General features: G+C 36.8%; 1 protein-coding gene and 1 long non-coding RNA gene across 2 annotated transcripts in view; both read left to right on the forward strand.

Moving 5' to 3' along the window:
* The window catches only part of LOC131921168 (uncharacterized), a 16,339-nt gene extending 16,124 nt beyond the window's left edge, over nucleotides 1-215 (forward strand). The window contains exon 3 of the long non-coding RNA XR_009381875.1: nucleotides 144-215. This is a non-coding gene — a long non-coding RNA (uncharacterized LOC131921168). The remainder of the gene's footprint in view (nucleotides 1-143) is intronic.
* A 2,259-nt stretch (nucleotides 216-2,474) lies between these two features.
* Slit2 (slit guidance ligand 2) lies at nucleotides 2,475-120,323 on the forward strand. Its single transcript, XM_059274739.1, has 31 exons — nucleotides 2,475-2,482; nucleotides 2,924-3,087; nucleotides 5,556-5,694; nucleotides 22,734-22,805; nucleotides 23,236-23,307; nucleotides 31,096-31,167; nucleotides 34,758-34,901; nucleotides 35,013-35,176; nucleotides 36,064-36,087; nucleotides 39,423-39,573; nucleotides 44,651-44,725; nucleotides 46,102-46,245; nucleotides 49,854-49,997; nucleotides 51,934-52,100; nucleotides 53,069-53,201; nucleotides 57,229-57,297; nucleotides 59,334-59,405; nucleotides 60,271-60,342; nucleotides 61,848-61,919; nucleotides 64,534-64,697; nucleotides 73,710-73,834; nucleotides 73,965-74,062; nucleotides 75,159-75,298; nucleotides 92,393-92,486; nucleotides 97,860-97,997; nucleotides 98,094-98,334; nucleotides 99,538-99,668; nucleotides 111,292-111,446; nucleotides 118,111-118,399; nucleotides 118,619-118,830; nucleotides 119,914-120,323. The coding sequence occupies exons 1-31, from the start codon at nucleotides 2,475-2,477 to the stop codon at nucleotides 120,153-120,155; spliced, it is 3,987 nt and encodes a 1,328-aa protein (XP_059130722.1). The 3' UTR covers nucleotides 120,156-120,323.
* Nucleotides 120,324-144,179: the final 23,856 nt, after the last annotated feature.

Genomic DNA, 144,179 nt, shown 5'->3' on the forward strand with positions numbered 1-144,179 from the left:
TTTTCTCTAAAATAGTGAATTCTCTGTCTTCTCTATGAGGATGTTGGTTAATTACATAGTCATGAGAAATATTTGATGTTAATATAAAATGATCAATGGTTTTCCATATCTAACTAAAATTTTTAACTTTTTTTATTCTACAGCACACTCAACAATAACAATATTACTAGACTTTCAGTGGCAAGTTTCAACCATATGCCTAAACTTAGGACATTGTAAGTAGCTGAAATCTAAAGAAAGATGGATTTAATTAATTAAGGCTGTTTCTTCACTGCAAGTTTTAATAAGCAGGGTATAGGACCATCAGTTCATTATAGCACAGGCAAACAAAGTGCAACTTGGGAAGAATTCTAGAAATATTATTTTAGAAAATGAAGTATTACTCTGAAAATGTGAAGGTTCCTTAAAATGATATGCATTGCAGAAAATTTGAAGTAAAATAAAACATTTACTTTGAGCTATTGTAGAGGTCACATTTCATTAAGAAGTGGAAGACTCCTTGATTGGCTGTCAGAAATGATAAATGGGAAATCTTTATGATTTTATTACTCTATTAGAAGCAGACCTAATACAGATAAACTGTGCTCCTGCGTTCTCTGTAATGTAAAGTCAGGGCATCACCCACTGGTCCTTGCATAATTAAAGCTGTGTCAGCACTCATATTTAAAAATATCTTTCCAGGGTTACACACAGTCATTAAGGTATTTTTTTTTTTGTGAAGTAAAGTATGAGCAACAGCTTATTTTTCTCTCTCCAAGAAAAAATTAATCATTAAACCCCAATGTGTAGATACTTAGTTTCGGTATTTTAAGACATGAATCTCTTGTGAACTGGCTTTCAAAATCACCTAGACCTAAAAAGTGAATTACTGGAAAAATGGAAACAAAATGTGTTTTTTAATCAGTTAAGTCTATTTTGATTAAGTTTTCAAAAATATTTCTCATTTTAAAATAGCATATAACTAAGCCAGGCATGGGAATGCACAGTTGGCATCCAATCATTTGAGAGAAAACAGGAAGTTCAAGCAGTCCAGACTGGCCTTTGCTACATGGGTAGGTCAAAGCAGGGTGGGCTACATGAAAATCTTCCTCAAAAAAATAAATAAAATAAATGAATAAATAAGAAATCAAATATCTGGTTCTTTAAAGCATTCATTTTATTTCTTAAATAAATACACATTGAGTTGTGTGTGGTAACAGGGCCTTTAACCCAATATTCAGGCAGCAGAGGCAGGTGGAGGTAATGTGTACAAGGCCAGTCTTATCTACATAGAAAGTTCCATCCTAGCTAGGGATGTATGCTGAGACCTTATCTAAAAAAATAAAATAAAAAAGTACATTAAATCATAAGTCTTTTGATACCTTGACAATACAAATTTAATAACTAAAATTTACTTATGATAATTAGATTAATTAATAGTCTCACTTACTCAAACTATATTTGATAAAACCAGTTTAATGTTAACTTTATGTAATGTATGTGAAAAGAAAGGACCATGATTTTCATCCCTGTAAAGGGAAATCTACAGAAACTGTAAAACAATATACCATTACATTTTAGTGCCTTTACTAGCTTGTCTTCCAAAGAAGCTTTAACATTTTTTGTATCTGTTGCCCATTCCTTATTTAATGTGGACATGGTTGCAGGCTGTGTTTAAATGGACATATTTGGTACAGAGTGATGGAAAAGGCACCAGTGGCTACCAAAGGCAGTGTTTCAAATTCTCAGCAAACTAAAGAACTGGTCACTCACCTTCCCCAGAATCTAATATTTGACCTCTGGATATGCCTTCTGGTTTTGATGTATAAGAACCCTAGTTCTTATAAACACACTCAAGGAGAATAAAGCCATCATTTAACTTTAAATTCCCTCCCTTTTGGTTGGCTCATTTTTCTATAGCATCACTGGTACTTAAAAATTCCATTTTTATATTCTGATTATCTTCCTGGGCTGAGTTCTATCTTTTACTATCCATTATCATTATTGAGTTAGAATTGAACACATCAGCTAAAAGGGGCTAAAATTGTTTCACTGTGTCATAGACAATTCTAGGAATGATATTTTGATTTATAGCATTATGTGCCCCTTTCTTTAGCTTGAGCAAACATAAAAGCCAGTTTGAAGTCATTTACCTAATTTAGTGGATACATTTGCCTGATATTTTATTAATGGAGAAGTACTATTTGCAATTTGGAACGAATCCATGATCTTGTGCACATCCTGGCAACATAAAGGGGTCTTATTTAATTTCTTCTCTTCCAGCCACTTTTGCCTTTTAATTTTACTATTTGCTCTTTGAAGCTAGATCCTGAGAGCCAAATTCAGCTAATCCCTTTTCTGAGAGACTGGATGGGGTGGAGTGCAGGGAAGAAGGGAGGGAAGGAGGGAGGGGAGAAATTAGAAGAGGTATGTTAAAAACAGAAGGTCTTATTTTGAATTGTTAATCTTACTCAGCAAAATACAGCTATCCTACAATGCGTTTGTAAACCATTGCTATAGAAACTAGTAACAGTAGGACCTTACTGATACTTGGTCTGTAAGCCACACCTTTAGTTCTAAACACTCGCCCTCCATCCCTCTTCATGCCCATAGCCTTGGACCACCTCCATTGGCTTTTGTTATGTTGGGGATGCAGAATAATTTGCCCTGAGCTGATACTTTTTTTCTCATTACTCTTTTGAATGAATATAGTCAAAATAATTTCATGGTCCTACTTCTGTCTTTTTGCCTAGCTCAGTAAAGCAAGAGAATTGACTCATTTTTGTCAACTGGCTTAATTATCTGAGAAATAATTGTATAGTAACTCACTAAGACGTGTCTGCTTGTGTTGATTGTTTTTAAAAAAAAGTATGTATTTTTTACTAACAATATTTGAATTAACTGTGTCCTATTTTCTTGCTTTGAACTTCTCCCTCTTGTTTAGTCGACTCCATTCAAACAACTTGTACTGCGACTGCCACCTGGCCTGGCTTTCGGACTGGCTTCGCCAAAGGCCTCGGGTGGGCTTGTACACTCAGTGTATGGGCCCATCCCACCTGAGGGGACATAATGTGGCAGAGGTTCAAAAACGAGAGTTTGTCTGCAGTGGTAAGATCAGTGAGGTTACAGTATTTATATTTGTTTTTACTTTTCTGCTATAGGTTAACAGGTGTGAGGAACTCAAATTTCAAAGTTTCAGATTTGCTTTCCAGGGGGCCATCATGCACTCATCACCATGGAGACTCTATTTTGCCATGAGAAGAATTATAAATTCTAGGATATTTGTATCTAGGGCAATTATTGATAAAATCTTTCCATTTGCGTCCCACGGGAATATAGGAAATTCCTAGACTGTAACAATACTTGCAAGATGGTATTTTCTCTTTTAGTAATGATTATTATCTACTTTTATATTAAGTAGTGAAAAATGACCAGAAATCCTGAATACTTACTCCAAAATTCAGTATTACTAAAATGTAATTATAAAATGATGGGGTATCTCTTTATAAATATATACATCTAATGATTCACTTTTACTTAAAATAAATATGTAACTGCCTTAAGTCTCGAAACATCTGCAAAACAAATTTATCAGCAGCTACAATTTGCTGTGTTCTGTATGTCTAAATAGTAATATAAATATTTCACACATAGCTGCCTCATTTTACCCCTCTTGACAATTATATGAACAATATAAATTAATCTCAATAATAGAGACTAAAATATAGTGTAAAATAATAAGCTTTTCCAATTTTATCTGTTCAAATTCAAAGATCTCAACATATATAGTCTGTATGTACATGCATATATGTGTATGTGTATATATATATATTATATACATGTATATGACTAATATTTTATAAGTATATGGCTAGGTGTGCTTCAGGACAATTTATTAAAAAATAATGAAACACATAAATTTTTGATTGTCCTGGTTATTGGAACCCAGGCCCTCATATGTCTCAGCAAGAACTCTTCCACTGTGCTATATCTCCAGGCATAACAAAGTTTGAAATCACTATCTAATTGACTTTTCATATTTATGAATTACACAGATATGGATTCAATGAGCCAAGGATCAAACCGTTTCTAAAACAAATGAAACTTTACCATCATTGTCTTGTCTTTAGTCTGTAAGCAATGCAATATTATAACAAATATTGGCATATCATTTGTATTCTGTTCATTGTTGTAAGTCATCCAAAAACGATCAATATTTTAGGGTTGATTTGCCTAGGCTATATTAAAATACAATCCCATTTTATATAACAGATTTGTAAAGCCACTTGTTCTGGTTTCTGTGGAAGTCCTAGTCTCTTCACCCATGCTTACCAAGAGAGGACAACCATGCATTGAAAACAGTTCACATTTTTAAATGATTGGATGGAAATTACTAGCTCCTCCATGGACATTTAAAGATGTCTTTCGGGCATTTAAATGTTTTTTTTTTCCACACTTTGTGATCTAACCCCAGTTCTCCTATAATGCCATGGAATAGTCTCAGTATATTTGATTGCTTTTTAAAAAATCCAAGCAAATGACTAACCATTCTCTACTAACCATCGTTTTTCTCTTTTTTGCTTTTTCCTTGCTGCCTCCTAGATGAGGAAGAAGGCAAGTTTACAATTTTGTGTGTTTGTTTTCTCCCTCCCCGCACTTTTTAGACTTAGAACATGGTTGTAGTTTGAGAGCTTGTGTGAAGGGATGGGTTTAGCAGCTAGCCAGCAGTCTCTTCCCTGGCACTTCTCCCCCAGTGGGAGGATCCCTTTCCAGAAGATCCCAGAGGGTTGTCCTGATTTTCGCCGGAACCCTTGGCTAGGCAGGTGCCTGTTTGATGCAGCCTGGCTGATGATGTTCTGGTTTTCATTATCCAGACTGGGAAATCTGATTTCAGAGTACATTTGTTTTCAAACACTGAGTATCGAAATTACGCATCTGCAGGTGACTGCTCATAGCAACAATTTCTATCAGATGAAGCCCTGAAAAGAATCATTTGGATGAACAATTACAGAATGATCTCCCACAAATTACTCTAATATCTTCAAAGAAAGCAGCAATTTTTATTCTACCCAGACATCAAACTGCTATTATCCAGTTTTCTTCTCCATTTGTTGGCTCAGGATAACTTAATTTGACCAACAGTTATGTCAAACAAGATGGAAGTCCTCTGTTATTTTTTTCTTTTTTTCCTCCAGAAACAAAATAAATTATACTACATCAGTTTGATTAAAGCCAAGCTCCTCTTAAGCTTATTAGAAATGGTATAGATCATTCTGAAATATCTGAAATATGCTATTACTTTTGTAAAGAATTCTGGTCTTGAATCTGAATTTAGTTTTACTAATCTTTTCCAAATTTTAAAAACATTACTTTTATGACTTCCTATTTTAATCTCAACATATAACTGCATGCTTTCCAAAATATATTCTAGAAATATTGAGGATGCTTATTAATGAATGAGTGTGAGAGGATTTGATCTTTGTCTCCTACTTACTTAGATGAGCACAGTCTACAAGTCTCTCCATTGTGAGATTCAAGAGAAAAATCTAACTGCTGTTGATTTGTTTTTCTTTTAGGTCACCAGTCATTCATGGCTCCCTCTTGCAGTGTTCTGCACTGCCCTGCTGCCTGTACCTGTAGCAACAATATTGTAGACTGCCGAGGGAAAGGTCTCACCGAGATCCCCACAAATCTTCCTGAGACCATCACGGAAATGTATGTGTGCTGAGTTTTCTCATTCTCCTTCTACCTCCCTATTAATCCAACCCATGATTTGCTTTCATGAAATTTGGGTTTATCCGGCACCTCTGATTAGTCACCTTAGGCAAATTACCTTTTTAGAAGTGTATTGACCCTTCCTCTCTTCAATTAAGTACGTTGTTGAAATGGTTATGATTTTGATTTTATTACAAGTACAAATAAAAGGAATACGTTACGGGAAAATTGTCTTCAAATAAGCATTTGGGCTCTTTTAGAGAGAATGCGTGCATCTCTTCCTAACTTTAGGGTCTGGGGGTTTTGTGATGTTCGATGCTGGTTAAATCAATGGAAAACAAAGGGGTAGCCAACAGTAGTAAATAAACCAGAGCTAGAAGGTTGCTAGCTTTTCAAAAACTCAGGTTTAGATTGAAGTCTCACGATCCTGTTTAAATGAGTAGAGCATATAAAGTATAGAATGTGCTAGAATGCAGCCAGTGTCGAGTCCGTTATTTAGCTAGAAGGCATTTTAAGCTATGTGGTATACTCACTACCTCCATCAAAATCTCAATTCTCTCAACTGTTATAGACCTTCTTTTCATGGCACTGAGGATTGAGTGTCCTTTTGAAATCTAAGCCATGGGTATAAAGGAAATTCATATAAGATGCAATTCAGAATGTCAGCATCATAGGAAGTATCGAGGAAAATCCTTGCCCCAGTTTCCATTAATGAGGAAGGTATTTCTAATTGCCTACATCATCCAGCATGTTACTGTTTTAAAAGGCTAACTCTAAACTGTAACACCATAATCATCTTTTGATTGTTTGTTTAAATTAATAGAAGAGGAACAATTTCTCATAAAAATAACAAAAAAACTGTTATGTTTAAAAACTGTCTTTTTTTCAACCTATTTGTTTAATTTCTGCTATGTTAACTACTTCAATTTCCTATATATGAGAATAATCTTAGTTCCAAAAGTCTGTCTTCATTATTTTCAGGTATAATATGTACTTAATAATGTGTTTAGATGATTAGAGTAAGAGACATGATCTTCTACAGAGCCCTCCCCCCAAATCCATTGAGATTTTATACAGCACCAAAACAATGCATGCACATAATAGTATCTTCATCCAAGGTTTAGTTGCTGGAATAATATCTTACCATTTCCATGTTTTCGTTTTTTAGCTGGGTATTGCAAGAAGAATAAGCTATGGTTTGGAAAGTACCAGGTCAGAGTCTGTGAGAAAGACACACTAGGATCAAATGACAGAGGTGGAAGTGATGGTAGGCTACAGAGATTTTAGAGTTGGACGTGAAGATAACATTTCATTTTGAGGCATTATAAAAAAAAAAAAAAAAAAAAAAAAAAAAAAAAAAAAAAAAAAAAAAAAAAAAAAAACAAGTGTTCTAATGAAACTATCTATCATTGGAGCCATGTATTATTGAAGTTCTTTGAGCTTAGTTAGAACATAGAAGACAGTCTGAAGTAGATTAGAAAAAGAAAACCACAGTAATCATTTAATCTCCACTGGATTTGTTATTACTGAAACATGAAGAATATACGATAGACATAATGCAGAGGAAGTAGCATGCAGTCAATAATCCTTATTCTTTAAAAGATTGCATCAGTGTACTATAATTTTATTGATAATATACTCATATATAGCCCTGGATTTCATAAAAGCAATACCTTTCAAATATATAAAGTACTACAGTCATATTCACCTCAGTTCAGTTTCTTCCTCTCCCCAACTTGTATTTCCCCTATGCTAGCATCTCCTTCCTTACCCAAGTCTGTCATTTGATTTCATGCTTCATATGTAGACACAGACACACAGACAGACAGACACAGACACAGACACACACACACACACACACACACACACACACACAACACACACACACACGTGTGTGTATGGGTGTATATATACATATATGGTTTTGTGTTTCTATAAGGAATTTTTAGGACCCAAAAATGGGAGAAAACATAAAATTGGCAATATTTTTTTTCTTTTTCTATTTCTGCCTTATTGATTCGATATGTTGATTTCCAGTGGCATTCACTTTCCAGAAAACTACATACGTCTTTCTCCTTTACAGACAAATAAAATTAGATTGTGTTTACATGCAGGCCACATTTTCCTTATCCATTTATCTACTGAGAGTTACCTAGGCTGATTCCATAACTTAGCTATTGAAAATTGTGTTGCCATAATAGATCTGCATGTACAAGTATCTCAGTGATGTATTTACTTCAGTTCATGGTATTTTTTAAACAGGAAAACAGCATAGTGAACTATCCAGATACAGATATATATTAAGTATACAATGACATCATCAATTTTCCCAGAGATTTTTCTTTTAATTAATGACTAATGATTTAGTAATAGTGCTTAATATCTATGGAATGAGGAATCAAGTATCCATTGTAATAAAGTTGAACACATACAGAGGCTGAAGGCTGGAGGAATTACAGAGGGTAGAAAGGGAGGCCAAGATATAGTGGGTAAGAAGAGCTGGTATATTTTTTTAGAGTCTCAAGTTTATCTGTCATTTACTGACTTTGAGTTCTTTATCAAGTTACTTCTTTTCTATGGTTTCATCATTTTTAGAAACTGAGAAGTGTTAACGGTGGGAAATAAATATGTGTAGAACTGTGTATACTTAGCATAATCTAATCATTCCATAAATGATACCTCAAACATGAAACCAAAAGTACAAAAGTAGCATCTGCACTGGACCCCATAGGGAGGTGGTAAATGTATAGGAACATTAATAAAAAGCATTATGAGTCTTCACAACAAAGATGGACAGATCATATAGGAATGCTGCTTGGATGACATGTCATAACGTAGAGAACAAAGGAAAAGAACATTGAAAAAATGAGTCAGTGCAACTACATAGAGGGTCTCAATACTATAAAAATGTTGGACTTTATTTGGAGTGCATCTGGAAACAGGTTTTTTTAATTGAATATTCCAAAAGAATTAGTCTTAGGGCTGCTTCTCAATGGGGTTACAAAGCAGAAGATACCTAGGAATCTATTACATTGGCCTTTGGGGATGTTTGAAGAGGAGGAAATTCTTGGGCAATAATGAGAAGGGAACATGGAAATAGATGACAGTTAATACAGAGGCTTGGTTAGTAGGGATTAATACTGGTGAGGATTTATAGGAAAATGCAGCAAAAATGATGCCAACTTCAAGCATAAGCAGTGGAGAAACTGATTCTATCATTGCAAATAAGAAGTAACAATAGCAAAACAAGGCAGGCAATAACATAATGCAGGTTATAATAACTAATAATTTTGAGCAAGGAAATAACTTACCTGAGTCAAAGATTTTGAAGTAACTGACCCGACAAAATCTACTTTGAAAGGTAAATTCATCAAGCAACAAAGGGAAGGAGAGGAGAGGAAAGAAAGCCCGAAGCAGAAGGCTAGGATAGTGAAAGAAGGACCCTCTAGGAAAAGAGGTCTGCTCAGGCAAATGATGCTGCCTGTAAGCCAGCTGCAGTCCAAAAGCAGTTCAGACTTTTAACCATTCATATGAAAGGATCCAATTTTGTCCATGTTGATTACAAAAGCCACTTTTCAGTGTTAAGAGTGAGAACACTGAGGACTAAAAAGGAGCAGTTCAAAGGGTTTGTCGGAGTGTTTGTGTATATATGATCTGTTATTCAAAAACAATTGATTTTAAAATCCAGAAACCTGCAATCATTAATAAATTAGAATGAAAGAATATCTTTGAGAAAAAAAAGCTACAGTTAAGTAAAACGTGTGTGGAAAACCAAGAGTTAAAGAAGGTATATGTGCACACAGGAAGAAAGCCGTCAGATCTGTTCAGAGCATAGAGAGACTAACAGATGTTCTAGAAGAGGAAGCGAGAGGCAAAATATATCAAAACAATACAGTGATGTGGGATATTTTAAATGGCTTGTTCTACTAATCATTGTTATTTCCCATTTTAGCACTTTGCTTCTACCTTGAATGTGCTATAGTGTTCACATAATGCTGGAGTTTAGTAGCATGGAAGTTATACATCCCGTAATAATGCATCCCATTGGTTTACCTATATTAAAGAGGTGATATGTCATATTGTGGTACAATAACTGAAATTTATAAGTAGATATAAAAACATATGTCAGGCCATAAGTGAATTTTATTTCTGTGATTATTGCATTATTATTTAGTGGGAATAAAACAACTGCAGAAGTGTAACATACTAGCTTAGTGATTCACATTTTTATCTACTGAAAATAAAGAATATTAGTAGTATTGATAAAATGTGGATATAGCACTCAATAAAACATTGTTTTTAATTTTTAGAGATAACTTTTTCAAATATTGTTATTCAAAATATTATCATTTTATTATTCAAATACTCATTCATATTGTTCAAATATTTCAAAACTTAGATTTGTTATGAGTTATCTGTGCAATATCTTTATTTCAGATGGAGATATTTTAATAATATTGACATGTTTTCTTGGCTGTGGTACGTCTTTACTGTGACAGATTCATAATTGTAATAGAGAGAAAGCCTGTAATCTAGGTTACTAAAGAATATGCAAATATTCTCTTTGTTTTGCTTTGTTTATTGCAAAAACAAAGTCATACGTTGGTGTTGTATAAAACATTTATTTGTGAGGATATAAGAAAGATAATCTTTTAAAATCTAAGTAACAAATCACTTAAGGAAGTAAAAAGTAGAAATAGGTTAGCATCTATTTAAACTCTTCAGTACTGAATGCTTGTACACACGACATATAATTTGAATTTTCATTGACTCCTGTGATTAATTTCATTTAAAAAAAAAAGTAAAAAATATTTCAGAGGCATGTTCAAAAAATCCTGGGGAAGCTCTCCTAAGGAAGCCTGACTACACAATTTTATCATAGCCAATGGTTTGCATTTTCATTTGTGGGCTGGGAATAAGTTGTGAGTATATCTACTGATCATATTTTAATTTATACGTTTATTTTATTTTATTTTTATTAATTCTTTGGGAGTTTGGAATTTCCTATAACGTGTTTTGATCATACCCACCCTCCTCCTCCAACTCTTCCCAGATCTGCTCCCCATTTTTCACACAGCCAACTTTGTGACTTTTATTTTTAAACCCTTCAAGACCCAATACATAGTAGACAAATATTCTTGGATATACAATCTTTTCCTGAACCATGGTCAACTTCTCAGGAGCTGCACTCTTAGAGAAAACACTTTCCTTCTTTCAGCAGCTAACTGTTTCCATCCATTCTGGTGTTATAACTAACGCTTATCTATTGGGACTGCACTAAAATGGTACACCATCCCTTGAGTAAAGAGAAGACAGGATGGGAAAATTCTTTAGGTGATATGTGTATTTGTGTTTTTAAACATCTTTCTCTACTAAAGTTTGAGTTCTAAGAAGGCAGGAACAAGTCCTGTTCAAACCATCCAAGAGTAGCCTGTAACAAATCTAATACGATGGCACACTAAAGCACTTGATAAGCAGTTAATAGTTACAGGAAGTGAGTGTATACACAATTCAGAATCAGTCAAGTAGCTCGTGCTGACTTATCTATGAGAGAGCTATTTTACCAAGATTAATAAATATAACTACAAGGTAAAGTCAGCCTTTCCTTATTGACATAATGATTGCTTATAACCATGAAATCCAAAATAGTTGAATAAATTTAACTTAGCAAAATGGTTAGTAACATAGGCTAAAGTGGACTAGACAGCTCAAAGAATTCATGTGAAATTTTCTTTTTCCGTATACTGCATTGAATTCCACTGTGTTACATCGTTTGATGACCATCCCAACATGTTGTAATTACTCTCCTTCTTTAGAGATGGATGAATACATCACCTTAAAGTAATGCATGGACACCTTTCTTTGAAGTCATATTTCTCTTCTAATGCCAGGGCATAGATATTTAATCCTTCAAAGACTGACAATTTCATTTTGTGCCATAAGACAGGAAAGAAAAAACTGAGAAATGTTAAAGAACCTTACTAGAAAAATTCAACCATGAAACAGCTCACATAGCTTTAATTTTATTCTTACTTAAATGTAAACCTCACTGTTACACTTTATAAAGCTCTGAGAGAGAGGTAGACAGAGATACAGCTTATGAGGATATTGTAGAAAAGAAAACTGGACACTTGGAAAGAGAACCTGACAGATGTTGAGAAAGAGGAACAGCAGAGTTGCTAGATACTTCCTTATGAAGAGGTTAAAGAGAGCAGAGTGGAGAGGGGTTCTTACACGTGGGAATGCATAGAAATGAGTCCTCTTTCATGTTAACTTGTATCCGTAACCTCTGCTAATGTCATCTATTCTGTTCAATTTGGTTTTATACTATATTTTATTTTAGACACAGCTCACTCTCTTGTTCAAGATGCCCTCAAACTTTTAATCTGCTTGCATCAGCATTCTGAGTAGCTAGGATTATAGTCATACACCATTGTCTCCCTCCCAAACTTCATGCGGACTAGCACTAAACAGTTTAGTTTATATTGACTGATATCATACTGTCTTGTTAGACTGAAAACCTGATGATGGCCAAACCATGTCTCTTTTGTCCTACTATTTCTGTCTCAATATTTAGCCAGTGAGGGTAAGAACAGGGACTGTGTTGGAGAAGGTGTGGAGCCCATAATGTGGAAAGTATTCTAGACATCATTTTTTATAGCAAAAGTAATGATAGTATATATCAGTGAAGAGAGGCTGATAGTGGGGAAAAAAACTGAATATGAGAAGTGAGAAGGAATCTGAAGTAGAAGAAAGCCTGTTGCCAGTGTGTAGTCTTCCCAGCACTTGACTGTTTTGAATTGGGCTGTTACAGACCTTGTTTGCAAAGAATGTCACTGTGTCCAGCAAGTTGCTACAGGATCCTGTCCCTGGGAAAAGAATCATTAATACCAAATTGATACTTTGTGTATCACATCTTAAGTAATTTCTTAGACAACATATTGAAGTATTATACTTTTCAATGCGTTATGAAATGTTACTGTAGAATAAAAGTTCATTCTTCTCTGTTCTTTTACAAATTCTGGTATCACATCTAGTGTTTCCAAGCCATGATACAGATACTCCATCCATTTTAGAAGATATATAGTGAGAAGGTATGCTGTAATGAATTAGAATTTTCAGGCTGGGGCAGGGCTTCAGAATATGGCTTCAAGGTTTCTGGTGATGGACTGCACTTCTCTAAGATTAAAATACTTTTTTCACACATGCTCATGAGACAGGTGAAATATACCAGAATTGCACTTTGTAGTAAGTATGCTGCTTTTCCTGGTCCAGCAAAACATAAGGCTCTCGGGAATAGATGTATAAGTAATGGAGAGGGACACACTAACTTGAGCACTACTTCAATTTCTTTCCCTTCTTCTGGGTCATTTGTCATGAAGGTAAATAAATTACATATAATTCCACTTTTTATTAATTTTAAAAAGATATACTTTTGATTATGTATGTGCATGTGTGTGTGTGTGTGTGTGTGTGTGTGTGTATGTCAGTGTGATTGTATACCACATGTGCATAGACAACCATGGAAACCAAAAGATGTCATATGGAGATATACATGGTTGTGAACTGCTTGAAGTGGTTGTCAGAAACCAAATTCTTGTCCTCAGCAAGATCATCAGCTGCACTTAACTGCCAAGCCATCTCTCCAGATACACTTTCCCTTAATTTTAAGTAAGTTAAAAATTTCACAGAGAAATTATTTTTACTATGGAAAGCTAGTTTCTTGTGCTTGAAGAAAATATTATGGAATTGAAGACTGAGGTAATTTTACTTTAGTTCACAATGTTAAGAAACTATTTCTTAGTAACTAACAACTAGGTAGGATTTTAAAGATGTTTTATTATTTTATATCTATACACAAGATCAAATAACCTATAGCATAAGTTGATTCTGCATTCTATATTACTATAATTTTGTATTCATTGAGCAAGCTAATATAAAGGCAGTATTTATACCTATTACATGTATATATAACATAACACTCTTAAAAATCATCTTGTAAAAATAGTTAAACCAAGGATAAAGATAATTACAAAAGATTCTGGGTCATGACACTTTAAACATAAAGGGTTTTGGTCACATTTCTTTATGAATGAAAGATGATATACTAAAATCATAAGAAAAACAGAGGAAACATTAGAGAAATGAGAACAGAGATGGATGTAATAACAAAAACAAACAAACAAAAAACAGGAACTCCAGGAGATTCCCTTAAAAATACCCAAAAGTCTGTGAGTAGACCTATAAAAAAGATGTGTATGAACAAGTGTTTTTTCTTATACTTGGTCAGTATGAATGCTCACCACTCTGCGTCAGATGTTAAGTCTGAAAGAACACACTGACTGCCTTCAGGCAGCTTACCAGGCAGAACGTTGAACCTTTATGCAGAGTCATTGAAAGCCTCATGAGAATCCTAAATTCCCTTCTCTGAACAAGGGGAGCAGAGCACCTGATCTGCCTGGGAGAATCACGTCCTTTTCAGGTACACAGATGTGCTTTTCTGTAGAGAAACGTAAGTTTTCTCTACAGAATGGTTTAGGCAAGGGAGTGGCAGGAATAGAGTGGCTTGTTGTAAAAATCACCCTAATGTTCGGGAAGAAAGAAAGGAGCTAAAACATGTCTTTGCAACAGACCCTACAAAAGAGGATAAAGACGAGCCTGGAAGTAGGTACTGATGAGAAGTTATTCCAATGTGTCACTCTAGCACTAATATGATTGATTCCCTTAACCAGTTATCATCGTAAAAACAAAATACAGGACTCATAATTGTAAAATCTGACATAAAAATGAGAATACATGGGGCCCAAAGTATTTATTCATTCTCAGAAGGATCAAAGCTGCTACGTTAAAAATCAATTACCTCATGGATTTGTGGTTAATCCATTTCAGAGATGCATGTTAAGAAGTTAGATAGTTATTTACAAATGAAAATTAGCCAATTTGAGACAAAACACAAGGCTTTATTCAGGTTAAGTATCCAAATGGCTTGTTATTATTTTAAAATAAAACAACAGACTCTTTCTTTATTTCCTTTTATTGATAAAGATATAGATGATAGATAGATGATCCATAGGTAGACAGATAGATATGTAGATAGATGGATGGATAGATAGATAGATAGATAGATAGATAGATGATAGATACAGACAGACAAACAGATGATAGATAGAGATATACATATAGATGAAACTGAATTTTATTGACTTTTTGAATCTCACTCTTTCTCCATAAATACATAAATACATTATTTTGCTAAGTGTGACTGAGTCTATTTTCCTCTTAATTCATTTGACTATACACTAAGTGAATTTTTGCATTTGAATGTAGTCAGAAGATTTCCTGTGTCCCACATGGTTCACAGCTGCTCAGATCCAAGGAAACAAACAGAGGCTTATATTAATTAAAACTGCTTAGCTTTTAGCTCAGGCTTTCACTGACTAACTCTTACATTTAATTTAACCCATAATTTTTATCTATATTTATCCTTTGGCTTGGTACCTTTTCTCAGTTCTGCCTTTACATCTTGCTTCCTTTGTGTCTGGCTGGAAACTCCTGACTCTGTTCTTCCTCTTCCCAGCATTCCTTTAGTCTGCTTATCCCACCTATACTTCCTCCCTGGCTACTGGCCAACCTGTGTTTTATTAAACCAATGTACAAAAGTATCCCACAGCATTTCCCCTTTTCTGTCTAATCAAAAAGGAAGGTTTTAACTTTGACATAGGAAAATTACATGTAATAGTACAGTTATCAAGCAATAGTTGCAGTTACAATATCTAGTCTATTTGTATTTGGCAAAATTAAAGAAAATATTCTATCTATCCTATATTTGTGAGTCTAAGGTTTCATATCTAACTTGTCTTTTATCATAGCCAAGAAAATTATAACTATCTAGTCTTCAACTACATCAAAGACCCCAGAAGGATATAATATTACCTAAGGAAACAGGAAGTTCATTGTAAGCAACTTCAAAAAATCTAGAATGACAGAGACAGCTGGCTACCTGAACAGTCATCCAAAGTTCCTCTGCAACATTGGGGCATCCTTCTTCAGCCTATAGGCCTAGAGTCTCTCAGTTGCTTCTCTCTGTGTCCTTTAGAATGTCTGACAGTTTCTTCTGTGAAGCAGGAACCTGAAGGACCATCTCGCCTTGTTTTGTCAAATTCAGTGATCATTTTTCTATGGTCCCGTATGTCCAGTTTATACAACACATTATCAGCAGTCCAGGCAAGAGCAGTTTCTTGCCCAAATGGCTGTTTTAGTCAAAAAGAAGATAAACTCCATAAAGAGTGTCTTTGATGCCCATCTTTCTCTTTGAAGCAAATCAGTGCTGCCAGGAACAGACATGTCTCACTGTCCAGAAAAGTCTAAGTTTTTAAAACATTTTAAGTGCCATATTCTGTAGGTCTTTGAGGTGTTTTAAGACTACCTACCTAACTGAATTATATCTATGTATTCCTAGAAAACTTAACTAACATAACTATAAGTTTGACTATCATAGAAGACTAATTATTAATCTGTATTTCTTAATTATCCATTACAATTTCAAATGAGTTATACAAACAAAATACTTTAAACAAGAGTAGAAATATACATACCGTATAACAAAATTAACTTTAAATTTGTATCAATAAACTAAAATCCATAGCAATGTAAAACATTTTGAACAAGTTGTTACTCTTTATCTTATCATATCTATGTCCTATATATCTATATCATATCCTTATTTCTTCTTAAATGCAAACAGTTCAACATTCATTCAGGAGATGTGTCCATATAGACACATATACACATGTTCATGTTCACACATATTTTTGTATTACTTTAGAGTAAGAAACCAAATGGAGAGCTTGTTTCCCTAATATGGAAACAGGAGTTGAGTGTGTGTCTTGGGGACGTTTACTAAAATGACATCAAATGAGGTTAAAGAAATGGATAATTCTCAAGAACAACTCATCTCAAGACAGAAATGGCTGATAATGAAAGAGTATGGATGCAGCACTAAGACAAATGTGTTAGCTATTTGCAAAATTCAAGCATCTAGAGGCCAATATTAACTCAGCTACGGAGACATTTATTAAACAGAGGAAGTTCCAATGACAGTGCTTATGAGAAAGAAATAATATTTTAGTTTAAAGCATGCTTCATTGATTTTAGTAGGTACATATGAAGGAAACCAATAGCATGAACCCATTGTTAAAAGTTGAAAGTTACTTTCTGTAAGTATAAAGTACTGAATTTAAAATTACCATGTAATGGGTGACAGACTCCCCAGTCTAAAGAAACCTTGTTTCTGCCCTCAGATACTTGTGTTTACTGTGCCCACACTACCTTGGCTGCACTACTTGATTTAACTTTCCAAAGATAGAGTCATTGTGCATTCCCTCCCCTCGCCCATTAAACCCATGTTCCATTCTCTGGCAGCTGTTTTTGTCATTTATGTTAAAAGCAGATGGAGAAAATGCAAAACCATGTCAGTTTTATGGCCATGTATAATCAGCATCTGGGCTATATGTTACAGGCACTGTCAATTGAAATAAATATCTTACTTAGTATCATAAAAATCTTTTGTAGTTTCTAAGAGAGTAAAGAAAAAGCTAAACATTACGAAATCTGATTATGGATCTTATCACCAGCTTTTTTTGGTTTTGATGTGAATTGTATACATGTGTTCATTATAGTTATGAAATTATCAGAAAAAACACTGTATTACTAATTGATTTTTAAACATTATTTACTGCTATATATTAATTTCACACTAGAGATCCTATCAGGTGACAGATTTATTGTTTTAAATAATGTGTGTTGATGACCAGGATTTGTAGACATTTTATTGTATCATATATATGTATATATATCATATCTTTATTCATTTACCTTTGTAAAAGGAAATACTATATATTTTATTTATACTGCACTTCTTACCAAGTAACTGTTTTTCATCAATTTGCAAAACTGAGGCTAAATCACACAGAACAATGATGGCTTCTGTAAAGCTCATAAAGCTAATGATGGTAGATTCAGATATAATCCAACTCTGTGTCAGTGCAAAGTTCATGCTTTTGTCAACAAAGGATGCATATTTTAAAAGTCTTGAATCTATGCATATCAAACCATATAAGGGCCAATTATAAAGGCCTTTTTAATATTAAGCCTGTGGATGACATTTGCATTGTTTTAAAGAATAATTCGACTTGGATAAGAATTGAGAGAGATGGATAAGAAGTGAATGTTAGACTAATTTGTCTAATATCTCATGAATAGTTTGGCAGTTTCTTAAACCTTCTATCATGGTGGTTTTTTGTTTTTTGTTTTTTGTTTTTTGTAAAATGTATGTATCTAACATTCATCCCATCATAATCACCACAGAGTATTTAATGTCACAGAGCAGCAACTCAGCAAGTGACACAGTGGTACTTCTCTGTATTCACAGCTAAACCTGTACACAGTTCCCATGCTCTATGCTCTCCAGTTTCCCGGTCTTCCTGGTTTTTAATCGTTGAAATAAAGCCTGAAGTTCCTGTGATCAGTTCCTGTTAGGAATCATGAAAGTGCTGAGATTCATGGCGTAAATAGAAACAAAAACACAGGGCTAGGTCAGATGAGGGAAGAAAAGTTGTTATTGGTTAAATCTCCTTGTGAGGATTTGGGACTAGTCTCCACGAAATACAATTAAATATTTCATCTCACTGATCAGATAACTAAAATATCCCTTTAATTTTAAGGAAATGATAATAGCCATCTCTTTCATTACACATATTATGTAGAATGATGCAGTGTAGTGTCTAAATATATAAAATAAAAAGTTACACGTGGCTATAAGTCTATCTGTATATAATATAATTATAAAATGGTGTGGATTCAGTCACATAGACCCTGGGGGTTAAATTGGTTCTGGCAAGTTTACATGAAATGAATTGTCCTTGCAGTATGCAGTGTGTAGAATTTCTACCTGATTCACTTTGTTAAATCTGTTTTCTAAAAATGACATAGCATATTCTCTGAAGGATTGACATTTGGAAAGCTCTTAATTATGGTATGTTTTAACCTAATCTTGCAACTATGTCTTTACACTATCTGTTTCCATAATCTTGAAATGTTTTTAATTAGATTCTTCATGGACCAATGGACTCAAATGTGCACTCTTTGAAATTCAGCAGATTCTATGCTAATAAGCAGAGATCAGAAACCAACAGAGTTAAGAAATGTAAATATAGTCTGCCTTTTTCTTAACCTGAAAATGCTGACATTTTTCTTTGTCATTTATATCATCTGGTCAAAGGCTTTTTTCTCTTTCTTCTTATGGGGACACCATTGGAGGTGAATGTTGTTTAGTTTATCAAATTTATTCTAAAGTTCTTATAAAGTAAAAAGGAGCCTTTTGTTCAACAAAGCTAATAGTTTAAGGGAAGTACATTGTTTGTCCATTAAGTATGACTGAAATGAAAATGAAGTGTTTTGAAGTTTACCTTGTGTCTGTCACTGGTAGCATGTCTTCTCATGTGAGATTCATTCTTTTAGATGGAGGAATGAAATCATGTTGATCCTTAATGGACTTTTGAGACAGTGTGATAAAAAGCAACAACAACAACAACAAATCAAATAGATGCTAAGTGTAAACAGTAGTACAAGCTTTTTAAAATACCCCTTTTAGCTAGCTATGTTGAAAGTAAGCAAATATGAAAAGCCATCAGGTCCCTCGAGCATGCCATTGTTCAGTGTTCTGTGATGTAAGTTTGAAGTGAATCAGTTTTCAATGTGGAATTTGCATCGTGGTACATCACAATAACAAACAACACAGATAATATCACTATTTACATTTGAGGCATTGTATTTCCATGTAAAACCTAATATAGTTTTGTCCTGTATTCACTTTGTTTTATAACTTTCATAACATTGAATAATCCATTTATAAAAAAATTATATTATCATTTGTAATTGTGTTGTGATTGATTTAAACAGGAGTATTTTCAGTGAAATGAGATATAGATAATATATAACTTACCTTAACAACAGGTATTTCTGGGCAAGAGCGATGACCCAGCAGTTAAGAGTACTTGCTGGGCCGGGCGGTGGTGGCGCACGCCTTTAATCCCAGCACTCGGGAGGCAGAGCCAGGCGGATCTCTGTGAGTTCGAGGCCGGCCTGGGCTACCAAGGCGCAAAGCTACACAGAGAAACCCTGTCTCGAAAAACCAAAAAAAAAAAAAAAAAAAAAAAAAAAAAGAGTACTTGCTGGACAATCACGAATACCTGAGATCAAATCGGAGAACACATGTAGCAAGCGAGGTGTCCTGCAAATGCCCATAACTCCATCTCCGAGGGATCCAGCACTCTCTTATGGCCCCATGTGCACAAGCATGAACATCTACATAGACCCATGTGCATATATTTGTGCAGACTTTTAAGGGAAATAATAACTTTGAAAACAAGTGTTAAAACACACTTAATTGTCACTGAAATAATTAGCAATTGTTTAGGTATTATAGGTACTAAAACTTTAAAGCCACAGATGAATATTAAGCTTTCCATGACATACCTTAAGTTCTATTAAAAAATAGAATTAGTTTGGATAAATTTATTGGTTCAGAATACTTTTCATCACTATACAACCCCAAACAGCACAATTTGTATATAAAGAATGAGTCACTGAATGATGTTTATTGATTCCTTTATATTACTTTATATTATTTTCAATAGTCTCACGTGGTATTATGAGAAGTTACATGAACAAATTTTTCATTCTAAAAACTCAAAAACATTCTTACTTTTCATCATTATATTATTATGATCCAGTGATTAACTGATATGTAAAGTTTCCTTGGCATAGACTGATAATTTGAAATTTCTTATAATTTAACTGTAAGAATGGATCAAAGTTGAAATGAATGCGATCTTTAAAGCATCATTGCCAAAGGCACTGAACACTACTGCAGTAAAAATAACTTAGTTTTGGCTGTATTTAGAGCCGGTGAAAAAATACGTTTTCTTAAGACCCAGACAAATAATTCAAATGCTAAACAGTGTGTGTGTGTGTGTGTGTGTGTGTGTGTGTGTGTGTGTGTGTGTGTGTTTGTGTGTGTGTGTGTGTGTGTGTGTGTGTGTGTGTGTGTGTGTGTGTGTGTAAGCTGTAAGCTAGCAGGCACTTCACATCATATGCCATTGTCAGTCACTCACCACTTATTTAATATTTACTCTATTTTTATTTATGTGTATACGTAGCAGGTATGTGCAGGTGTTAATGCATGTGCCCACAGAATCCACAAGGAGGCATCAGACCCCTGGAAATTGAGTGATAAACATTTGTGAGCCCTCCGACATGGGTACTGGGAAGCCAACACAGGTCCTCTTCAAAAGCAGTATACAAACTGTATCACTGAGGAATCTTCCCAGCCCCTGACCCACTCCTTATTTTTTGAGACATAATTAATGAATCTGGAATTCAAGGTTCAACTAAAATACCTGGTCAATAAGAACTTGGGGTGTCCCAGCTATCTCTCCTGCTCCAGCCTTGGGGTGGAATACATATGCCACCACTCTTTACATAGCTGTTAAGAGATAAAACTCAGGTTCTCATGTTTGCATAGTGGAGAACTTTCTCCCCTGCTCTCACATTCATATTTATTAATATAGATGGTTTCCTGTCTTCTGAGATAAATCTGCCATGAAGCCAACAGCCTAATAAAGAGAAAATATGCAAGCATAAAAATGTATATGCATTTATATGTATTGTCCATATATATACCTATATACATATGTGTATATATGAAAACATGCATGCACATGTATATATGCATATGAATATGTGTACAAATATATGTTTTATGAGTACACATGTGTATATATTTTTAAATATAGACAACAAAATATTATTTGTTCCAAGTAGTTTAATATAAGAATTTAATATAGAAGAATTTCCTGAGACTTGTAGGCAGGTAATACAGAGAGGAAATTTTCTACTTATCTCCAAGTCTATAAAAGCCAAAGAAGTTAAAATGATAAAAAGGCGGTACATTTAGAAGTTGAAATTATGATGTCAGTGGGTGGCTTCTAGGGCTATTCCCCAAATAGAGGACAACTACACTCTGGATTTTCCCTTCTGGAAGCCTCAATCTTTCACCAGCAACTCTCAATATCTAAACTCTACCCTAGTGGTTCACGGAAGTGAGATCTCAAGGATTCAGAGCAGAACTGAAAATAAAGGCTGTGAAATGACTCCTGGGTCCTGAGATGGGAAAGAACAAGGTTGAGAGAATGTTATTGTGGTGAACAAAAATATTTACTAAGTGACTTGTTGAAACCTCCCTCTGTGTGTTTAGTGGCTGGCTGTATATTTCTTAGTTTTCTCCAATAGCAGCATCTTAGAGTAGATCGTGTCTGAGAGTTGACTTTACCCTGATTTTTATTATATCATAAAAATATTCCTGTGGTTGACTGCACTTTTCTGATATGATTTTTACTATAGTAGTCACATATCAAGTTAGCAGATAGACACTGTTTACTGAAGATTTCTCCATAACTTATAGATTTAGAATTTAAGACTATGCCTCATAAATGGCTTCAAAATTTTGTGAATGTACCAGTTTCTTCAACTGATAGTGTGTTTCTTTAGAAGTTAAAGGATCTATAAAATTCAATATAGAATGATAATTTCATTTTTGAACCTACAATTATCATTAAAATATATTGTACATCTAAATCCAGGTCTTCTGTATATTTAATTTGCTTATAGTTTATTAAAATATACACCGAATTTGTTTCTGCAAATGCTTCCTACTCTGTGTATGGTTCCAGCAGAATCCATGGCCATGCAGTGACGGGTTAGTACTTTTGTTTCATAACTGTGCTACTTTATTCCAATCTTGCTTCACATTTAAAGGGCAGCACATTTAATTTTAGTACTGATTTTTAGAGGAAAAGAAGAAAAGATCCCTCATGAAAAAAACTAACTTCCCTACTTGATGTGAAACTTATGTCTGAATTAAATGTGTCTAGATTTTTACTTTTCCTTCTAAACATTAATTTTTATTATTTTCATTGCAGACGATTGGAACAGAACTCCATCAGGGTCATCCCTCCTGGAGCTTTCTCACCATATAAAAAGCTCAGAAGAATGTGAGTTAATAGTATTGTGCAAGATATGTCATTTTTTAAATTATGTAGGTCAAGACTATGCAGGAAAAACCGAGCATGAATATTGAAGAGATTGACAGTTTAATGACAGTCTGATTGCCCGTTGTATAATAGCACTTTAATCTGAGTTAGTGAAACCTTATCATTTTTCATGCTCTCTGTAATTCAGTGTATTGATTCCCACAAAAATGGTCATGACATCTTTGGTATGCTATTGTCTAGTTAAGACATGCTGTCCTTACTAATAAGTTAAGCAAATGGATGGTAGTTGTTTTTACAGGGTGTGATTCATCCTTAAATATTAGGATTATCTGATGTTTTGTGTTGAAAGTTGTACATGTCTTCCTTGTCTCCTGTACCCAACATCCCTGGCATCCTATTTTGTTTAACCTAACCTTGTTTCTGATTGTAGTGACCTAAGCAATAATCAGATCTCTGAGCTTGCCCCAGATGCCTTTCAAGGACTGCGCTCTCTGAATTCACTGTGAGTAGACACATTTTTTTTCTTTCTTAGGGAAACCAACATTTTCTCCACAAACAAGAGTTTTTAAATTTTCAGATTAAGGGGGAAAAAACCTCCTGTCTTTCTATGATGGGGTATGAATCATTAACTACAGTTGTTATTAGTAAATCTCATCATATTCCAGAGGCCTGATGTCTATCACTAGCACCAGCCAGTTTTTAGGGTAGATTTTGTGTGTGTGTGTGTGTGTGTGTGTGTGTGTGTGTGTGTGTGTTTTAATTTTGTTATCAAAAGAAAGAGAGCTGCCCCATGGGAGATTGTTTTTTTTTTTTGTTTTTTGTTTTTTTTTTTTTTTCCAGATGTAATAAGGGGACAAGTTATTTTGAAGTGCTCTGACAACTCTAGATTTGTGGTCCCTTAGTCTATAGTATCATGTGTCTGAGCGCAGTGTTGATCCTTTTAGGATGATGAAAGTCAAGTGTAGAGAATAAGTGAGCATAGTCATGGAGCCATCATTTCATCCTTCCTTCATCACAGGAGAATTTTCCCCAGGAATAGCCACATACTAAGCATTAGTTATGAAGGTCAAGGGGACTTTTGAGAAGATAGCTATGCAAGTTTGAGTCAGTCTAAAATAAGTTACTAAAGGATACCATTCTTTTTACTTATGAAAACATTTCAAATTATATCAAGTAAAATCACCTTTAATTATTTTATAATTTGAGTGTAGAGTCTGGCTAACTTATTTATTAATGGTTTCCATGGGTATAAATTATGGCCAGCTTCTTGAGTTTCTGGAGTCAACCCCTCCCTCCTCCTATGCTACAGTATCTTTCAATAAGTTGAACAAAATCTGTTTACACAAGTTTCTTTTATATAACTCACCTTTTAAGATCTTTCTGGAAACATCAAGTATATGTTTTTATTAATTTGATTAATACATCTACTGAAGGTGTGAAAATATTTTAAACAATAGGATGTCAAATACCTCTACAGAATTTGCATTAAAGAACTAAAACATAAACAATTCAAAATTGGTATTTAATTACCAAAATATTATCATGTCTTTGAGAAGACTGGGCATGATTTGTATAAAAATTTGAGGGCCATTCTTAGTATTTACAGAATCTTTAAATATTATTAACATTAACACTTATTGTGTATTAGTATAACATTGTGTATTGTACTCTTGCATATTAATACAATATAAAATGTATTGTTAGAACTATAGCTTTTAAAAATCGTACACTAATTGAATGATATTTTATCCTTGGGGAAAAATACTAAAATTTTATAGTTATGTTTATATATATATATACATATACATATTTTAATGTGTGTATGTGTGTTTATGTGCTTGTGTGCATGAGTGGGGAACAGAGTTCATTCTTTTCTTTTATGGGGGCTCCAGGGATTGAACTCATGTCCACAGTTTGGGCAGGCGCCTTTCCTTGCTGAGTCATTTCACTGCCTACTTCATGGTGTTTCCTTTTTCTCACTGTGACAACAACAAAATTTCCACAAAGTGTAAAAGTTACATTGGGAGTTAGCATACTAGAACACTACTGTCCTCTGCACTTGGTTTCTTCTTTTAATCTTGCAGGAGTAAGTACACATACATTCCTGTTTGAGTGCTTGTGGGTGAAGAAGAGAAACAGCTTTAGGTGTATTTCCACTTCTACTTTGTTTAGGACAAGATCTCCTTTTCTTTGCCAGTGGACACTTCAGGCTAGCTGGCCTGTGAGCTTCTGCACGTTCCCGTCTCCTGGCTCTCATGTCATAGAAGCACTGGGTTATGCATAGAGCATGGCAGGGGCTTTTACCCATAGTTATCTTTCCGCCTATCAGCAATTTCATTGCTTTCTTTTATTTTTTTTTTATCACTTTATTGTTTTGTTCTGACTCAGAAACATCCCTTCATATTTATAAAGTAAGTGCTAAGCAGAGAAACATAGGACCAAGCTTTAATATTAGTTATTAAATCTTTAATTATGTGATGTTTTGTGTTCAGTCTTAGCTCCACTCCTTCCTAGCAAATGGCTGAGCAAGTTACTGATTTACATGTGCCTCAGTTATCCTGTCTCTGAAACAGGGAGCAGAGTCTCCCCTTGCTGGCTTTACAGAAGCCGAGAGCAAAGTGCCATGGCAGATTCTTCACCTATCGAACATCAGTTTGGATGTTTCTGGATTTTAAGTATTCCAGAGAATGTCCATGCCCTAAATCCTTAGCATATGAGCACCTTAATTTCATCATTTAAATTCATACATTGAAAGCTATCAAAATTCACTGACAGGGCTGGAGGATGGCTAGGTGTTCAACAGCTTGTACTGTTCTTGTAGAAGACCCAAGTTTTATCTCCCAGTACACATGCCAAGTGTAGACACCAGCACTCACATGCACATACTCCTATACTTTCATGTATATAATAAAATAAAATATATTTTTTTTATTTCACTAACTGTAGTTTTGTGTCTTGATCACCTCGTTCCCAAGTTCTTTAGAGGCTACAGTACAATGCTCAATTACTGATTTTGAGTTTCCTGTAGTCTTTTCTCAGACTACAGTTAACTCTACTGCCTGGTATTAGATATTTCACTACCAGGCTTTCCATGCAATGAAAACCTATCGTCTCCATTTATCCCTTGTTTTCTCATTACTCTGATTTCTTAAATTTGTCCACTATTATATTTCTTAAAGTGTACATCATTGCTTTTAATTTGTAGGATTAGCTCTTTGAGCATGTCCTTTAATGATGAAGTTGGTCCATAGTAAATCTTTCGCAATAGACTGTATATTTTCCTGCATTCTACATGTTTTGCTACTGTAGGAACTTTATTTTTTGCCAGCTTTCAGCAAGGCAGAATTCACACTGACCAACAGCTGTTGCTGTTGTTCATTGTCCCTCAGTTCAAACCCATAGGTTTAAAGTAGATTTGCATTCTTAGCTTTGCTGGTAGTGGTACAAACAGGAACCTCCTTATGGTGCCTGTATTGTTACAAAGGACCAAAAAAAGTCCCCCATTTAAATAATTGTGCCTCTGTGGAGCACACTGTATATAAGAAGAAGAAAACTAGAGACACTACTCATAGTATTACTAGTCATATTTGGATTTGATCCAATTTCCTTTTCAGAGGAGACATTTATGTCTTCCAGTTTTTTATTTTAATTATTTTTAATTACTTCACTTAATTATTTAAAAAGTATAGCTTCTAGGAGGACAAGAGTCCATTTGCTTTTAGTTTGCAGCCCCTGGTGGTTTTACCTGGCTCCAGTGGAGGTCACGTACCCAAAACTACAGAGACAACATCAATTGAACTTGATGAGTTTAAAGTTTTTAAAACAAAAAAGAGGATACACGGGAGAAAAGGGAGAGTGGGTCTGGGAAGAGTTGTCAGGGTGGGGGGTGTTAGTTTTTCGGCTGCGTTGTGTTCTTATCCTGCAAGGAAATGCCACGAAACACGACAGAATCCGCTAACAAGGAGTTTTATTAAAGGTAAAGGGACAGAGAGTGAACAGGCCTGCGGGAAGCATGTGTGTGGAGAGGAGGGAACCGGGAACATGGCGCCTGATTTTAAAGGCTGGGCGTGGACAGATCAGCGTCACTACTACACGCAAACGCGTAGATTACATGGCCACGTTGCGAGCTTACGTGGCTAGTGAAACATCACGCATCTCGGTCACGCGAGATGCCCTGACCCGGAAATGGCTATCCTGACCTGGGCCTGGCTAGGCAGAAGTGTCTGCCAGGCATATGCGAACACGCCTGACCGTGGGGGCGTGTTGTAAATCTTTCAGGGGGTGTGGCAGCAAATTTGACCAAACTGCACTGCACAAAATTTTCAAGTAACTAATGAAACATTGAAAAAAAAAGCTCAAATTGACCTCCTCACACTTTATATTCTTTATGACTTGTCTTTCCTCATTTTTATATATTTTATCTTATTTTCTTGACACTGATTTGGCTTTGGATAAGGTTGACTCATTTCTCTGCCCCTATCATTTCCATACCATTGTCATGTGAGAAAGGTCATTTTCTCTGTAATTCAAGCTCTGTATAGGTAGACACAGCAGGATCCCTGGTGCTGACCTAACAGCCCTTCTACTCTATGGGTGAGGGTATGGTTCTACTCTAGTGAGCCACTAGGACTCAAAATCTAAGGGGTGGAAATGATTGAGGACACTTGATCTTGGGCTCTGGGCCAAAACTCACATACCCACATGTGTACACACACACACACACACACACACACACACACACACACACACACCACACTCCACCCTGCCCTCACATGGCTGCACATTGGTAAAGAGATCTCATTCATAGGGTATTTAGTATTTGTTGATTGGTATTGTTTGCAGTTGATAGACCACATACAAAGAACATCTCTCCAGTGTATTTCCTGTGTCCCTGCATGATTTCTTCCTTGCACTGCTATTTTCCCATTCTGTCTGATATTAACAATATTGATTTAGTAATTTTGTAACATGATCCTTTGACAACCCAAATGATATTTTGAAAAGAAAATGGTTCCATGGTAAATTTATGACATTTCTCCTACTTAAACCACTGTAGACGCTTCTCCCAAGTGAGCAGCTTGTTCAATGGTTCACCCTTTGATTTTTTTTAAAGTGGAACTCTCATGATTTATGAATGTCTTTGTTGATGTTTAAATATCAGTGGATTAAAAGGTATGAAATTTTGCTTTCAAAATGATACTTTGGAATGTTCCTTGGACATAAGAGCCATCCGTCTAGGCCACATCCGTTGTATGTTGGCAAGTGACGGACATTTACAACTTACTAGTTGAATTTAGTTGAAGTGGGTACCATGCTTACAGCCTAAAAACTTGCTGACACATGCAAGGGTACAGTGGCTATTGTTTGATGATCCAATTTAGTTAAATGTTGTGAGCTGATGTCATAGTAATCTGCCCAGTTGTATCTCCTCCTGCTTTCTTTTATTCTTGACCTCAAAGCATACATGTGCCTTTCATCATTCCTTGATCCTCACTTTGCCCTCTCTCTCTGACAACACAGCATTTTTCCTTCTGTTCTTTGCTTTTTTAAAAAATTAAATCACTTCTTCTCTAATTGATTGGTTTGATTCTCTAAAGAAAAGCTGTATCTGTTTTCTATAGAAGTGATTTTTGTGTGCGCTTTAAAGCTGTAACACTGGCATCTGAACAAATGGACTGTCTCCCTATACTATGTAGTACCCTGTTTTATTTTTTCCTTGGAGTGTTTTCTTCCTACTTTGTGATACATTCCCAACTCTCTCTGACATCTTAAAAGGTAAACAGTATTTCCCTCACTCTAGTAATTTCTTTCCCACTGTATGATCATCCTTCATATACCAGAATCATTCACTCGTGTGAAGCAAATTGCTTCTTACAAATCATTTTTCAGTTTTTCCTTTGTATGCCATGATACTCATCTATCATTTTCCCAACAAATATATTTCCAAACTTAAAGTTATGTTTATTGTAGGCAATGCGCAAATATGACAAAAGTACCTGGATTCAAAAAACCTCTGGGAGACAAAGCACTCTCTACTGCCAGGCATTGTGGTGCACGCCTTTAATCCCAGCACTCCGGAGGCAGAGGCAGGCAGATCTCTGTGAGTTTGAGGCCAACCTGGGCTACAGAGTGAGTTCCAGGAAAGACGCAAAGCTACACAGAGAAACCTTGTCTCAAAAAACAAATAAACAAAAAAACAAACAAAAAAACCACTCTCTACTTTGATTGTGAATTTGTATGCCTATATTTCTAAAGAAAATTTATATGATATTATTAATAAAATATCCTGCATTTAAAATATCTAACATTGTATTATAAATACTTCCATGTTACTAAATATCTTTTAAACTTTAACTTTTAGTCATATAAAGCATATATTCACAAATTATTATTATTATGATATTTCGGGCAGTTATTTGAGTTTAATTTTCATTTTTTAAAATTTTTTTATTATTTTATAATTTAATTTAATTTTATGTATCATCTACGGATTCCCTTGTCCTCCCCCCTGCCCCCCCAGCTTCCCCCTAACAAATCCCCCATTCCCATCTCTTCTAGGGCAGGCCTGATCCAGGGGGCCTGATCCAGTTAGGGGCTCCTCAGCTATTGGTTCATAGATCATGTGTTTCCATTAATTTGGCTATTTGTCCCTGTGCTTTTTCCAATCTTGGTCTCAACAATTCTCGCTCATACAATCCCTCCTCTTTCTTGCCAATTGGACTCCTGGAGCTCTGCTTGGGGCCTGGCCGTAGATCTTTGCATCCGCTTCCCTCAGTCATTGGATGAGATTTCTAGCACGACAGTTAGGGTGTTTGGCCATCCTATCACCAGAGTAGGTCAGTTCGGGCTCTCTCTCAGTCATTGCCAATAGTCTATTGTGGAGATATCTTTGTGGATTTCTGGGGACCTCTCTAGCACTTTGCTTCTTCCTATTCCCATGTGGTCTTCATTTAACATGGTCTCTTATTCCTTGTTCTCCCTCTTTGTTCTTGATCCAGCTGGGATCTCCCACTCCCCTAAGCTCTCTTTCCCTCGAACCTTGCCCTTCATTACCCCCACTCATGTCCAGGTTGTTCATGTAGATCTCATCAATTTCTCTGTCATTGGGCGATCCCTGTGTCTTTCTTAGGGTCCTGTTTTCTAGGTAGCCTCCCTAGAGTTGTGATAGCTCAGCCATTAAAGGCTAGGCTCACAACCAAAAATATAAGAGTTTAATTTTCTTGTGCTTTCAAATTATGCATGGTTAAAGTTTTATATATAAATATGTTATCTGGGCTTATTTTCTTAACTAGACATCCTAAGATTGTCTTATGCAATTTCTTTAAAACTTTCATAAATATGTCTATGATTTTTGTATATGCAGTCAAATGCCTCCTAAGAATATAATTTTTAACTTCTACACATTTTTCTTTCACTCTAGTTGCTATAATAGAAATTATTGGGAACTCGTTTTTAATACTTACATGATCTTTCAATCATTTCCATTCAACTCATTTGCTTTTTACACTGCTGTTTGACCCTGCTTGGAAATATATTCCTTCATTATTCTCAGCTAATTTATCATCATTTCACTTGTCAATCCAGTACCAGAACCCCACTCTGTACTAACACCTCTGATAGGTGGCAGATACTGATTTGATTAAGTCAAAGCCCTTTCCTTTAATACCTACACTTGATGTGCAGTCTGAAGTCAGTATCCTGATGGTTCATTCATCTTCACACTTGATGGATGGGAAATACACACTTGAAATGCTTTTAATTCATATTCATAATCATTTTCTCAGATGTTATGTTCCTCAACATACAAATTATACCTTTTATATTTTAAGCTCCTGCCCTTATATGGGTTGCTGCTTATATACCAGTACTTTAAGCATGAAATCACTCTTAATGGGCAGTAGATTCTATACTGATATTATTTTCTACATATACTGTGCTTTGATTGCCTACAAAGTATGTGCATGCACATGTGTGAGGATGTTCTACGCAGAAAACACTACAGTTTGACCAGGACTGTTTTCACAAAAGATCAAATAAACTGTGAATTGTTTTGTTTTTGATGCAGTCCAAATTATGTACTGTAAGCTTGTATATTATCCATAATCAGACAATTTTTATTTCACTCAATTTTCACTCGGATGCTATATTAAATGCCTACTAATCTCCCTAAGTGCATGCTTGTGTTTGTGTTTGTGTGTATGTGTGTGTGTTTGTGTGTGTGTGTGTGTGTGTGTGTGTGTGTAAACTAGATAGACTTGTTTGGTTCTAATTTTTTCTATAATTTTTTCAGTGTCTTGTATGGAAACAAAATCACAGAACTCCCAAAAAGTTTATTTGAAGGACTATTTTCCTTACAACTACTGTAAGTATTCCATGGCTATGGATCTGTGGGACTTAATATAAATGTTTTTTAATACATCATCTCTTTATTATCTGGAGGCTTCAACCCAAAATGGCCCAACTTAATGAGATAAATATGATTAATGAAGCAGTGATAAAATTGATAATAGCTATTTATGTGAACACAAAACTCTTTAGAACTGTCCAAGAATGTTCCTTTCCACAATAAAATGAATGGTTGTGTTCTGGCTGCCCACAATAGAATGAATGATTGTGTTCTGGCTGCCCCTTTGTGGAGAGGTGTGCATCCCATAAAACCTCCCATTTCTGATGTTACCAGCAGCTAGGATGGAACCATAAAGATGGGATGTAGTTACAATCCACTCAGCACAGAAGATCTGACAGTAAAATCCAGACTAACTTCTGCCACCACAGGCATAAGTACAGTGAGACACATGGCCAAGGTGACAGTCTCCAATTGTTCTTTACTGAGGTGACTCTGCCTCCCTCCATTGCATTGAAGACTACATACACTGCATAGACTAGAGCTGCCCCTCGTTTACATTTAAAGAAAAATTCACTCTTTGTATAGGTACCAGATTTTGGTGCCATGTGTCTTAGTGCCTGATCATTTGTAAAGTAAGTTTGTTAAAAACCTTGGTGCCTGATCATTTATAAATTAAGTTTGTTAAAAAACAGAAAGCGTAGGAAGGCAGTGTAAGGGTTAAATCTAGTCTGTGACATCCACTACTTAGCAACCTCATTAATGGCAGACCCTACTCTGGCATCTTTCAATATGAAGATAATCATGATTTGATGCTTTTCCTCACCTTGCTCACAACCAGTCTCTCTCTTAGAATTCTTAATTTTGGAATACTGTTCTCTCTTTCAATAGTATTCATTCATTGGCACCTGGGTTATTGATTCAAAACTTACTAGTAACCCCAGAACCTTCCTTAATGCAGCTGTTATTCCTTACTTGAGAAACTTATTGTCACTATTATACACAAGTATACTTGTGTTAAACTCTTTTCACCATTCTTTATGACTGTAGTTTGAATCACATCTAAATACAAATATGCAAAAAGCAAAATGTTAAAAGAAAAATTACTGTGTGTATCATTCACTTCTTCTTGGCACTATATAATCTGCTCAATTTATGATACATACATTAGTAAGTAATGGTACATACTGCTCCTGTGAGCTAAATGATCATTTAAATTTCTAACTCTTTGAAATTAATTTTTTAATATTTTATTTAATAAAATGATTATACATATTACATACATGCAAATGTTTTTTGCATATTATAGATATAATATAATACTATAGCCAAATATTGCTACCACATTGATAACGTCCTCATTTTCCAAGAACACACTCCATACCTCATTTGTTTTTATCCTCATTGCACTATTTACCATTAACCCTCAAAACTCAGGTATTTATGGTTGCTGTAACACGTGTGTGAGTAAGGCACAGAAAGCATGTAAGAAAACCTTATTTATAAAGTGACTGTTTTTAATATCCCATCTCCCAGCTCCCAAGGATGGCCCATTCTTCAGCCTTCCAGGATTTAAAAAATAAGTTATCCCACTCCTTTTGCAAATAGCCAAGAGGATTATGAAGTGGAAGGTTCTTATCTTTGCTTCCTACCAACAGGTGGGTGGTAGGAAGAAGAAGCAAGTTAAGGAAATAACAGCTGGTTTGTCTTTAGTCTTCACACTGGGCTGTTTTAGAATGAGCACCGACCTCTCACAGAAACAACTGCTTTCAACATCCTCATCTTTAAATATTTATTCTCCAACTCCTTTATTCAGTCAGCATATAATTAAGTAACATTACCAGCATTGCTTGTATTGCTGTCAAGATTGAGACAGTATGTATTTCTTGAACCCATCAACCCCGAATTAAAAAAAAAAAAAAGTCCAGGGCTTTCAGGAAAATTTTAGATGCACCATAAAGAAACCTAAAACTTCAGCTCCTGATGGGTGAACCCAAAGTACAGAAAACAGGAATATCAGGAGAAGAGCACAGTCTCACATATTTATAAAGAATGTAAAAAAGTGAAAGCCAAACATTCATTAGTTGTAAACATTCACTGTCAATAAGAAAACATATTCATTATGTTACATAATGAGAATTACTCAGACCACATAGCAGGTAATTTTGAGCTATGATAATGGTTTAAGTCTCAAAATAAAATAAAAAAGGTAGAGACAGAGAACATTAAACAAGTACCGCAAAGATTGCTAAGCTGTATTTAGAGGAATGTGCCACTCAGCTCAAACCAGGTAATGAGACCATGTAGCATAACCTACTGTGCTTAGGAAGTCATAGAGAGGGCAGCCTATGCCAAAGTAGAAATTATATTCCTGAAAAAAAATTTATAGCAAAAATGGTAAGACACAGTCGCATATAACCATTGTATTTAACCTACATGAATGATGCCCACCAGTGGATGATCTCTAAAGCACACTTTCACAGTATGTTAATGTAACCTAGGGAAGAGTAAGAATGTAGTATATTGTGTTAGAGCCTTGAATGTAATAGTGTGACTTTCCTATCCAGGAGAGTTATCAAGTAGTAATGTGACAGCAGATATATTTGAGCATGTAGTATGTGCTAGAGGTGTGAAAAACATGAGGGAACAAACTAAAAAATACCCACAACATTCTGGGTACAAATGACAGTCATTGGTAACATCATTAACAACAAAAAGACATTACTTTATAATATATATATATCATAAATGTAAATGTGTGATATATATGACACATATGGTACAAAGATACATATATATGTATATGTACATATATATAAGATATATATATAAGTTAGAAAAATAGAAAAAAATAGACTGAATATAATGAATGGAAAGAATTAGGGGTTGGAAAGGGGCAGAAACCCAGAAAATATGTGGGGCAGTGTAGGGTTGAAGAGGATCATGTTGGTGTTTAGCAGAATCCAGAAAAGCAATGTGACCAGCAAGCCACACATCTGGGAGACATTTCTGAATAGAGGACAACGAATCTGATCTTAATGGAAAAGAGCAAAGTGTCAACTCGAGTAGCCACAGGGGGGCAGGGGGTACTGAGTGAGGCCGTGACATCCCAAGAGTGAGCTAAAGACCCTTTAGGACATTAATTCTGAAGGATGTTCTCTGTCTAGACTTTTACTCAGACCAGAGCTATTGCATGGTCCTGGGGGTATGTTGTGAAGGACCACTCTGGTTTCTGCTTTAGAAGGAGACTGACCTTCTAAAGTGACTGGAGACACTAATAATTATTTAAATTATTTTTAGTTTGCTCTTGACAACAGCAGCTGGGCCTCACCTACCTTTGTCTATGGTCTTACCTCTAAGTTATCCTTTACAGTCTTTTGATCATTTTTATTGAACCACTCGATTTCAGTTCATTTCACCATTTGACTCTTGTTTTTTAATGTAATCTTCCAATCTCCCGTTCATAGTTCCTACATTATTATTAAATTTACAACATTAGTTTTAAAATTAAATGCATTTCTCTTGATTGGGTTTCCTACAGAAGGGCTATATTACAGGTGAGTTACTGATATGCTACACTTTAATTTTATGACTGTTTGATCAAACAGATTATTGAATGCCAACAAGATAAATTGCCTTCGGGTAGATGCTTTTCAGGACCTGCACAACTTGAACCTACTCTCCTTATATGACAACAAGCTTCAGACTGTTGCCAAGGGCACCTTCTCAGCTCTCAGAGCCATCCAAACTATGTATGTATGCACAACTTTTACCAAGTATAATGATGATTACTTTCAATGTGAGTGTGAGAGGCAAGTCATAAGCAAATCATGTATAAAACTCCTCTGCTGTGTTTCTGAAAGGCATTTGGCCCAGAACCCTTTCATTTGTGACTGCCATCTCAAGTGGCTAGCGGATTATCTCCACACCAACCCAATTGAGACCAGCGGTGCCCGTTGCACCAGCCCCCGCCGCCTGGCTAACAAAAGAATTGGACAGATCAAAAGCAAGAAATTCCGTTGTTCAGGTAATTTCTCAGTTCATGAGACATTTCCCTTAGGACCAAAAGCTATGGCTACTTGAGAATTAGCGACAACAACTGCCTTCAGCTTATTACCAAGCATTGTACAATCTCATTTTTTTCCCCTTCTGTCTGGGGAGGAGGAAACTGGGAGAAATATAGACACAGCTCAAATAATATAACCAGAAAAATGAATACCAATCAATGAAATGATGCCTGCATCCCTCATAGTGTGTATGCCCTTAGGGTTCAGATGTAAACAGGACCTTTCAGATAACTGGAAATGCTGTTTAAAAGTGGTGTTACTCCTCCTGGTTGTTGTACCAGTCTCTAGTGACCAGCATCAAATGTCAGACATGCTTTCATTTATTCAGAATCCAAAATAAGACTTGATTACGTGTTTTGTTTTGTTTTGTTTCATAAGTAGAGGGTAGGAGTTTCCTGATGCCTCCTTTCTTTCTGGGATACACTGGGAAGCCACATTTTATTTTTTGAGACTATCTTTTCACAGTTGGGAAATACTGCATTTACCCAACACAAATCATTGAATAACTGTTAAGTGGGAATCATTGTTCACGTTGGTCTACTGTTATATGTGTTCTGATGGTAGGAAACATTCATTATCATTTGGGGAGTGTGCTACCTAACTCTTCTGGGCACATTAACCATTGTGTAGTTAATTCATGCTAAACATCTAATGTAAAAACTAGATTTGTTACTGTCCATCTTTATAAGTTTATCACTCACTGTGTATTATTTTAGTTCTGTGAATATGCTTTGTCACTTAGTTATCTGTAGTAACTTTAGCCCATTCTTAATCTAATATAACTCATATCTCTGCTTGCTGACATTCAGGTACATCTTCTATTTTTTTCTCTTTTTTTTTTATTTAGCTAAAGAACAGTATTTCATTCCAGGTAGGTTTTGCTCGGTGGTAGGACTAACTGCAGACACCCTTTCCTTGACTTATATAGCTTCTAAACATTGATGTGCATGCTTTGGGAAGTACAGTGAACACTCCATAGATAGAGGGACTTATGCATAGATCACTTGTAGCTTTACCCTGAAAGCCCCACCTCTGCATGCAGCTTCTGATTTTGAACTCTTATTTAAAAAAAACAACCCACCTTCTTCCTTTTCTCCTTTGCACATTATCTGCAGTTTTTCACAGTAGCCAAAATGTTTGAACCTATGGCTTACTACTTAAATCATGTTTTTTTTTCTCTCTCTCTAATCTTTCAGCCTGTTTTTAAAATGTAGCTTACTAGGCTAGTTTTAAAGACAGCAGCCTCTCTATTGTCAAAGAGCTAGTTCTATATAAAATCAGGTATAAATATGCAGAACTGCATTTTTGGAAAAAAAAACTTACTTTTTAAAAGCTTCTGTGTTTGAAAAGACTATTTCTGCTTACGTTTGTTCTTTTTAAATATAAAACAGCTGTTTTATGCTGACTTAGCTGCACTTGTTTTTTTAATTATTAATTTATTTGTAATTGTAAGTTCTTGCCTGTCTGGAGTCGGATTATTTCCCTACCAAAGGGATATTCACATCCATCTTGAAGTCATGAACAGCTAATGGGCACTAAATGCCTCAAATAATCTAAGCAGAAGGAGACCGTGTTTTTAAAGATGCAGTTGTAATGTTTCATCCCTTTGCTTCCAGGGAACCCCTCACACTGATGAGTGTAGAGCTAGCTCTTTAAAGGGTGCCCTTTACTTACTTTGGTCTTGCCTGCCAACTATGCAAATGCCTCTTGATTGTTTGCTTCAAAACACTATATATTAAAATATAGATAAAGTACTGATTGGTCTTGATTTTAAGGATGCATTTATTACTGATTCCTATCATTTAATCAATTGTATATATTTAATAGGTTTAATTATATTGATTAATTTGAATTTCAATGCTCAATAGTCTACATATTGTGTCTTCATGTATAACCAGTAATGTGCTGAAAAGATCAATTGATTAGTCTTCATCATCAATGTATGAATTTTGTTATTTTTAGCCAACTAAGTGCAAAGTTACCTAACAATTGAGACTTAACTGGAAAGAAAAAAGGAATACTCTGAAAACCAAACTGTGCATAGCATACCAGTATGATTTGAATCCCAATACTGTGGCAATTCACCTAGTAATTACCAAATTATTCTGTTCAGCTTCTTAATAATTTAGATACAAAAATACCAGTATAACTCAATGCAATACAAAAAAATCATGTTGCTGTGATAGTTACGTTTTCTGCTTTTGCTAGAAGATAAGGAGCCCAGATCTGTTTTAGAATATAACTTCTATATGAAAGATTATGTCTTAATCCTCAAGGTTTGATAATTCAGTTTATATTTTAAAATAACTTATAGAAGCTGTGGCACATAGATTACTTGTTTCTCATTATGCTCTTTTTCCATCTCAAATACTATTTAAGATTTGTGTCTACCTAATAAATGGTTTTAAAAAACGAATTGTTGATTACCATGGTATTGACTCTAAATTTTAGAAATGCATTCAGTGAACCTATTATCGATACTGTTATCAGAATACTGTTAGCTTTCATGTGGAGTAATCTCTGAAGACAGGAAAAAAACAGATTCTTCAATAAATAGAATGGCACTTATTTCTATAATGGAATGGGACACATACATTGTTATATTTGGCATTTCAAATTTTTTGTTGGGATTCTGATTATGTTCCCACCAAGTAATAAGCCTTAAAAACTTGGAGGTCATTCAGAAGCATGTGACCTACCCCTTAACTATTAATGCATAGATTCTATCTATAGTCCTTGTAACTTTCCATCATTGGCTTTTCATTCATTTTATATGTGCATTCCTCGATTGCTCTTCGGTATGTCATTCTAGACATTCTGGTAATAATACAATAGAAAATCAGTCTTGCAGACAATTCAGCTGTTAAAGGAACCCACAAGCATTTAATTTTTACTGCACATCTTTTAAGCCATTGCATTTTCTGTAAACCGTGATACTTCAAAGGTGCTATGAATTTTGCAAAGCATGGCAAACACATGACACAGTGCCATCCCATGACTGTCATAGTAAAGAAACAAGGAAGAGAACATAGATTGATATACATGTGTCTATAACCTTAACTAGGATGATTCTGTCTTTCTTTCCTTGTTGGTGATCTTTTCTTTTGCAGGAATTCACCATTTGGCCTGTAAGTAAAAGTGTCTCATCTGAAATGTAACATACCCTCTTTTCAGTCCCTGATGTACCTTCTTCTAGTCTTGATGTTTTGCGCCTGTTTTCCATGAAGAAACCACAGATCTCTTGAGCATCTCTGTTGTCCTTGTAGCTTACCTTCAACTTCTTCCTGGATGTCCTTCCCGAAAGCTGTGGTTTCTGCTCTGCAGTTCTGAGGAACTCGGGAGACACCTTTCCATATAGCCCCTTCTTTGTGTTTCCAGGCACCCTTCGGTAGTTATGTGCTCACAATGATCATATACATTCTACGGGAAGAATGCATGTCATGTGAACAGTATGATGCTTCCAGACCGTCTGTAGCTTTTCTCCTCCCTTCGTCTTTCCTCTCGGTCTTCCCTCTGGCCTAGTGGTTGGTGTAGTGATAATGTAGCGAGATTTTCTGTTGTGCTTGATCTAACCATGTGGTTGCGAGGTATGAGTAAAACATGGTTCCGTCAAGCACCATGGAACGTCACGCAGCTTTCTACAGCATGGCAAGCTGCTGAGGCTCAAGGCAGTTCTTACTTGTCTTTTTTATAGAGTCAAAATGAAAAAAAAGAGGGCTTTTGGGGGTGTTTCTGAAGATTATGTGAGAGGGAGAGAATAATAAAGTCCATAGAAAAATTTAAAACCTAAGTATATGATTTTCCTTAAAAGCCCTACTTTACAATAATATACAGGAGTATGTTTATTACAGGAGATGTTTTCAATTTTTGACTCAGAAAAAAATAAATAAAAATTTAACAATTCATAGACATTGTGTGATTAGCTGTGAAATAGACTAGCATGGCTCAGAACCGGATCAGCAGAAAGTACAGCTGTGAAAAGCTCAACTTTATTAATGTTTTCCTGTCGTGTGAATCTGGTCACTCTTTTTTCCAGAAAATTCCAAGCCTTTCTTTTAATCCTCTCCTGACACCCGTTGACCAAAATGCCCTCAGTTATCTCCCTGCTGCATAATCTATAGTTATCCTACTATTTTCTTCCTATATATTGATGGCTATTCTAGCATTCAGACTCAGAATCTTATTTTTGGCTTGAATCCTCAATAGGCACAGAAGATTATCGATCAAAATTAAGTGGAGACTGCTTTGCAGACTTGGCTTGTCCTGAAAAGTGTCGCTGTGAAGGGACCACTGTAGATTGCTCCAATCAAAAACTCAACAAAATCCCAGACCATATTCCCCAGTACACAGCAGAGCTGTAAGTTCATCTGACTACAAAATCCTGGCTGGGAGGGAGCAAGGGACAAAATGAGACTGTATGAAAACATTGGGATTTTTGTCATGACATTTTAATTCTGAATAATTGAATTCACTTAATTAATACATGCTGAATTGAGAGGCCCTCTGTTCAAGAATGTGTTTAAAACTATCTTAGTTCAATTGTCAGGCAGAGCTATAACTGAACAATCAAATTATCACTCAAAATTCAGTCATCATTTACTAATGTTTACAATAACAGGAATATCTGGTTATTATTAGATATTCACTATGGCAAAACATTTATAAGCACTTCATAAATTTGCAAGGCATTTAATTCTTAAAACAGCCAAACAAAATAATTTAATACTTACTCACAAAAATCTATTGTGGGATTCATTGACTACTTCTCTGTTATAAGTGAAAGGACTCAGTGATTGCCAGTTGAAGGGTACATAATAGTTGTTTGCTGTTTATTTGTTTATAAACAGTGAATAGCAGATTAGGGAAAGCTGAAAACTAAAACATGATCAAATTTATATTTACTAATTTACCATAGGATCCAGAGTATGAAAAAATGTAATTTCAGAACTATTGGCAGATACTACGCTCATGTGTAGTTCACCTTTCCTGGTTATAAAAGGAAAGTGTACAGTGTTAGTTTTCCAAGACCCATGAAGACACTAGTGAAATCTAATCATTTTCTGAACATCTTAGCTGTGTTTATTTATTGCACCATCTGGTATTTGTCATTTATTGCTTTCCAAAGTTGGTTGTCTCTGTGTGTATGCATAATCCTTCTGTCTTCAACTAGATTGCAGTCTCTTGACTTCAGGGATTGTACGTTAACATTTCTGTCCCACTGTATCTATACCCATGCCTGTTATGTAATGAATTCAAAGCAGTTTGGATAATTAGAAATACTGTCTTTCACAGGGTTGATAGAAACTAGTTTCTTTGTGGTGCTGGTGATTTCTTTTATACACCCACTGTTTCATGGTATATTCACTAACTCAATTTTCAGAAATTCAGAGAACATGTAGCAAGATCCCTGAATTCCACTCTGTGTGGCTATGTGTGGACTTTAGTTTGTTTCTGATAATGCTGCATACACGTGATATTATATTGAGCATGATAATTAGTTAAGTGAGTTTATTCTCCAATCAATAATTCTACTACAACCTAGTTTCTAATGTAAGATTCTGAAAAAAATTCTATATGTTTTAAAAGTCTGATATTTTTAAAATAATGCATATAAAATGAATACTTAAGAAAAAAGTGTTTGCAAAGTATGCTCTCAGTAAAGGATTTAGATTCAGAATTTTTACTAGTCATATACTGACAGTGAATTTATATCCAGAATATATTAAAATCTCTTAAAGTTCAACAATATAAAGGTTATGTTGCCTAAGGAGATGGTCAAGTTATCCATGATAACATTTTTCCAATGAAGATATATGACTGACCATTAACCATATGCAAAAGTTGGTCCTTAGAAAATGCAAAACTATTATTTTTCTGCTGCTGTGATAACATAGCAAGAACAAAAGCAACGTTTAGTGTAAAAAGTTATTTGTGTGGATACAGGAGAGTCCACAGAGCAAGAAAGGAGTGGAACTGTCTGAGCATTTTTCATAAGCACCCAGGAAGCAGAGACTGAGGACACAGCGAAAAGCTTTAAACTCTCAAAACTCATGACATACTTCCTCTAGCCACGACTCCTAAAAAATCTATAACCTTCCCAAGCAGTGCCATCAACTGAGGACCAAGTGTTCTAATGCATGAATGAACCTATAGAGAATATTTTCATTCAAACTGCCAAATTACTCACTCTGGTCCCCATAGCCTCATTGCTATCTCATAAGTCAAACTCATTGCCATCTCGTGATTCAAAATACATTCAATCCAACTTCAAAAATACCCCTGGTCTTTAACAGTCTCAACACTGTTCAAGAGTATTAAGTCTCTTTGGAGACTTAAAGTAATTGTAGTCTCCATTAAATCTTTTAAAAAAAATGCATTCTACATACAATGGCACATATTATATACATTACCATTCAAAAAGGAGGAATCAGGGTGTACTGGAGAAAGATTGGGCCAAAGCAAAACTAAAACCCAACAAGGCAAACATCCAAGGCTGAAGTTCCATGTCTAGTATCTGGGGGCTTCAGTTTCAAAGGATTTAGATGGCACCTCTCCTTGCAGCTTTGCTGCCTATGTCATACACTACTCTCTTGGGCTGGATCCACTTCCTGTGTGCAGCTCTTCTTGGCAAATGTGTTATTGGAAAACTTAAGTGCAGCATCGGCTTTCTTCAGTGTCTACTTGAGGCCTCCTTACAGGGTCTCGGACTCTGTCATGAGTGCCAGACCTCGTCACCTGTTTGACACCCCAGACCTAATCACTTCTTTGATTATACACAGGAAGAGCTCACAATTTCCTCAGTCTTACTTCTTTGATTCTACACAGGAAGAGCTCACAATTTCCTCAGTCTTATATCATTTGTGTCTTCCAAATTGCTACCAGGTTGATGATAATGCCAAATTCAGTTGACAGTTTGGCATAGATGTCCACGCCCTTGGTATTAGCTGCTTTTATATGTTGTTGCTTTCTAGGAGCAAGGAATTCCTTAAGCTCTTTCATTTCACAAAATGAAGCTTTAGCTGAGTGTGGTCTTTCCCTGAGAACAACTCTCCTACTCCAGTGGAGAGGAAGGGGTTTTTCTTTTATGCCATTAAGCTCCTTAACAATTACAGATTTCTTTGCAGCCCATGGTTTGGGGACAACCTTAAAACTTCTGGTGTTGTTTTTCTCTCCACGCTGCACATTTTATATTCCTTTGTGCACCCTTTGTTCTTTGTGATGGTAGATATGCATAAAAGTAATCAGTAATAGCCATTCCAGAGACTCAATGTTAGTTTGCCTTGAAATCATGCTATCAAAGAACTTAATCCATCGCTTTTTAATGTACCTAAGTTCTTAGGAGATGTACAGAATGAAGCCACAGGCTTTGCCAAAATATCATACAAATGAATGTTCTCTAGCCCAGTTACTGATAGACTTTTTGTTTCCATCTTAACTAATGATCTGGACCTACAATATCTGCATTACTCTCCAGGATTATACTCTTCCAGATTCTTCCTAAAGTGGTTAATAAAGTTCTGCCTATAACAATTAACAACTTTTCTAGTTCAGACTTCTCCAAATTCATCCAAATCTCTCCAAAACATCAACACTACCATGTTCTTCATAGCAACAATCTAACGTCTCAGAACAAACTTCTGTATTAGTTACTTTTCTGTAGCTGTGATGTTTTCATCTCCATGCTTCACATTGTGTATTTCTTTGTGCAGTACTTGCACAATGTGTAAAAACCATGATCAAAAGCAACTTATAAAAGAGTTTATTTTGACTAAGGGCTCCTGAATGAAATTTCATCATGAAATGGAAATCATGGCACCAGGTAACAGAAACAGGAAAGTGGTTGATGGGTCACATATCATAGACACTCAGAAAATAAGGTGAGGCTATAAACATTTAAAACCTGTCCCTAGCAATACATACACTTCCTCCAGCATGACTGGGCCTACTCAAACAGCACTTGAGACAAGTGTTTGAGTACATAATCTATGGGAGAAATTTCTCATTACCACCACTTAGAAAATCGAGGATAGGTGGAGACGATGAAATGTGGAAGAAAAATATACATAGGTAATTTAAGTGTAAAATAGTAAAAGTATATCCTTGGGAATATGGTTCGTTCTTCAATGTAGTATGCATAGGTCTATCATGTGGTCCAACAAAATCTACTTCTTTGTATATATTCAAAAAAATTAAAAGGTACATTCACACAAAAACCTGCATACCATGGTCAGCATAGCATTTTAATAGCAGACAAAATAGAGAGCAGAACAGTTGCCACTAACTGATAAATGGCCAGATAAGTGTGGGATGCCCATCCTATTGTTCAGTTATCAAAAACAATGAAATACTGATAACATAATAAAATGAATCCCAATTAAAGATCTTAAAGAGGTTGGAGAGGTGGCTCAGCTTTTAAGAGCACATATTATATGGCTTCTACAAGAGTACCCAATTTTAATTTAAAGCACCTGTGCAAGCTGGCTCATAATCTGTCACTCAACTTCAGAGGATCCAGTGCCCTGTGCCGGCCTCTGTGGGTACCTAGACTTCTGTATCTACCCGTAAGTAGATACACATGCCTACACATAATTACATAATTAAAAATAAAATAAATCTTCAGAACGTCCTATGAGATGAAGCAAAATTCATATTCTGTAGGATTCCAATTAAATGAAATGTCTGGAATAAGAGAATAAGTGTAGTGTGGCACCAATGAGGGATGGTGATAGGAAGTTGGCTGTGATAATAGTTAGAGTCTAGTGCTGATGATTGGTATTGATTTTGGAGTGCTTTTTGGGTGATGAAAGTATATTGAATTAATACAGATTGTTGTACCGGGTCTTGTTTGGTTTTAGTTGAGACAATTGTTTCTGTTTTTGTTTGAGATGGAGTTTCTTATATTGCCCTGATTACCTGGAGTTCACCAGGTAGACCACACTGGCCTTGGACTTGCTCCGGGCCTCCACTTTTGCCTCCTCAGTACTGAGACTACATGTATGAATCATTTCACCTGGCTTACAATTTTACGAATATACTGAAATTCTATACTTTGAGTACTGTATAGTATTTGAATTGTGTATAAATTGATCTGTGAATGATAAAGGTCTGAGCCGGTACTTGGGGGGAAATGCATGCGAGGTAGACAATAGTGAAAAAGAAAGGCTTGCAAACTTCCGTTTAGAGATTACTGTATAGGAGATGGTTTTGATTATTCTTTGACTTTTTTAATATTTCAGTATATTTAAGAATTTTTGATTTTTTAAGATTTTGATGAAATGATAAAACATAAGTAAATTTTTTGAATTCTCTGTTATATATGTGCTGTATTTCAAAGTTAACATTAAATAATGTTATACCTCAGTGTAACAAACACAAGCAAAACACTTGGTTCCTATGAGAAAACTTTGATCTCCTTTCTTTTTTTCTTTTCCCAGGCGTCTCAATAATAATGAATTCACAGTGTTAGAAGCCACAGGAATATTTAAGAAACTTCCTCAGTTACGTAAAATGTAAGTCATTTGTTACCTATATATTGACTGTATGCAGTGTGTTTTTCTTGTGAATTTTATATATCTTTCCATTTTATCTAAGTTTCTCTTAAAATGGGAATATATATATATATATATATATATATATATATATATATATATATATATTCCAGGGAAATGTCCATGTGATGACTACATGGGGTATGAATTTAGGGTACTATTTAAGAGGTACTTTTCCATGTGTTCACACAATGCCAAGCCAACCCTTAGCATCTTCCTCTAAAGCAGACAGCTGGTCTATAATGCGTCCGCAGCAGGAATCTAGCAATCTAAGCACATTAAAATGGATTCCGTGATGTTTTGCAACTTCCTTTACTATTCCCCAAACCGTGGTGCTATTTCTCTTTCAGCACATTCATGTCAACTGTTTGACTTTTGCTTCATTAAGCTTTCATTATGAGATAGTCAAAATTAATGATTAGTAAACTGGCTAGACCGCTCATCTGTGTTACTTCACGTCCACAGCTCGTATTTCAGAGGAAATTTGTAAGCTCAGCATTTTCATCAACATTCCACCAGTATCCCATGTCCTTGAGTAAAAGGGGAAGCAGGACAAAAGTCAAGGGTGCAAGGTTGCAGGAACACCCTGTCCACATGAGGAGGAAGTAGGGACGTTAGCCCACGCCACTTGTCACCCTCAGTCTCACATATGTAGTTGCTCCAGCCACTGACATTGTTTTTGGCAGAGGAGACCAAAACTATGCGTGTGTCCTTCTCCTCTGCGTTAGGTTATACCTTGAGAATCTCCTAATTCCTTAATTATTGTCCTTTATGCCTCCAACTATACTGTCTTTTTGGTAATAAGAGGTTCAATGCCACAGACATTTACTGAGCAGTTTACTACGAGCAGTGCTTTATGAGAATGAAAAGTAAATCAGGAAACAAAATAATCAAATTGCTTCCTTGGTATAGTGTCTGTCTTATAAGCACAAATAATGGATTTGGTCCTCAGGTAAGGAAATCCAAATATAGTGGCCTGTTATCCCAGTGCTGGGAAGATAGTGACAACCACTGGACTACATAGGAGCTTTATGTAACCAAATATTGGGCCTTAATGACTTTAGACTCCTCAGGATCATCATCGCAGTTCATTTTGAGCAGAAGTGGGCTAGTATATATCTTTAATGGCTATTCTCTCTTAGTATTACTGTCCTCTTGACTCCATGGATTAGAGAAACACTTTCTACAAGTTTCTGCAATCCTTGCAGTGGAAATCTTGGAAATTGTGGAAGACTTGTATGTTTATTTAGTAGATTAAAAATGACCAGATATATTTTTGGAGTATCTTGTAGTAGTGAGCAGTCATTTAAATCTGCATCTCAACACTGTTTATCTAGCAACTTTAGCAACAATAAGATCACCGATATCGAGGAGGGAGCATTTGAAGGTGCATCTGGTGTGAATGAACTTCTTCTCACCAGTAATCGTTTGGAAAATGTTCAGCATAAGATGTTCAAAGGATTGGAAAGCCTCAAAACATTGTAAGTATTCCTGATTCACATGTAAGTGGGTTAGACTTCACTGCTCATTATCACCTGCAGAAACAGGTGAGTTCCGCTTTCCTCCTCACTGTGACTCAGATTTCCAGACACATGCATTTAAATGGAATAACTGTGTTCATCCAGAGGCTACATTTTCTCTGAGATGCTTCAGTAGAAAAGAAACAATGCTTGTGATAAATCCTTCACAATCTATTGCTAAGGAAACATGCTAAAGGGTTTGTCTACTTGGTTAATGATAGGGAGTTTGGGAGGAATAAATTCTTTGTGTCTCTCAAAGGTTGCTTAGGTAGAGATGATGAGACTTAGACCAAGTGGTAAATGCAATATTTTGTCTTATTTGAATTATCTCAGTGCATCTTTGCAATAATGCTTGACAAAAGTAGTGGCTCATAAACCAGAGGAGAAAAAAAAAAACAACAACAACAACAACAAAGAAAAAAAAAACAAATTCTACAGCCATTGTGGGAGCACATAAAAGAATCTCTTTGCAACCAAGGATCAGCCCTTGGCAGTACAGTTACAGAGGCTCAAGCAATGGCATCTCACCTGACCCTGAAATCTATGTATAATGTATAATGGGCAAATGGAAAGTCCCCTGTTCTTTATGAGAGAATGAGGGAGAAAGTTATTTCTCTAGTTACTGGGATGTGTTACTATAACCCCAAATTTAGGTCTGACCAAATACGTGTGTGTGTGTGTGTGTGTGTGTGTGTGTGTGTGTGTGTCCCCTCCACATGAAAATTGAAACATGCTATATATTCCCTGCACATGATAATAGATATATGCTATATATCCCTGGCACGTGATAGATATATGCTGTATATAACCAGCACATGAGAATAGATATATGCTATTATACTTTTCATATGAGAATAGATACAAGCTATAACTTTGCACAGCTAGCCTGCAATCCAGCAATCAAGCATGGCCAGCATGTCAGTCACAGACCTCCCTCAGGGACTAGTTTTGAAATGCTCTTAAATGGTATGCAAACAGTTCCTGATCCTGTTTATGGGAGATATACTGAGAGTGTGTTCAAGGCTAGCCAAGAAATACGACATAGGACCTACATGTACACTTCCCTAGGCTGTCTCAGGTTACTAAACAAATGGCAATGCCTCCCTTCTTACACAGTACTTGAGGACCTATTTATTGTTAGTGTTAACCCTCTTTCACACAGCACTACTATGGAAAAGGTAGGAGGCATAGATTAGAACTTCACCCATATCAGCCCATCTATGCTGCCACAGTGGGATACCAGAGACTGAATACTACACATATGCATATTTCTCATGCTTCTGGATGTAGATGTTCACCATAAAATTAAATTTGTGTTTCAGCCCTCCTTCTAGGCCCCAGACTTCCTTCTTGGCCACTTTCTTGCTGTAAACACACATGACCTTCGATCTATATTCTCATGTAGAGAAAAGAAGAGTGGGTGAGATGTGTGACATCTCCGGTGTCTTATCTTCACATATAAGGTTATGAAACTCTAAAGACCCTCTCCAAAGGTAGTCACCTAGCTGATAAAAGCTTCAAGGTGTGAACTAGGGGAGTCACAGTTCAGTCAATAGTATTACCCTGGAGAACATATCAAAGTATTTGTTTCGACTTGATACAATCAAATGACATTGCCTGTGAGTTCTCTGAAATCAGCTTTCTCCATTTTATTTCTACTGATGAGTTCCTACTGTTTATTCTGTACCACCTGAATAAAGCAGCTGCAAACTGTCTCCATACACTTGTTCCAGGGAGAATGGAGCAGTTGAGAGTCAAAACTGGAGTGGTCAACCACTAGAGTAGATGAGTCGGGATCTGTCTATCTATCCTTCCACACAGTCTCTGAGGTTTGGTGTTCTAAGTATTTGAAACTTGTCCCACCCTAAACCTCTTAACTCCTCAGCACTAGTCAGCTGGTTAGGAATACATGTCCATATTTCTGAAATTTATAAAATGCCCTGAGACATCAGACAGAGCTTACTGTACGCATGTGTTGATGTTTGTTTGTTTGTTGTCCTTTGTTTTTGTTTTTTACTTTTATCAAGAGAGGAATTTCTTCAGCTCCTTCCAGGGTCCCTGAACTCCGGTAAGATTAAGACCACAGATCTCCATTATTCATGACAAAGGAAAGTGCTGATAAGAATACTGTGCTGTGGTGCATTTGTTTCTGACTATTCAGTGATGCCTGGATAAGAAGACACCATCTTTCTTCTTATCTACATTTTAGTGGAAAGAAAATATTTTTATTTATTTTTTATTAGCAAGCATAGAATTTTAAAGCAACAATTTTTTCAATATCTGTCTTAGTTAGGGTTTGTAGTGCTCTGATAAAAAGCTATGACCAAAGCAACTCAGGGAAGAAAAGTTTTATTTCATCTTATACTTCCACATCATCAAAGGGAATTGTGGGCAGAAACTCAGGGCAGGTGTCTGGAGGCAGGAACTGATGCAGAAGCCATGGATGAGTTTTCATTGCTTGCCTTGCTCTTCATGACTTGTTCAGTTTCCTTTCTTCTAGCACCTAGGATGTCTAAGCCATGGGGGAGCACTGCCCACATCAGTGGGCTGTCCCACATCAATCACAATCAAGAAAATGCACCACAGGCTTTTCCATACACCAATATTATAGGGACATTTTCTCAGTTGAGGTTCTCTGCCTTGAAAGATGACTCTATCTTGTGTCAAGTTGACATAGCCAGCACATTATCTTTCTCGTTTTGTATTTGCCATTCTATTGGGAGAGTGATTATTCTGGGTGTAGAAAGATCACTAAATCAATTTTTCATGAGTTCTGAATAATACGTAATGCAACTACAAATTTGTAGATGAGATTTTCTTCCCTTTTGAAAAACCTCCCAATAAACAGCTCAGGAAGGAAGGAATTGGGAGCTAAGCCAGTGCATTAGTAGTGGTGAGGAAATAACAACAGTGTTAATCCTGTTAATGACAATGTCAAAAAATTGAGTTTATTCAAGGCAAACCTATTTAACCTTTGTTGTATATTACACTTATTCCTTCTGGGAGTTCTGAACTTGGAACTACGAACAGATTTTTTCATAAATAAAACAATCCGATGCAGGCTTTGTGAATGCTCAGTCACGCTTGACTCCCTCCGCTCCTGTCAGACAGTGAGTCACTAAGTCCCCAAGATGCCCTCAGCTCTCCATCTGCAGTGTCTATTGATTCTCTCCTCCCTCCTTTTCTTCTCTCTCAAATGTCACACTACTCTGAATACATAAATCACTGGGCTCCAAGGACTCAAGTAGGTGACTTAGGACATTATGTGATCAGGCAAACATAATTATATCATCAAAAGAAAACATGTTACCCTCATCATGGGAGTGTAAATCCACACAGGCTCATCATGCCTTCTGTGCTTCTGTGGCTTAATTTAGGCACTGATTATTCTATGCATCCTATTCTTGCAGGACGATATCCAGAATATATACCCATTCCTAGAGAAATAGACATTTGAAATAGTGATGAATACTACATATTTGCTAAAGGGAATGATTTTGATTCTCAAAGAGGCAAAATTGAATGGCTGATATTTTATCTCCATAACAATGTTCTTTCCCTTCCCCCAGGATGCTGAGAAGTAATCGAATAAGCTGTGTTGGGAACGACAGTTTCATAGGACTCGGCTCTGTGCGTCTGCTTTCCTTATATGACAATCAAATTACTACAATTGCACCAGGGGCATTTGATACTCTCCATTCCTTATCTACACTGTAAGTAGAAAAGCATTACCTTTTTTCCAGTGGTTCTTAACTTTCCTAATGCTATGACTCTTTAATATAGTTCCTCATGTTGTGGTGACCCCCAACCATAAAATTATTTCCGTTGCTACTTCATAACTATAATTTTGCTGCTGTTATGAATCATAATATAAATATCTATGTTTTCTTAAGGGGTTAGGCAACTCCTGTGAAAGGGTCATTCAACCACCAAAGGGATTGTAACTCACAGGATGATAACCCCTACCTTTATTTATGACTTGTGGTGGTATATTACAATTCTTATCTTTTATACTGTTCTTTTAATTAATTACTGAATATTCTATGAAAACATGACCAAGTATTTGGGCATTTTAAAAAGGGAAAACTTATATTAAACTTACTTTAGTTTTTCTAAAATTATTACCACCTTTATTAGATAATATTCGATATATGTATTATTCTGCAGCTATTTATTTTTATAACAATGGGATCAGTAATTTAGAATTATAGGCTTAAATTTAGGATTATAAATTATCCTAACTTGATAACACTGTAAATAAATGTCACTGATTTCCTCTCATATTCTAAACTATGAGTATTTTTTATCATAAGCATCATAAAAACAGAATTGACAAAGTGATTACCAACCAACTACACTCTACAAGGATCATTCATGGTGACAAGAGATATATAAAGATGAACAGGCCAACAGTAAAAGCTGTTCAACAGAGGTCATTTGATATGACTTTGCAAAAATATGGAAGGAATGAGTTGAGCCTGTCTGAGACAATATTTTATGTAAACAACTTGAAACTTGAGAATATTTCTAGGTCTACAAACAGAATTCTCAAAACATTTAAAAATAAACTTTGAACAATGTATTTCAAAGGACTCTTTTGTACGTCTATTTCCAAACATGATGTTTGCTGTCCCAGCTCTAATAATTGATGATATCCTGGTCAGAGTTTCTAAATATCCTAAACCAACTCAACAGAATTGGAAATGAAAACAGTTAGAACAGTTCCAAAAGCATATTTGCCTCTGCTCGAGACACTGGGGAAAAATGTGAAGGAAGCATCCATCCATCCAGTAAAGTACTTAATTCCTTTTCCACATGAAGTGTGACATTTTACATGGAGTGACTAATTTGTGCATATTAAAGATGGCATGTTTATAAATAATACGATTGTTGATAGGTTTGTGCTTAAGTATGAGATGCCAAAAGTATTGAGATTTGTAGAAGTAAATTCATTTTTATAACTGGCATTTAATCAACTCAGCTGTCAGTTTAGATAGGAAAGCTATTCTCTAGAGCAAACAAGAGATGGAAATCTTGAGATGACAAATTAAGGGAATAGCTGTTGTCAGGTTAAACTCAATAATATAAGGTAATCAGCCTTCATCTTTATATTAAATTACTGCTTTATCAGCACAGGAGAGTTTGACAGTAAGTTAGATCTCTGACATTTTAAATTATTTCTAAGTAAGGTATCTATCGGGATTCATTGCATAAACCCTAAATTTCTGCCTTCACTATTTTTTGCATGAAATTATTCCAAAAATTCTCTTACAAAAATGCATCATCTTTTGGTTCCTGAATATACATTTAGGAAAAATATGCATAACATATTTTGTATATGATTGTGTGCATATAGGGGAATGGGCATACAAAGGCAAAGTGAATATATCACTGTAACCAAAATAGTGTGGAGAAATGGTCACCTAAGATTTAGAAAAATAAGAAAATGAACTCTAATCTGGACTGTGCATTGTTTGCACATGGTGCTTAGAAACCTCTTGGCCAATCCTTTCAACTGTAAGAAAATGAACTCTAAACTGAACTGTGCATTGTTTGCTTATGATGCTTAGAAACCTCTTCGCTAATCCTTTCAACTGTAAGAAAATGAACTCTAAACTGAACTGTGCATTGTTTGCATACGATGCTTAGAAACCTCTTGGCCAATCCTTTCAACTGTAACTGTCACCTGGCATGGCTGGGAGAATGGCTCAGAAAGAAAAGAATTGTAACAGGAAATCCTCGATGCCAAAAGCCCTACTTCCTCAAGGAAATCCCCATCCAGGATGTAGCCATTCAGGACTTCACCTGTGATGATGGTAAGAAATGCATGACAAATCATGGGTCATTAGACCTTTGTTTAGAAGACCAATGGGATGCTCTGTTGTCTGGGGGAGTGTGCTTCCTTTAGTACAGTAGGACAAGGGAGCAAGTAAGCAGGACTTACAGTCTGGAAAGAATATTTTCAAAAACCGCTCTTATGTTTCAGTCCAGTTCCCACTTAAGGACTGTGCTGTGTTCTGCTTTGCTTGCTTCTTTGTTCTTAGCAGCAAAGCACTTCTTCTCAGGTTGCCCTTTCACATTCAAGGCTACCTCCTGCCTGTTTAGAGATGTTCTAGAAGACTTCCAAGCTCCCAACTTGTGAATGATACTAGTAGAGCTTAATTTTAACATTATTTTTCCTCAGCATGTCTTTTAGAAGCTACCATGTCCAAATGAGAAAAAAATAAAACAAAACAAAAACATTGTAACAGAAGTCCTTCTAAAATCAACAAAAGTCACAGTCTCCCTTTTCTAATCCTCTCAGCCATTGCTTTCCATTCTCATTATATTCCTATGGTATGGGTAGAGCAAATTTTATTATTATTGCCAGTGAGCAAGGAGCTCATTAGAATTCTACGCTTTTAACAGGAGGTGTCCATGCAATTTTCCTAAACATTTTAAGGAAATCTGCCCCCTTATGTCCATCTCTTTACAATTTCTCCTTAATCCAGTTTGTATTGGGACATCCTTATTTAAAACTGCATAAATAACCGAACGAGTAAGTAACTGTTAAAATTATGGTAGTTGTACAAAATTGTGAACTATTTTCTGAAATTTTACCTTAGGGAGCCAGAAAGTAGTGCATATATAGTGTCAATCTGTAAGCACTTAGTGACTTATTCCTAAGTGGTTATATAGCTCAAGACCCTTGTGTTTGGTTAGATTTATCTAACTGCGTGAACTCCACTCTAGCCCCTTCACAACTGTCCATTTGTGTTTTTCTGCACTTCATATGCTCATGCAGGGAATGATGACAACAGTTGCTCTCCACTCTCTCGTTGTCCTTCGGAATGTACTTGCCTAGATACAGTCGTCCGATGTAGCAACAAGGGCTTGAAGTTCTTGCCGAAAGGTATTCCAAGAGATGTCACAGAGCTGTAAGTTCAGTTTGTTGTCCTTCTCTCTCTGTTCCCAGGATCAAATGCTATGACAAAACTGATGTCACAAGAGAAAAGATTTGTTTTCCTTACAGTTCCAGGTCCATCACTACCGTAAAATTAAGACAGGAACTAGAAGCAGCTAGTCATGTCAACAGTTAAGAATAGAGAGAATGATAGCTAAAAGATAAGTTAGATATAAAACCTTAGACTCACCAATATAAGATAGATAGGATATTTTCTTTAATATTGTAACTGTAATTCTTGCTTGGTAATTGTTTTGTTATATGTAATTTTACTATGTTAAAGTTAAAACCTTCCTTTTTTGAAAATAAAAAAGGAAAAGGGGAAGTGCTGTGGATGATTGATTGAAAAATAAAACACTGATTGACCAGTAGCTAGGCAGGAAGTATAGGCGGGACTAACAGAGAGGAGAATTGAGAGAACAGGAAGGCAGAGGGGACACTGTGAGCCACCGCCAGGACAAAGAAGATGTAAGGTACTGGTAAGCCACAAGCCACATGGCAAAGTACAGATTAATAGAAATGGGTTAATTTAAGATAGAAGAAGTAGATAACAAGAAGCCTGCCGTGGCCATACAGTTTGTAAGAAAAAAAAAAAAAGAATAGAGAGAATGAATGTATGCATGTTCATTTGTGCCCAGGCCCCTCTCTGTAATTCATTATGTCTGGGAACAAAATCTAGGGGATGATACTACCCATAGTGGGCTTGACTTTTCCACAACAATTAATATAATTAAGACAAACCTGGTCTAGAAAATCTCATGTTAAAATTTGATTCTAAATTGTGTCAAGCAGCCTTTAAAACTAACTGTCTCACTAATTTTTCCCTTTCGACACAACTAATATTTTATACGTCAAGGGGATAAAGATACAACAAAAAAATTTAGGATCCTGTTTACAGGTCACATTCTATGCCTGGTTAATGAATATAAAGTAAAATTACAAAGCAATAATTCAAAGGCTACTTCAGAGAACTTGGGAATTAACTAGCTGGATGCACTGTCCTTTTACCACAATGAGATTGCTCAGTGCCTTTGTTGTGCTTTTTCGTACCAGTTATGCTCCAATAAGGATAGTTAAACATACATAAATCCTACACTTACAGCTTCTCTAGCCCCTTATTTTTTCATGGATCATTTTACAAGATTGGTGTTCCATCAAATACTGTTTGGGAAGTGTTGTATAGTTAATTTATTTGCAATGTCAACTATACTCTATACTTGACTCCTAGGACAATACTTAACTATATAAGATATTAATTATCTGGGAATTAGAATAAACTGGCATAACCTTTGTCTTTTAAAGGGAACATTGTCTCTTTGGACTCATTGGTGTCCTTTAGACTCAAAAGGACATATGGCCAATTATTTTTGATGCTTGCATAACTGATATTTAAATATAAATTGCATGGCCAATATCCATATAAAAAGACCTTCACAAGTCAGTCCCTCAGCTCAGAGTTCTATGGCTGCATCCATGCCATGTATTCAGAATGGAATACAACAGAAAATCAGATGCAAGAATAAAGATTCAGTTTAATCCACTTCATTCCATTTATTTACATCTAAACTGCAATTTGATGGCAAAATGTTTTGTCTTAATCAAAGTGAGTAGTTTAGTATTTATTTAATTTTGCTTATATAGAATTATAGATCAGTAATATTTTAAATCCACACGTGGCTTCTGCAGATATGTGCCTGTAATTCATGGAAATGCATGCAAGGACTCCACATGATCAGCTCTCATCAACATTTGGGCAGTGTGCCACATAGGTAGTGAAGTTCAAGAACATGTGACTTATTCCCTTTTAGGCTATGGGCTAAGATCAAGTGAAAAACATGTCTCTTCAGTTTTCAAGGATCTCATTTTTCAAGTCATGTTCAGTTCATGGATTCTATTTTTCTACTAAATAGAACACTCAGAGAAGAAGACACAATCTTAGCATAGGGGAAAATGTGTTTCTTGGATTTGAAATGCTGTTAGATGTTGAATTTCTTTCTCTTGCTAACAAACACTAGTTAATTGACTGTAAGCTCTGTGTTTTTGTGTGTTTAATTAAAAAACTGTTGTTTTAATATTTTTCAGAAGATGATATATATATATTTATCATATATATAACCCTTCTCCACTCCCTATTGCTATAAGCCTGTATTCCATACACAAAGTGAAATTTTATAAATAGCCCAGTGAGGAACATGGCATTCACATCCTCTTTGATTCTAAATACTTTTTTTTTATTTTAACATTTAACTTCAATTTGTCTTCATCTCATTTAAAAAATTAAGTATTCTTTAATGGGTGTATTAAGCTCCATTCCTTTATTCACCCTATCTGCCACATATGCATTTTTTGCTTAAGTTTAGTCCTCAGTTCACAACATTTTAAAATAATTTAAATTTCTTTTCTATTAATAAAAGTTTGTATAGAGCAGGAGAATACTAATTCATCTCTTGAAATTCAAGTTTTACCTCCTAGAGAGATTATTCTTAGAATCTTACCAAGTAGGCAAGACCCTTTTCACCAGATATATATATATATATATATATATATATATATATATATATATATATATATATCCATATATTAGAAAATGTGCATGTGTGTGTTATACTGAATTATTAAGAATGTGGCAAAATTACGATGTATTGGTGGACAAGTTTGAACAAATGGTATCCATTAGTTTTAATCATTGCCATGTACCTCCCCCTTGTACTGTTGTACATGTAGACACGCAGAATGTTCTCCTGGGTTTTTCTGTCCCGCTGCGACATTTCTGGGATAAAAGGAGAGTGTTGAAGTTCCTGGAACACTGCTTCCCTCTAGTGGTAGAAAAACAAAAACAAACAAACCTAGCTAGAAAAAATAAGGAAAGGCAGCCAAGAAATGTATAAATACATACCAGAATTTTGAATACTCAATCAGAATGTGACTTGTAATCTCATATTGATCACATATATTTATAACCTGTGCATTTTATAGATCTGGGTACATTCTAAAACATTATAGATTATTAGCTCAGGCAACTTCTTGACTTTTCCTATAAACATTACAATTCTAACTTCAACCTGAGATTTCAAGATTGGCCACTGCACCGGAACAGGAAAAGTCACATCTCCAAGGTTCCAGAGTTATCAGCTCCACCTCTGGCCAGATGACCCAAGGTGTTGGAGACTTTTGTAGCCGTGTCTATTGTCTAGGGAAAAAAAAAAGCTTTGAGAAGAGATTTTTGTTTTCTTTTTCTGACGTCATGGATATAACTCCCAGCATCCATTTATTTTGTGTCCTATCAGTTAGCTGATTTCTTTGTGACTTGCCTGTGTTCTGACCATAATGAGAAAGACAAAAGTGTACTTTTATTTGAAAAATCCTTTTTCATTAACGTGCTACTTTTTTGTACTTGAAAAGTTTTATAGTATTTCATGAAATCTCTTGAGACCATCATCACCAAGCAGATATGTGCCACCAAATTTCCTTTAAAATTATGTCTTGTGATTCTCAACTATCTCCTTAAAACTGTCCATTGTTATTTAGTAAATATATATATATATATATATATATATATATATATATATATATATATACAGGCAATGACGAAAAGTAGTCAGACTCAGTAGCTAGGATTAGATAATAATTCTTCAGTTTCATGGTGCTATCTCTACATAAATACAATTAAACCTGAGACCACATAAATTATAAGTCACTGGATGGACCTTTGTATTGAGAGAAAAATGGCTAGATGCTTGGCTTGCTTTCCTGGCTAAACCACAAAGAACTGGACTCACCATTCCTCCCTCAGTTTTATGCATTAGCCTAAGTGAGCCACAAAGAGTTCTACTAGATTGAACCACTGTGTGATTTGCCCTTTACTTGTCTTAGAATATGATCTCTCAAGAAGAAAACTGCCAAGTTGTGTCTCATTGCTGTTCAAAGTAAATATTATTCATTTGCTTTGTGATTTGCCACTGTTACTTTGTAAGATGACTCTGTTATGTCCTTGTTTTTAGGTATCTGGATGGGAACCAGTTTACACTGGTCCCCAAGGAACTCTCCAACTACAAACATTTAACACTTATGTGAGTAGAACATTTTTCTACCGTTAACTTATTTTATTTCATCAGAAAGGGAATGGCAAGTGGTAGAAAATTTAAAGAGCCTTTCACATAATATAAATCACTGGCAGTGACCACCCCCTCTACTAGATCACTGTGGTTCAGGATCACTAGCTACATCTCTGTGGAATATCAATCAGATGGTGCAGTATCTTACGAAAAGCATCTTTATTCAAAGCAGCAAAGATACAATAATGTCTAAACAGTAAAAAAAAAAATGTCTTCAAACAGTAAAACTGGATGCTTGATTGATAAGAATAGAGGCTACTTGTTAGAAGTTATAAAGAGAGTGGGGAATATTTTATTTTATATGGTAATCAAAATATGATCAAAACTTTGCTGAAAATATACGTTTTCCTTAACTTCCTTATATGAGACATGTTAAAGTAATTTAGGGGCTATAAATATTAAAGTTCATTTTATACAAGCATGTGGATTTATACTTTATCTAATGAAGTGACATTACCAATGATCCTGACATTCTGAGTATGAATTTCAAAATACTAATTCTATACTCAGAATAGATTTCTATCTTTGTAAAATAACTTCTGTGAATGAAACGATTTTATGGTGACAATTGAATGTAAAATATAAAAGCAAGGAGGCATTTAAATCCATAAACAAATTGATCTACTTAAACACATCATGTTTCAAAACAGACATAATCCTGTTACATATAACTTCACACTTTCCAGTAGCTTTGCTGGTGCCTAGTCCAGCTTCATAGCCCACAGGGAAATTAGCAAAATCTAGGAGATTTGGATGGATATACATTATCATTAGTTTTATTTTGTTTATTTTCTAGTTTGGGGAGTAGATTGTTAGTTTCCTAGGACAAGTTTCATTCCTAACTAGTGAGTTCCAGAAAGCTCAAGAAAAGAATTCATTACATGATCCAATATAAACTTACCCCAGTGCATTGAGACACATGGAGATGTCGTTGGTCTCCATTTTCCATAATATATGAGAAATTCAAAGAGAAATATTATAGGGCCATGTAAATGACAAATGTCTTAAATAAGAAATATATATACACACACACACACACACACACACACACACACACACACATATATATATATATATATATATATATATATATATATATATATACTTTGACCATACCTTGCTCTACTTTGAGTTATCCTATTAATAGCAAGAACTGATCTATGTAAATGAACTGTAAACTAGTTGTGAATTTCAGAACGCAATTTTAACAGCTTTGAGTCATTTATGAAAGAATACATGATTACTTAGAACAAATTAAAAATGAGATCTGTGACTCCAGAAATGTTTATTACTACTGACTCATTATATAAATAACTTTTTATAAATACATGTAGCTATTTTTTAATTTGGTATAGAAATTCAACATCCAACATATGGATTATAAAGCTCCTGTAATGTACTTATCATTTTCATAATTATGTGTGTCTTTTTAACTTGTATTTTGGAGTTTTAATACAAGAATAGATTACCTTTATCTCTTACTGATCTTCCATTTATGCATGTGTTAGATTTTGCTCCAGGAGAAATAATGGCTACTTGTAATGATTTTATATATATAAATATATATTTTTCATATATATATATGAAATATATGTTAACAAATATGTATATGATCAAACATATAATGAGAACATGATAGTATCTATGTCATATATCTTATAGTTCAAAATACACAATGTGTTCTGAAAAATCCAATTAGCAACATTCAATATCTTTACATATTCTCCAAATAAATATTTATTGAGGACTTTCTGCATGTCAGTGACTCAGCCAAGGGCCAAAGCACTGGTGTTTTTATGATGACAGTTTGAATGTAATTAACTCGGAGACTGTTGCAGTTAGCAAATTACATTATGTATATATGTCAATGAAGGTACAGAATGAGGAGCTAACGGGACTGTAAAGACTGGTAGTTTATTACTAACCTTAAAAATGAATGCTTTGTTATTCTAGTTAATGGCAAGCACCATATCTTCCCTTTTCTCTTTTAGAGACTTAAGTAACAACCGAATAAGCACCCTTTCCAATCAAAGCTTCAGCAACATGACCCAGCTTCTCACCTTGTGAGTGTAAAAGTGCGGTACTGAATATTCACTTACTCATGGGGCATGGAGGGTTTCCTACATGGTTCCTGATGAACAAAAGAAAGTCTGATCTTATGGAGTGTAAAAACCATCTAGAGAAACAGATAGAGCTTCTATAAACAACAAAGAAAAAAGTTGCTCAAACTGTTGGTTTAGTATAAAACACAGCAACATATATTTTTTAAGTTCATGACATAGTGATTAGAAATCCTTAAATTAAGCTTTCAGGGCATCTTGGTCATTGTCCTATTGCTGTGAAGGGACACTATGACCATGGCAACTCTTATAAAGATAAGCATTTAATTGGGCTTGCTTAGAGTTTCAGAAGTTTAGTCCATTGCCATCAAGACAGGGAGCATGATGGCGAGCAGGCAGCCGTGGTGCTGGGGAAGCAGCAGAGAGTTCCACATCTAGATCTGCAGGCAGCAGGAAGAGAGAGGATGTAGGCTTGGAATGGGCTTTTTGAAACCTCAAAGCCAGTGACACATTTCTTCCAACAAAGCCACCTCCCAAACTTTTCGAATAGTGCCACTCCCAGATGACAAAGTACTCAGTTCAGTAGGCCTGTGGAGGCCATTATCATTCAAATCACTACCTATGGCCTGATATCTCAGCCAGAGAATAAGTGGGGCATGTGTACACAGTGGGCAAAGTTTTTAAGTTGTATTTAGGAAATGTATCTTTTTAGGATTAGAACACCTAGATGAGCAATATAAATGATGTATAAATATATTCAATTTATAAATTGTTCAGATAGCCAGTTTCTGATCCGCTTTGCTTTAAAATAGCATTTGTATGTTATTAGATTTCCAAATGAAATAAAGTGGCATGTATTCGATTTCAGAATTCTCAGTTACAACCGTCTGAGATGTATCCCGCCACGGACCTTTGATGGATTGAAGTCTCTTCGGTTACTGTAAGCATCCTGTGTTCAACAATTACCTTTCTGGGGAATCTGAGCTATGAGCTATCTCTTGAGTGATGTCATCACTTTGTTATTCTTTGTTATGTCATCATGTATGTATTACAGTTTACTGTAAATTTGGAATCAGGACAGTTGTCTCATATGGTGTCATTGTACAATCACTTTGATTAAGACAGCATAATCTCTGCTTGTGTAGTACCTGCTGCTATGATAGTCATTTATTGATGATCTATAATACTAAGGCATACATTTCGCATAGCTCCAATTAACTATGATAAAAATAAGAAAACTTAATTTCTTTAGAAACCACTTTACACTTGATTACTTTTTCCATGAAATGTATTTGTTTGATGTATTCTTCCAGACTTTGTATATATTCTTGTATCACCATATAAGTATCCCCACAGCTGTGTAATTCTTAACAGCCATGAGTAGGATCCTTTTTGTTCTCCCATTAGCTACTTTTAGTTAACACTTTAGTATGCTTCTCTTCTCCCTTGTGTGGCTGTCTCTCAACTGTTTTCCAGGTACAGAGTATTCCTTAGATTGGAGAAAATAACTTTATTAACCATCTGTATCCTCATTATCCTTTAGATTCATGGCAAATTATCCTTATTTCTTATAACACTCAAATGAACCATCTATATTTTTATTTTGGTACTAATGCTTCAACATGAAAGCAATGGTTTAGAAGGGCAGTTTTGTCCATATATTAGGATAGTTCCAGAACTAACTGTAAACTTGTCTCCCAAACAATATTTTGTCAATTAATTAACAAATTCTATTTCCCATCAACAGTTTAATAGAGTACTCTTTTCAAAGCACATTTGTAAACTTCTAACATTGGAGTACTATGAATCTTTTTATGGCAGACTGAAAATGATTTTTCTTTGCTGTTTCCGTTAGCATTTATAATGACGGTAGCATCTGAGTATTTGTATGTCTATTGAATTGTATGTTTACTGACTTGTATGTTTATTGTGGTGCATGCTCTAAGGAAGCATGATAGCTTCATTAACCATGACCTATTAGATACTCTTCACTATGAACACAGACGTCTGTACTGTTGCTATTGGTTTTACATCTCGTAATTAAGGAATTAGATGTTTTCTCTTTCAAGGTTATGATATTTACCGTCCAGTTTCTTGTACAAAGCCCCTTACCAGATTTTATTTTATAAAATAGTACTCTTCTTTATGGCTCCCAAGATTTACATTGTACCTTTGAAAGTTTTCCCCATCCTATGATTATACAAACAGTATATTTTCTTTTAAGGAATTGCTAATTTTAAGTTTACATTTAACTCTTTAATCTGGAATTTGTTCTGTGCAGAGGATGTGAGGTATGGGCTGACTTCTGTTTTTCTTAATAGGTATCTGTTATTCAAACATACCTTATGGAATAGGTCATCTTCTTCCACTGATTTAAGTGTTTCATAAAAATGAAGTACTTGTACATATAGGAATATTCCTCTGAACTTTCTTTCTCATTTTTAGGTCTCTACATGGAAATGACATTTCTGTTGTGCCAGAAGGTGCCTTCAATGACCTTTCAGCCTTATCTCACTTGTGAGTACCTGGCTCATGGATGCAGTGCTGGGGTCAGGTGTTTTCTGCTGAGCAAGTTCGGGATGGTCTTCTACCTCCCCTTTGTTGTAACTATAAGCCATGCTTAATTTCATCTTTAAAGAAAAATGTATAGAGTTACAAATTGGATACATTGCAACATACAAGAAAATTTCCATTTATTCTTTGAGCTGGCTGTCTCCATCAGTTGAGTGGTCTCTGCCGAGCTAAAAGTCTTTTCTATGAACATAGATTCCCCAGCCTCACAGTCCTTTTTTTTTTTTCTCATTGCTCTCTGATTCTTATCCAACTGTATTTCCCAAGGCTGTGTCCCACATACCACTTCCTCCATGAAACATACACTGATGTGTGCAAACTAGATTCATTTACACCACAAATTTTAGCATTGACCATGGTGCTGTGCAGTACTGACATTGACACCACTAAATATTTTATTGTCTGATAGTGCGTCATTAACATGTTTCTTTGTATATGCTCTTTCTGTAATCCATTTATATCTCCATATTAATACTTGCAATAAATATTATATTTGAAATAAATATAGAGGTAGAAATGGATTATATATATATATATATAATCATATATATCACATATATCTTTTACAGATATCATATGTGTAAAGAAAAACATATATGTAAAATTCAGGCTCAGAAAGTTAGCACTGTTGAATTCTGTCCTTACCTTGTTACTATCATGTGTTAAGATATCTCAAACCTAGAAGGAAGTGAAGAGGTCTGTGCAACGCTGCAAAGCCTTCTAATGTAATGCTAAGTTTTGGCCATCCATTAGCAAGTATCTGGTTCTTCCTCAATGTCAAAGCCACTATGACCTCAGTAAAATTCACAAATTCCAAAATGATTAGACATTTAGAAAATTCAGAGAGACAGTGAAAGAATAATACCCTGTAGTTAATCATATTTCACCTGAACTTGCTTTATGGAAGCTCTGTTATCAATAGGGTTTGTATATATCCATTTATTAGATGGATGCCTTCCATTCATATACATTCCATTAGACCAGAGGCTACAGGAGGCAAGATCTTTACCATTTCATCTTTGAGCCTCAGGATCTACCTCATTAAATGTCCACACCAAGGTTTCTTTTTGCAATCTCCTCAGATGTCTTGTTCATGAGATACAGTATGAATAAACAGTTAATTTTAGGGTTGCTGCTGCTGTTGTCTTAGAGAATGCTACATAAAGGAGAAAGTAGATTTAGGGTCATGGAACAGAAAAGGCCACACACAGCATGAGAGAAAGCTATACTACTTGACCCAAAATGTTCGTTGTGACTCTCCCCACAACAGTGAACCAGTTCAAAGTTTCTTTGCCCTGTCCCTGATCAGCCTTGCTTCTCAGTTATGCATTCTTCTTTCACTCTGAAGGCCATTAATGTTTCTTCTCATTCACTTCTTCTCATCTATCCTCTGATTCAGGAGGGCATTTTGAAATGTCAATAGACGTGAGAACAAATTAATCAAAAACACCATTATGTTCATGTTTTGATTTGAACTGTTTCAGGCTGACATATATACAAAAGAAACATTTACTGCATTGTGATGCTTGATTCAATTTGGACATTTATTTTTGCAATATAAGATGTTATGATTTTGCAAGTATATGTTAGAGAAATAGATTATGATTAAACTGCAAACTTCTGTTACTAATTAGAAGGTAATTGTGTTTTGAAAAAACTGACCTACATACCATAACTCCTGTGTCCAAGCATGGTGAGTTTCTGAACCCACTAATTAATGATAATAACTTGTTATTAATATTGGCCTCACATATTATTCTTTTAAATAAAATCAGGTAATTTATATAGATGGGTTATCCCTGCTCTTGCAGACTGTAATGATGTCAGAAATGCTAGCTGCTATCCTCATGACTCCTCCATTACTGTTATTGCTTGAGTAACTAAATCCAGGATGCTAAGATGAAAAAACAGAAAATGACAGAGCAGTGAGGGTGTAAATTAGCTCTGGAAAATGGGCCTCATTTGTCTTTATGATGGTCCTTTACCTGAAGCAACATCCTTAAACTTTTCTATCTAATTAATTACCTCAAATAGGGTAGACTTCTCATACCTACCATCACCTCCCAGAGAAGTCAGCCTGCTCATTACAGACATCTTGTAAATTCTTTTGCTATGTAACTACTACTGAGGATTACTTGTGTTTGTCCATACTTCAGTCTTCTTAGAAATAGAAGTTCTTTGGGGGTCAAGAATGATTCCCTGTTCATACTGGAGTCCCCAGAATCTTGCATGGTAACTGCGTTCTCAATAAATAATTGGAGAATGCAAGAAGTGCTAACTTGCACTTAGAATGTACTAACATCCTAGATAATATGTGTCTCTCCAAGTATGAAGATACTTTGGAAAACCCAAGAAACTGTTATCTTTATTTATCCCAGCTTCACAAAAGTAAGGAAAGTGGTAATCCGCAGTTTCTCCATTTTCTCCTAAATTGTTGGCATCAACAAAACCATAGGGATTTTCTACTGAGCATCACTGTGAACCTGTTCCGTTAGGAAATAACAATACTTCCATACTTGTGTGTGTGTGTATGTGTGCTTTTGTGGTGTTCTTTTTCCAGAGCGATTGGAGCCAACCCTCTTTACTGTGATTGTAACATGCAGTGGTTATCCGACTGGGTGAAGTCGGAATATAAGGAGCCTGGAATTGCTCGCTGTGCTGGGCCTGGAGAAATGGCAGATAAATTGTTACTCACAACTCCCTCCAAAAAATTCACATGTCAAGGTATGGCTTTTAATTATTTGTAATTCTTTTGAAAAATTCTCTACATTAATCACCACAGAAATGGCAGAGTCTTGTGAGGGGACTTCAAAGGTCTATTTGGAAAGAGTTTATGTTCTCTGTCTATCCACTTGAACAAGGGAGGCCATTTCCTGTGATTCCCAATTAAAGAACTGGGCTCTAAAATCCACTTAGAGCCACTGTAATGGATAGATTTTCTTGAAAATGTAGGTAGAAATGCACAAATTAGAAATGACTTTCATTGTCTCTAACCAATAAAATGTTTTGCTTTTGCTTCATCTGAATGTGCCCCCTGCCCTACTTTCAGGGCTGCCAGGGCCCTGTGGCTTCCTAATCCCAGGTAAGCAGAACTGAACCAAGCTTCCCAGTGTTCCAGCCAGGCGTTCCCACTCACCCCTTGTCCTGAGATTTCCTATGTAGTGCTCCCTCTTGCTGCTGCTCCTGCCTCTTCCCTTATATGCTCCTTTTTGGATGCATTTGTAGATTCTAAATAGTATCTTCATAATAAATGTTATTTTCTTTTCTCATCCTACAAACAGGAAATGCAAACATTCATAGTGTAAATAGAAAAATCTAAATGGGGAAATGCAAACAATAATAAACAATTTTTTTACAAGAAGAAATAAAATTAACTATTGGTCACAATATATAGACATAATCACTCCTAGACATTTCGTGCATCATTCCATTCAGGGAAACCAAATATGTGGATTTAATTGACAATTTTTGTCATTCTTCTTAATTTGTAGCTATTTTTAAAAAACCTACTCAGAATTACTAGAAAAGAAAAAGTATTGAAAGTTCCATATGTAAAATAAGAAAATATAGCGGGATGGGTGGTAAAAAAAAAATAAGAAAATATAAACCATAGATATTATGGAATACAGAACAGTTTCTGGTGTGATCACCCTCTCCTACATTTGCATACACTGTCAAAAAACAAGCTTCTAAAACTTGACCATTTATGCATGAAAAAAAAACTTATTTAAGTAATCAAGGCTGTGTAGTGGCTCACCTCATGTGCTTTGAACCCCAGTCTCCCTGGTTAAATCCATAGCTTAATTTCCCAGTACTTAGCAAAACCTATTTTCATGGCATAACCAGTCTGTGCCTCAGTTTTCTCATGTATAAACAGATAAGCTAGTACTGGCATGAAAGAATTTTAAGATTAGAAGAGTTGACAAGGCTGAAGAGGTGGTGTAGTTAGTCAAGTATTTGCCTTCCAAGAATAAAGACTGGCTTAATCTCTAGAACACATGACAAACAAACAAAAAACAAAACAGGCAGAGTAGCACTTGAGTATAATCCCTAGAACTGCTGAGATTGAGCCCTGAAGCTCAGTGGTCATCTAGCCTAGTATACTTGACAAATTCAGGCTAGTGAGAGACCCTTTCTGAGAAAAAAGGTGGAAGACTGAGGAAATAGCCCAGTCACTAAATTCTCTAGCACCTACATGATAGATGCTTCCTGCATAAACATGAGAATCAGAGTTTGGATTCTTAGTATTTGAGTAAAAGCTAAACATGGTGGCACACGTGTATAACACCAGCTATATGTGAATGGAGATAGGCAGATCCTTGGAACTCACCAGCCAGCTAGTCTAGCTGAATCAGTAAACTTCAGGTTCAGTGACTGTATCAACTGGTTTTGTGTCAACTTGACACAAGCTGGAGTCATCAGAGAGGAAGGACCTCAGTTGTGGAAATGCATCCAAAAGATCCAGCCGTAGGTATTTTCTCAATTAGTGATCAAAGTGGGGAGGCCCAGCCCATGTTGGGTGGTGCGATCCCTGGGTTGGTGGTCCTGGATTTTATAAGAAAGCAAGCCAGGGGAAGCAAGGCAGTAAGCAGCACCCTTCCATGGCCTCTGCATCAGTTTCTGTCTTTAGGATCCTATCCTGTTTGAGTTCCTGTCCTGACTTCCTTCAGTGATGAACTACAATGTGGAAGTATAAGCCAAATAAACCCTTTCCTTCCCAACTTGCTTTTCAGTCATGGTAATTTGTTGCAGCAATAGAAACCCTAACTAAGAAAGTGAGAGCTCCTATCTTAAAAAATAAATAAATAAACACAGAATGAATAAGAACAACCAACATCAGTCAATGGCCTCCACAGGCACAATCACACACATAAACTTAAATGCCTCCATACATCATGAGCACAGTCATATGTGCACACACAAGAAAAAGTGTACAGTGCTTGAGGAACAACAACTATGGTTGTTTACACACTTTCATATTCACACAATATTTGTCTCCACTTTCCACTTATGTGCATGTGCACACACACACACACACACACACACACACTTTTAAAAAATGAAATGACTGGGGATGTACAAGTCACACTGCCTTACACAAAGAAAGCACCCAGTATAGCTGTGCAGTTAATTGCATCACTCTTAACATTCCAAGACACCAACAAAATACCATCAGACAACACCCCCTGGTTGGGGTAATATTAAAAGAAAATCTAGAGAGATGAGCTAATTTTAACAGAAACAAAAGCAAGATTCCACTTAGTATAGTGCATTGTTTTTTAATAGTAACAATAACAATGACTTTTCAATGGATTGGGGTATTTGGCTCTATCCTGAGCACTTTATCTTCTCACAATTCCTATGGAACAACTGTGCACTGCCCACTTGAGAATGATTGATTCTGAGTAAAGGAGCTACAGTGTGAACCATGTATCTCTGACATCAGAACTCACTACTGTTTCTCTTAGAAGTTTCAATAGAAAGGTTTTTATAATAACCACTGATATTAATAAGCTTACAGTGTAGCTAGAGTTTTCCTGCCTGGCCCACAGTCAGGACAAATCTCTCTCACCCGCCAATCCCACAGCCACTCAGACCCAACTAAGTAAACACAGAAACTTATATTGTTTACAAACTGTATGGCTGTGGCAGGCTTCTTGCTAACTGTTCTTACAGCTTAAATTAATCCATTTCCATAAATCTATACCTTGCCATGTGGCTCGTGGCTTACCGGAATCTTCACATGCTGCTTGTCATGGCGGTGGCTGGCAGTGACTCCTTCCACCTTCCTGTTCTTTTTTTTCTCCTCTCTGTTAGTCCCGCCTATACTTCCTGCCTAGCCACTGGCCAATCAGTGTTTTATTTATTGACCAATCAGAGCAATTTGACATACAGACCATCTCACAGCATTACAGCCTTACTAGAGTGGTATACCATGAAAACCAAAGTTGAGGACCCTCCTCCAGTGATGGTTTGTTTGGCTGCAGACAACTCATTCTAATCTATTATTGGAACAATCCACTCAGGGATATCTCATGAGTCCTGTCCTGTAAGAGTTCATGCTTTATGATCTTGAAAGCAGTAAAACAAGGTGGCCTTAAGTATTTTATAATTTGATATTTTCATATTTAACGTAATTCCCCCATTATTTATGCCAGTGTAAAATGTTTTTATTTTATTCATGAGAGTCAGCTAAGTACTACCTCTTGTTTTAAGACTTATCAATATGTAATCAAACTACAACAGGAAAACAAATTTAAAGACAGAATTGCATTGTCATGTGTAAATGTAATTTTTCAATAAGCAAATATCTGTACTATTATTTCATGTAATTGATTTTAATTAAAGTATGCATTCTCCATTTCCATTACATTTCCTACATGGCAGATCACATTTTTACGCTATTAAAAAAAAAAAAAAAGGAATGGGATAAAGTACATGGCCAGAACATATTTGTCAGTAACCAAGTCAGAACACTCTTGAGTGGGAAAAAGGTGTTAAGGATTATGAGCTGTCTTTGTAACCACATGTTTGTCCTCTTCTCAGTAACACTGGTGTGATCAAGTAATCTTCTAACATAAAAAGAGATATTTGCCTCTTCTAGGTCTAGTTTTTCACTGAGAAAGCCAGTGTGGTTTGTTGTTATTGTTGTTGTTGACTTCAAATACACTCTGTAAAGCTCCTGCTTTAGCAAGATTTAACTATGCACACAGCTAAGTTATTCATTTCTTTTGTGTTTTGTTTTGTTTTGTTTTGTTTTGTTTTGTTTTGTTTTGAGACAGGGTCTCTCTGTGTAGCTTTGCACCTTTCCTGGAACTCGCTTTGGAGACCAAGCTGGCCTCAAACTCATGGAGATCCGCCTGCCTCTGCCTCCCAAGTCCTGGGATTAAAGGCATGCAATACCACCACCTGGCTATTCATTTCTTTCATCTGATATACTTTTATTAGCAGCTCAGATGTACTGAGCAGTAAGCATTCTATTAGAAATATATGATATCTTATCCATTTAACAAATATTGTTCGAGTTCCAACAAATTATAAAGCAATGTTCCAACATGTTAAGGATCCAGTAAATGATAAACTCCCATTTGCATGAGGCTTATGTTTTACACAGTTAAAATATAGACTCTATGTGACAGAAATAGGTATAAGATGGAAATATATAAATAATATCTAGCTAGATCAAACAAGGGTGGAATTTCAATGGCACCAGAAGGCCATCAGGAGGTTTATAGAGTTGGCCAGGTGACCTGAGAGTAAGACATAGTGGAGAGGACAAGGCTGAGATAGATAGACCTCTCACAACTAGAAGCTCAAAGCAGACTACAAAAGACAATTATTTCATCAGGATCTAGTGTACATCTTTATAATCCTATTTACTCAGGGTGCTGAGGCAAGGAGATCTCAACCCAGCCTGAGGTATGGAGCACTTAGACAAACAGTGATTCCCTTTCTCAACAAAAAGAAATGTAAAAACTGAGGACGTTATTGTTAAGTTGATTGCCTATGATTCTTGGAGTCCTAGTTTCAGTCACCAGTAAACAGAAGTAGGAGCAGGAGGAGACAGAGAGGAATAGGAGAAGGGGACAGAAGAGGGAGACAAAGAGGAAGAGAAGAAGGAGGATCATCTTCATTATTTCTTTACTTCACTACTTTATATATAAAATCTCAAGCATCCAGCAATTCTAGGAACTTCTTAAATCCTAAAGCATTGACATTATACCACAATCTTGTTTACTGCTTTTCTTTACCTAATTTTATATATTAATAATCCTGCCCATTTTAGAATTATAATGGAAGATATACGTCTCTCCATAATGACATTGAAATAGTAGTGGTTTTCTTAAGAAGATTCATATTTTCCTTTGGGGGAGAAATTTTGAGCAGCTTGAGTAAAGCCTCTGGCTTGTACTTCAAAATTGTTACTTAATATTAACATTAGTCATGAACCAAGGTAAGGATGGTTAAATAATTTAGTCTAAACTAGAAGTGATGAAAAATTTACTGGTGAGATCAGCTTTGAAGCATTATTCAAATTCAATCCAAACATTTTACGTTTTCAGAACTCATATCACTAACTTACAGCTATAACTTTGAAATAACTTTAATTTGGAGAATTTTTAATTTGTTCATCATCTGAAGAAAAATGTGTATATATAAATAGTTATCTGCAAAAATAATCACTCATAAAAATAAAAGGGAGTAAATATATTTTTCATTACACTTTTTAACATTTGAAGCTGAGAAAGTTTTAATATGCATTTATTTAAATAGATACACAGAACTAACACCTAATAATCCACCCTTGAATACTTTATAACCATATTCTCCATGGTAACACTAATTATATGAAAAATTACTGTTTATTCTAAACCATCATAGCTCAAGAATTTCTTAACTGGCCACAGGCACATATGAATAGCCAAAGAGGAAGTCCAGTGGTCTCAGAGGACTTTTTAATCACCCATCATCAGCTGCCATTTTCCTTCCTATGTTGGAAGTGTATGATAAGGGCAATGACTTCTGTCCTGCTGAATCCAGTGATGTCATTTTAATTATCCTCATTAGCTCTTCTCATTTACATTAGATATAGCCACTGTTCCTTTTTTTTTTTTTTACATTTTCTTTGTCTCTTTCTTCATTTCTTTCATATTTTTCTGGTACTGCATTCTTTCTTAGCTCTTCATGGAGTTCAGTTCTTAGTCTTATTAAACTCTGAATAGATTTCCATCAATGGGCACAAATTTTTGGCCATGAATTTCCCCATGGAATCTAGGATCCTATTTCAATTTCTTTCATAAATCTCCCTTAACAGCTTGCACAAACTTAAAATGCACATTTCATCACATGTGCTATCATTACTCTTACTATTTTTTTCTCTAATTGACACATGCATATCTCTACTGCTGAACTGTAAGATTTTGAAGAAACTCAGGCATTTCATTCGGATTTGATCATCTGGAGCCTAGCATCTTGCACAAAGTAGATGCCCATAAATATTTGATGAATGATAAATATGCCTTTGATAATATTGCTTAAGAAATTCTGTAATAGCAAGTATAACCTAAAGTCTTGCTTTTAAATAAGACCTCCTTTCAGTCCAGTAGCCTGGTATCAAAATCCCCCATGTGCTACTGAAGTTGTCTTTCATGTACTTTGGACAGGAGTTTGTTATTGGACTAGTGTTTCCAAAAGATCAGAAAATAAAAAATATTCTGGGATATAGTCAGAATTTTTTTGTCTGGAGCTTTTGGTAGTAAATCAAAGTGAGATAGAATTCTCGGGGGTTGGCAACATTGGGGTAAGTTGCATAGCTAGCTAGTGGTTGGAGTCATGTAAGCAGGTCTGCCTTCAGACTTTAATGGATTCAAAATTCAGCAGTCCCTCTATTAAAGCAGGTAACAGAGATGGAGTGCTAACCAAACTTCTCATTTTCACTTTGAATTATTAAGCTAAACACACCTCTGCTCTGTAGTGCTTTCTTAAGTTAAAAGTCATCTTAAATCAAACCAGTTTACATACACTCTCCTCCTTCTTTTCACTGACACTAGCAAATATCTGTCTCCATAAGGTGAGATGTCTTTCTTGATGGTACACATCTCATGGGGGCTAATTTGTTGGCAGGAAACCTCCTTTGGGAACAGTTAGCTTCAAACATGAGAAACTGAAGGATATAGTTGCTTTTCAAGGAGAGAGAAAGAAACAACTCACTGCTTCTTACCATTGCTCTATTATTCCTATTTTTCATGGTCCACAACAGATTCACAAATTATACTTCTGTTTCTAAAAAGATTAAATCATTAGCTGACTATAATTAATCTAATTAATAATTACCCTTTTATCTCCACCTCTATTATTAATGATCACTATAATAGTCTGTATAGGAACCTTAAGACAGGATCAAGGTATTATTCCCCTTAATTTAAAGGCCATCAGGATAAAATATTGAGAGAGATCACTACACAGAAAATGAATTACAAATTGGAGTCAAATAAAAGATACATGATATAACTTAAAATACTGAAGTATAAGTAGAAAAACAAATAAAAATCATCACAGTGCCAGGGTAATGATTCTAAAGGGTTGAAATATAGAGAGAAGCAAAGTTGGTAAAATCAGAGAGATATAAAAAGGGCTATGAAAGCTACCAGTGGAGAAAAGCAATCAATAATCCTCTCTAACTGGAATGCCAAGGAACCAAACAATGCCCAGCAAGGAAAGATATTTCAAAGGGCACAATAGTGATGCCTATATTCTGGAGCTAACCACTAACTACCTAATTGAACTTAAGGCCAATCCAAACAGGGGAGTCCTTGCCTCGCACTGTAAATTTAGCCAACTGCCTCTGGTTTTGGCAGAGTCAAAGTCAAGTCATGGGACCTATAGAACTTACTATTTCTACTTTTCCAAACCAGTATAATTTCTAACTGCATTCTAAGTATTTATTCTTATATCCATATATGAGGGAAGCTCTCACCACTCATCACAGAAGCTTCTCTTCACAGCAGAAGGAGAGCATTACAGAAAGTCACAACCAGTCAAAATACAGAGATAACTGTCTACTCCCTATTAATACATATCAACACAACACCTACATTTAAGTCTCAGGGAACATGGGGGTGAAGGGGCGGAAAGATTATGAGAGCCAGAGCACCAAAATATTTCCTGTGGAAGACTCTTCTAGATAGGAGGGCATGAAATCGGGAAAGATGGGAGATAGGTGGAGTGAAGTTAACCAGAGGAGGTTACCAAGTTGATAGATTAATAATGGTTTGGGGTGCTATCCAAATGTCTCAAAAGCAAATATCCTAGTGATTGTGCTAGGAATTGTGTGCAATGAAATGTGGAATTTAATTGGCCACTGCTTTTTCCAATGAGTATAAGGACCCATGCAGAGATCACTGCTGGTGAAAGTATGATGGATGTTCATATTTCAAAGTACTTGTACTTTCTATATAAAGATGTTAATTTGCCATTGTCCCAGTCCAGAGTAGTTGCAGAAAGTTAACTAAGGGGTTCTCACAAACCATACAGAAGTTAGTGTCAATGGAACATGACTTTACTGAGAACAGTTTAATTTTCACATTTTGGGCCACAGGTCATATAGTGTGAAGAGTAGAAATTTTCTGAAGCTGGTCTGTGTTAATCAGACTTTTCACAGATCACAAGGTTTCTATAAACTGTGTTAAAATGTGAGACTGATAGGCTCATTTCAGTGGTATCTTATTGCTAGAGAAGACAAACTGGGAATATCACCTGCCACATCTTATACTAATGAACTAAATGACTCAAGAGTACAAAGAATATAAAAGATACTACATTTTCTAGATGTTGTCATCTACATAAAATAGCACTGGAGTTTCCATTAAGCGGGCTGAAGTTGAAATATAGGCCATTGCCATGGATAGTGTCCAGAAATACTATTCAGTGCTTAAAGGGATTCATATCCTGACAGTGGCGTCATTAATTCTAGCTTCTAACTACCTTAGCTGTGAACGCAGAGTTCCATTGTTACTCAGAAGTCTGATATTCCCCACAGTTAGAAAGTCTCTTTTGGAATTCATGGGCATCATGTGATGATACTGATTTTTCATACTATCATAGAAGAAAATCATGTAAAGCTGAATGACAAATAATTTTACACAAATCTTACTGTTCTATTAAGGAGTATAAATGAATTTAGGTAATGACAAAAGAGAATACATCCCTTTCTCATATTTGTCTATTAATTTGTAGGTCCCGTGGATGTTACTATTCAAGCCAAATGTAACCCCTGTTTATCAAATCCATGTAAAAATGATGGCACCTGTAATAATGACCCAGTTGATTTTTATCGATGCACTTGTCCATATGGTTTCAAGGTAAGTAGAAATCACACTTGGGAGAAATTAGTTCCCATTGTCTATCTTTTTTTGACTGTTCTTTCTCTGTGTTCTAAGACCTAGCTTGTTTTATTTGTATTTACCTTAAACGCATGCATTTCTTCTCCAGGGGCAGGACTGTGATGTTCCCATCCATGCCTGTATCAGTAACCCATGTAAACATGGAGGAACTTGCCATTTAAAAGAAGGAGAGAGTGATGGATTCTGGTAAGTAGTCTGACTGTGATCTCCTTTGTCTGAAGTACTGCAACAAAAGTAACGAAACAAATGAACACGATCATTTTCAAATAAGAAGCCATTGTTTCAAGAAGAATGTTGAAGTACACATAACATGTATTAATTTGAAAATGTTCATATTTTATAGTTGCAAAAAAGAAATCTAACATTATTTATTGTTACAAGCCATCAAGGGCATTACACATAGAATTACAGATGATACACTTTTAAAAATTAGGTTCAAACTTTTTAATATTAATCACGTGAGTGTGTGTGTGTGTGTGTGTGTGTGTGTGTGTGCATCTGAGTGCAATTGCCTCACAGAGGCAGAAGTGTCTGATTTTCTCATAGTTGGAGTTATAGGTAATTGCCTATAACTTCTTGATGTGGTTGCTGGGAACAAAACGGGTCATTTGAATGAGCAATAGCACTATTGGCAGTTAATGACTTCTAGTAGAGAGAGAGTCAGGTTCCTTCAAGGTTGTAGCTCTTGAAAGGCTACTCAAGTTTTAGTAGGTGTGTCTACACTCATGCATATAGAGGTAGCACTAAGTGGAATCACTGGGTTAAAACATAAAAGAAAGCACATGAAGTTGGGCAGGAAATGTGATGAGGTGGTCAGGGAGGAATCTAATGGGAGGCAAAGGGGGTGGATTCAGTTAAAGCATGTTATATCCATGTGTGAGATTCTCAAATAATGAAAAAGTAGCTAAAATATCAGAACCACTTCTTCTTTGTTTGTAAACAAAGAGTGTGAATTATTCCCAACTTGAGAATCAGCATATCTAGGACAGTGGGGGAAATTTTGCTTGTCCTTTGGACTTGAAAATGTATTGGGACTTAATGACTTTTAAGAAGATGGAGCCATTTGCTACCTTTCAGCCACCATAAATTTTCCTTTTTAAATGTTTTCTGGATTGTTAGCTGGTCCCTTATAGTATATAATTTCATAGAATTTTAAAATCAATTTTGTGTAGTTAAAAGCTTTGTAATTGGTGTGCATATTTATGCTTTTTAAAAATATTTTGACCACAAAGTTTTAAAATACACCCAAAAAATGTTTCTTGCCTTTTTCCCTGATGCTTAGGTGCAGTTGTGCTGATGGGTTTGAAGGAGAAAACTGTGAAGTTAATATTGATGATTGTGAAGATAATGACTGTGAAAATAATTCTACATGTGTTGATGGAATTAACAACTACACATGCCTTTGCCCACCAGAATACACAGGTATGAAGAATAGAAAATGTTATGTCATCCATCAGTGTACAAATTTGAAAGGATCATTGCGCTATTATATTTATTTACCAAGTCATTCTTATTCAATAACTTGGAAATTTAATTGCAATAACAAACATACATAGGGATCATTTCATCTGCCAAATAAAAGATGCAGCAAGCTCAGTTCATCAACCCATGCACCCTTCTGATAAGGTCATGATCTCTAGAAGAATAAACGAGGATGGGGTCATGCTTAAACTTTTGGACCCATAATTCAATGACATTTCCATTTAAACTACTTTCTCTGTACAGAATGTTTTGTCAATATATATTTTTGTGCATTTCTTTACATAGCCAAAACACGATTCAGCATTTGAAATAAATAATGTCCATGCTATATCTTCAGTAGTGAATGTTAACCTCCGGCAAGCTCTGTCCTTCAACTGGTGCTCTGTCAGGAAGATGAGCTTTCTGGAAATCTTAGGAGAGTATCGCATTTTTAATGATATTTTCTCTCTGGTTGACAAAACTAATCAGACTATTCAAATTGCTAAACTTTCTTCTCAGTTTAGACCAGTTTTCTATAAAGTCAGAACCAAATTTCTGCCTTGTCTTTTTCGAAAGAATAACCTTTCTGATGTGTTTGTGTGGCTGTGCATAAGAAATGCCATAGTCAGCTTTTCCTTTAACAAAGCATCCAAAAGGGATAGAGAAGGATAATGGCACGTATGTTATCTCTAAAGATAAACACAGAAGTAGATTCTGTCATTGTTTTAGGAGCTACCATTTTCATTTTACTTGGTCTTTTCATTTGTTGCATTTATTTTCATAAAGTAGTACATAGTTAATAATTTCAAATAATGAAATAATTATCTAGGTAGCTAAGATTAATATTTCCAAGCAAAAATTTGCATTATACTAAATGTCTTTCATGATGGGAATGTATATTTTATTATGGGAAAATGCAACATAGAGTAACAAGATTCAGTTTTAACCATCTAGATGTATTTAGATGTTTCTAAAGTTGCCCTTTCCATGGAGTCACAATACTAATGAACTAGATATAGACAGATGGATAGTTAGATAGATGATAGATAGGTGGATGATGGATGGAAAGATGATAGGTGGATGATGGAGATAGATAGATAGATAGATAGATAGATAGATAGATAGATAGATGATAAAGAAATACATACGTACATACATAGATACATAAATAGGCAATAGATAGATCAAGATAAAAATTAGATATGTAGATACATACATACATAGCTATCATGCGAGGAGCCAGAATTTGATCATTCTTTACTCTTTTGCATTAACAAAGTATAACAAGTGTATATCAGATAGACTTTTGTTGTCACACAGTTTGCCCACCCATCTCTATCACTGTATCATATGTCAGATATCTTCCTTTAGCTTATGACTAAAGATTTAAATCTGGTATACATAGCCTGAGTGTCTGAGATCTATTGAATTGGCTATTTATATGTGTTTAAGAAGTTTACTGTTAAATAAGAATCTGTTTCTTAGTCATACCTTGGATAGAGCTGCTATATAGCTCCATCACTGTTCAGCTCATGGAAAAGGCTTATGAACCCACTCTATTTGATTCTACCAAAGAAATTGGGCTCCCAAGCTTTGTAAGATTATAAAAAGCTGTGTATGTAGTTCTAAGCACAGAAGCCAGGAATTTATATATACTTTCTTCCTGGTGTAACTGAGACTTGAGATCACATATGTTCTAAGGTTCTTGTGTGTCTTCCTATGATAATTTCCATAAGGTGTAAGTACATCTCGGTTTGTTTAGAGCAGATCCAGCTGCACTGATGCTCAATTTCCTAATTCTTATTCTGATTATTCACAGCAATTTTTGAGTGTTCTTCTTACCTGCTCTGCTTTAGTTCCCAAGCACTGTGTACCCTCCTAAAGAATTCATTTCTGTGTGCCCTCTTCTGAGAAGTGTAATACAATAGCCCTTCTCCAACTATGCCAAATGTCATTCTTAGTGCTATATCACAATAATTCAAAGCTTAGCTAAACCATTTCTTTGCCAAAATGTGACATTCATAAAAGTTGTCATGAAGGACCCCCACCATGTCTATCTGTCAAAAGCATTTGGCTCTGAAATAGAACCTAGACAACATTGCTCAATTTACTTGTAGCTATTACAAATATCTCTTTGCCTTAATTTAGGCAAAGATCAAGACAAATATTGAACTGGAGATGTGCACGACACAGAGCAGAGATCCTACCTTTATTACATTGGACTGAGTCCCCTGAGTCATGATGGACTTGACAGCTTGGCAATAGAGAAGATATCTAAATGGGATGAACTCATAACTCATCTCTTAAATGTAGAGTTTTGTGCACATCTGAAATGAGTGCATTTACAAAATGTCTAACAGCCATTTTCAGATTCTGAGATTGGTGGCATATAGGTGACCTTTGCCTACAGTGAAGCTTAAGTCAGAATCTAGAATTTTGTGTCCTGTTTAACCCATGTCTGCAGGTACAGAGGGATTTCCTTATAATATGGCTTTATTGTTTTACATTTAAGATGGAATTTGATTAATGCATGTGAGTTCTGAGAACAAAAAGCCCTTCTATCCTCACAGAATATAATAATGTTGCCATTGTTTTAATAATGATTTAAGCTGCCAGTTGCTTTTTCCTTTGAATTTTTTTTTTTACTCTGTATCTGAAAGGCATACAATGAAAATGTGAATTCTATTTGATAGCCACAAACAAGGCTTCACCAGGAAAGCTTGTAAATCATCGTGGTGACAATGCTTTCATTTAACATCTATGTCAAGCTGAACACTTGTCAAAGGAGAAAATTCAGAGATCTGAAAAGAATCTGACAAGGAAATCAGGAAATGACAAGTATCCTGTAAATCTGAGCTAGAAATACTTGAAATAAGATGGACCAACTTTCAGCAATATATAGAGTCATAGTTAAACTCAGAGTAACCAAATATCAATGCATGTAACTGATGAATTATTTCCTACCCTCCTCTGCTAAAAAGATTGATAACATAAACTGTATGGGTCAATAGTGTTTTTCTGTTATCTACATTTTACAGGACCCTCTCCACTTTAATAATCAGATGTATTATTCTCTACATACTAGGCCCACTTTCTGCTCTCCTAGCTGGAAGACACCTCATTGCTAGCATTATTCATAGAAGGTTAATTTTTAAAAATTTAGTTCCCTGTGACTTTATATTAAAATTTATATGTGAAATATGGGAAAAATAAAAATAAGGATTTGGCAATATTAAATTATTTAAAAATAATTCTGTATTTTTAATTTAGCTTCAGAGATTTGGGGATTTGATTTGTTTTTCTTAATTATTAGTATATGCTCTTCATAAAACAAAACATTTCCTATAGGAAAGTTTTCAAGGAATTCCTGAAGTTAGATTAACTCATAATGTATAAACTGAAATTTAGGAATATGGTATGACTACAATATTGAATCCATGGAAAATTTTACTTAGATAGTATTAGATTGGGAGCTGATCTGGGAAAAAAATAGTTTTGCAGAAGTAAATATTAGGCTGGGAGATGTTTTCCAATTGTCCTAATTCTGGATCTGTTTTGTCAAGAATATGTGTCTTCGATAATCCTGCTCTCACAGAGCCATATAGAAGTATGTACAAGTTGGTCACATTTCAAGATTTTCTATTAAATAGAATTACTCAGCACAATGGCACTGTCCATATTAACTGGGCACATTTATTATCATAGTCAATCTTATGGAAATTATGAAGAACTCTTTAACGTTCCCATTTTGTCTCTGGCACCCTACACAAATGTTCACTTCACATCCACTACAGTAAAGTTGAGGTGTCAATCACCCAATTTAGTTGCCAGTTTCTAGCTTGCTATAGTGGCTTTTACTCTAGACCTATTCTTCTCCATGTTTGTGTGTTCGGCAAGTTGTAGGTAAGAAGTCTAAGCCTGGCTTCTGTTTGCCCTCTCAGCCTGCCTTCTCTGTTGTTAATGCAGCGCATTGGCTTTGTGTGTGCTACTGTTGTATTGCAATGTAAAATGTCTTTTGTCTCTTCTGTCTTTGTCGCTGCCAGCTGCTAATCTGAATGAGGTGGAAAAAGGTTAGTTGCTCTTTTTAAGTCTATTACGGTTTTCACTTTAGTTCTTCTCCATCTTCTTAAGCTACTAGATCTTACTGGGTGTGCTGGGTGAAGATGTTGACAAGAGATGAAGTCAGAAAGCACTATGTCAAATCATTCATAGAGATCCTTGGTACATGCATAGCTGCATGAAACAGTATAAAATGGTTCACTGAAATGCACTTAATTTCTGCTTTTCCCACTCAACCTGAGTGGGAAAAAACTGTCTAAAAATTAGATCTTATTTTCTACTTGTCTATATGTTTGACACTCTAAAGTATATCATAAGAATATATTATTTATATGATGAAAAACATAGGTCCTTTAGTACAGTATATATACTAAGTAAAAGCATTTAAATTAGTGAAGACTTTTTCATAAGTTTAAGTTCATAAATTTACTATTATGTACTGTGAAAAATATCTGAAAATGTGTATAATAATTGAAACATTTTATATAATATGAATGGGGTGTCTCAATGATAAGGGGCTTGCGTAGTATATAAAAGACCCTGGTTACAACCCCAGAACTACAAAAAAAGTAAATGTAAAAATAAAAATAAATTATATATATATATATATATGTTTCTAATATACATGTAAATAATGTGGTGATAATATGTGTTTTCTATACATGTGTATACATAAATAACGTATTATATATGAAATATCTTACAAAATAAATATTACAAAGTCCAAGAGGTTGATTTATATGGTGAAACTGTCAAATTGATGTTACTAAATCCAGTGAGTTCTAAGCAGTTTTCTTAAGGCATTAGACAGATTGGTGTGTAATCACTAACATCAGTGTAGTAACTGGGCTCCCAAAAACACTTAGAACCAGGAAGGGGGCATACAGTTGGTAGCTCCCTCGCCATGCTGAAAGCATGTCTTGGACTCTTCATGAACATGTGTCTTAAAGACTAAGAGTTCTCATCAATGGCATTGCTTATTAGTCGTTCATGTTTCTAAAAAACTCCAAGTCCCAAGAGGAAGAAACAACAGTGTACTCTAGGCTTGATGGATCCTGGTATACAGGAAACACTTGCAGGATTATAAGGATGATGTTGGGATATAGAGTATCACTTCCATTTCTGTTACTGTGTTCAAATGATTACTGTGTTTGCTCATGTAGTCATATTGTATGCAGAGTGAAGTGGGAAAATATATAAAAATTGGTTTAATCTGTTAGACTGAAACTATGGCTTGCTCTGTATCTGCTAATATATCTAGTACTTCCTCGGTTTAGTATCATCTTTCCATTTTAGAAGTACAAAAAGCATTGATGATCTGCCTAAGACCAACTCTATCTCTAAATCAAAGCATAAATTATGTACTCAATTAGTAATGTGTACACATTCTCAAAAACAAGCTTGCCAGTGCAACATTGCTTTAAATCACCATGAGTTGACTATATTTTGCACTTATATTTATAAAAGATCTGCTATTGCAAAGAATTTGCTGTTGATATAATTACCTTTTAAAAGCAAACCTTTGTGGTTGGTTAACATGGCAGTAATTTATGTCTATAGATACAAACAGTAAAATGCTGAAGAATAATAGCATTATAAATACATGACACTGTATGATACCGTGTGTACCTTACTCAAGAACATACACAAAGTAAGTATAGTGTCTACCTGAACCTACAGCATCCACTGTAACCTAGGTACCTATTACTGGAATCTGCCCACTTCCAGTCTTGGCTACTTTTCAGATTACACAGTATTGCTAATTGTTTACGCAAAACAAGCTTTCCTTGTTTTTTCATCTGATTGCTAGACACAATCATCCTGTGGACCTTTGAAACAATTAACTGTGGTCCCAAAACTCAAATGCATGAAGGCAATTTATTTTACTAGATGCAAATTAGAGAAAGGACCTAATCAGTGCCTAAACAATATTTCTGAGAACGAGGTTACACTTCACCCCAGGATAGTTGATAATTGGTATAGGGGATTGGAAATGCTTAGTCTTTAGACTTCATATCATGGAACAAACATCTATAAAACCTAGGGTATCTCTGGTTCAGTTATTTTCTTCTATGACACAGAAATAATGACGCCTGTCCTCCTCCATGTAGATGTTTGAGAATAACAACCAAATAAAGAATCTATAGGAAAGCATTGAGAAGAAAAAATTTTCATACTTATGGAATGTTGGGGACCAGACTGCTTTGACAGGTTTTGCATTATGCCATCCCTTCAGGCAGAAGAATGGGAATTTGGTAGATAGCTCTACCTGAGAAATGTACACATGAAATAGGTCTTTCCATATTTTTTCACTACATTTATTTTTCAGTTTTTACTTTTTATGCTTATTGTAAATACACACACTATATTTAGGGCTAGGTGGTCATTTATCTTAGCTGTTGAATATTGACACCTATACAAGGTCATACCGAATGTGTTGGATAAGAACAAATTGAAAGCTGAAGAGCTCTTGGCAGTATTTTTAGGCTCTGTGTGTGCATTGTTTTCAATATTTGCTATTTTTTTCATAAGAGGGGACTACCATTGTTTCTTCTGCACTGAAATATTCAAGGTCTGCATTTCAAGGTCAATATTGCTTATGGACATAGCTGAGGCCTTCCAATAAGGAAAGCTAATGCCGTAGTCTCCTTTAACCACTTTAACTGGAGAAAGTACTTTGGCAGTCTTGCAAGGTCGTGTGGTTTCTATTCATCTTCCAACCTTTCAGAGCTCTCTTAAATGCATTTGAATTTCATAAAACATTTTAGAGGAACTGTTTGCTCTCATTAGTTCACAGGCAGTGCCCACTGATTCCAGAACAACAGTTTAACTTAACCAGTCTTATTCCATCTAATTTAGATTTATTTACTTTGAAAAGGGAGTTTAATGTTCTTTGGACTTGCAGTAGCTATTGAAATTGGCTAAATTCTTCAGCTATAGATGTCTATGCAGGAAGTATTAAAAAACACCCTTTTTTAGATTTGTTTATTTGGAGAGGTAAGGTTTTCCATCTAAAAGTGCACAAGATGTTTGCTGAGAAAATAACTAAAGCAGGACACTGTGCTAAGTATTGAAAATGATACAAAACCACCAAGCATTTCGAGGTTCACCCAGCCAATACTAGCTGTAGTTCTCAGCTGCAGGTTCAAATCAGGTCATAGATATGGCTGCTGCAAAGCCATTGCTTCTCATATGTCAAGGACACTCACAACTAAACATGTTACTAGAGACAGACTTTGTCACTGATCACACTGATCACACTGATCACACTGTGTGGGAATCTAGTTGATTAAACAGCTATAGATACTTTCATTTAGAAAACAAAAATTCACACACACACACACACACACACACACACACACGTGTCTCTCATCCTATGAAGCATCTAGGAGCCAGTTTGTGTAGCACATTCTCTTGAGCTTTTCTGTGCTGAATTGTGATTCACTTTATCTCATGCAGTTTACCTGTGGCATGCCCCCCATCACGTGTAAACCACATTTGGTGCACATTTCAGAGGGAGAGAACAGCTGTCAGTAGATCATGTATCTTCAAGATGCCACAGACCTCTACACCACTGCCCTGTACTCCTATACTAATGACTGAACTTCATTAACTTTAGAAAATGAGGGCCATCTGGATAGTTCATAGTCGTCTCTTGAAGGTCAATTTCTAATTGAGAAAACAAGTTTCAGAATGGTGGGCTGCAAAAAAGAAGCAGGTTGTTGAAGAGAATCCTCAGTAACCTACTGTTCATAAATCACCCCTCACTTACTGACAGAAATTAGGTCAGTCATTACCCTCGTCACTAGCAAGCATGCTAAATATTTACACAGGAGACTTGACACTTATTTTACTTTGCTAATATGCTCTGGTGCCTAAAACTGAAATTTTTAATACAGTATGTAACACAGACCTGACTTAAATTAATGAATAAGAACAAACCATAAACCCAGTCTATCCTTCATGTCTACAGGTTGCTCATCTGTACATTCAACCAAACATGAATCAGGAATATATCAGGAAAATGACCTCTGAACTAAATACATATATGCTCTTTTCTTATTTATGTACTCTATAGCATAACAACCATTTGCTTTTACATTGTCTTAGGCAGATTGCATAATCCAGAGCTGGTTTAAAGTGTGTGAGTCAAGAATGTGGAGACATGACCCAGTGATTAAAAGCACTGGCTGCATTTGAAGAAGATCTGGGTTCAGTTCCCATCACTCAGATTATATGTCTCACAACCAGCTGAACTCCAGCTCCAAGAAATCCATTGCCCTCTCCTGTCCTGTTTCTTTTTTCTTTTCCTTTTTTTAGTTGAGGACCAAATCCAAGGACTTATGTGTGGTAGGCAAGTGCTCTACCACTAGCTAAATCCCCACCCCCCCACACACACCTGCAATGCCCTCTTCTGGACTCCTAGGCACTGCCCTCACATCCACAAACCACACAGAGGAGCTCATGTACGTGCACTCACATACACACGCGAGCGCACGCACGCGCACACACACACACACACACATACTTAAACAATTGAAAAACAATATAATAAATCTTTATAGATATGCCTAGGTTTAAGCAAATCCTAGTCCATTTACATAAGGGGTTGAGTGTAAGCAGTAATTGGTGGAGCAATCCCCCAGGGATCTCAAGGCCAACTGTGCTTTCCTCAATCGAGAACAAATGATTCATCTACAGCTTACATGAGATTCTGCTTTCAGTCTTAAAATTCGGCAAAGAGGAACACGAAGGTCTGTTCATTTTAACCATTCTCAGACATGTCATTTGTGGGCTAATAAGCACAGGCCCTCCCTCTGTTCCTGGGTTCATCTCCTTGATTTTCTACAGTCATAATCATTTTTTTCTGCAAAGGAAATTATAAAATTGTCTAAGAGGCAGCAGATGGCCGACCTAGGGTAACGGTCAAGGCATGTGTGCCGCAGAACACAGTCTCCAGCTGTTTTACACTCCTGCTCCTTTAGGTCACCTGTGCCTTCTATGCCTTCGTTAACATTTAAAACGTATTTTCCCACAAGAAGCAAGGAAGCCCTTACTAACCTTTCACATTGCTTTCTGAGTACATGATTGATGGGAATGGAGATTTTCAAAACTGTACATAAAGGAGTCCCTTGCCCTCACATGGTATATTTTAAAGACTAAAATACCATGGGCTTTATCAGGTGGGTTGCTTATTTCAACATCTTCCCTTGCAGATCTAATGTAGATACAATCAAATTAGTTTCATCTATCCAGGCTTTTCTTACACAGAAGTGAAAGCACAAACGTTTGAAGAATGATGTGTTTTACTTTGTGGAAGTATGTATCCTGGGAATTCTGTTAGGAATTCAACCAGACTTCCTCCCTTGTTACAACTATGTTTAAAAATGTCATAACCAACTACGTTTAACACTAGAATTCTGATTCAGTTATTCAGATCGCTGCCCTGTGTTCCCTCTCCGTCATATCAATATTAACGATACTCCATACAGTCAAAAGATCTACTTTGATCAGATTTAAGACCAGCCTGCACTGTCAACCTCTCATGTCCTCCAATGCATTCATGCATCCACAATTCTCAGAATGGCCCCCCAGATCATATATCTTTAAGCAAATGGAAAAATGAATCTACTTGAATTAGCAGAAGTTAACAACAGTAGAAACTACCAGTTGAGTGTCTATCAACACCATGTAATAGTATTTTCATTCCCTTTTCTTGTAGACATTTCTAACTGGAATTCAAAGTTTGGAGTATTGGAAAATTTGGATAGATTCTCACTCACTTACTGATTAAGTACCCTTCCTTATCACTCCATCTTAAGTTAAAATAAATCAGTAGTTGAAACGCTGAATTTGAGTTAGAAAATCCAGAAATACTGATCCTGGTACAAAAATGACCTAATTATTTATGGATAGAAAGTAGTCCATTGTCTTCCACATAGCGTTTAAAATGTTTCTTTCCTTATTTTTTTAACTTCTGCTAAGGTAACTAAACTATAAACCACTGTGCTGACTCTATGGCATCCCCTGGAACATTGCTATTCCTGGCTCACTCCTGACCTCTCATAGCTTCACTCTCTACCTTTCTACAAGGAGCTCCCACATCCTCCCTATCCTTCACTTGACATCTCTTAAGTCTCTCTCTTTCAGAAAACCCAATCTGTTCTTCCCCACAGCATCTTCCTTTGAGAGCACCAGGAACCTTTCTTGCTTAGCATTCAAGTCAGAGGCATTGTTAAACATGATTGGATATAATGGGTTAATGTTTCTCTTTCCTCTCTCCCTCATGGACAAATTCCACAAAAATGGGAGAAACTTTTCATTGTCAGCCATTATACCCCAAACATGTTCACAGGGTCCGATACATAGTTGGCTTTAAAAATATGGGGTGACTGATATAAGTGTAGTCCTCACCCCTCATCAAGCAAACTTCTCTTTTGAACAGATGGAGACCATTACAGAAAACCACAACCAATCTTAATGCCAGGTTGTGGGACCCAGTCCCAGTGGCTACATCTACAAAACACACCCATACCTAAGGCTCAGAGAACCTTGTAGGAGAGAGGGTAGAAAGAGTATAAGAGCCAAAGGATCAGGGAGTTGGAGGGGAGACTGTGTCTCCTATTAATGACAGAAGCTAAACTCATTAAGTCTCACAACATGACAAGCATGAGAAGAACAAAGACAATAACAATATACAAGGGAATGAAGAAAAACCCAGGAGGCCTCAATCTCTAAGTACTGCAGGAAACCAAAGAATGCTGAGAGTGGGAGAAATGATCTTCCCCAAGGAACAGCACACCATTTGGTTATCCAATACCAATGTTCAGCCTTGAAAACAAATGTGCAAATAACAATTACATAGACTGTGTGTGTAGTTAGAAATATATATATATGAGTATACATATATACTTGTAACAATAATTAATGAGAAAAGAGGCCACGTATTCCAAAGAAAGCAAACAGGGGTATATTGGGAATTTTGGAAGGAAAAAAGAGAAGGAGGAATTGATGTAATTATATTGTAATCTCAAATATAAAAGAAAACTTTTTTGAATTCGAGGAAGAAAGCTGGTCAGGTTATGTGTCTTGGCAGTGACATTTTGAGACTAAAGTATCTTTGGAGAAATCTAGTAGGCAACAGTCTACCTTTCTGTGCAAAGGGCAAGACAGGTAGGAAATCCTTGCTGGCCTTATAGTAATGCTATAAATTCCTTAAAAAGTAAATGCATTAAGTGCTAATTTAATTAAGTAAAAGCCTATTTAATAAAAATGTGGTGTTTTGAAAATTCACATATTTGATAAGATTTATTACAAAGAAAAATGGTTAAAAAATAACAAATATTAAAGACTACTCCAGTAAGTTGTAGTAAGAAATCTGAATAATAAAAGGATATGATATGAAGAGGGAATTAAGAGGGATGATAAACAGAAGAGCCTATTGTGTTTAACAAAAAGAATAGCAATATCAGTTAAGCACAATAAAGCAAGCATTAAGGCCCACTTCAGGTATGGTTTCCCAGAAGATCCTTCAGTATGTATTGGGGTTTCATCTCTTCTATGCTTTATTCATACTGCAGGGGCTCTGGGCTCATGTTGACATTTCTTTCTCCGACTGAATGAAATAATGTTGTATTGTCTAGCTGAGTGTAGTGCTCTCTGTTACTTTCCTATCTGCATTATCCATCTTTTTAGATAATGTTTTTCTTTCATAAAAGGGCTATTTTAGAGACGCAGTTAAATTTTACATCTTCAATTCTAAAACTTCCTTTATCACTGAAGAGCAGAGACCCAGAATAATGAAACTATTCCATTTCAAGCAGACAATTCTTTTGTGTTACATATAGTTGCAGAAGACTATGCCAAGAAGTAACACACACAAAAAATAAACCATGTTATTTTTGACAATGAGGATACATTCTTCCCAAGATCTCCTTCTGAAGGGTCGTTCTTCAGTCCAAATCAGGCATTGTAAGTTCTGATGATCCAGTTTTTAACTGTTCCACCTAGGCAGTGACCATCACATTTTTCATCCAAGCCAGGGCAACTATGCAAGTGTACTGGAATAATGCTCAGTAAGTATCCTGAAACAGCAGATGTAAAATAGGACTGACCTGAGCAAGCCAGGGTGAATGGTCACATTACCACTGAGTCAAAAGAGGAAAATATTTTCATGGCTTAGTAACCAGTGATTTATAGCCATTTCTCGAGGGTGGGACTTGGTGGAATCATACACTATTAGGTACATGGGTGCCATTCTTCCCATGCTCCTTCAAAGCTCATGCAGTACGATATAGAATTTGTTCATTTCTAACCCAAATGTTTACTAATCAGATGCACCCAGAGAAGGTGATCAAAAAACTAGGCATGACTTTGTCACAAAAAAAAAAGAATAATACCTCTATTTAGGACATGTAGAACATGGTGTGTTGTCTTTGGGATGGACAGACGTTGTTTGCAAAATATCTTACGACTACATACAATGTATCATTCATCAGTCCCTGTTCTAAATGACAGTCACAGCACCAACCATCATGGTTCACTCTGTCCTCTCCAATATGCAAAAGCAACACAAACATATAGCAACAATTTGTTAACCCCTATGAAAACTGGTACATGGGTAACATTAATTTGCTCATCTAATCAAAAGGGAAATCACAAATACCAAGAAATCACAGTGTCCCATACTATTGCTTTACCATTGGGACTTATAGGAATTCAAAGGAGAAAGCAAATAAGATTTCCTGAGATTCACAAAGTTACAAAATTTGTCTGGGTTCTTGTCTCTTGGAGGATGTATAGGTACAACCACTGATTGGACTAAACCAAACAAATAGATGGACACATTTTCTCATGTTAAGCTAAATGCATAAGGACCTGCTGATTGACCAGTAAATCACAATCCAAACTATATAGAATAGACTCAGAATATGCTCACCTTCTTGTCATCTTGAAACTCTCAAGAAGAGGGGCACACATTGATATTACCTCGGGTGTGGGTTTTCTTTTTACCTCTCTTGTTTTCTGTTATTTATTTACTGAGGAACTAATTCTGGATACATCTACTTAAAAAATTAAGTGAGACACTCTTCTCATTATATGAGGGCTGGGTGGCTTTTCAATAATAAACCAGGAGTCTCTGGTTTCACTACAGCTAGAGTACATGTTCCTATTCTTCCTGAAAAAAATTAGTGCCATTATTCTTGTACAGTTTCCTCTTGATGATTGGATATGCATGCAAAGCTCAGCACCTATCAAGGAAATTTATATTATTTCTCATTTCAAACTCAACACCCAAGACTATAGCTGGAAGTTTTCCTGTGTCCCACCCAATCCTGCAGCTGCTCAGACCCAAGTAAACACACAGAGGCTTATATCAATTATGAACTGGATGGCCTATGGCTCAAGCTTCTTGCTAGCTAATTCTTATATCTTAAATTAACCCATTTCTATTAATCTATAAGTTCCCACATGTTTTACCAGTATTTTCACATCTTATTTATCCTGCCAGCAGTGTCTCCTTCCTCTTCTTTCTCCTCCCACTATCTCTCTTGGAATTTTCTACCTGGCTCCATTCTGCCCTGCCATAGGCAAATGCAGCTTTACTTATCAACCAAGCAGAGCAACACATATTCATAGCATGCACAAAGACATCCCACAGCACTTCCCAACTTCACAAGACTCACACTTCAAGACACTATTTATACTTTAAAAAGTCCTCTAATTGCAAATGTAGCAGAATTAAAAACAATTAGGATTAAATAAATAGCACAATGAATGCACTTACTTTAATATTCAGTCTGGAAAAATTTAATATCCAAACTTATGAGCCTTGCTACATTATTAGTGATGATTGAGGTATACAAAATTAAGAAAACATGTAAAGATTAAGAAACTACTCTAACTTAACTATAAATAGACAAGTTGGAACTCCCACCTTGACTATTGCTTATTCAGTAGATGGTATTTGAGTGTACCACCTAGTACATCACAACCTAGGAGGATGCAAAAGCAAAGCACCAGGACTGATGCTCTACATGATGATGCAGGCAAAGACTGAGTGAAATCCAATAATATAAAATACATATACAACAGCATAAGCCTATAGCCTTACCAGAAAGTCATGCTACAGGTACAAGCGTGAATGAGGAAATTCAGGACTTAAATGAAAGAGGAGCTTATTATTAAAGCAAAAGAGAAAAGAAACATTAGCTCAGGCATGGGAAATTAAATTATAGAATTATAATAGACCACAGAGATAAAAGTCTAGGTAGATGGAGCTTGAAAAGTGAGTTAAAAGGTAATCACATGTACCGGGTGCTTTTGTGGAGCTTCTCAGTGATTACAAGAGCCTCTTTATCTTTAAAGTAATCAGCCAATCATGTCAGAGTCAGCTGGATAGCCATGTATTGGCCATACATACATACATACATACATACACACACACACACACACACACACACACACACACACACTGAAAGAGAGAGAGAGAGACAGAGAGACAGAGAGATTATACTTCAGTAATGACTACCACTACTTTTATGTTATTCATGTAACAATAAGAAAAATGTACATGACATTAAGGTTTCTTTTCCTATTTAAGTTGGAATGCTCACTCTAAAACCATCCACAAAGGATTTAGCAATATGTTCAGCCAGCATTTCTGAGACATTTCTCTTGCCTCACTCCTTAACATATGGAATCTAGGGAGAAATTCCTCAGTAAGAAGGGAAGGTCAATTCTTTGTTTTTTGTGTTTTCACTTGGAGATGAGAGCCAGTCTAAATGTTCTTTTCCTAGCTCAGCATTCTTCTCTGCTTATGCATTGGGAACCACCTGAAGGCAAAGCCACTCACTTTATCTCAGTAGCCCCAGCATCTATCACAGCTCCACAGTCTTGATGAACTATGGTTGACCCTGAATCAGTGGCTGGGCCAGGGTTAAAGCGAATTAAGAAGGAACCCCTTGCCCTTCCTTAGTTATTTGTAGTGCAACATTGTATTTGGGTATAAACTAAAAAGTACATAGAACTAATAATTTCATTTATCTCAAATATTCACTCTCTATTATATTTTACAGACTCTTTGATATAGACTATTATAAACACCCTGTACCCCCAGATGATTTTCACATCCCTCCCTGGCTGTTGAATATAATGAATCAATTCCGTCAAAGTCTCTTAGAGTGGCAGTACTTGAAATTACAAACATTAAATAAATGGTTTTAAATGTACCTTACTATGTATGTATGTATGTGGCTAAACTTTTCTGTTACAGGTTTAGAGACCCAGAAATTCTCATGGAAAAAAATGAATGAGACTTTCAGTACAATAAGAATATTGTACTAAAATATTAATTTTTAGAACATGGAAAGATAGACTGAGATAATAATAAATGAGTGCATTTGTATACTTGCACCATAAAAAAAAGTTCTTTGAAGTCTAAATAAATGGCCTTCATTTAGTGGCACACATTTGTGTTAGCAAGTAGTATGCTGTGTCAAAGGAGAGGCTTGCAACAGAAGGCCGCCTTGCAGCTCCCAAACTCGCACACTAACCAAGTAACATTCTTGGAGGAAGTGAACAACTGTGTATGTGGGTGATTTGTTCCTTTATTGAACTAATACAATGGAAAAGCTAAATTATAAATAAAAATAGAGGGCGATAAAAAGAACTTTAAAAGTATTGCCTTTCTAGTCTTACACTATGATTAGAGAATCTTTTGGGTGAAAATTAGACCTGGCCGAACGTATTTGAAATATTAACAGCATAAATCGTTGGAAGAAGTTTCCTCATAGACTATCAAAAGTGCAGTCCTATGTAGAGTACCTACTATCTACATGGTTATGATCATAGTTTATTCATTGACAAAAATTACAATTCCTTTTTTTTTTCTTTTTTCTTTTTTCTTTTTTTTTTTTTTTTTTTTTTTCGAGACAGGGTTTCTTTGTGTAGCTTTGCACCTTTCCTGGAACTCGCTTTGGAGACCAGTCTGGCCTTGAACTCACAGAGATCCGCCTGCCTCTGCCTCCCGAGTGCTGGGGTTAAAGGCGTGTGCCACCACCACCCGGCTAAATTACACTTCTTAACCTATTTGATAGTCCTGGAGAAAGTGTATTCTCTCTCTCTCTCTCTCTCTCTCTCTCTCTCTCTCTCTCTCTCTCTCTCTCTCTCTCTCTGTCTCTCTCTCTGTCTCTCTCTCTCTCTCTGTCTCTCTCTCTCTGTCTCTCTCTCATATTTACTTTTACTTTCTTTTTCTTTATATAACAGTGGAGTGATTAGTATGTATTTCATTGATCTCTTTTAGTGACATGTAAGAGAGAAGCAAAATATTTTTCTTCTAAATTTAGAAGATTGGAGATAATATGAAGATTATGTTTTCAAAGATAAAACTATAGAATTAACCAAAGTAAAAGGAGCATACACCAAATTATTCCATTTAAAATTACCCTGTTTGTGTTAAGGTCAAAATATGTACAACTATTCCATTATCTTGTCAAGATAGTAGTCACCATTGGGTGTACTTCTGGGACTAACCAGAAGTATGGTGAGGGAGACTACAGGGACAGGAATAAATATGTTTCTGGTTATAGAACCTAGTCACTTTGAATGGGTTACTTGTGCATAGTTTTTTTTTGGTGGGGGGGTTGGTGTTCATTTGTTTTGTGTGTATATTTTACACTTTAATTTAAAGATAATTCATGATTAAATGTAAAAGTTAAGGAAGGAAGAATGAAAAACACTCAAATGTCATTTTCCTAATCGAGTAATAGCTAAAGGGTCCCATACAAAACCACACACCACTTCATCTGCATTGCCTGGAGCCTGGAGCCCATTCAGCCCCAGAGCCAGTATTGAGCTTAGACATGTGATCGTCTGGCCCCAGATCGTGTGGGGATCCCCTATTTTGCCTTGTTTTTAACTATAAGCTGCGATGCAGCCTGCTGACTTGAAGCCTTCCACCTTCCTTGGAGATCTAACACTACTCCCCTATTGCAGGTGAGCTGTGTGAGGAAAAGCTGGACTTCTGTGCCCAGGACCTGAATCCCTGCCAGCATGACTCCAAGTGCATCCTGACTCCAAAGGGATTCAAGTAAGTCTCAGGCCACATCGGCCTCTCAGTGAGGTGAGGGGTTGGGTGGGGGGTTTCTTTGAGGAACCTGTCTCCTCTACCATCCTTAGCTTTACACTTTTGCCGAAGATTAAAAATGGGTCACATATACCCTAGTGCTTGTGACAGTTTGCAAATATTCCAGTGCACCATGGACCTTTATTAGCACACTAGAAAACAACAACAGGGAAACTTTTTGTCCACCACAATGTCTAGGAGGCCCTTTATGGAATGGAACAATCTTTGAAGAGGCTTCCTTACATTTATTTAAAGGCCAATGCAATTAAGTTTCTAACATCCACCAGGTAAACTTATTTTAAAATTGAGAAATTGATTTTGATGTAACTGAAAAGTCTATGATCTAAAACAGTCAATTGACTGTCTGGGCTGGGGAAAACACCATGGCACTGTGGCCAGGTTACTCCAGACATTTCTGGCTTGTGTCTGTTGTCTTTCTGTAATTATTGATAAGGATCATTATTAACCTTGTTCTTGAGATCTAAGGCATCCCATTCACACTGCACAGAGAGCTCCCTCAAGTGAGCTAAAAAATTTATCAAAATCATTTCCCCTGTAGCAATATTTCTGAAATATGCTTGGTACCAAATTAGATGATAACTTTGCTACAACCTTGAAATATATTAAGTGTCTACCAGAAATTTTAGAGCTGGTAGTAACTTAAACATTATCTAGACTAAACTCTTCATTTTTTGAAGTATTTTTTTTAATTAATTGCTTTTTTTACCCCAGCCTGATTACATCCCCCCACTTTCCTCACTTCTCAGTCCTTCCCAACAACATCCCCTCCCCCACATCCACTCCTCCTTCTTTCTCTTCAGAGAAGGGCAGGCCTCCCATGTCTGTCAGCCAGTCATGGCACACCAAGTTGTGGTGAGACAGGAGAGATGGCTCAGCTTTTAAAGGCCTGGCTCACGACCAAAAATATGAATTCATAGTTTTAAACCCAAGGAAATATTAGCCCGGAGAAGTCAGAGCTCTGTGCAAAGGCCACATGTTACTGGTGGAGCTGAAACTGGACTTGATATTTTGCGGTTATGTGATTCACGGAAGCCATATTCCTAGTAACAGGTTGTCTAGTTTATTAGTACCACAGTTGACTTGGAATTGAGGCTAGACTAGATTTGGGGGATGACACAGCTATAGTCAGTCTTTAAGCCATGCTTATGTAACACAAGTGGCAAAGACCTCTTTGGCTTCATCAGCTGGTGTTTATGCAGTATCTACTGTCAAAGGATAAACTGAATTAAATAATTATAGAATTTTCTTTTGACAATATTATCAGTCAATTTTACTTAAAATCTAAATTTTTAGAACACATGCATATAGTGGTAACACATACTCATTACATTCATTACTGAGGAAGAAAGGTTGTAGACCTGAGTCGATCTTTCATTATATTTTAATTTACAATTCTAGCCAAAAACTAAAAGTCTTGTTAATTTTTTTATTTTATATACAATGCTACATTGCATTTTATTCCACAGAACTCTGTAGGTAAATTGCTTTAACTCCCAATGGCTTTGATCTGCTCACAGTTGAAATTGGCAAGACAAAACTACATCACTTCTGAGGAGCAAGCACCACCACTTTGCAGAGAATTAACAAGGATGGTTTCCTGGGACACCATATCTGATAAACAGATTTCACAGGACTTTGTGTAATTCTAAGACAAGTTATTAGTAAGACTTAATGGAAACCATTCTAAACGAGGAGAGCTTGTCTTAAACAAAGGACAGATTCTTAATTAAGCATGCTCTATTACTAGCAATTAGGTTGCACACTCTCAAGAGTCTTCCTTGCTGGAGTCTGGAAGGACTGATTTGAAAGCCCACTGCTTTCAGCAGTCAGTAATTCATGAGCTCATTTTATAGCTGTATGCAGTTGAGCTGAAAACAGGTTAAGTCAGAGTGTGAGCTATTACTCCCGTCTTATAAATAATTGCACAGTGTGGGAAGCATAGCTGCAGAAAGAAAATGGTCTTGAAAACCAAACAAGAGGAAGCCAGGAGAGAAAAATCTTTACTGAGAAATGTTGTTTGGACAAGTTGTAAATGTTACTTCAATTTCATTTTCTTATTACTAAGCTAACAGAGCTGGTTTTACTTTTCATGCTTTATTATACATTTCATAAATCTCCTGAATTGCTTTGAGATATTTTTAGAGTGTGATATGCCATAAGCAGTATTTTGAAGAATACATCTTTCTTAGTTAGCATTTAGAGTCCTAAACAGTGCATTTTATATTCTATATCTCCTCCTGCACCCCTCATCAGATAGTAGAATTGAAGAGATGTGATGGGCATTGTTGGTAATAGAAGATTTAGGGAATTCTTATTTAAATGTTCCTTCCTGCTTTAAAACAAGAGAAAGACAGAATAATCGGTCATGATAGAGCTGCTAGTTCTGAAGGGCTTAAAAAATAGTGTTTGGGAAAAAAGAGGGCATAAAATATCTCCTAGACAGCTACTGTGGTAAATGTATGGTTCTCTTATCTTTTCCTTTGATTTCTTTTCTCAGATAAATAATTCAGAGCATTTCAAAGTGTGTCTTCTCTTTTTAATGCTCAGCACTTCGGTGGCACTGCCCACATTAACATTGATGGAAGTTCCCTTCCAGGGCCCCCGTCCATCTATTTGAGAATTGTATGACCACTTAGGGTCCATTTAGTTTCAGACTTGCTGTTTACTTCACTTTATGGTGATTTAGTATTAAAACCAGCCAGCTTCAGTGCAAACATGCTTACACAGTGAGTTCATTTTGTTTCTAAAGCTTACATGCAACCTGAATGGCTCTCTTAGAAGAACTGTACTCCCATTTGTTTTAATACATTAGCTCTCCAGTAAATAACCTGATTTTGCATCTTTAGATAATACTCTTGGCACTCAGTAATGCCACATTCAATCAGGTATTTTTTAAAACTATCTTTATTCACTTAAACACTAAAATTTTTATAGAATATTGCATTATTAGTAGAGAATACATATAAAGACTTTTCTAGAATTATCAAGACTCATAGTTAAGAAAATGTGAATCACTTATTGATCTTGAAGATACCTGAACAATATGCTAATGACTTTATACATAGCATTTTGTTGAATATTTAACATGCTTGTAGAGTAGAAATTATTATGCCATGCTATAGGTGAGAGAGGGATACTTAGACACGTGTGCCTGAGTTAAAATGATGTTTTACAGCATGTGAAATAAGCTTGATAAAGGAAGACAGATGATTCAAGATGTTATTTCCATTTAGAATTTTAAAAGTTGACTCATAGAATCAGAGTATAAGGATAATGCCACAATTTAGGTGTAATGAAAATGGATTCATGTTAGTCCCCAATATTAAGATTCTATAGGGAGGAGATGAGTGAGTTCTGAGACCTAATGTAGAAACAGTTATATGTAATATGATCATAGTTTACACTTGCCATTACAGTAAAAAACAAATAAATAAAAGTTAAGGTAATTATGGGAGGTACATTAGTTTCTCCTCCTGTTGATGTGACAAAACAACCTGACAAAAACAACTTAGAGGCGAAAGAGTATACCCTGGCTCACAATTCAATGTACCGTTCATCATAGCCAGGTGGTTAGGGTGGCAGGAGCTGAAAACAGCTGGATAAATCACATCTACAGGGCCGGGTGGTGGTGGCGCATGCCTTTAATCCCAGCACTCGGGAGGCAGAGGCAGGCGGAGCTCTGTGAATTCAAGGCCAGCCTGGGCTACAAGAGTGAGTTCCAGGATAGGCTCCAAAACCACACAGAGAAACCCCGTCTAGAAAAACCAAAAAATAAAAAATAAAAATCACATCGACAATCAGAAAGCAGAGACAAAAGGTGAATACAGACGTCTGGACAATTCCCTCTCTTCATGTACAGTCAGGCAGGAAACAGCACTACCCACCAGGAGTGGGCCTTCTTATTTCATCCATGTACTCCAGATCCTCCCCATAAGCACGCCCAGAGGCCATCTCCCACGTGACCCCTATCAAGCAGACAATACTAACCATCACAGTGAAGTGATGGATATTTAATTACTTTGATTGTGAGCATCATTGCCCAATGTGTACATATATTAAAACATCATGTGGTAAATGTTGAAATACTTCATTAAGCAAGAAAATATAAATCTTGATTTGTTAGAGGAAAAGAAAATACACATTTAACAATGAAGCCAGAATGGAATACAAGTTCTCTGTGACTGCAAAGCCCAAATTCTGTGGATAAAAATATGGTTTCCTGTCATGTATATGTAGGGGGGGGGGCGGTAATGTGGGTGTATGTATATGTATACACACATAACATAGAAATGAACCCTCCTTTAAACTCAAAGGAAACACACTAATGGAAGCCCCATTATCTAAACTGAATAAATCACAGCAGGAACATGTCGTGAAGAAAGAGTGGAGGGTAGAGAGGGCTATCACAAGCATTATCCCCATCTGTGGCCATACCTATACAAGTTCCAATGTCCCTATATCTCCACAACACATATGAGAGTATGACCCTTATCTATGAAATGCCTGAAAACTTAGACACTACTAATCCCTACATAGAATCTATTTCCTATAGTTTTTAAAGATAAAATACAGCTGGCAAGGTAGGTACAAGAAGAGATGAACAGTAATTAATAACAAAACTTTTAACAAGATACCATAATAAAAGTTATGTAGAGGTATTCTCTTGCTCTCAAGTATTATACTAGATACTACTCATCTTTCTTATGATATGTGAGATGATGCAGTTGCCTACAATATGGGAGCAATAGACATAATGACATTGAGTGCGGCTACTACCTAAGGGTTTCCTGAACGTATATACTTCAACACTGTGAAAGTAGATGTGATTTCATTCCTACGGGGAAGGTAGATATTCAGGGATATTCAGAATGCATAAGTGGATGATAAATATTCAGGACTGGACAGAATTGACCATACAGGATCTGATACTATTTGGAAGGATGTACAACATAACAAACACATACTGTTGTGTTGTTGCGTGTACCTGGAATCTCAATGAAGAATTTACGCCATGGGTAGCTGTAACCATGATTAAGTGAGGACTACAGTAGTCTGTAAACCATTGTATGTGCCGTGTATGTGATTCCCTAGAGGGTCATGAATTCCTGACCCCTTACTGCCAGAGCTGAACATCAAGGAGTTAAGTGCCATTCTTCTGACAGTTAGTGAGCAAGCGATGCTTCACAGTGTAGCCTGTGCTGTTATGTAGCCATCTATTAATTATGTTTTCATGTTAAGAGGGTGTACATATATGCTGTTCTCTGTGATCTTTTGACTCAGTCCACAGTTTGAAATTTTATCTCCTTGTTGAAATAGGTGTGACTGCACTCCAGGATACATTGGTGAGCACTGTGACATTGACTTTGATGATTGCCAAGATAACAAGTGCAAAAATGGCGCTCACTGCACTGACGCAGTGAATGGTTACACGTGCATCTGTCCTGAAGGCTACAGGTGAGGTCCTGATGACACACGAGTTTTTAGGGAAATATCTCTAGGTCCCTAGTACATCTAATCTAATCTAATCTAATTTTTCTTCATATTTCGTAGTGGCTTGTTCTGTGAGTTTTCTCCACCCATGGTCCTCCCTCGAACCAGCCCCTGTGATAATTTTGATTGTCAGAACGGAGCCCAGTGCATCATCAGGACCAATGAACCGATATGCCAGTGTTTGCCTGGCTACCTGGGAGAGAAGTGTGAAAAGTTGGTCAGTGTGAATTTTGTAAACAAACAGTCCTACCTGCAGATTCCTTCAGCCAAGGTTCGGCCTCAGACAAACATTTCACTTCAGGTGAGAGGTCCCCTCCAAGGAGCTGACCTGGTTGGGGCTCACATTTAGCTGCCTGACATAGTAAAGGAAATCTTCCCTGTGTGAAAAGCTTCAGATTTTTTCCTTTCAATAGCCAGAATGTTAATTCACTATAGGGTGTGGCAAGGGGGCGGGGTGTTGTCCAAGTGGCCACTTGATTTTACATTTTAAGTGAAGGTATTTTGCCCGTTAATTTGTACGGCTCTGCCCTTACTTCTCTGCACATGGGAAAGACGTTTCCTAGGAAACTTGCAGCTGAGAAGCACACAGCTGAGACGCAGCACCTTGACTTGGCTACCCCCTTCGTCCAGAGCCTTGAGGAAAGGACGTGGAATTAACAGACATTTTTATGTCTTGCTAATAAGACAATTACCATTAAGCAAAATTTTCACACCCCTAAGGTGTACCTGGTACTAGGTTAGGGATAATAAATGTAGAGTATTTGGACATACTTGCTTAATCAGTGAGCAAAATCATTTAGTATATTTTCAATGTAAATGTCTTTGATCCACTTCCTAGAGGCTTCCCCCTCCTTTTATTTTTATAATCTGACACCAACAATAGGGGTGGGGCTTCTGAACCTGGCAAGAACCCTGGGAGGGAGGCAATCTTCCTTTAATATCTTTCTTCACACCATCCACCTTCTAGCGCTTGCCACATTGAATAATAATGTGAAGTTCACCGCTATTGGGACTTTTAAATTCTAACTCACACTTAAATCCTTTGAAAGCCCACAGAAGAAAAAAAAAAGCAATATAAAACCAAATATATTCTATTTCTCCCTACACATGACATGAGTGTAAATAATTTTGAATAGGTTTTGAGAATTCATTTTGCTTAATATAGTCACATGTAGTATATGCCAGTAATAAAGCTTGGATTAGGAACAAAAACAAACCGAAACTACAGATACATGAAAATTTCCAGCCAAGACAATTCTGACATGACATCTAAAAGGTTTCCTTGAGTATTTGTGACTGTTTTCCTTAATTTTTCTTGGATTTATTTACAACAGAACAACTCACAGACAAGTTGCCTTTAAGCAGTAATTTTAACAAGCATTATTTTCTCATGGCCACGAGACAAACCATAGTGAACAGCCCTCATTCACTTAGGCTGCCTGTTTCTTTGGATGAATACGTTTGGTTGACTGTGCATCCTAACATCAGGGCTACCTCCTACTAGATTGCCACAGATGAAGACAGCGGCATCCTCCTGTATAAGGGTGACAAAGACCACATTGCTGTGGAACTCTATCGAGGGCGAGTTCGAGCCAGCTATGACACCGGTTCTCACCCGGCTTCGGCCATTTACAGGTGAAGATCTCTCAATTACTGGTAAAGGTGAAAGAACTTGTTCAATGAAGAACTGCTTCTCTTCTAAAAAAAAATTCTGTAATAGGAAGGGCTGGGAATATTTTGTTGATAACAGGTGGCTTAGTGAACTTTATGAACTGCTGTAGCAGGATACTTGTGATTGAGTAACATAAACATCAGAGATTCATTTTTTTATAATTTGCAAACTAGGAAATCCAAGATAAGGACACTAATCTTGCAAGGAAGTACCTTTTAGCAGTATCATCTTATAGTAGAAGGTAAAAGTGTGGGGGGAACATGTGTCAGAGATAGGGGGAGGGAAGAGGGCTGGCCCATCCCTTTATCAGGGACTCACACTAACTAACCCACTCCCTGAAGCTTCAGTCTTTACCCAGGTGAAGGCAGAGCCCTCATGACTTAAATTACCTTGTAGCTTCCCTACCCTTCAACACTGTTGCGTTGGAGGTTAGATATTTTATGCATGAATTTAATGACGCACTCAAGGTATTGCTATATGCTTTGTAATTCCATTAGTATCAATAATGCTTGATCATCCACTCAGTTACTTCAAGTGTAAAAATAACTGTACAATCACCTTTAGATCAGGGATCATACTCTTATACATAGTTTCTCTAGGCAGATAATTTAAATGAATTAAGCAAGTCAAGTTTAGGGAAAGACTATGCTCTCTTATATTCCTTAAAGGTCTGGCTTTGTAAGTATATATTCCTCTATGACAAATAACTTTGAGGTAGGCAATGTAATAGAAGTGGCTGTGATGAGAGGAAAATAAAATCAAATCTCTTTCTACTTGGATGCTGTCATGTAAAAATGTTGGTCCAAGTCTATATATATATCATTCATCTATTTTCTCAATATGAATTTTTCTCTCCTTTAAATATTGATTCACATTGCTGTTGTTGTTTCAAGACAAGGTTTCTCAATTTAGTCCTGTCTGTTGTGGAGCTCTCTCTGTGAATCAGGCTGGACTGGAACTCAGAGATCCACCTGCCTCTGACTCATGAGTGCTAGGATTAAAGGGCTGTGTCACCTTGCCCAGATTGACTCACATTTAAAGCACCATATTTATGAACAAAACACATCTGTAGACCAAATACCCTTGGCTACAAGTGATTGGGTGTTGACTTTGACATAAAATACAGTAAGTGATCTCAATCTTATTCGTGTTATCTGTGCATATATAAATGTGCTTCAAAAGTCTTCACAGCTTGTTGGCTCCTTCATAAACAGTTCTGGGAAAGTAGATGCCAATTTACAGCCATGAGTAGAATTTGATCAGTCTTGCTGGTGGTTAGCTAGCCCACTTGGGACTATTTAGAGCATAGACATAGACACATAATTATTGGTTTTCAAGTGGAATACAAGGGTTATTTCACCTCCAAATGTTGATAAATTACTGCCAACATTTTATGTATCATTAACCTTCAAATTATATAGTGTTTCAGCCCATAAAAAGATTTCCAAAGTTTGTGGTTCATTTTATTTTATTTTATGCTTTTTCATGACAATGATGCAGTATAAAACGCTTCCAAACCATAGTAAAGATTCTTGTGTTGGCATATTAAAGATACAATTCACATAAAAATATAATGAAATATTTCTAGATAAGTTGGAGGAACCCAAGTGATATTACCCAAATGAAAACTTACTGGAAAGGACATTTTTTGTTTGTTTGATTCTACATTCATTACCATTTATTTTGCCTCAATTAAAAATAGTATGTGTCCTGTGACAGTTATAAAAAGAATACTATGTTGCATACTCTCCACTCTCTATTTAAAACTAAAAGCTCATGTTTCTGTTAGAAAATTATATAATAGAGTCATGTGTTATTAGGTCATGGCAAACGGGTTCTATTTAATTCTTGTTTCTCAAATTAAAACATACAATTTGAGAAAGCTATTACATTATTTTATAGTTTAAAAAGACAGGCAATAATTACCTGAATTTCAGGTATTATATTGTATTAACTTAAAATTCTTGAATGTTAAGAAAATTAATAATATGCTAAGGACCAAAAGGTAAAAGGGCAGGGGGTAAAGAAAAAATGGGCAAATCTTGGCCAAAAAATGAGAGAATATCAAAGTGTAATACTCAATTTAAAATAAAAAGTAGAGGCAGGGTGTGGTGGCATATGCCTTTAATCCCAGCACTTGGAAAGCAGAAGCAGGTAGATCTCTGGGGGTGCAAGTCCAGCCTGGTCTACATTGGGAGTTCCAGGATGGCCAGAGCTACATAATAGAGAGACCCTGTCTCAAGAAAAAAATTAAAGGTAAAAATTATGAATGGTGTCAGAGGAGCGTATAGGATTACAGATATTTGTATTCCGGGTCTTAACATCAATTAAAGATGGATATAAAAATGGAGGGATAGAAGTATAATTTCTGCATGGATGCCACTATACATTATTTTGAGTTTTCAACCATTTAAATGCCATCAGCACGTGGACAAAATCTTGAAAAACTAGAAAAAGACAATGCCCTGGAAACTATGTGTTATGCATATCATCACCATCTGGTCTTCACCTAAGTATGCAGATAATAAATGATAGTACTATCCTTGTAAGATTATGCTGGGAAGCAAAAATAAGCAAAATATCCAGATAATTAATATAAATTAATGAATAATAATAACTACTGACATCATAGATTCAGAATTCCCCAAAAATACATTTTTTAAAAAATTCTCTTCAGGGTGAAGCCAAGTGTCCATCACAGTCTTTATTCATAGGCTGGCTTCATGGCATCTAGGGTGAGGTGAGTTTGTTTCTCATCCTCTGTTTCATTCTGTGTCCACTGTGCAGTTAAATACTGCTCTGATTTTCAGGCTTACCTCCAACCATCAGAGAATGGTACAGTCTTTCTGCTTCTTCCCCCTTTTCTAGAAATTGTGAGAGACATGCTCTACTTTGGCCTTGCTTTAGTAAAAACCCACCATTTGCACTAGTACAATCAGCTCTTGTGAGCTACTTAAAGTTCAGTTAAATTAAATGTTCAAATCCTTTTTCTTATCAACGGTCTATAACATTATTAAAAGTACGTACTGTTGCTTTAAAAAACATAATTAAGTATTCTTATTTTGGGTAACAGTTTTTGTTTGTGTTTGGTTTCCTTGCATATGATTTCTGTTATATAAATTTCACTTTGATGAGCAACATTTTCTACATTATGTATTGCTTAGTGCTCATGAGGAAATTGCATATGGAAATTAATTTTCTCCATCAAGTACACTTTATCATTTGATTGATTCCTTCTCAACTTTGACTAAAATCTAGTTTATTTTGGAATATTAGAGAAAAACAATCACATATTCAGTTATTGTACCTATAAGGTTGTTTTGTAGTTTAAAAAATTTACTTGTGATGTCAGTTATTGCTTCAAATAAATTAGAAGAGAATAATGGTTTCACAGGGTCAGATATAGATTGATATGTTTTTCTTCAAAGTTATTTTTTCGAATCTAGATAAAGAGAACATTGTTTTTAATAAAACTATAACATTTTTTCTTTGATTAAACAAAGGTCCTTTTTCTAAGAAAATAACAATTTTGTAAACTTGATCAGTTGTTATTTCTAAATTATGAGGGCTAGATAGAGTTCAGTAGATAGCACAAGCTGCTTCTGCAGAGTGTTGCCAGCACCCACACATGGAAAACTTAGAACCACTGGACCTCCAGCTCCTGGTCTCTGTGCCTTGGCCTCTATAGACAACTACACTCAGGAGCACGTATCCGCACACGGACACAGACACATAAGCTTATACAAATAAAAATACAGTGTTAAATATTAGGAGAGTAGTTAACATATCTTTATGGGTGTTAATGAAACACAAGATGTATTTTTTTTATTTTTCAGTACTAATAAAGTAGAATATTTTATCAGTTTATTTCTTACATCACCACAGAAGATTGTGGCCTTTTTTAAGAAGAATATAGATTCCCAGCACCAGGAATACAAACAGTAGAGGGAAATTTTATGCTGGAGCCCTCCACTCCTTTCTGATTCTGGGGTCTCCAGGGTGTGAAATTTTACATGCCTTACAAACTCGAAGGCAATGCTGTAATCCATGGAGTAGACTTTAACAACAACTTGTGTGAGGAGAATAACTTAAGCTGTGTTTTGAGAGCTCATGACATATGTCTCTTCCTATGTCTAAAATGTGTAATGTCAGGCTTGATGCTGTCTTGATAGCAGCCATGTCCCTGATATTTCTGTCATAGCAGTCATCAAATGCTACACATATAGGCTCTTTCTCCCCCAAAGGCTGGTTGTTTTGCTAATGCCTCACAATCTGTAGGGATCTGATCTGCAACAACAAATAGGAAGTGAGCTGTGTAAGGAATGATTGAACACAAGTTCTGACCACATGTCTGCCTTTTGAATTTAGATAATGGCATACAGAGGGACTCAATACTAATACCGTGACTGGACGAGTTAGTGAATGAGTGAGTGAGTGAGTGAGTGAATGAATACATCAACATAATGCTATCTTCCACGCTATTCAGAGACTAGAAATATAATTCTCAAACACAATGATCATTTGATGCTCATCAAAGCAACTTTATTTAACTGAGATTAACATAAACTTTTAAGGATTTTTTTTAAGAAATACTTAAGAGAGTATACACACTTTTCTTAAAATTAAAATTAATGCCATATGCCAAATGAGATAGCTTCTTTGGAAACACTGTGAAAATTAGGAAATCAGGAGTGTCTACTATGCTGGTTTACAGAACTACACGTGTAGGAGACTGTTGTGAGTCCATGGCACTTTCTGCTGCCAACTGCTAGGTTTCCTTGGCTTCACACTGTCTGGATTATCCACTTGTCTAAGATGGAGGAGAAGCAGAGGAGAGAGAGAGGAGGAAGAGGGAAAGGAAAGATGGAGAAGGATGGACAAGTAGAGGTGAGAGAAGGAAAAGAAGAGCCTCAGCACAGGTGGAACAGTAAAGATGGTCTCTCTTGGAGGTGGACAAACAGAATCTTTACATCCTTATTTTTACGATTCAACCATTTTCACATGCTGTCTGGGAAGGTATCACCATTAGAAATATGATTTTGCTTTGGGCAAAGCTATGTCATCTCTCTGAACATCTTTCGTTTCATCTCAAGGGTTAGAACCATTATGGTTTTCACATGCAGTTGTGAAACTTTGAAAGAATGCATACAAATGACACAGGGTAGGCTGGACAGGACACAGAGTAGGCTCCCAGTACCTGATGCTGTTGGTGGTTTGTGGATTGTCCTTATCTCTGTACAAAGGTGAATATAGACACTACTGAGAACCTCACTGCCTTACAGACTATAGTTCCTTTCTGTCCATTTCAGTATATTTTATTTAATTGAATCTGCTTCAAAACATTGGTGAAAATACATTATTTAGAAAACTAGTCTAGAAAAATTTCTTCTGGAAAACACTGATGCACAGAGTAGACATAAACACCTTTAATCTCACTGGGCTTTCTGCTCACTTTCATTTAAAATGATAGGCAGAAGAGCTTTTTTAAAAAATATATAGTATTAGTATCATATCCTCTATGGATGAGTTATGTCCAGTATGAGGATGTCAACATGAAATGACAAGATCTTCTTGTCTGATCATAGATTTTTATTTCACTGTATGGATTTTGTCACCAGACATTTAAATCTTTTAAGGCAAAACAATTGGATCCCACTGTCACAAAAAAGAAAAGAAATAAAGAGAGCAAGAGCGTGAGAGACAGAGAGACAGCAAAAAGGGAGAGAGAGAAAGAAAGAGAAAGAAAGAAAGAAAGAAAGAAGAAGAAAGAAAAAAGAATAGAGAGATAGAGAGGGAAGGAGGAAGGGAGGGGGAGGGAAGGAAAGAAGGAAGGAAGGAAGGAAGGAAGGAAGGAAGGAAGGAAGGAAGGAAGGAAGGAAAGAAGGAAGGAAAGAATTTTAGAATTCTCATCCTTATTAAACTATTGAAATACATTCAAACTGGTAGATTGTACAAATATAAAACTCCATTGTTAATATGTTTTGCTGAGTAGAAAGATGAGAGAGAAGGATGAACATTTTAGAGTTCCTGTTTTCTTCTAAGCTCCAAATTTTAAAACTGTTTTTATGAAGTATGCCACACAATTGGAAGATTGCATGGTTTTCTTATAACCATTTTCAGTGCAGAAATTCAAATAAACAAAATCCAAGGTAATAGATGAGAATAGTGAACCTAAATTACATATTAATGGTAACAAACAGAATTCATGCTCCCAGTTGGATGGGGCAAAGTTAAGTGGTTCAATGGCTATCTTATTTTTTGAGTCCTCATATGTGTGTTATTCCCTCAGGGAGTGGTGGAAGGAAGTTTATCAATATTATCAGAACCCCAGAGGGCACTGTGCATTGCAGCAGGGCCTGGAGAGAGGTGACTATGATGGACTGCAAAATCAGTGGTACCTCAGTCAGTCTTGCAGCGGAAATGTTGGGGTGCCAATCATGCTTTTATTTTAAAAGCATACACAGGTACAGCATCCTTAAACAGCCCCAGCGCCACTCGTCCTAGACAAGATAGCATGAAACCCCAATTTAAGTTTAGACTATTTTTCAGCCAGACATAGTCTCTTCAGGTCCTGTGGTACCATATTATTTTTAACAAACAAAGACACTGAAATTTTTAATTTTTATAAACCTCTTTAAAAAGTCAAGATCAAGCCTTGCTTTATTCTAAAATTGTATAAATAAAATTAACCTCAGTGGTTATTGTTCTCAGGCTTTTATCAGTTGAGACACTTACCTTGTTTTATAAGAGGAAAATCTTACTGAAAAACTCACTCATAATTGGAAAATAAGATCCAAACTCAATTTTCATACATACTTGATATGCATTTGTACAATCTTTAGGCCCTCATTGTGCAATTATTCAATATTTTTTCAATACAGTGATTTTTATTAGATGTACCAAGTTGTACAATCTTCATATCAATTTGCTTAAAATGTAACCATCCTGAGTTATTCGGGGATCTGGAAATAGCAGGTTAACCAGGATGCTTAACAAAATATTACAAGCTTGTTATGAGTAATTTTCATTTAAAAAGTGTTGCATGGTAATTAAAAGCATAGACACACAAAGCAGGCATCCTGGTTTCAGATCTGTTTAGCCACCAGCTAACTTTGTCACCTTTGGTAACATGATGTCCTACTCTTATGAGGCTTAAGAGAACCATTGTAAATGTGTGGAATGTTTGTAAACAGTACTTCTTTCATAGTGTCAAATAAATTTTGCCTTTATTATTTGCATTTCTCTAATGAAAAAGAAATGGTCCCAACTGTCCCAGGTCACTCATTTCATTAGAAGTAGGACAAGCTAAGCAACCTATACCACTCAGCATTATACTTAATTATAATAACATTTCTTAATAAAATATATCTAGGAGAGGCATCTCTAAATATTCCAGAAGCCTATTGGTTATAACTATTACCTAATACTATAACTAAAAACAATTCCCGATACCTTTAATAAATCTCACTTATGTTTCTATAGCTTGTTTATGGAGCTTCTAAATTTTATCATATATTCATGTGAACACTTGCAAATATACAGAAATACATAATATATGACTCTTACTTTAAAGTAGCTTACAATTTAGCTTGCATTAAAGATGTAGAACTCAAAAACAACTGAAACACAGAACAGAAAAGAAAATGACTGGTAAGTAAGTAAATTGAGTTGTTGATGAAATGACCTACCTCTTGCCTCCCAGTTGGAACACTGCATTAAGAAGCATAAAACGTTAAAGGTCTTGAGCCACTCAATTTTACCACACCAAACGCCTTCACTAGCAATGACATGTCTGGACTGATTGTCAGAAATCAATATATGACCAAGAGCACATTCCACAGTAGATGTGAGCCTTTTCTTTGCAATTTTAAAGAGAAAAAAGGTACCTCTGTATTAATATTTATAGTCTAATTAAGGCCAATGTTTATAGAAGATCTGTATAAAACCACCTCAAGTTGCATATGATCTCAGGGGAGTATCCATTGGCTATGACCTTCACTATGTGTAACTTTAATACTTCAGTTTGTAACTTTTGGTACGCTGAATCAGATATACCTCAAAGAAGTTACATTTTGGTTGATTTTTAGCATTTTCTTTCAAGTAGCATTGTAAAATGAACTAAATCAAACTTTTCCTTAAGATTTGAGAAAAGTTTGTATGATGTTGCTAATGAATGTGGTGATGAGACTAATATCTGACATTTAACTTGGTATGCAATGCATGCTTGTAAAATTATTTCTTCTTGATGCAAAATTAACTGTGAAATGGGAAAATATTTACAGCATTCACCAGAGAGAACTGAAGTGTGTTGCCATAAAATAATTTGTGAAAGATTTAATAAAATAACTTCTCAAACATTTAATAAAGCAAAAGCAGAGCTCAAATCTGAATTTATCTCAATTAAACCAAGTGCTAACAGTAAAATTCAACATATCTCTTTGGAAGAAGGTCATTTTCTTAATTACTTTTTATGGTTTAAAATTAAAATATAATTAACCAAAGCTCCAGTTCCAGAGAATTCAATACCTTCTTTTGACCTCTGTATACACAAAGAACACTGATTTACATGTAGAAAAAAACAAAAATAATACACATAAAAAATAAACCTTTAAAAGGGTTTATAATATAGTTACATCATTTGCTCCCTTCCCTTTCCTACCTCCAACCCCTCCCCTGTAGTAGTTTCTTCCCCTCTTCCCTCATGTCCTCTATTTCTTTAATAGCTGATATTTTTCACTCCTAAATAAATAAGTACAACATGTACAGTGTATAAAATGGTTCTTGTATGTACATGATTTCAGATTGACCCCTTGGTATGGGATAACCAGTTGCAAAGGTCTTTCCTGGGGAAGGTTATTTCTCCTGCTCTCAGCATTCTTCAGTTGCCTACAGTTCTTTCTATAGGGTTCTGGCCCTGGGAGATTTCCTCCTTCCATATTAGCATGTCTGTTTATATAGCCCTTGTTCTGATCCTTTTGAAGACACCATGTTGTTTAGATTTCATGAGTGTAGCTTTCCCATCATTTTTAGGAGACACAATCACATGCTGGCTTATAATCTTTCTGCTTCTTCCTCTGTAGTGTTCCCAACTCTTAGGGACAGTGTTGTAATGGATCGGTTTGCTGGGTACCACAACATGACTTGTCCTTTGCATTTTGATGAGTTGTAGTTTTATGTAATGGCCTAATTGTTGCAAAGAGCAATGTATTTGATGAGGGGTGAAAGTTACATTTATCTGTGTGTGTAAAGATAAATATTTAGAATGTAGTTAGGGATTGTGCTAGTATAGGAAAGTGGCAGTTGTAGATTCTCCTCTTAGATCCAAGATGTCACTAGACCTGGGTAGTTTGCTAGGTTTCCAATACCAGGCATTATTTCCCTCTTGTTAGGAGGGCCTTAAGTACCATTAGAGAGAGCTGTTGGTTAACACCAAAATACACACACCACTGTTTCGTTCCTGCTGGTTGTGGTTACAATTCATAGGCACTGGATCCCCTGGATCCTGTCTCCAAAATACATGAAGAAAGAAACCCATATTTAACTAACTTTACACTGTGAAACTTTATTCAGGCAGTAAGTTATCCCCTTCGCTGATTTTTAGTATTGCTGAGTGTTGATATAATTAAAGGTGTAGAAGGAAAAATATTAATTGGCATGTCTAATTCATTTTCACTTTATTTTCTCTCTGTCTCTCTCTGTCTCTGTCTCTCTGTCTCTGTGTGTGTGTGTGTGTGTTTGTGTGTGTGTGTGTGTGTGTGTGTGTGTGTGTGTGTGTGTGTCCACTCCGGCATGCATGTATGCAAATGTGTGCCATAGCAGGAGGTCAGAGGGAAACTTTCAGGAGTCAGTTCTCAGTTTCTGGGAATAAAATTTGGGTCATCAACCTTTGGCAACAAGTACTTTTGCCCACTTATCCATCTCTCAACCTACATATTGATTTTTTTAAGTGATATATGAGACCAGGTATTCAAGATCCTGGCCCATGTGAACTCTTTGTTTAAGCTGTGTGTGTATGTGTGTGTGTGGGGGGGGGGGGGGGGGTGAGCTGTGGTGTTTCCAAGTGTGTGCTCAGATATGTGCATCTGTGCTAAAGATTAAAACCAAGTGTTTCTCTCCATGGCTCTCTGACTCTCTCACTGAACTCCATGTAGCTCACTGATTCAGCTAGGCTTTTAGCCAAAGTGCTCTAAGCATCCACCTGTGTCCACTCCTTCGGTACTGGGGTTACAATGGCTCTTATACGTACTGTGAACATGAATTCATGTCTTCACACTTGTACAACAGGCACTTTGCTCATTGAACCACCTCCACAGCCACAGACATGGGAACTTTTAAACGCTATGCCAAGGATTTAAAACTTCCTCATGTTTCTGAAGACTATTTTAAACTGTCCACAAATCAAAACTCTTTTGGTTTTGGTCAACAAACAGTGGTATATGATTAGATTCTAGTGATGAAAATATGCAGAAATATTAGTACATTTTGTGTCAGTTTCTAGGCTTGACCTCACTGAATTTAAATATTAGTACAAGAAAATGGAATAATCATTTTTTGTAGCCAGTGTTATACATTCACATTCACAAATTATGTCTCTCATATCCCCATGCCTGTCCGTGTTTGAACCTTTTCTCAACCATTTTAGACAGGATTTCAGTATATTAGATCTTTAATGTTCAGTATTTATTGTTTTAACCCAGCTTCTATTATGCCATCTTTTGTCTATGCACTAGCTGTCAGAGTGTTCCTGACATGGAACTGATCATTTATCGTGATAAGTTTTTTGGCCCGTTTAAAACCAAAGTCAAGTATAGTAAAAAAAAATTAAAAACCATTAACAAATAAACCAAACTTAATCTTATGTCCCAATCTTCATTTTCTGTTAGCATCCATTCCTTAATACTTCTACTTCTTTACAAAAAAATTATGTAATTGCATTACCATTTCAAAATCATATTTTAAAAAGGAAATAACACTGTCATATTGACTATGTTAAGAATGTTATTTAACCTGTTAATCCTAACTATCAATTGAATAACTATATCTCACGATAATGCGGCTCGAGAAGTATCCCTCCAAAAATAGACAAGAAATGAAAGTATGTTTTCAATTTATGAAATGTGAAAAAGTGCAGAGACCCTATCAAGTTGGTTCTTGTCTTCCTCTGCATCTCGATTCTGGTGGGTGCTAACACACTGTGTCACATTGCAAAAGGCAGCAATCCTGTGGAGCCTCCAAAGGAGGTGCAGGCTTCTTAATGCCATTTGGAGTCGTAAACTGTCACTTGGTAAATGAAACTTTTATGTCCTTTAAAAGTAAAACAAATAAGTTCTCATTTGTGAATTCCACAAATGGAGTGAATGTGGCTGGCTTAATGGTTATACTTATGTCCAGTTCTCTCTGTGGGAGAACAGATTTATTTTGTGCCCAGATCCTGAGAGATCAAAATTAATTTTATCTCCTTCAGAATACCCTTTAAAAGTCAATTTCCCTAATGTCTGCTATGAATGTCTCTTCTGAAGCTGTGTTTATTGAAGCTTGTATTTTAACTATGATTTGAGTTAATTTTTTTATTTCCTTCTATTGCAGTGTGGAGACAATCAATGATGGAAATTTCCACATTGTGGAGCTACTGACCCTGGATTCGAGCCTTTCCCTCTCCGTGGATGGAGGAAGCCCTAAAATCATCACCAACTTGTCAAAACAATCTACTCTGAATTTTGACTCCCCACTTTATGTAGGAGGTGAACTTCCTTCCAAATCCAATGGTCTTCCAACTCTGTGCTTCTCATTATAGATCAAATCTGAAGTTACTGGTGCCTGGTGCCATGATCATTGACACTGATCAATCATGTAATTGGCCAACAAGCATAAAACAGAAAGAGATGGAAGTGTCTCTTAAGGGACCATTCGGTCATCCTGGTTCTGGGTCTAACTCAGTATGTCATCGGGTCTGAGAAGGACATTAGTTCTTCATCTATGACATACTAGCTAGGTAATTTATATATAGTGTCATTTAATTGTATATCTGTCTGCAGACAGAAGCAGAAAATTGGTTAGAGATCAAGTTAGAAAATTATAAAATAAGGCTGGGGAGACATCTCAGTGTATAAAGTGCTCAGGAACCTGAGTTAAATGCCCAGCAGCCATGTGAAATGCCAGGTAGTGTGGTATACTTACAATTTCAGTGCTGAGGAGGTTGACAAGCAGATTAGGGCTTAGTGGATCTGCTTGTCTGCCTTTCCTACTGAGTGAGATCCAGGGCAATGGGAGAACCTATTTCAAAAGAAAAGGTACAGGGATCCTGATAAAGGACACCAGAAGTTGTTCTCTAGCCTACACACACACACACACACACACACACACACACACATACACATATACACATGATTTCATGCACCTGAACACACACACACACACACACACACACACACACACACACGCACACACACACACACACACACACACACACACGATTAAGTTTGGTGCAAAGTAGTACAAGTAGTCCCCAACCCTGCTCCCTGCTCCCTTAATGAGGCAGATAATATCAGCTCAACCCAATGTTACCATGCTGGTATTTCTAGAAGTTCATACAAATTATAGAGTAATTGTCACTGAAACGCAATGAAATAATCAGTGACTTAAATTTAAGGATTTCATCAGACTAGTAGGAAGTATATTTGTTTAGCTGGGCTCTTACAGTGAAGGAAAAAAAGAAAACCTTGGCAAGGTAGGCTAGTGCTAGGAATGCTACAGTCCAACTCCAAGTCTTACTTTAAGCAATAAGAAGGAAGTTGGGGAAGAGAGAAAGACAGAAGCAGAGAGACAAAGAGAGATAAAGAAGTACAGGGAGAAAACTTATAAAGAGCAGAACTCTTACCATTGTCTATATCTGGAAAAGGAAGTGTAAATTGGACTCAGAATTGCAAAATTCAGAAAAAGGATAACAAGATGTGATATTGAATTGAAATACAATAAGTTAAATTATGGAGTTGATAAGATTAACTTATTTAACAGATAACTAAAGCCTCTAAACATGTCAACACACTTCATTTCTTCATCAGGACTAGTATTTTTTTTTTTTTTTTTGAGACAGGGTTTCTCTGTGTAGCTTTGCGCCTTTCCTGGAACTCGCTTTGTAGACCAGGCTGGCCTCGAACTCACAGAGATCCGACTGGCTCTGCCTCCCAAGTGCTGGGATTAAAGGTGTGCGCCACCACAGTCCGGCTCAGGACTAGTATTTTTATGAAGTTCTTAGTCTCTAAAAAAGATTAACTTCAGGATGCTATTCAATCATCTTAATCCTTCCAAATTTTACAAAAAACTATTGCTTGCAATTCTCTCCTAAACCCAGATCATTTCCATTTTTAATAATTTTCATAATTAAAAAATCATAGGGGGCTGGACAGATGACTCACTTTAAGAACACTGGCTGCTCTTACAGAGGACCCAGGTTCAATTCCCAGCACCCACATGACAGCTAACAACTGTCTATAACTCCAAGATCTGACACCCTCACACAAACATACATTCCGGCAAAACACCAATGCACATAAATTTTTTTAAAAAAAATCATAGAACATTGATGTTGTTGTAAAAGGTTAGAAAAAGTTCAGCACCTTTGATTCAATTATATGAGTGATTATGGGCCATCTACTATATGTTGGGAACCAAATTAATGGATGGTCTATGTCACAAAGTTGAAAAATAAATGTCCCTTCTGGTCCCAGCAACAAGAAGTATGTAGACACATCTCTGAATCACTGATGGGACATTACAATTAAAATCTTACAGACTGACTATACTCAACAAGATGATTGACCTCCTAGTTCATAGCAGTCACAACTATGAGGATTATGAGACTCTTTTTTAAATTAGTTATTTGAAAACTTCTGTACTATGTGCTTTGATCATATTCATCCCTCCCTCTATTCCTTCTAAATCTATCATGCTTTCCCTAGCTATCCATGTCTGTGTCCTTTAAAAAAAAAAATACAAAGTCCAGTTTGTGCTACTCATAATTCTTCAGTGTGTGGCTTCTCCTGGAGCTTGCTCAACTTACCTGGAGTATCCCTTGAATAAAACTTCCCTCTTCCAGTATTAACTATTGTCAACAGCTCCTGGATTATGGGTAGGACTTCATGCCACCTCTTCTCTCCATTCTGAGCTTGCCTCTGGCTTCAGTTTCTATTTTGACCCATTCTGCAGCGCACAGAGTTGCCTTGCAGTGTGTAAAGCCAGCCCTGAGTGTTAACCATGATGTAAAAGGGATGAGATGAGATATATATTTTAAGCATTTGCTATTACCTACATAGTGCTCCTCTTTTAAATAATGTTTTTATTTATATGGCACTGCTTTTAGTGGCTCAACCTTTCATTTTCAGAGAAAACTGAAGTAAAACTAGAAGGTAAACCCTACTTTATTCATTTCATAGTTGCAAAGGGGCAGCCTCAAGAACTTTATAAAGCTTTTAGAAGTTTGCAAAGCTAAATTGTGGTAGACTATTATTTATGTCCAGGTCTTTCGATGCCAATGCCACTGCATTGCCACTTAATTTTTTACAAAAATCAGAAAACAAAATGGCTTAAGTAATATGGTTTTGCTTTTACTTCCGAATTTGTCCTTGACTTGAATTTATGGTGCTTTTATTCAAAAATATTTCAGTGAATGCTTTAAGAACATCTTAAAATATGATGTTCAGGTCTTTTTAAAATTCAGATGAAATTGTTTAAGACAGACAATTTTTAAAACAGGGGAAAAATTAAACTCCCAATTGAGAAGTGCTAATCCTTCTGAGGCTAGAGGTCTTGGAAGAATCCACAAGCACCTCTGAATATTCAGGACTAAGGGAAACCATCTTGGTATCAGCCTCACTGCCAGAGAACACACTGAGCCCATCTACTTCCTCCCCAGGATGCGGTCATGGTGGTGGTTCAGGCTTTAAAAAACAAAGAACCCAGTAGACCACAGCCCGACTGTCACATGGCAGAGACAAGAGGAGCTGAGTCACCAAAAAGGAAGCAAGTTTAAGTCTAGTTAAAACCAGAGCTGTCCCTGAGGAGGGTACCCTGTATGTCCTCACCATTGGTCCATTGCAGAAGCATTCTCTGGAAAAATACAAACTGGTAGTGCAGCTAAGCTTGCTCTTGCATTACTGACTATTCATGATCTTTATGTAACATAAACCAGAAGAATTTTAATGTTTTTCCATCTAACAATTGAACCAGAACACTTATTACTTAACTGTCAGGGGGAAGGAATAAGACACAGACATAGGTATCTAGGCATATATTACCAAAACAATGCCGCCTTTGGACAAAAGATTTCCATAATGGTACTATGCCCCTTAGAGTCATGTTAAAACATAAAGAGACTGGAAAGGCTTTTTTAAAAATCCATTTACTAAGTTATTTAGTGAATGATTGGTGGATTAATTTACTTTCCATTAAAGTCCATGAAATACAAATGAAAAAGTCATGAAAAGCAAAATCATGTATAACCAGGTATGGCAAGGCATTGTGCATCTGTATTCTGAGCACTCAGGAGGCTGAAGCAATGGAATTTATGGTTCCAGTCCATCCTGGGCTGTGCAGTAAATTACTATTTCAAAAAAAAAAAAAAACAAATCTGCTTCTGTTTATCAGCTAAAACCCAGCATTCTAACTAAGCATATGAAAGTGATGACCCAGAATAGTTATTGGTTAGAAGGGTAATTCAGGGTAGAACATGCAGTTAGAAGTGTTTGGGTCAACCCCCAGGTCCAAAAATAATCTAGAAAAGGTCTTGATTTTTATATGCTATTGAAAGTTGAGCCTGTACATAGTATGTAGCTATGTTGTTTTATAGATTTTCACCATCAAAACTACACCCTCTGAAGTTGTACAATTTGGGACTAAATGACACAAGTTCATTCATTGCTTCTTACTGCTGAAGAAACTGGCCAATCTCAATTTAGTCTGCATATGCGCACAAATAAACATTGTATCTCCACTGAAATGAGCATTTAAAATAGCTTTGGAAGAAGTTCATTTTTAACTGTTTTAAGAAATGGCCCAAAATGAGGGTCATTAAAGTCCACATGTTTGTGATGGATAAACACCATTTAGAAAGACTTTCCCCACAGGAAAGAATTTCCTGTCACTGATACTCCCCCGAAAATAGTCAACTGCGTGCCTCAATCTTGGTGTAGTAGTACATTCTTCAGGACCAGACACACACTATGTGAATGTCTTCACTCATAGAACTTTAAATTAAAGACAAAGAACTCAGTACCTGTTCTAGTGTGGCCATGAGCCCCTCTGCATCAGAATCACCTATGGTGCATACTGACTTTTAGAATTCTGTACTTGTCCTCTTTCACAAAAGATCAGCATCTCATGATGGGGAAAGATGGGAAGATGCTCTTCGAAAATACAATTTTAATAGGACATAGGTACGAGAAGCTGACAAACAATTGCTCTGGGCTATCTTCTTGTGGTAGAAATGAGGCAACTAAGACCCAGAGAAGGAAAATGACTGGCCAGGATATACTCTCTAAGTAACCTTTCTCATTGCAGTGTCAATAAATAAATAAATAATAAATAAATAAATTTGAAGAAGGAAGCGTTTATTCTATATTACAGTTTGAGAGCACAGTCTATCTTAGCAGAGAGGTCATGAAATTATGAAGCAGCTGGTCACATTGATGCAGTCAGAAAGCAGAGTGAGATGAATGCAAACACTCAATGGTGTTTCTTTTTTGTATTGAGCCTAAGATCCGAGTTCATGATACTTTAACATCCATATTCATGACATGTCTTCCTTGTTGTGTTAGACTTTTCTGCACAGACCCTGGGTTGTGTTTCCCAGTGAGGGATTATTTAACGTTTGGGCATGGATGTGAGGAATTGTGTTGATTAAGTTAATTGATATGGGAAGAGGCATCTTAATAAGAGTCTCACCATTCCCTAGGGGCAGAGGGGGTGGGATCCAGGACTCTAACATATAAAGTGAGCTGAGTACTAGCTTCCCTCCCTCTCTGCTTCCTGACTCTACGTGCGATGTGGCCAGCTGCTTTAAACTGTTGTGGCCTTGACTTTTCTGCCATACTGGACTGAACCCTTGAACTGCAAGTTGAAATGAGCTTTTCTCCCTTGAGTTGCTTTTGTCTGGGAATTTTACAACAGTATCAGGAACAGAAACTCAGACATATAGTGATTTTTAAATCACATCAACTAGATAATGAAAATTAACCATGAAACACTTAACCAATATTAGAGACTTGACCTCTAGACTAGTAGCTTTGTATACCTACACGCCTGCTTTTGGTGCCTGTTAAGACTCAAATGGGTCTTTTGGCCTAGGGAAGAGAATGATGGCATAGAACCATAGAATGCAATGGCCCCTTGGAGAGTGAAGCCGAGCCTATGATCCCAAGCAATAGCTCTGAGTCCCAGCACAGTTGAATCATGAGCACTGGGAGGCAAGTCATTTGCTCAGGAGCTTCCAACTCCCTCCCGTCTCCTCATCCAGTGTCCTGCAAGGTCCTCTGTGTAAAGTACTGTCAAGGAACTATTTCAGGGTCTGGATCAGGCCATGGAAAGATTCTTCAGCTTTGCCAAAATAACAGTTACCAGTTGACTGTCACTTCTGGAACGTATATGCCTCAAGATTGCAAATGCTGTTTGTGATGAAACTTTTTTTTTAATTTTCTTACATAAAATCATTCTAAGTAGAAAAAAATCATATAAATGAGGTGCTATCCAGATAAGAAGCAAAAATGAGCTTTTCAAGCACAGACATCCTCAAGTGAGCAGGGACAGTGCCCCTGAGGTGCTGGGTTAGTTGCTAAGTTGGAATTTGAGAAGTTTGAGGTGGGTTACTGAGAGATCCAGCTCCCACTCTCAGAGTCCTGGTAGACTGAACCTGGGCTCCAGGATTAAGAAAGGCAGGCAGTCAGCAAAATACTGACATGGGTGTCATGGAATCTGTCACTCAAGCTCTTTAAGCTCCATCCTTCGATGTTATAATCAGAAAAAGAATTAATCAGAGAATTATAACTGGTAGCTTCCCTGTGTGCATGGTGTCTAGACCCACAGGGAATGGAAAAAAATGTCTACCTCTAGTTTTTCTTTAAGTAGACATTCTTGAAGATTATATAAATTCATATATATTACAAGTTTTGTTTGAGATAAATTTACCAATTAAGAACTGACACCAATAAACTGGGTTTATTTTAGCTAGAAGTCAGAATAACTTACTACATCTTACCAAAATGAGAAACAAAATGTTCAGCTTTTCTCTACCTCCTCATCTGAGCATATATATTCCAATGTAATAGAAATGGACTGATGAACCTCAATATTTCTCTGTAGCAAATGACCAAGGAACCTGTAAAGACTCTTAACTGACATGCTGTTTCTTCCTAGGCATGCCTGGGAAGAATAACGTGGCATCGTTGCGCCAGGCCCCTGGGCAGAACGGCACCAGCTTCCATGGCTGTATCCGAAACCTTTACATCAACAGTGAGCTGCAGGACTTCCGGAAAGTGCCCATGCAAACCGGCATTCTGCCTGGTTGTGAACCATGCCACAAGAAAGTATGTGCTCATGGCACATGCCAGCCCAGCAGCCAGTCAGGCTTCACCTGTGAATGTGAGGAAGGGTGGATGGGACCCCTCTGTGACCAGCGAACCAATGACCCCTGCCTTGGAAACAAGTAAGTTCCAGTGGCTTGGTACTCAGTAAATATGCTAAATTCTCCAAGCAAATCTAAGAGAAGAAGGCAGGAGGTTGGCAGGGCAAGAGTAGGGGCCTAGAGAAATTAACACATTAGAATACTGTTCTCTGTATTCAGACATGGTTTTGCCTAGTCACCATACCTTCCGAACTCCTCTATCAACCTTATTTTCATTCCTATGCTTTTCCTTCACTATAGATGTGTACATGGCACCTGCTTGCCCATCAATGCCTTCTCCTACAGCTGTAAGTGCCTGGAAGGCCACGGGGGTGTCCTTTGTGATGAAGAGGAAGATCTGTTTAACCCTTGCCAGATGATAAAGTGCAAGCATGGAAAGTGCAGGCTCTCTGGACTGGGGCAGCCCTACTGTGAATGCAGCAGTGGATACACCGGGGACAGCTGTGACAGAGGTAACCTAGGCACCTTGTCACAAAGCACGAGGGATGCCTCATCCCTGGAGAAAGAGATGGAGTGCAGTGAGGAAACTCTTGGCCTGGGCGTGGCTTGTAGCTACTGTTGTTGATTGGTTCTCGGGTGGCATGCAGTTACTAACTGTGAAAAGCAGTAAAGTCTCACTCTGAGGTCGTTCCATGGCCATCAGACATCTTATCACAACTTGACTTGCTCTAGAAAGTCTCTTTTTCCCTTCTTCAGAGTACAGCTGCCCAACTCAGCTTGAGCCTCTACCTGATCCCTTCACCTACATGTATTACTAATCTGGCTCCAGACAGAGACCATGGAGGTGGTAGCTCTGTTCTGGTTTGAGTACAGAATCACCTGGCTGGAGTACAGAGTCACCCTTGCCCTTAGAATCGACTGATTTATCACAGTAAATTATGCAGGTGAGAGCGATGGAAGCCGGCTGAGTTTTCAGCCCACCTCTCTCTGCTTTGTTTCCAAAATCAGAACTTGCCTGGCCTCCAGCTGGCACAGACTTTGGTGCATCAGACAATAAGATGAACGTGCCTGCGGAAGCCTTTAACAGATGTCTCTTTTTTGAACTACTTCATACTCACGTAATTTATGAAGTTAGTGGAATGTTACTTGTATTAAGTAACATATTGGATAATATTAAATTCTGGGCCTAATAAATTAAATTGCATTCTCTGTAAAACTGCTCCCCGTGGTAAACAAAACCAGCTGTTAGTCCTGTAGAAACTGAAGATGTGTATTTTTTTTCTCCCTTTTTGCAATAAAGGAAAAGATTTAGGAATCCAATTTTCTTGTCAGAACAAACATGTTCTATTTATTGTCTACATATATAGCATTCACTTTGCTGGAAATAGAGGCCTAAAAGATGCATTTTTCAAGGAAGATTGGATCACGCCATCAGTCCATAATGTAGACTTCAAGCATCACACTAAAAATAGCAGTTTCAAAATGCTAGGAAGGATCATGACCACAAAATGGATATCTTGACTTTCTTTCAATCACTCTACAAAACCTACAGTGTCTGTCTTTAAAAATGCTCTTATTTCCTTGTTCTTTTCTAGAAATTTCTTGTCGAGGGGAACGGATCCGAGATTATTACCAAAAGCAGCAGGGTTATGCTGCCTGTCAAACAACAAAGAAAGTATCTCGCTTGGAATGTAGAGGTGGGTGTGCTGGTGGGCAATGCTGTGGACCTCTGAGGAGCAAGAGGCGGAAATACTCCTTCGAGTGCACAGACGGATCCTCATTTGTGGACGAGGTGGAGAAGGTGGTGAAGTGCGGCTGCACGAGATGTGCCTCCTAACTGCGTTTCTAGCAGCTTCCATCTTCGGCGAAGGTTGTATGCTTCTTGACCATGTTGGACTAATTCATGCTTCATAGTGGAAATATTTGAAATATATTGTAAAATACAGAACAGACTTATTTTTATTATGATAATAAAGACTTGTCTGCCTTTGGGAAAAAAATAAAAGACACTTGTACTAAAGCTTCCCCTACACTGGAAAAAGTGTGAAGAAAAGCCACACTCGGAGGCATTAGTGCAGCAGTGGGGACCATGGCAACACGGAGCCATCTTTGGAACATGCTAATACTCGCAGAAGCACATATACAAGAGCCTAACATGGGACTGTACACTCACATGTGATTGCCCAGAGCATAAAACCCATGACCCCCTTCACATCAGTGCAGTTCACAAGAACACACCAAGCACAAGCATCTCAATGGGACTGGGAGGCAGGGAATGGAAATCCAGAATCTGTAGATAGATCCAAAGGATGAGAAATATTTTGTGGAAGATATAAAATGTCCTGACGTCTGGGTTTCATTCAGGAGAGAAATGAGTGTGGAGTGCTGCAGTGTATTTTATGGTCTTTGGCAATGATAGCATATCTGCAGAAACAGCACACGAAGGTGTTTATCTACCACTTTCCAGTATTAATTTTTGTAATATAAATGATAAAGGAGATGATAAAGAACCAATAGATTATTGATAAATAAAAAATTAGTAATAATATGAATTTTTGTTTTTATGAGTTCTAAATAGCCCTATACAGTATTCATTTTCAACGAGAAATATTTATTGTATTAAAGTACATTGTACTTAAGGATTTAGGTCATCACTTTGGACTGTTTCTCGATGCTTTAATATATATATTAATTTATAATTATCCTGATATTTTTGTACATTTTCAAACTTAAAAAAAAATCAGGATTTTTTTGGCAATAGAACTAACATAGGATGTTATTTTGGTATCTTGGGATAGGTATATGTTGTTCTCTTGGCTGACTTGACATCTGTCCACTGATGTCACTGACCTGTGGCCTCTTTCAGGACACTTGCAGAGGGTTTACAAAGGCTATGAGTAAAGATAGCAAGTGTACCCATCTGCCATATGTCCTCACAGGGGGAAGGAAATTATCTGTAGCGATGGACAATAGGAAGTAGACCTTTTATAAATTAATTAATCTTTCCCTGCCATGCTTTGAGGGAGGGGGGAAGAAGAAAAACTGTCATGTCAAAAACTGTAATTTTTTCTCCAAACAATAAAACTCCTTGATTACCTTACTGCTCCCATGTTAACAAGTTTGCTTCTAAATGACAACGTAGAGTTGATAATGATTTATAGTTGATTGTGCTCTTCCTTCATGAAAATCCCAGGGTGCCCTGTGAAGATGCAGATGTTTCTTTAAAACAAAAACTCTTTTTTAACAATGACAGTTATGCTTTGTCTTTCTCCAGACTAATACCGGTTACACTACTGATGTTTGTAAATTAAAAGATGTCTACTTCATCAACAGCTTGGCCGTTTTCTTAGAAACTGCACTGCTTTGCAGGTGTTTTATTATGAACTTGATACAGTGATATGAAAGGAACAAGAAAGGCAACCTATGCCTTTATGTTACCAAAAAAATTGCTTTGAGATTAATGTATTGTCACATCTGGAGGCTGCATAAAAGAGATAGATAGAATACATATTCTTTGCAATGGAAAAATGCATTAAATTAAATCCTTCCATCAAAAGGAATTATAAAATGAAACAGAGCTAATACAAAGGGTCTTCTTTGGGTATCACTGCCTTTGCTAGACCCAGCTATCCAGAACTAGCAACAATTCATATCAAGGAAGTGCCATTGTCTAGGAAGAATACTAATACTTGACCTCTACTGTATGAGGGATTCATCTCTTTTTAAGACAGTTATGCGCACACACAGGCACACACAATATACCCACTATTCCAGGTGTGAACACCCAATCACTTATTCATTCACGTTTAAAATGACTTTAGTTGTATTATATAAATATTAAATAACAATTATAAAACATTCATGTGTTCCTATGAGTTCATTTCTTTTTCAGAGCTACTGAATCATTCATGAAGCAAAGAGTCATCTACAAATAAATATAACAAGATTTCCATCTGATGTCCCAGATAAACACCATCCTAGTGGCTAGTGTTTGCAGTTTCCTTACTGTACAGCAGGACCTATGCTTTGAGTTGTATATGTAAAATCTCTCTTGTCTATATAAGTGAATGGAATTCCTGTGTTCCCTGGTAGATAGCAGTATATAAGGCTAGAAATCAAAGGAGCTGGACCCAATATTAGGCAGTTCATACTAGTGTATTTGCTGATAATATAGACAGCCATTCAGCCACAGATTGCCTCTACTTGGGGACTGCTAAGTTTGAAGCCTGATTTTCAGTGCTATTGATCACGTATGTTTAAATAACCTTACTAGAGATTTGACTATTTGCTCTTGTTTTAAAGAAAAAGGAGACATCATATGGGGTTTGGCATATTTTTCATCCTTCCTGATTATAAACTGACAAAATAAAGTCTATTTCTGTGGGACTGGAGCAGAGTTAGTGTCACAGGGATCACATTTTGTTTGCCTTCCAATCATGAGCCTTTAATGAAGAAAATCTCACAGCCAGAAAATGATTAGCAAATCACACAAATCAAGAGAAATTATTCATATTAAAAATGCTCCTGATTTCTAAGCCATTAACCACAACACTCTTTTAAATTAAAAAAAAAAAACTATCCTACAGCTTTAGTGATAGAATTCAATTTTTAAAAATACAAAATTAAAATTATCATATACAATAACAAACATTTGTAATTTAATAGATGAAGTTCTTAAACATTCCTAGCATGTTTTTTTTTTAATTCTCCCATGAGTGAGACAACAGCAGGAAACTGGAATGCAATCAATTGAAGAATGTGATCATGAAATAACAACCACCTCAGTCTTTGGAATTCGTTCTGATCACAGATTGAAACTGTAAAAGAGCATCTCTTGCTTTAGAATTACTCTGGGAATTTTTTTAATAGATGGTTTTCTTTGTCAGCAACATTTCCTCCTGGAGAAATGATTAAAAGACGGTGGCGCACGCCTTTAATCCCAGCACTCGGGAGGCAGAGGCAGGCGGATCTCTGTGAGTTCGAGGCCAGCCTGGGCTACCAAGTGAGTCCCAGGAAAGGCACAAAGCTACACAGAGAAACACTGACTCGAAAAACCAAAAAAAAAAAAAATTAAAAATTAAAAGACTTGAAATGAATTCAGGACATAAAGATCTTGAACTTTATGGCGTCATCTGCCTCAGGTACTGACCATGATTTCTACAGTGATGTCTGTAATAGAATATAAGCTATAAAAAGTATATGAACTTAAAGTGAGATATTACATAAAGGAGAGAAAGCTATAAAAGTATAGAAGCTATCTTCTTTCTTAACCCTCTTTGTGTACTCATAGTCATTTAAGAAATGATTTCTGTTTCATGACCTCTATCAATTACAAGAAAAGATGGCAGACATCTCACATAGTTCCATATAAAGTAGACAATGTCTGCCATGTTAGAGCTTATGTTTCATGGATATGGACTGAATCTAGACTGGGTCACTGTTCTGGCTACTTTTATGTCAACTTGACACAAGCTGGAGTCATTTAGGAAGAAGGAATCTCATTTGAGAAAGTATCCCATAATCTTGGCCTGTGGACAAGCCTGTGGTGCATTTTTTTTTGATTTTTTGATTGATGTGGGAGGGCCCAGATCACTATGGACAGTACCACTTCTGGGAAGGTGGCCCCGGGTGCTACAACAAGGCAGGCTGAGTAATCCATAGGGAGCAAGTCAGTAAGCGGCACTGCTCTGTAGCTTCTGCTTCAGTCCCTTAGCTTCCAGTCCCTTACCTGCTCCAGGCACCTGCTTTGAGTTCCCACCCTATGTTCCTCTGATGATGGGCTGTGAAAGATATGGAAGGGTGAGCTAAATAAATCCTCTCCTTTCCAGTTGCATTTGGTTGTGGTGTTTTATTACAGCAATAGAAAGCTAACTAAGACAGTAACAGATGCTATGAAAATGATCAAACTGACATGTAATATCAGACTGTGATGTACCTTTAAGGATATAATGGTATGCTAGAAAAAGTACAGCCAGGATACTGGTGCTGCTCAGTTGATATAGTACTTGCTTAGCATGTGCAAAACCATGGGTTTGATCCCTTTGACTTAGCTTGTTTTCAATTACTGTGATAAGTACCATGATGGAAGAAAAGCAACATGGGGAAAGGATTTATTTCTTCTTACAGCTTCCAGTCCATCACTGAGGGAAGCTAAGGCAGGAGTGTAAAACAAGCACAATGACAGAACACATCTTCAATTCCCACCATACAGAGAGCAAGACTCAAACATTTGTCCTGGGATGCCAGACTCCTCACGAGGAAGAATTATTGTTATCCCTCTGTCATTGACAAATGACAATAAGGAATGTTTAAAAGCAAATCGTGGACTGTGGGATGTGGACATTGGAGGAGCAACAGTTGTTCTCAGTTCAGGTGGTAGTTGAAGCCAAGAAAATGGGTGAACTAATTCACAAACACATCAGAGCGAATTTGACCAGAGGAGTCACATCTGACTTCAAAGAGTGTTTGCATTTTCAGGTGGATAATTGGATTCCAGAATGTGGACAGAAATGGAGTAATTCTAACACAAGCAAGCAAGACTGGTTAGTCATATATTAGGGGTAATAGAAGATGGTCATAAGGATAACTGGAAAGTATGATGGGATCATAGCTTTGGCATTCGGTGAGTCAGGTAGGAACTGAAGCAGAACCACAGAACACTGCTTCCTGGCTTGCTCTGCATGACTCTCTCAGCATGCTTGCTTGTTGTTATACATGGTAGGAGGACCACTAGCTCAGGGGTTATACTTCCCACAGAGGACTGGGTCTTCACACATCAATCATTAATCAAAACTGACTTACAGACTTCCGAGAGGCCAATCTGGTGGAAGCGTTTTCTCAGTTGAGTTCTCTCTTGCCAGATGACTGTCACTTGAGTCAAGTTGACAAAATTCAAATGAGCATTTCTGGCGTGTGATAAAAACCAGTGTTGGTGGTGCCGTGTTGGTGGTATGACAGCTCTCCATCAGTGGAGGCAGGATGATCAGAAGTTCAAGGTCATCTTTGGCTACATTAAAAAAATAGAACAGAAACTTTCAGTCACATAAGTGTACACCAGGAGGTGGGATGGTTCTAGGAGAAAATGACTTGCAAATGTGTCAGGGAGGATAAAATAGAATGCAGGATGGAAGTAATGGAAGTTTGTGTGTAGACAGATTTGGGCAGGTTGCCCAAGGAAGGCAGTCTATGCATAAATATACAAAGGAAGGGACCTTTGTGTTCTGATGGAAGATAAGGAATCTGGTGAGTGCTACCTATGGCATGCACTGTTTCTATGTGTACAACGCAATAGTGTCTATTTACTGGCTTAATGTTCATCATGGTTTTTTTCTATTGAGTACCTATTTGCAGTGGGTTTTCCAAACGACAAATGCAAGAGATTTCCAGTTCAAAATAATGGCTTTTTAGCGAGGCTTAATGCAGTTCCTTCCAACTTTCAAAAGATACGCCTCTGAAAATAGTATCTGATAATAGCATCAAAATCTTGGAATAATATTATTCCTCAGATCTCAAAGGAATGTTCACAAGCTGAAAGGCTGATGAAGCTGAATTGAAACAACTGTTGAGCAATCTGTACTGTGAAACTCACAACTCACTCTCCCTTTCAGCTTATACCAAAGCCAGACACTCAGGAAATAAGTCAAATAGAACCCTAGCAGAAAATATCCATACACTAAAAATGTCAATTAAAATCTGGATCTTAACTACATTTTGGTGACTTTATTGGGCTGAGTATGCCTTGAAGAGTTAAAGATGGTGACCTGGAATCCCAAGCATTTATTCTGCAGTGTACTGTCCGGTTTTCTGAATGAAACTGTATACTCCTCTAGATCATGAGAAAGTATCCTTAATTCCCACTCTATAGAAAGCAAGTCCCAAACATTTATTTTGATATGCCAGATTCCTCACAAGGAAGTATTATTGTCATTTCTCTATAGTTAGTATTATGTGGACAAACAACAACAAAGAATATTTAAAAGCAAATCATGGACTATAGGATGTGAACATTGGAGGAACAAGAACTGTTATTAACTCAGGTGGTAGTTGAAACCAAGAAAATGGGTGCACTAATTCAGAAACGCGTCAGAATGAACAAAGGAGGAACATCTGGCTTTAAATAATGTTTACATTTTCAGAGAAAAAAATTGATCCCAGAATGGAGACAAAAATGGGACAATTCTAATACAAGCTGACATAACTCTTTAGCCATGTTAGAACAATAGAAGATGGTCAGAGGGGCAACTGGAAAAATATGATGGGCTCACAGGTGTCCCCTTTAGTGAGTTTGGACCACTTTAGTAACAGCTCACACAAGTGCAGGAATGCATCCTGAGAGAATTTTGATGACTACCATGGAAATGCAAGATGGAACTTGATTACCCATCCCACTGGCTAGGTTTGACTAAGACAGGTGAAATCTGGGGTGTTGAAACAAGATGCCTGAGAACAAGAAACCAGGAAATTCCCAGAGCGGAGAGCTACTTATGCATAGCAACTCTTACCCAGAAGGAGTAGTCTGTCGACTTCCTCTTCCTACCCCAAAGGGAGAAAAGAGAGCAGTAAAAGTTCTACCACTGTCCAGAAACAGGAAATCTGAGTAGAAACCATGGCCAGCCACATTTCAGACTAGCTTTGTCTTTGCATCAGTGTGTGGATAGCTAAATTTGGATTCAAGGAAAATCAAAATTAACAAGCACACACATAAAAATGGGGCCTGGCAAAAGAGCCACAGAGACAATTATCTAGGAGACATGCTGTCATTAATCTTACTCTGCCTTGGAGAAATAACTATATTTTTTGTCTGCATAGATGGTGGCAGAGAGATTAAGTGACTTGCCCAGGGTCATACAGTCCAGGTCTCCTGACTCTCTAGCCATAATACAATATTGATTTTGCTAGAACTGATAGACAGACTGAATTGTCTAATGAGATGTTGGGAGATGACTAAATATTACCCAAGGGACTTTTTTATAATGCCAACGAATAACCTCAGTAGAGATACATTAAAACATTGTTATTACTGCCCATTTGGAAAGAAAAGATAGTTCTTTTAATGAGATTTCCTCCCAATATCAGAAACTGAAGTGGGAAGATTTTTTTTATCCAATTGTGTCATTAGCACTGATCATTGTTCCTAAGCAGATGTATCTCCACAGGCTGTGCTGCCTAGGAGCAGCTGATATTTGCTGCTACCTAAGAGAGCCACAGGATCAAACATCACATGCACACTCACATCCTAGAACTCATTCAGGGCCACATGCTGTTCTTTGTAAAAATATAATAATAATAATAATAATAATAATAATAATAATAATAAACAAAAGACAGGGACAACACTCATTTTGAATGAGCATGAAACATCTTCTCACCAGGCTCAGAGGCCTGTTTCATCACAGGGAAGAGACAGATTCACATCATGTACTACCACTGAGTCCCTTCCACACCCAGTTCTTACTTTAATTTATATCTTCACATTGATTTTTTTTTCCTTCCTGTTAATCTGAGATTAGCTACATTTCTTCCTTTCTGCTTGTCAACTTCTTTTTGGAGCTGCAAAATGCACAAGAACACATTTCTGAATGGCATGCACATTATTGTTTGATTAGGAAATAAATCTCTTATCATTTGGCAAAGAAATCACATGATGACTTAAACACTCAGAAAATGAAGTGAAAATCCTTCTGTGTTTCTTCTCATTTAGCCTCGTTTTCCTTTCCCACCTCATTTTATATGTGTTCATATTTTAGATTGTAAATACATGATTGCATCCTAGAATAGACAGTCTGAGAACACAAGGTTTTAGGGCACTGATTCCCACCCCCACATCCCTCAAAACTCAGGACAATCTAGGCCCAGTATACCAGCAAAGCAAAAGTCTCAGTCTTAATGTATCAGACCTGGAGGTGAACTTCCACTTTCATTCTCTTTCTCTCTCTCTCTCTCTTTCTCTCTCTCTCTCCTCTTTTCTCTTCTCTCTCTATCCCCTCTCTCTCCTGTCTCCCTCTCCCCTCTCTCTCACCCTTTCTCTCTCACAAACAGAGAGAGAGAGAAACAGACAGAGACAGAAACAAAGAGACAGGGAGGTATAAACATATTACTCACAGGATTTGGTAAAGATAATAACTAGCAGTTACTAATTGTAGCTTTGCATACAACAGTCATGTTTGCTTAGATTGCATTCTTTTCAAAAGTGAAATCTCAGTGTCTAGTAATCCCATTGCAGTATTTCAGTTGACTACTTTGAAACAATGCAGAACCCAACCACTGTGTCCATGATTAAGAGTATACCTCATATGGAAACACATCCTTGATCTGAGACCATCAAGCCTTAACTTTTCCAGTATCTCACTATCACATTAGAATATAATAGAATCATGTCAATTCCATTCCTTGGGTTATACCAGCATGTCCTATCTAGTCTACTATGGATACTGTTAATAACTGCTTTAACTGTGAAGGGGCAGAGCCCCTAATCCAGCAGCAGCTGAACAGGCCTTGCCTCTCAGTCCCCTTAGGAATTTCTGGGCCAATGATAAACACTTTCCCTGAAGTTGTACATCTTCTCCCAAGGCAGAGCACAAGCAACAGTTGGGTGATATGGGAGTAGAAATGCCTGTCCAGTAACAAATTGTGAAGTTTATGAAAGATCATATCAATCTATGTTTCACTTATAAAAACAATTGCAGCATTTTAAAGGCAACATCACAGTACAACTTTGCCTCTCCTGTACCTTCCACCCATAGGTGGTAACCCCAAATGTTCCCTATAAACCTGATGCATAAGGAACATGATGTTGGACATTCCTGTGCCTTATTCAGATGAAAAGCAATGACACAGCAATGGACACTCTCTTTGAGGTTCAGAAAGGGACAGCAGCCACGTCACAGGGGAATGTGCGCTTCTAACATGATACAGAGTGGATGCTGCTTGGATAACACAGTCATTACAATCATGCTCCATATGGCTAGTTAGTAAGAAACTTCCAGAAAGTTCTTTATTTCTGGAAGAAAGCTAGGCACATACTTCATATGAATCTCCCAAATGGAAAACTTTTAAAGATTTATTTTTTGTATCTATTTGTGTTTGTGTTAATGTTTGTCACGTGTGTGCAAGTGGCTGTGGAGGCCAGAGAAGGGCATTCCCTAGAGCTAAAGATACAGTAGGTTATGAGCCACCTAATGTGAGTTCTACAAAGATTAGATGTAGTTCTGCAAAGATTAGATGTTCTAGCAGATCAGGAAGCACTCAATATTGAATCATCTCTCTAGCCCCACAAACATAATAATTACAATTCCTTACTTCCTCTTTTGTGGCCATCCAGCCCTGTGTGTAGCTTGAGAGTCCTCACATGTGCTTAAGCACTAAGAAAGATTATGACCAACTTCTCACTGAGAATTGATGCTGATTTCCCAACAAAGTATTAATAGTTTCTACAGCTCTCTTTCTTTCATTCTTCAAAGAACAAGAAAAGATATACCTGCTTTAGCACAGAGTACGAGAACAAAATCCAAAGATTGGATGCCTCAAGTAATATTATAAAAATATGTTTCTCACAGGTCTTCATGCTATAAAGTCCATGAACAAGAGATTTGAATTCTGGTGGGAGTCCTCTTGTCTTGCAGAAGGCCATCATATTAGCTGTTGCTATGAAAAATGCTTGACAGAAAGTTAAATCCTTATCAAAGAAAGGATTTATTTTGGCTCACAGTTTGAGGGTACGGTCCATAATAACAGAGGTGGAATGAGCATGATGGAGGGAGCTGGAAGACATTTGTCACATCTTTACCCAAGTCAGGGAGAAGAGAAAATCAAATTTTGGTTGTCAGCTTAATTTTCTTTGTATTAGGTTAGGACCTTATTCAATGAAATGGTGATGGACACGTGCAGGGTTGCTCTTTCAACTTCAATTAACTCAGTCTACAAAATCACACAGATTTGATTGGATATGTACCTCCTAGGTAATTCTAGATCTGTTACCTTGACAACCATTTGTTATTGTTGTTTGATTTGTTTGCTTGTTTTTCAAGACAGGATTTTTCTGTGTAGACATGGGTATCCTGGAACTCATTCTATAGACCAGGCTGACCTCAAAATCAGAGATCCTCCAGCTTCTGCCTTCTGAATGCTGGGATTAAAGGTATGCCTGCCAGAGCCTGCCAATGTCCATTGGACTAAGACATGATCTTTTTCCTCATAGGCAGACACCCTAGCCTCTAGGCTTTGGGTCCAGGGGCACAACCCTGTGACACCCACACCACCATTCATTGCAGTTCCAGTTTCAGGCCAGTAGGCAGATCTTCTTCAGATAAGTTGGACTACCACCATCCCCCACCAGATCCTGTAACCCTCAAGCCCCACCTACCCCAAACCCCACTCTCCCTCAGAGACTGCAACTGCTCCCTGAGACAGAGTCTGCCAGCTCAGATTGGACTTAGAGCTGCTCTCTGAGACAAAGAGTCCATAAGCATCGATTGGACCAAGAGCCCTAATTAGACAAGAGCTTCCATTGGACCAAGAGTTGCTATTGGACCAACAGAAGCTCCCTCAGACACAGACACTGCTGGCATTGAGTAGAGGAAAGAGATAGGTAGATGGCAGTGCAAAAATACAGTCAACATCATAAAGACTAATATTGCTCTATCAGTGTAGGGAAAAGGGACTGGCTGAAGAAACCCACCCTGACCCTGGAGCCCAGAATTGGGGAAGGATGGCTCAGATAAAGCCAGGGAGAGAAACACAGTTTATCTCAGATCAGAGCCATCTCTGCCCCTGTCCAACTGACTTGTGAAATCAACCAATCACAGAAGAGGACAGCAGAATCCTGGCCCTAGGGCCCAGGACCAGGGAAAGAAACACAGCCTGTGTTTGGGACCTGGACCAGAGAAATGAACCAAGGCAATATGCCCTGACTCTGAAACCAGTGCCAAAGAAACACTCTTGGCCCCTGGAATCAGAGTCAGTGAATGAAATGTGCCCTGGCCTTAGAGGTAGTGTCAAAAAGCTAAGTAAGGCCAGTGAGAGAAACACAGTTTAGCTCAGATCAGAGCCATCTCTGCTCCTGTCCAACTGACTTGTGAAATCAACCAATCACAGAACAAGAAAGTAGAATCCTGGCCCTCCGGCCCAGGACCAGGGAAAGAAACACAGCCTGTTTTGGGGACCTGAGTCAGAGAAATGAACAATTTATCTCCAAACCCAAAACCCAGGAAATATGCCCTGACTCTGAAACTAGTACTAAAATAACACTCTTGGCCCCTAGAATCAGAGTCAGTGAAAGAAATGTGCCCTGGCCTTAGAGGTAGTGTCAAAAGGCCAAGAAAAGCCAGTGAAAAAAAGACAGTTTGGCCCTGAAATCAGGGCGATCTCTGCCCCTTGCTCACAAAACTGGCCAATCCCTGGGCAGAAAATAAACTAACCAATCACAGTTGACCCCGCCCCCCTAGAATCCTATATAAACTGCCCTGCCTGGTCAATTGTGAGCTGTTCTCTCCACCCTGGTAGAGGCAGCTACTCTCCTGGACTCCTCCTTCTCAAATAAACCTCTTTCTCAAAAGAGTATTGGGTAAAGACCTTCATTGACAGCTAAACAGAAGAACATTGCTGGGACATCCCATAGTGGACTGAGTGAGAGAGCTGGTAACACTGAGCCGGAGATTGTGGCTCTCCAGGAGAGGAGCAGGATTGCTGTCTTGTGGGGAGACCATCCCCCATCACACCAGGTATATCCTGACTTTCCTGAAGAGTCAGGATACCCTTCCTTGCTGAAGCAGTTCCAGGCCTGACACTCCTGAGAAGTCAGAAAAATTTCCTTTCCAAGGTTGGGCTGTTTCTTTGCAGTCCCAGCCATCAGAGCTGTACTAAACAGCTTCAGGTGTCCAGGACACCTTCAGGGCAGAGCTTTTGTTCTAAGTAGCTCGAGGTGTCCAGGATACCTCACCCTCTAGGGCTGAACTAACTGTCTCTTTGCAGTTTCAGCCATCAATTTCTAACATTTTGGTGCTGAAACCTGGGACAACAAACCCAGAGTTTTTGCACTTTACTTACAATCAGAACCCAGTGGTTCTACATCAGCAAGACCTGAACATCCCAACGCAGAAGAAACAGAAGAAATTGACCTTAAAAATGACTTTAAGAAGATGATAAAGGTCTTTAAAGAGGAAAAGAAAAATTCCCTTAAAGAAATTGAAGAAAAGACAAACAAAAATAAGAAGAAATCAATAAATCCCTTAAATAAAGCCAAGAAAAAGCAATTAAACAGGTGAAGGAAACAGTCCAGTATTTGAAAACTGAAATAGAGGCAATAAAGAAGACACAAACTGAGGGAATGCTGGAAATGGAAAATCTGAGTAAACCACCAGGAACTACAGATACAAGCATAACCAACAGAATGCAAGATGGAAGAGAGAATCTCTGGCATTGAAGATATGATAGAGGAAATAGATTTGTCAGTCAAAGGAAACACTAAAGCCAAGAAAGTCATAACACAAGCAAGCAACTTTTTCATGAATTTGTACCATAAATGTTGGGCACCAGATGTATCACGAATCTTAAAGTTCTTATTAATAAAAACAAACCTGAGCCAGGTACTGGGGTGAAAGCTGGAAGATCAGAGAAGCAGAACAAGCCACAGCCACCTCACCTTGCCAATTCCTCAGCTGATCCTGTTTCCTCAGACTGAAAGCCTCTCAGTCCAGAAGGAATCTCAGCTGAACTGTGCTACTCAAAAGCCTAAAAGCTTAACCAGCTCTAGTTCTTGTCCTCACACCTTAAATACCTTTCTGCTTTCTGCCATCACTTCCTGGGATTAAAGGCTTTTGTTACCACACCTAGCTGTTTCCAGTGTGGATTTGAACTCAGAGATCCAGAGGATCTTTGCCTCTGGAATGTTAGGATTAAAGGCATGTGTGCCACCATTTTCTGGCCTCTAAGTCTGTCTAGTGGCTGTTCTGTTCTCTGACCCCAGATAAATTTATTAGGGTGCACAATATTTTGGAGAACACAATATCACCACATACAAAAAAAGTCCAGGAAATTTGGGACACCACGAAAAGACCAAACCTAAGAATAATAGGGATAGAAGAAGAAGAAGAAGAATACCAATTCAAAGGCACAGAAAATATATTCAATAAAAAATCATAGAAGAAAACTTTCCCAACCTAAAGAAGGAAATGCCTATAAGATACAAGAAGCATACAGAACAACAAATAGACTAGATCAAAAAAAAAAAGTCCCCTTGCCATATAATAATTTACCTACTAAACATACAGAATATAGAGAAAATATTAAGAGCTGCAAAGGAAAAAGGTCAAGTTACATATAAAGGCAGACCTATCAGAATAACATCTGACTTCTCAATGGAGACTCTAAAAACCAGAAGGTCCTGGACAGATGTTATGCAGACACTAAGAGACCATGTATGCCAACCCAGACTATCATATCCAGCAAAACTCTCAATCAGCATAGACGCAGTAAACAACATGTTCCATGATAAAACCAGATTTAAACAATACCTATCCAAGAATCCAGCCCTACAGAAAGCACTAGAAGGAAAAATCCAACCTAAGGAAGTTAGATACACCCATGAAAACACAAGCAATAGAAAATCCCACACCAACAAATACCAAAGAAGAGAAACACACAATACAACCACCAAAAAATAACAAGAATTAACAATCACTGGTCATTGATATCCATTAACATCAATAGTATCAAGACGCCTATAAAAAGACACAAGCTAACAAAATGGATACAAAAACAGGATGCATCCTTCTGCTGCATAAAAGAAACATACCTCAACTTCAAAGACAGACACTACCTCAGAGTAAAAGGCTGGGAAAAGGCTTGCCAATCAAATGGACTTAAGAAGCAAGCAGGTGTAGCTATCCTAATATCTAATAAAATAGACTTCACACTAAAATCAATCGAAAGAGATCGGGAAGGATGTTACATATTTATCACAGGGAAAATCCACCAAAATGAAGTCTCAATTCTGAACATTTATGCCCCAAATACAAGGGCATCCACATTTGTGGTTTTTTTTTTTTTTTTTTTTTTGGTTTTTCGAGACAGGGTTTCTCTGTGTAGCTTTGCGCCTTTCCTGGGACTCACTTGGTAGCCCAGGCTGGCCTTGAACTCACAGAGATCCGCCAGGCTCTGCCTCCCGAGTGCTGGGATTAAAGGCGTGCGCCACCACCGCCCGGCTGCATCCACATTTGTAAAAGAAACATTACTAAAGCGTAAATCACTCATCAAACTCCACACACTAGTAATGTTATATTTCAGCACCCCACTCTTACTGAATATATTTGCCAGACTAAAACTTAACAGAGAAATAAGGGACCTAACAGAAGTTATGACTCAAATGGACTTAATAGATATCTACAGAACATTCCACCCTGATACAAAAGAATATACCTTCTTCTCAGCACCCCATAGAACCTTCTCTAAAATTGACCACATGCTTGGTCACAAAGTAAATCTCAGTAGTTACAAAAAATTGGAATAACCTCCTGTGTTATATTAGACCACCATGGCTTAAAGTTAGGTTTCAACAACAACAAAAATTACAGAAAGCCTACAATCACATGGAAACTGAATAATGCCCAAATGAATTATCAATGGGTCAAGGAAGAAATAAAAAAAAAAAGTAAAGATTTCCTAGAATTCAATGAAAATAAAAGTACAACATACCCAAACTTATGGGACACTATGAAAGCAGTGCTAAGAGGAAAGTTCATAGCACTAAAGGCTCACATAAAGAAGATGGAGAAATCTCACACTAGTGACTTAACAGCACACATGAGATCTCTAGAACAAAAAGAAGCATACTCACCCAGGAGGAATAGACAATAGAAAATAAGATAATAGCAAATAACGAAATTGAGGGCTGAAGTCAATAAAATAGAAACAAAGAGAACAACACAAAGAAACAATGAAACAAAGAGTTGGGTCTTTGAAAAAATCAACAAGATGGATAAGCCCTCATCCAAACTAACCAAAAGGCAGAGATAGAGCATCCAAATTAACACAATTAGAATGAAAAGGGAGATATAACAACAGACAATGAGGAAATCAGAGAATCATCAAGTCATACTTCAAAAACTTGTACTACACAAAATTGGAAAATCTGAAAGAAATGGACAATTTTCAGAATAGATACCACATACCAAAGTTAAATCAAGACCAGATAAACTATTTAAATAAGACCAATAACCACTAAGTAAATAAAAGCAGTCACTAAAAGTCTCCTAACCAAAAAAAGCCCAGGAGCAGATGGTTTCAGTGCAGAATTCTACCAGATTTTCAAAGAACAACTAATTCCAATACTCTTCAAATTGTTCCACACAATGGAAACATAAGGTACATTACCAAGCTCTTTTTATGAGGCTACAATTACCCTGATACTCAAATCACACAAAGATGCAACAAAGAAAGAGAATTACAGACCAATCTCCCTCATGAACATTGATGCAAAAATACTCAATTAAATATTGGCAAACTGAATCCAAGAACACATCAAAAACATTATCCACCATGACCAAGTAGACTTCATCCCAGAGATGCAAAGATGGTTCAACATACAAAAATCTGTCAATGTAATACACTATATAAACAAACTGAAAGAAAAATAACACATGATCATCTCATTAGATGCTGAAAAAGCCTTTGACAAAATCCAGCACTCCTTTATGATAAAGGTCTTGGAGAGATCAGGAATACAAGGAACATACCTAAACTTAATAAAGGCAATTTACAGCAAGCCAACAGCCAACATCAAATTAAATGGACAGAAACTCAAAGTGATTTCATTAAAATCAGGAACAAGACAAGGCTGTCCACTCTCCCCATATTTATTCAATATAGTACTTGAAGTTCTAGCTAGAGAAAAAGACAAAAGGAGATCAAAGGGATAGAAATTTGAAAGGAAGAAATCAAACATTCACTATTTGCAGATGATATGATAGTATACATAAGTGACCCCAAAAATTCTACCAGGGAACTCCTACAGCTAATAAACTCCTTCAGTAATATTGCAGGATACAAGTTGACTCAAAAAAATCAGTAGCCCTCCTATATATAAATGACAAAAGGGCTGAAAAAGAAATCAGAGAAACATTACCCTTTACAATAGCCACAAATAATATAAAATACCTTGGGGTAACTCTACCTAAGCAAGTGAAGGACCTGTATGATAAGAACTTTAAGTCCCTGAAGAAAAAAATTGAAGAAGATGTCAGAAAATGGAAAGATCTTCCATGCTCATGGATAGGTAGAATCAACATAGTAAAAATGGCAATCTTACCAAAAGCAATCTACAGATTCAATGCAATCCCCGTCAAAATCCTAACACAATTCTTCACAGACTTGGAAAGAACAATACTCAACTTCATATGGAAAAAAACAAACCCAGGATAGCTAATAGAATCCTGTACAATAAAGCAACCTCTGGAGGCATCACCATCCCTTAAGCTCTACTATAGAACTATAGCAATAAAAACAGCTTGGTACTGTCATAAAAGCTGACATGTGGTCTAATTGAATCAAATTGAAGACCTTGACATTAATCTGCACTTGTATGAACACCTGATTTTTGACAAAGAAGCCAAAACTGTACAACGGAATAAAGAAATCATCTTCAACAAATGGTTCTGGCATAACTGATGTCAACATGTAGAAGATTGCAAATAAATCCATATCTGTCACCATGCACAAAACTCAAATACAAGTGGATCAAAGACTTCAAATCCAGTTACACTGAACCTGATAGAAGAGAAAGTAGGAAGTAGCCTAGAAAGCATTGGCACAGGAGACCACTTCCTAAATATAACACCAGTAGCACAGACACTGAGAGCAACACTTAATAAATAGGACCTCTTGAAAATGAGAAGCTTTTGTAGGGCAAGGAACACAGTCAAAAAGACAAAACAACAGCCTACAGAATGGGAAAAGGTCTTCACCAACCCCACATCTGACAGAGGGCTGATCTCCAAAATATATAAAGAACTCAAAAAACTAGATATCAAAATACCTAACAATCCAATTAAAAAATGGGCTACAGTGCTAGACAGTGAATTCTCAATGGAAGAATCTCAGATGGCTGAGAGACATTTGAGGAATTGCTCAACATCCTTAGTCATCAGGGAAATGCAAATCAAAAAGACTCTGAGATACCATCTTACACCTGTCAGAATGGCTAAGATTAAAAATACTGAGGACAGCTTATATTGGAGAGGATGTGGAGCAAGGGGAACACTTCTACACTGTTGATGGGAATGCAAACTTGTACAGCCACTTTGGAAATCAGTGTGGCAGTTTCTCAAAATTGAGAATCAATCTTCCTCAAGACCCAGCTATATCACTCTTGGGCATATACCCAAGGAATGCTCAATCATACCACAAGGACACATGCTCAAAAATGTCCATAGCAATATTATTCATAATACCCAGAACCTGGAAACAACCTAGATGCCCCTCAACTGAAGAATAGATTAAGAAAATGTGGTACATATACACAACGGAGTACTACTCAGCAGAGAAAAACAATGACATCATGAAATTTGCAGGCAAATGGATGAAACTAGAAAATATCATCCCGAGTGAGGTAACCCAGACTCAGAAGGACAAACATGGTATGTACTCACTCATATGTGAATACTAGGTGTAAAGCAAAGGCTAACTAGACTGCAACCCACAGCTCCAGGGAGGCTAGATAGCAGGGAGGACTGTAGGAAAGATGCATGGATCACCCAGCAAAGAAGAAATAGATAAGATGTACATGAGCATAGTGGGGGTGAGGGGGAATAATGCCTGGCAAGGGGTGAGGGATGAGAACATAGGGGAACGGGAGGTTCGAGCTGGAACAGGGACAGAGTGGGTAAACAAGGAAAGAGATAACATGATAAATGAAGACATCATGGGAATAGGGAGAAACAGGGTGCTAGGGAATTTTTCAGGAGTTCACAAGGATGACCCCACCTCTGATTCATCTTCAAAGGAGACCACACACTCACATGAATACCAAAAGCAAGAGTCCCTGGAGCCAACTTGAGGCTCGAACCACATAAACACTGTCTAAGACCGGTGTTGGCAATGGCGTGGGAAATGACAAAGGAAGAACAGAACTAACCCAGGACCAAACACTAAGTATGACAAAGCTCCATACCACTACTACTTACACTGAATCCTTTTGTTGTTCTTAACTATTCAAGTATTTTCTTTCACAACAGAATATGTGCCACATAATATCTAATGTTTTCATCTTCAAAGTTAGAAACACTCGAAAATGTATAATAGTTTAGTAAACTTTGACATTAATGATGTCAATACAGAACATAAAAACATTGATCAAAAATCCTATGGAGCTTATCATATGACAGGAATTTGACCAAAAAGTCAAATATAACCTGAAATAAATAGCTAAACTCTGATAAGTTGCTGAAAGCTACTGTAGGAGAAGATAGAATAATATCAGGAAAGAAACTATTTAGAGAAAGGTGGTTCAGTGCAGAGGTGATGTCTCAGCTAGTGAAATGAGATGGTGGACAATTGGGTCAACCAAGAAAGAAGAAGCACCCTAAAGATCCCAATGTTGAGAAAATTCTGTGAGCAACAGAAAGTCCGTGGTGAAGCTGGGAAGTAGTTAGGATAACGGGGAAGTAGTGGTCACATCAGAAAGATTCAATTAGAGAAAGAATTTGAATTATTTTTCAAAATCTAAGAATTTATTGAATGCTCCTGAATGTTAGCTAAAAGCATACTCTGTCCCACTGATATTCATCTTTTCAAGGGGACTTACTATGCATCCACTTCCCCTTCTTGGCCAGTTCCTACCATACTCTCTTTTACCTCCTTCCTACCAATCATCTCACAGTTCCCCAACCCCAATCCAGTAAAACCCTATCTCTACCTATTGGCAATAATAATTCTGTGATCACATTGTACAGTCTGACTTTACTTCTGGGATGATTTCAAGTTGATACAGAATGAAGTTGCTCTTTATTTTCAGAAAAGATGAGCTAGACCTGGTGATACAGTGTTTCCTGGTCCTCTATAGAGACCTACATATATGAACACCACATGTGGTTCATAGGTCACTAAAATAAAATCTTCTCCCTTTCTTCTAACCTAGACTTTATCTGATTCTGGAGTTACTCCCCACATAATTTGTTCAAAGGTTAATATGCTAGAATAGGATTCTGAAATATTTTTAAATAATGAGATAATAAATATGCTCAGACTTTGGACCATATGGTTTCTTTTGGAGTTGCTCAATTATGCCCCAATAGCCAGAGACAACAATTAATGAATCAGGAGTTGCAATTCAACAAACTTTTATTTATGGACATCGGCATTCATATTTCAAGTAACTTTCCTTTTATTGTATCAGGAAATCTTCATATTTTTCAAATATTTAAAATTTTTTAAAAATCATTTTTAGCTCATATATCACAGAAAAGCCAATACTTCTCCAGCCTTTGTTTGATGATTCATGGGCAAGACAATTGATACAGAATATAAAAAAAACAACTTTAGTTCTCTATTCTGAATGAAATAGCAATCATGTGAGAGACCTAAAAATAGGATCAAATGATGGTAAGTACCATGATAGCAACATTGCCAAGTGGGGGGGGGAGGTAGAAAAAGGAATCTGTTTAAATTGTTTTGGTGGGAGCTCCAACTCAACCCCTGGCACCCTGGCATCCCTAGACCCAAAGAGTCTGGAATGTTTGGAAGGAGTCTGATGGAGGATCCACCTCAACTCCCCTTCCCATCTCTTTCCCTAAACCCGCCCCTTCAAAGCCCGCCAAACACAGCTCCTCCCCCAGAGAGACTCAAGACCACTCCCACAGGGTATATAAGCAGCATCCCCCAAACAGACATGTGGTTCTTCTGGTCTGGAATCCTGTCTCCTCTCTGTGGCCTGGGAATCACCCAGGAGCGCTTTACCTATTAAACCTAGGCTTTCCAATTTGGTCTGATTCGGTTTGCTGCATTAGCACAGAGGCATTCAGGAGGGCTAAAACTTACCATAAATGAGTGGCACCTTACAGTTATTCCATTGAATCATGCTGGGATAGTATGATTTCTGGTTTGTATTAAAAAAACAATATCTCCAGGACCCTTACTAAGGATTCAGTAAATACAAGTGGACATGTGGGACACTAGCCATAAGCAGGTGCTTGTTTTTAAAGGCAGATAGCATCCTTTTAGGCCCTCTCCATTCAGATGTAAGTTTTTCAAATGAATATTTTTCTGGATACTTGGAGTCATTGATGGGTAAAGTCTTGCTCCCAGAGAACCTTTCCTATTGCCTCAGTACAACCACCACAGAAAGCCACAACCAATCAAAATGCAGAGTTGTAGAGACTAGTACCATTGGATACATTTACCAAACACTACTGCACCGAAAGCTCAGGAAATCCTGAAGAAGACAAGGAAAGATTGTGAGAGCTAGAGGATAATGGAGCTTGCTGTGAGATATTCTCTCCTCGGAATATTAGAAACAACACCCATAAAGTCTCACCAATATGCTTGCAAGTGTTACAGCTCCAGAGGGAAAGGTATTCTGAATTTACAGGAAGTCAGGCTATACCTGCAAGTGTTACAGCTCTGGGGATAAAGGTATCCTAACTTGTCCGGAAGTCAGGCTATACCTGAAGCTGGGGTCTGTTGGGAGATGGTCTCCCCACAGGATGTGGCAATCCTGCTCTTCTTCAAGAGACACCTGTTATACCTGAACTCTACCCTGCCCCCCTACGAGAGTTTCCCAGCAAAGTATCCATTTCTTCTCAGCTCCAAACCAAAATGTTACTTCTGCTTCACTCTGCTAAGGCAATCTGCTCTGGCTCAGGCAAAAAGTTGCTACTTCTGCTTCTCTTCTTTAAGGGAGTTTCCCAGCAGAGGTGTCAGTTGCTTCTTCTGCTCTGATCCCCTAAGGGAGCTTCCCAGCAGAGATTCTGCTCCACCAGCAAAAGAAGAGCTTCACCCACAACTCTTTCAAGAGATTTATTTAGGAAGGAAGAACCCAGGACAGTAGCTGCCTCTGCCAGAGTGGAGGAGGACAGTTACCAACTAAACAGGCAGAGGAGTTTATATAAGGCTTCTTAGGGGTGGAGTTTTTCCAGGGAGAAGATTTTCAGGGAGGGAATTGGTCAGATTTCAACCTCCTTGAACTTCGACAAGTTCAGATTGGCTAGATTTCGTGCTCAGGGATTGATTGGTTTTCCTGCTTAGAGATTGGTTGGTTTCATGTTCAGTTGATCAGGGGCAGATGTGGCTCTGGTTTCAGGGGAAAAGTATGTTTCTTTTACTGGCCCGTTTTAGCCATTTGGCTGTAGTTTCAGGGCCAGGGTGTTTCTTTCACTGCCTCTGGTTTCAGGGCCAAAGTGTTTCTTTCACGGGCTCTGGGTTCAGGGCCAGGGTGTGTTTCTTTGGCTGGCCCTTTTACCCCTCAATGATTGCTGAAACTTCCAAACGTAAGTTGAACAAGAATGATCCCAATGGACAAGCCAAGCTAGACATAAAAAAGCCCATGAAGCCTCAACCCTCACAACAAACTGCAGGCAATCAAGGAAAGCTGGGAACAGGAGAAGTGGTTTGCCCCAGGGAAGAGCACACCAATTGGTTGTCCAGTGGCAAATGCTCAGCTCCAAAAATTTACATAGAAGTAAACTTACACGGACTATGCACAGAGCAGGTTGTGTTTACGAATGTGTATGTATATATACATACATATATACATGCAACAACAATTAGTGAAATACAGGGCCATTAGTTTGAAGGAGACTGGGGAGTGATATATGAGAGAGTTTGGAGTGAGGAAAGGAAATGAAGAAATGACATAATTATTTTATAATCACAATTTTAAAAAAATAAGTACCTCCTTTGTTTGTACTTTAACTGTCTGGGTTCCCTTTACTTTCCTTATCAAACTTTGTATTTTTTCTTATCTTTCTGATTCATGCTCTTCCCTCTCACCATAAACCTGGCTAAGAGTTGTGAGCAGTGTCCTCATGACAGCCTGAATGATATGCTCCCTTGGAATTCCCTCCACCAAATAACCAAGCCCATTACTCTTTAATGGAGCCTAACTCCCATTTTCAGGATAGCAGCAAAATGTAGCCGGATGATTTGCAGAATGCAAACTAGATGGCCTCCAGCCCATTTCCTGATCGAGTTTCATTCCACATCTGAAACCTCATCTGGGTGGTCTTCATTGTCTACATTTCCATCAGCATGCTTATGTTTTGAACTCTCACCAGAATGGCTTCCTAAGCTCTGCTTACAGGATTCTAGGGCTTGTCTCTCTCACAGTTTTAAACTTTTGCACATTTCTCCAACAATCCCATTCTAAATCCTGTGGACAACATGGCCAGCCACAACTCCACTTCTGTTACCAATCATCTGTGTTAGTCCCCTTACTACATTTCTGTGATAAAATACCTGATAAGTAACAACCTACAATAGAAAGGATTTATTTTGATAAATGGTTTACTTTAACTATGGTACAAATCCATCATGGTAGAAAATATGGTTATGGGAAAAGCTCAAGGATGTATGGTGGCCAGAGTATTAAGCTGTTTGTTCCTATCTCCACAGTGTGGGAAGCAAAGAGATGACAGCAGGGACCCAAGAATTATGTACACCCAAGGACCTGCCTGCAGTGGCCTACTTCCTTCATGTAGGCTCCACCTCCTCCACAGTCCACAACCTCTCGAACAGTATCACCAGCTGGGGAGCAAGTCTTCAAATACATGAGCCCTTGGGGGCTGTGTTACATCTAACCATAGCAGGAGCCAAGCAACCATGAGCTAAAATCCTGAACGAATGAGCCTAAAATAACTAACTTTTCCCCCTCTAAGTTGTTGATCTTCTCACATATTTTGCCAATAGTGGAAAATAGAGTCTTAGTAGTGTAGAAACTTGAGTTTAATTATAGTATCTATGTGATGGGGTTATTACAAGAGTAGAGTGGGTTATCTATGGGCAATACTTAACACAGTATGTGCCAAGTAATTAGGAGCCTTTAATGTCTGCTATTATTAGCTATTACTGTATATTATAGTAGAAAGCACATAGAGGTTAAAGATGAATATATCTGTCTTTAATAATCAGCACATTTAATATCGCCACATGATCTTTTTAACTATTACCATGAAATGCTATTGATTACACTAAAATTAAATTTTTTCAAACTAAAAAAATGATATAGTAATAGTGCTTGCTTCAGAGGAATTATTAATACGTTGAATTTACTTATTCCATGCTCATTTGCTGAGCATGAACTCTGCTAGTTATTGTGATGCATTCTGGAGACACAAAAATGAGCAGTACCCAGAGACCAAAGGTGAAGCATCAAATTAATCAAGGCATGTACAGTAGCTAGTACACTGTGCCTGTTCCATAGAAAGTCTGCATGCAGGGCTGACATTCTGTCCCTGATTCGAGTCCCCTGTACATCAACCATCAGGCAGGTGACATCAAACTCACTTTCAGTGACTGGAAAAAAATTTTGCTGGGTGGTAAAGAACACTGATTAGGATGCCATCATCCAAGTTCAGGCTGTAACATCTCATTTACTGACTGTATAGCTTTGTTAGTATCAATGCCCTGTTGCTAAATTTGTAACAGGGATTCAGATATATGCAGTTTATTTAGGGACTGATCTCCAAAGGCATGTGAGGAATTAGGGAAAAGAGATGAAGCATGGAAAAAGAATAATGAAAGATTGTATTATTCTGCTTTTCTTTTGTTGGCATAAACACTGGCCAAAAGTAACTTGAGAGAGGAAAAGAATATTTGGCTTAACTTTTACAGTCCATCATCAAAGAAAGTCAAAGCAAGAACTCAGTAGGAACCTAGA

This window comes from Peromyscus eremicus, chromosome 10 (genome assembly GCF_949786415.1).
Source record: "Peromyscus eremicus chromosome 10, PerEre_H2_v1, whole genome shotgun sequence".
Classification (NCBI taxonomy): Eukaryota; Metazoa; Chordata; class Mammalia; order Rodentia; family Cricetidae; genus Peromyscus; species Peromyscus eremicus.

Excerpts from the sequence above, each read along its gene's own strand:
- Slit2 (XM_059274739.1), top strand. Across the intron at positions 99,669-111,291 it reads CCGGCTTCGGCCATTTACAG|TGTGGAGACAATCAATGATG; the intron begins GTGAAGATCTCT and ends CTTCTATTGCAG. Across the intron at positions 118,400-118,618 it reads GACCCCTGCCTTGGAAACAA|ATGTGTACATGGCACCTGCT; the intron begins GTAAGTTCCAGT and ends CCTTCACTATAG.